The 141,219-nt window shown below is 54.3% G+C and overlaps 1 protein-coding gene across 1 annotated transcript; it reads left to right on the plus strand.

Annotated features, from left to right (window-relative positions):
- The first annotated feature begins 1,340 nt into the window (after window positions 1-1,340).
- Window positions 1,341-93,407, plus strand: RTN4R (reticulon 4 receptor). Its single transcript, XM_030959256.1, has 2 exons — window positions 1,341-1,840; window positions 91,354-93,407. The coding sequence occupies exons 1-2, from the start codon at window positions 1,819-1,821 to the stop codon at window positions 92,778-92,780; spliced, it is 1,449 nt and encodes a 482-aa protein (XP_030815116.1). The 5' UTR covers window positions 1,341-1,818; the 3' UTR covers window positions 92,781-93,407.
- The last annotated feature ends 47,812 nt before the right edge of the window (window positions 93,408-141,219 follow it).

Raw genomic sequence — 141,219 nt, forward strand, 5'->3', positions numbered from 1 at the left:
AGATAATTACACACATTATAGAACGTAGAATGGATTGGGCTGGAAGGGACCAACTCACCCAGTGCCACCCCTGCCATGGCAGGGACACCTCCCACTGTCCCAGGTGCTCCCAGCCCCAGTGTCCAGCCTGGCCTTGGGCACTGCCAGGGATCCAGGGGCAGCCCCAGCTGCTCTGGGCACCCTGTGCCAGGGCCTGCCCACCCTGCCAGGGAACAATTCCTAATTCCCAATATCCCATCCAGCCCTGCCCTCTGGCAGTGGGAGCCATTCCCTGTGTCCTGGCACTCCCGTTATTGATGAAAAGTCCCTCCCTGGCTTCCTTGCAGCCCCTTCAGACCCTGGAAGGTGCTGCGAGGTCTCCACACAACCTTCTCTTCTCCAGGCTGAACGATCCCAGCTCCCGGCCTGGCTCCCCAGGGGAGGGGCTCCAGTGCAGAGCTGCTCCCAGAGTTCCATGTCCCGTATGTGGGTGCGCCAGGGCTGTATGCAGAGTCCCAGGTGGGGTTTCACATGGATACAGACACATCCACACATTGTCCACGGATCTGGTGGCAGCTGAAGCTCTGCCTAGCAGGACAGAGCCACCACCCCCCCATATCGTGGATGTTCAGCTTTCCCCGGCACAATCCTTCCCTCCTCCTTTCCCCACTGAGCAAATGAGTCCACTTAATAAAAATCCATCTTTCTGCTTCCCAGATGGGCCGGCTGCAGGTGGGATCTGCCTGTGCAGGAGCCCCTGTCCCTGCAGGCCAGGGAAGGGGGCCGGGGGGCTCAGCAGGGTGGGAATCCAGCTTCTCCCTGCTTCAGCTACAGCGAAACCCTCGGGCTCTGTGGGTAAACTGAGGCGAGCCGCTCTCCTTCCTGCCCCGGGGAGAGTGATCCCGAAGGGCAGGGACGGCGAGAGGGCTCAGCCACAGGGAGGAGTTCTCCAAGGGCTCTCTGACATCCTTCTCTCGGGAAAGCAGCGGCTCCGCGCCCGCAGCAGCCGAATCTGGTGAGGAAGAGGAGGCACCGCACGTTCGGATGTCTCTGGCCGCCTCCCCGGCGCGCAGATCCAGAGCAGGGGCAAACACCCGCCGAGGTCTCCGCTGCCTCCCGAGGGGCTCCGAGCCGCGGTGCCCGGGGCGGTGCGGGCGCGGCTGCGGCGGGAGCCGGGGAGGAGGGAGCGGGCCCGGTGCCCGCCGAGCCCGGCCGTCCCTCTCCGCCGCTTCCTTTAGGTGGCACCGCTCCTCCAGGAATGAGCTCCCGGCCCCGCGCAGCCCTGCCCGGGCCGCGGCCGCGCCGCGGGGGCTCCGCCGCGCACCGCACCGTCGGAGCGGCCCCTCCTCCCCTGGCCAGCCCGTGCCCGGCTCCCCCGTCCTCCCGCTCACTCCTCCAGCCAGTAAATCCGATCTAGGCTGATTCCTCTCACGTCAAACCACATGATCCCATAAAACATTCATCGCCTCTCCATCCCCGCTCGCTCGCCGCTCGCTCCCGGGATCCAGCGCAGCCGGCTCCGCTCCCCGCCGGGATCCGCCGCAGCCCCGGCCCCGTGCGTGCGGCGGGCGGGCGGGCGGAGCGAGGAGGAGGCAGCGAGGCAGGCGAGGCGAGGCGAGGCGAGGCAGGGAGGGGGAGCCTCGCCTGGATGCTGACTCCAGCTCGGGGGCTGCTCATTCCCCCGATGAGCGAGGGCACCGGGAGCGCCCCCCCCTCCCCGTGCGCCGCCGCTCCCCGCTCGGGCTGAAGTTTGGCTCCGGGATCTGCCCCGCTTTCCCAAGGATTGTACCGCTGCCGCTCCACTTTGCGCCTCCAGACGTGCCTTCCCCGACCCCTAAGATGAAGAGGGCGATAGCTGAAGGTACGTGCGCCCCGCTCTCCCTCCGCCGCCGCGGCTCCCCCGGGCAGGGCACGGCGGCCGCGGCCCCAACTTCGCCCGGCGCCGGGAACTTCCCTCGCCGCAACTTTTTTCCCCCGTGGGGTCTTCGGGAGCGGCCAAGGTCCCACGAGGAGAAGAGGGGCCGGGGGCCGGGCCGGGAGCGGGCGCTGGGGCCGGGAGAGGCGGCGGGGAGGGCGCGGGGGAGCGGGAGCGCCGCGGCTGCGGGAGCGGAGCGGAGGCGAGGCCGGAGGGGGAGCGAGCCCCGGGCACGGCTCGGCTCCAGCCGCGGAGCGCGGCAGCGGCAGGGAGGAGGACAGAGGGATGGTGGAAAGGGAGCAGCGGGGTGGAGGGAGAGCAGCGGGCTAAGCCCCCTCCAGCCGCCGCCCAGCCTGGCGTGGCTCAGATCGGCCTTGGGGTGACCGGGCGAAGTTGGTGCCTCCGGGGGAAGCGCGTCCGCATCCCGCACCCCGCATCCCGCACCTCGCATCCTGCGGCGGAGGCGCCGGACGGGCGGGAGAGGGGCTGGGGCAGCCCGGCTTGCCCCGCTCGCAGCCCGGCTTGCCCCGCTCGTAGCCCGGCTTGCCCCGCTCGTAGCCCGGCTTGCCCCGCTCGCAGCCCGGCCGCCGGAGCAGCCCCAGCCCCGCTCCCCGAGCCCGTCCCGCTCGCGGAGCCGCCGCACGGGGAAGTTCCCGGAGGCTCCGGGGGCTCCGCAGGGACAGCGGGTCCCGGGCTGCGGTGGGGGCTCCCCGCAGAGCCCAGGGTTCCGCCGCTTCGTGTTCGGAGCCAGAGGCTGGGAAGGGCTGGGGGTGCGGGGCTGGACCCGCTTTCCACTCGCTCGCAGCGCCGGGGGAGAGGCACGGAGCTCGCAGCCTGGCACGGCCGGGCTCTGCCCGAACCTTTTCCATGCGCTTCGGCGATAGCCTTCGCTTCCCGGCCCCGTGTGCGGGCTGGGGCTGGGGCTGGAGCTGGGGCTGGGGCTGGGGCTGGGGCTGGGGCTCTGAGGCTGGGCTGCCACAGGGGCCGGGGATGCGGCGGCTCCCGGAGCCCCCCGGTCCCGCCGCGCCGTGGCCGCTTGCGGGGGCTCCGGGGGCACCGGGACGCGGCCCCAGGTCGGGGGGCACACCGGGAGGGGCACTCGCTGCCGGGCTCAGCCCGCTGGAGCAGCGTGTGCCGCCCAGGTGTGCTCGCTGGGAGCCCTCAGCCCTCGGATTGCAGTTTGGAACGGGAGGGATGAGCCCACGGCGGGAGCTCCCGGGCCGGCCGGGGCTGGCCCGGGGAGGTTTGGGCGTGCGGAGCCTCTGCCTGCTCTGACTCTGCTCTGTGCCGTCTCCAGCTTCGCTTCCCGTTCCCGTCAGCGACACAGATATAATTCTCTTTTCCTTTCTATTTTGGAGGGCACTCTGGCTGATTTATTTGTGACGATCAAAGGACACATCCGAGCTGCGATCCACACCGCGCACTGCCTCCTCGAGAGGCTTTGTGTCGATGTGAAACGTGAAATGGCCAATTTATTGCTGTTTGGGGAACACCTCGGGAGCGGGCTCGGCTCTGGCAGCTTCTCCCCGGCCCGGAGGGGATGCTGAGAGCCGAGCCTCCATTTGCTGGGCTGCCGTGGGTGTGAGCCCGGGGCTCGGTGCCGGGCTGTGCCCGGGGCTCGGTGCCCCCTCGGCCGGTGCCGGGCTGTGCCCGGGGCTCTGTCAGAGCCGGGCGGTGCTGGGTGTGCCCCGATCCCCTCGCTCCATCCCCGCTGCCGCCGCTGCTGCAGCGCTGCTCTCCCCACGCACCGACACTCCCGGCTGCCGCCAGCACCGTGTGGAACAACACAGGGGATAATGAAATAGAAAAACTGTGTTACAACGGCTTTATTTATAGAACAAGGCTTGGAGGAGTTTGGGGTTGAATTATTTGCTTTTTTGCTGCAGTATATGAATTGCTCCTGTGAGAGGCTGGCTTGCTGGCAGGTTTGGCTGGAAAGTCCTCACGAACCTGGGGGATTCTGTTTAGCTGAGTGTCCATCCTGCTGGATCTGGACTACATTTCCCACTGTGGGCTGCCAGGATGCTTCAAGTGCCTTGTAAGCCAGAAATAGCCACCAGGGGCAGTTGGACAGGCAGAGCTTTCCCTGTTCTCAGCACTTGCTGCCTTATTAACACGATTCATTTTTACTGAAAAAGGGCTTTCTATGCTTATTCTTTTTTTTTTTCTTTTAACCCGAATACAAACGCCTGTAATATGAGAACCTACATCAACATCACCGATGGGAGAGCAGCTCTTTTTTTTCCTCTTGAGAGAAGACACCATTCATTGCATTATTCTGTGTTTCCTGTCTTTATAATGTAAATTTTTTATCAAGGGCCCGCTGCATTTTCTGGGCTTTGTCCCCCCTTTCCCAGCTGGCAGCACAGACCTCGAACCTGCATTGCATGGGCCCATCAAAGGCTGTGTTTGGAGAGGTTTTCTAAGGAGGAATGTGCTTAAAGAGGAATTTTAGGGCAAAAAGGTGGAGGTGCTGTTGCACCACTTGGTGCCTAGGCATTGAACCGGTGCAGACATCGTTGTTCCCTGCTGGATCTGGGATGTTTTCCCAGACAAAGCTGGGCCAGAGGAGGAGTTAATGAGAAGCAGTGAGGAGGTGTGGAGGGCTGTGGGCAGCACGTGCTGAACCAGCCGGGCCCCTCGTGAATTCCCTCAATGCCGAGCTCAGGAGCTCCGGGCTGGGCTTGGGAAAACCTGCCGGGAGCCTGGTGTGTCCATAAAGGAGTGGGAAGGACAGGGAGTGGCTGGTGGGAAGGAGCAAGGGGACATTTGTCACACAGCATCTCTCTCTGCTCTGCCCTGCTCCCTGCCCTGCTCCAGGGTCTGGAATGCAAGGGCAGGACAGTGGCTGTGGCTCCATCCGCTCATCCTGTGGAGCTGGGGCTGCCCAGCTGGGATCCCACATTCCCTGTGCCAGGCTGTGCCTGCTGCCACAGCCCCTGTGTAATCTTCTTCTGACCCCAGCAACGACTTGGGCCTCAGCTTTCCAAAGGAACAACCAGAATCCAGCAGCACAGATGGGAATTTTCCACATTTTTCATCTCAGAAGCAGCGAGGAGCCTGTGAGCTGGGGGCAGGGCAGGGGAGGATGCTCTGAGGCTGCTGCACCCCTGCACACACAGCCCTGCTCAGCCCTGCTCAGCCCTGCACAGCCCTGCCCAGCCCTGCACAGCCCGGCTGCCTGAGGGCACTGGGGCTCCTTCCCTTCCCTTCCCTTCCCTTCCCTTCCCTTCCCTTCCCTTCCCTTCCCTTCCCTTCCCTTCCCTTCCCTTCCCTTCCCTTCCCTTCCCTTCCCTTCCCTTCCCTTCCCTTCCCTTCCCTTCCCTTCCCTTCCTTCCCTTCCTTCCCTTCCTTCCTTCCCTTCCCTTCCCTTCCCTTCCCTTCCCTTCCCTTCCCTTCCTTCCCTTCCCTTCCCTTCCCTTCCCTTCCCATCCCATCCCATCCCATCCCATCCCATCCCATCCCATCCCATCCCATCCCCCTGAGCGATGCCCAAGGAGAGGGAAATGTCCCGAGCCAGAGCAGGAGGAGGCAGAGCCGTGCCCAAAGCCGAGCTCTGAGTTCTGCTCGGAGCCTGCCCCGGGCGCTGCAGCCGGGATTCACCTGCAGGGGCCGGGGAGGAGCCGCTCCCGCCCGGCTCAGGTGTTTGTTTGTCCTCTTCCCCTTGGACTTGCAATGCTCTCTGCTGCTGTCACCTTCAGTGAGACAGATCTCCGAGTGCCAGGCGCCTCTTTGGATGTTCCTCGAGAGGTTTTCTCTTTGTGCAGGAGGCACGGCCCCCGTGGAACAGGAGCACCCTGCAGCACTGCACGGGGGCTGGCACAGGCAGCAGCTCAGCCTGGGGCCTGCCAGGGCTGGGAGTGAATTTCTGGGAGGGCCTGTCCCTCCTGGGACTGTCTGGGAGGGCCTGTCCCTCGTGGCCATGTGGGCAGCTCTGTGCTGTGTCCCCGACCAGGTGGATGTGGCTGCGATTTGTGAGTGCCAGGGTATCAGGGCTCCTCCATCACAGCGCTGGGGAGGGAGCAGTGAGGCTGCTGAGACACAAATTCCACCTTCTGCTCCCCTTTCCTGCTGTGGCTGCAATTCCTGGAGGTTTCCAGAGGCTGAGGGAAAAGGAGACAATTGGACTGAAAAATCTTAATCAGCTGGCAGAGGCTGCGGGTGGATGCTGCCCTGCTCGTGCAGAGGTGCCAGGGGAATTCGTGCAGAGTTTGCTCAAATGTGCAAACTCACCTCAGGCTGAGCTGTGCATGCCTGACACTGCTGGGACACAGGGAATGGGCTCTGGCGGCTGCTCACCCTCTGGGTGGGGTTCACAGGGCTCTGGGGGCTCAGGGCCGGTGGGCAGAGCACATGTGATGGTGTGGCACAGGGCACAGCTGTGGTGTGGCACAGGAGGGCACAGCTGTGGTGTGGCACAGACAGAGCAGGGCACAGCTGTGGTGTGGCACAGCAGGGCACAGCTGTGGTGTGGCACAGCAGGGCACAGCTGTGGTGTGGCACAGACAGAGCAGGGCACAGCTGTGGTGTGGCACACACAGGGCACAGCTGTGGTGTGGCACAGACAGACAGGGCACAGCTGTGGTGTGGCACAGGAGGGCACAGCTGTGGTGTGGCACAGACAGGGCAGGGCACAGCTGTGGTGTGGCACTGAGGGCATAGCTGTGGTGTGGCACAGACAGACAGGGCACAGCTGTGGTGTGGCACAGCAGGGCACAGCTGTGGTGTGGCACACACAGACAGGGCACAGCTGTGGTGTGGCACAGCCCCTGCCCTGCCCGCTTTGCTTTCGGAGTGCTCCTGAAGGCCTCTGGAGTCTGCTCTTGTTTCTGCCTCCCCGGTATCCTTGTCCAGGTCACCGAGCCTCTCTGTGATGTCCTCTCAGCTTTTCCAGCCCTGCCCTCGCAGAGTGATGCCGAGTTCTGTCCCCGGGGACCCAGGGGATGCTAAACCGAGCCCAGAGCTGAGTGTGGAGGCTGAGCAGTCCCTGCTCACCTCCTCAGCAGTGCCACGGTGGCCGGTGACAGACGATGATCTCCTGAGGGCTGTTGCTGCGTCCACAGCAGGTTTGTGTCTCTGGGCTGGCCCACCTTCCTCCCAACCTTCACACTGCAGCTTTCCCAGCATTTATTGTCCCTCTCCCGGCACCAGGAGATTAGCAAAGCACTTGAGTTTTATTTGGAATCCTCCCTGGTTGTCAAGGAAAGCAGAAACACTCCACAAGCACATGCAAAGCATCAAGGAGACTGGAAACAAAGAAACACAAGCACTCCAACGCTGGGGTTTTTAGTTCAGTTTCTGGAGAGCTCAGCAGTTTGAGGCATCACCCTGGTGGCTCTCAAGGAGCAGTGCTGGCTCCTGTCTGCAGGAATGTTTGCTTTCATGAAATCATGGGATATTTTGGATATTATAATCTGGATACACCTGGAGGTACCTAAAGAACCTCTTGCTCAAAGCACAGCTGGTTTCAAAGCCATATCTGGCTGCTCAGGGGCTTGTCCTGCCCAGCATGGATGTCTTCCCAAGGATGGAGATGCCCTGTTCCCCTCCACAGCCTGGGTGGCAGCCCAGGCCCTTTGTCACCTGGCCTGGGTCACACCATGGGTGCTCCCTGTCCCTTTGGTGGCCTGGGGCTGCCTGGCTCTGTCCCTGGTGTGGCAGGGCTGGGGCAGGACCGATGGGGAACGTCGTGCTGGGGCCCTGTGAGCTCAGAGCAGGTGCTGGGGAGGCATCAAAGAGGGGTAAAAGCAGGGGTCACAGCCAGGTGCCACGGCAAGGACACCCAGGGTGGCAGCATGGGACACCCAGGGTCACAGTGGGACACCCAGGGTGGCAGCAGGGACACGCAGGGGGGCAGCAGGGACACGCAGGGTGGCAATGGGACACCCAGGGTGGCAGTGGGACACTCAGGGTGGCAGTGGGACACCCAGGGTGGCAGCAGGGACACCCAGGGTGGCAGTGGGACACCCAGGGTGACAATGGGACACCCAGGGTGGCAGCAGACCCTTGCAGACATTGTCCTGTGCCCGTGTTTGCTGTGTGGCTGCTCCTGGAGCAGCCCCTGGCCAGTTTGCTGGGGCCGGGTTGCAGCCCCCAGCCTGCAGTGTCACATCAATGGCAATGACACAGAGCTCCCTGCAGCCCTCAGACACCCCCTGTGCTGGAGCCTTTGCTGACCCCCTGCAGGGACAGGGACCCCTCTAGGGACACACAGGCCTGGCCACATCCCAGAGCCCCGCAGGTGCTGGGGGAGGCTCCGGAGCGGGGCTGTCGCACCTCAGCTCAGCTCTGGGATGTCTCTGTCCCAGCTTTGCAAAGCTCCAGTGGTGGAGCCTTGCTGGCCTTTCCCAGTACTGGAGCTGATGGAAAAGCTTCTCCTGGTGTGTGACCTGAAGCTCCCAGGCTGCAGCTCCTGGCTGTGGCTCCTGGCTGTGTCACCTGGCACACAAAGCTGTACTTTGCTCTGCCATCCTTTCAGCTGCCCTGGAGCAGCTGGGGGCTGGATTAAACCTCCCTTCACCTTCTCTTTGCCCAGCCCAACCATCGTAATTCCTGCTGCCTGACCCTGTAGGACATACCGGGACATGTGTTGGGCAGGAATTGCTCCCTGGCAGGGTGGGCAGGCCCTGGCACAGCTGGGGCTACCCCTGATCCCTGGCAGTGCCCAAGGCCAGGTTGGACACGAGTTGCAGCAGCCTGGGACAGTGGAGCTCCAGCCCCAGGCAGCCCAGGACAAGGGCTGGACATCAGTGTTGACGGTGGTCACAAGGGTTTTTGGGATGAAGGAAGAGACGAGATGGGCTCCATGATCAGAAGGCTTGATTTGTTATGTTATGATATAAGCACCTATTTAAACTATACTAAAAGAAAAAGAAAAGGAGAGTTTCCAGAAGCTGCTAGCTACCTAAGAAAAGTAAAGAATTATAACAAACCTTGCTCTCCCGGACTGTCTCCAAGAGAGCTCCCTCCTGCATTGGCCACCAACTCCAAACATCCAAACTGGGCCAATCCAGGCAGACCTGCCACATTCCACAGCAGCAGATAACCTATTGTTTATGTCTGGTTGCTGAACTTCTCAGCTTCAGCAGGAAAATCCTAAGAGAGGATTTTTCATAAAAGAAATATCTGTGACACATCAGCTCCTTCTTCCTTCCAGGAGCTGCATCCTGAGAGCCTCCAAACCCTTTTGGTGCTTGGTGACTGGAGCTGACTCCCAGGAAGCTCCTTGTCCAGCATTTCTGTCCTTGATCCGTGCTCTGAGAGCCTTTATTGTCAGCTGTGCTCTCATCCCACCGCAGCTGCAATTCCACAGGAAAGCAGAGGGATCCAGGGCAGAGGGAGGCTCAGGGCCTGGATGGAGTTTCCATCCCAGGCCAGCTTTTCTCCTGCCTGGATGGAGTTTCCATCCCAGCTGTCACTATTGGACACGAAAGAATGCAAGCACACCACTGTTCTTCAGGTGAAGGAAGGAAGAGAAGTTATTTCCCTGACTCTAACATTTCTAGTTTTCCAAAAGTGACAGTGGATTGGAGGGTGATAGGGACACCTCTCCAATGACACTGGTTAAACCAACAGTCCATCAACTCTCTCCTCCTCCATAAAAGAAGACAAAACAATCAGTTATTTACAGAAAGTGTCTGAAAAAGTTCACCACAAGAATGTCCATATCAGAAGGCCTAGAAAGGCTTAAAAAACCAGGGTGACATCCAGCCCAGCTTTTCTCCTGCCTGGATGGAGTTTCCATCCCAGCCCAGCTTTTCTCCTGCCTGGATGGAGTTTCCAGCCCAGCCCAGCTTTTCTGGGTCCCGCTGGAGCTGGACACGTTCCCTCGCTGGCTCTGGGAGTGCTGGTGCCTTTCCAGCGCTCTGTGCTTTGTTTTCTCTCTCCGTGCTGCACCTTCTGCTGGAAACAAAGGGATGTTTGCATTCCAGCGCGATGCCTCCCTTTCCTCCCCGAGTGCAGGGGATAATTACAGTGCCTTGCACTAATTGATCCCTTATTAGTGCTAATTGTGATTTACGTGGTGCTTTAGGAAGGGGCATTTCTGTGGCAGAAGTGATGCTCTAATGTCACACTTGTGATGTGTCACCTCATCTCCCGTGAGCTGCTCGTGGGGGAAGCGGGTTCACTTTTATTTTTTTGTTAAAAACCAATCTTTTGCAAGAACCATCTGGCTGCTAAATTCTCCTCCCGGAGCTGTGCGGTTTGCAGGGAGCTCATTTGCGTCTTTAGCTACTAAAGAGGAAGTAAAAGTGACTGATTAGTCTGAGACTGGGACCATTCACATCAAAGTGACAGATTTTGCGAGCTGGATTTGGGGAAGTGTTTAAAACTGGTGTGTTTTCATTAAATTTTGAAGGCTGTGGGCAGAAGTGCGCTCTGGGCGCTGCAGCTCAGGCTCAGCCCTGCACCCTGGGTTCTTCTGTCACTGTGAATTGTGGGGCTGCTCAAATTTCCCTCTGCTTGTTTGATGACTTTAAATATTGATTTTAATTGTGCCTCTTTCTTAAGGCTGTGAGTGCTGGTGGGAGCCATGGACAATGATCCCTGAGCACAACACAGCCACGTGCACTGGGAGGGGGGAACTCAGCCTGGCTCTCTGCACAGGGGAGGGAGAGAAAGGAAAATTCCTGTGGAGCCCCCAAACTCAGCTTTCCCTGCTCCCATGGGGGCTTTGCAGGGATGTGCCATGAGCTGCTGGCCAGGCTGGGCTCTCAGAAGCCCTTTGGGGGTGCTAGGGTGAGGCTGGCAGGGCTCCACACTCTCCCCTGTCCAGAGGGGTCCTCGGAAAGCCTCAGAGCAAATCCAGAGTTTGGGAATGTGGGATTTGTCTGTGCAGAGAGAAATGGTCAGTGGGAGCCAGCAGGACCTGTGGGACTTGCACTGCAAGGATCTGGAGGGACAGAACACGGGAATGGCTCCAAACTGAGAGTGAGTGGGTCTAGATTGGATATCAGGGGAGATCCTTCCCCATGAGGGTGGGCAGGCCCTGGCACAGGGTGCCCAGAGCAGCTGGGGCTGCCCCTGGATCCCTGGCAGTGCCCAAGGCCAGGCTGGACATTGGGGCTGGGAGCACCTGGGACAGTGGGAGGTGTCCCTGCCATGGCAGGGGTGGCACTGGGTGGGCTCTGATGTCCCTTCCAACCCAACCATTCTGGGATTGCACATCCCTGGGCCACTGGCATGTTTTCAGAGCACTGGGAGCTGTGCTGTCCCTCTCCCTGTGCCCAGGTTCCTTCCCAAGCACACACCCTGATGGATGTGGCCCTGATCAATGCTCTGTGGCCGAGCAAACACGGTTAGCATTGGCTTTACACTAGAGGGCTGTCTGTCCCTTTCCCTTTGAGAGCAGCCCTTGTGCCGGGATCCCAGTTTGATCCCGGGGTGGGGAGGCTGCAGGCCGGTGCGTGGTGCTCAGCTCTGCTCTCTGTGCTGCTCACAGCAGCCGTGCCCGGGCTCAGGGGCCCTTCGGAGCTGTTTCTGGTCAAGTGGAGCTCTCTGGCTCTGCCCCCTGCCCAGCCCAGCAGGAAGCAGCAGCTTCCACACAGGATTCCTTCCCCTCCTGCTCTTCCAGGCCCCTTTTGCTGTCAGGAGTGGGGCACTCTGGCAGCACAGGGCTGCTCTGGGTTTCCAGGAGTGTGGGGGCATTTCCTGCCTCTGCCCTGCCCTGCCCTGCCCTGGTGAGGACCTGCAGCCCTGAACATCTGCACATCCAGCTTGGGCTGACAGACAGGAATTGCTCTGGAAATGGCTCTGGGGGCTGGAGGAGCCTTCAGTGTCCCAGGGCTGAAAGAGATTTGGTGTGGGAATCTACAAAATCAGAGGGTTTTGGGAAAGCTGCAAAAGGCAGGCTCAGAGACAGCAGAACTGTGATTGGAGCTAAGCAGCAGCCATGAGATTGGTCAGCAGAAAAATTGTTTAAACTGTAGAAAAGCAAGGACAAATAGAGCAATGGTCTGTGTATTAATGCTTGTCTAGAATAACTCCCTAATCTACAGAAAAGTTTATCTAGTGAGATGTTAGGAAGTTTGAAGCTCAATAATGGAGCTCTGTGCATTGTGTTTTAAGGCTCACAATCAGGTCTTGTATTTGAAATAAGCAAGCATTGTTTAACCAAAGGTACCTGTGCTTATAGTGGTTGGATAGAACTACTGTCAATGTGCTTTTGCTTTGTGTGATTGGTCAAAAAACTTATAAAGTGAGTTGTAACATTAAGTTCTTTGTTTGCTGCCTGGGATGTGAGCTGCTGGCATCTTCCCATTGTCATCACCATGTAATGAGAGTGATGGTGGACAATCAAACAGCTCAAGGCATGTTCCCAGCAGCCCTGCCCTGTTTGTGATTTGTACAGAGCCCCCAGCCAGTGTCACTTGACAGCTTCTGTGTCGTTATAGGACACAAAATAAAACAATGGGGACACACAACTCTCCAGGGTAGAAAAGAGAGTGTTTAATTTCTGACCTTAACATTTATGGATTTCCAAAAGTGACAGTGGATTGGAGGGTGACAGTGCCACCTCTCCAATGACACTGGACAGACCAACAGCCCATCAAATTTCTCCTGTTCCATAAAAGAATGCAAAACAATAAGATATTTACATAAAGTGTGTGAGAAAGTTTGTTACAAGAATGTAAACATCAGAAGGCTTAGAAAATCTTAAAAAATCAGGGCGGCACTTCTGCCTGAAGGTTCAGCTGGGACAGCTCCTCTGGCTGTCACCTGCAGGGCTGGGACCTCTGGGGACATTGCCACCATGAAGCCTGGTTGCTTTGGTCCCCTGCTGCCATTTGTTTCATGGAATCACAGAATACCCTGAGCTGGGACCCCCAGGACCATCCAGCCCCTGTCCAGACCCCCAACAACCCCACCCTGTCCATCCCTGGCAGTGCTGTCCAAAGGCTCCTGGAGCTCTGGCAGCCTCGGGGCCGTGCCCATTCCCTGGGCAGCCTGGGCAGTGCCAGCACCCTCTGGGGGAAGAACCTTGCCCTGAGCTCAGCCTGAGCTGCCCTGGCCCAGCTTCCTGCTGGTTGAATTGAATTGATTTGTTTCATTCTGTCCACACTCCCCTTTAACCCAGGTAAAGACAGAACCAGCTGGAGCCTGCCTGTGCCTGACAGACATGGTTTGAATTCAGGCCTGCCTGGAGAATTCCAAACACAGCCCCTCAGTGCCTGCCCTGTGCCTCATGCCCTGCATTTGTGGCACTGCTTTTTCCTCCTCCTGGATGCCTGGGCAGTCCCTGTTTGGCTCAGTTTGGGCAGAAGTGGTGAGAACTGAGAGCAGCCCTGGCCAAGGGTGAGCAGGGCTGGGGCTGGGAATGAGCTGGGATGGCCAGGAGGGATGGAGGGGGCTCTGGTGGGTGCTGGGAGCACTCAGGGGCTGTGCCCAGCACACACTCTGGTGTCACTATAGGACATGAATGAACACAAGCTCACACCGCTGTTTTCAAGGTGAATAGAAAAGGGAAGTTTATTTCCTGACTCCAGCATTTATAGTTTCCCAAAAGTGACAGCAGATTGGAGGGTGACAGTGCCAACTCTCCAATGACACTGGACAAACCAACAGTCCATCAACTCTCTCCTCCTCCATAAAGGAATGCAAAACAATGAGTTATTTACAGAAAGTGTGTGAGAAAGTTCACTACAAGAATGTCAGCATCAGAAGGCTTAGAAAATCTTTAAAAACCAGGGTGACACTCAAGTGCAGAGGGTGATTCCTTGGCACAAGTTGGTTTAGGAGCTCCAGGCACTTCTCTCCCTCCCTCAGTTTGTCCCTGATGTGTCCTGAGGGGGGCAGGGGTGAACGATGGTGATGCTGAGCTCTGAGGGGTGGCACTGACCCCAGGGATGGTGTGGGACACTGCTGGGCCGTGGGGACCAGGGCTTGGACTGCTCTGCATCCACCACCCACGGCTGGGGCAGCAGTGGCAGCAGTGTCCCTGCTGTCCCCAGGGCTCAGGACAGGGATGTCCCCAGGCCCAGGGTCCCTTTGGTGCTCAGGGTCACTGCTGCAGGCAGCATGCCCTGCTGTCCCTGTCCTGCAGCCAGGGCACAGCTGGAGCTGTGGGCAGGCAGGGGGCCCTAAGGCTGGGGTGGGAGCGCTGCTGTGACAGCCCCTAAAGCTCTGTGGGATGTCTGGGTGTGCTCCACCCTCTGCAGGTGTGAGATGTGAGCACTGGGGCTGTGCTGGCCCTGGGGTCACCCCGTGGGACAGGGGCAGGGCCAGCCCTGCTGTCCAGACCATGGTTTAGTGACAGAGGGGCCAGCAGCCCCCCAGCACCTCCCCTGGGTGTGCCAGAGCACGAGGCCCTCCTGATAATCCCTGCCAGCTCATGCCAGCCTGTCTGCCTGCTGAGGAGGGGACACCAGGTCTGAGTGCCCCTGCTCGGGCTCAATGTCCCTGGGGGTGACCCAGTGCCCTGTGGCACTGCAGGGACAGCGAGGCAGCTGCTCTAAACCAGGGCCTGCAGCTGAAAAAGCCCTGGGAGCCCTCCCTGCTCAGGGCTGCTGTTTGCTGTGCTCTCTGACCCAGAGAGATCCAGAGTGAAAGGTGTGAGCCCAGCACTTGGCATGGGCACAGGGGGAATGATATTGGTATCACCAGTATTGCAGACAGGATGTGCCTGGGCTTGTGTGGCCCTTGGTGCTGAACCAAACAGCAGCAACTGTGGTGTTTCACCCCACAGACACTTTGGGCTATATGGGTGTGTGGTGTTTCACCCCACAGACACTTTTGGCTGGCTGGGTGTGTGGTGTTTCACCCCACAGACACTTTGTGGCTACCCCACAGCCTTGGCTGGCTGGGTGTGTGGTGTTTCACCCCACAGACACTTTGGGCTGGCTGGTGTGTGGTGTTTCACCCCACAGACACTTTTGGCTGGCTGGGTGTGTGGTGTTTCACCCCACAGACACTTTGGGCTGGCTGGGTGCTGCAGCTGGGCACTGCAGACAAGTCCAGGCCTGCAGGAGCTCTGGTGGTGCTGGGATGGAGCTTCCCCCAGAACAGGATCTGCTCCTCAGGTTTCCCTCTGTGCAGAAGCTTTAAGGCGATGGTGAAGGAAAGGAGTCGGTTCTGATGGAGGGTTTGGATCCAGAGCTTTATTCTGGCCCACAGGCCTCTGAATGCAGCACCAGCTCCAACAGAACTCCCTGAGCCCGTGGCTGCTGCTCCTTTGAACCCCGGGGAGAGGGGCAGGGAAGGGGTCGGGAGCCACCAAGCAGGGACAGGAGGGGAGGGACAAAGGACACCTGGATGGCCCAATGTCCCCAGGGGTAGAGGGCATCCTTTGGATCTGCCAATCACTCTGTGCCCTTCTGGAATGCCAGGACTGACAGACAGTGCTGGGAGGGGAAAGGAGAGGTGATTGACACACCTGGGAGGGAATCATCGGGGGAGAGACCCAGGGTTCTGATGTGAACCCTGAAATCACCCTGCAACGGGAAGGGATGGTGGAGTCAGGGCTCTGATGGCACGGGAATTGTCACCGTGCTGGGAGCCAGAACCTGCTGGGCGTGCAGAGAGGACAAGGAGCGAGCAGGGACTGCCAGGGCACTCACAGCTGTGGGGACACCCTGCTGGGGCAGCTGCCCTGGTGCCCTGGGAGGAGCAGGGATGGGCACAGCCCCTGGCCAGGACAGGCACAGCCCCTGGGGACCAGCGTGGAAAAAAGTCACAGAGCAGGGACATGCCTGGCTGTGTGACACTGGGGCTGGGTCTGTGACACTGGGACTGGCTGTGTGACACTGGGGCTGGCAGTGTGACACTGCACATGTAGGGCTGGCTGGGTGACCCTGGGACTGGCTGTGTGACACTGTTCCTCCCCCTGTGAGCTGCCCCAGGGGCTCTCCCTGCGCTCTGGGAGCCTCAGGCTGAGCCTGAGTGCTGTCCTTGCTCAGCCAGGGCCAGCCCTGCCCTCCTGGCTTGGTCACTTGGGTGTGTGACCACGCCAGGGGTGTCATGGGAGCTCTGTGCTCATCTGGGCCCCTTGGAGCTCTGCTGGGCAGGTTTCTGTGGGTGTGGGGCCTCCCTGGAGTGCTGCAGTCTCAAGGGCACCGTTGGAGCAGATGTGGTGTTAGGAAATGCAGAGGGGGCTCTGTGGCCCTTCCCAGGAGCATCCCTGCTGTCCCTCCCCGGGACAAGGAGCTGGTGCTGTTTCCTCCTCCCTGCCCTGGGCTGCTCTGCAGGGGCAGGGTCACAGTGGTGTCCCTCACTGCCTGTGGTCCTTTGCTTTGCTCCCGCCCAGGACCAAAGGCCACTGTGGAGAGTCACAGAACCATGGAATCATTAGGGCTGGAAAAGATCTCCAAGATCATCAAATCCAACCTCTGACCAACACCCCTGGCCACCAAACCATATTGTGAAGTGCCAGGTCTGCTCACTTTTTGAACACCTCCAGGGATAAACACCTCCAGCTGATAAAAAAATCTCCAAACCCCATTCCAAAGCAGCAAAACACAGGAGAAGCAACCAGATAATTATTGTTTTCATTGACTCCAGCTGTGACTCCAGCCTGTTCCAGGGCCTGACCACCCTTTGAGTGAGGAAATTGTCCCTGATTTCCAGCCTGAAGCTCCCTTGGTGTGCAGCTTGAGGCCGTTTCCCCTTTCCCACCTGCCCAGGAAGGTGCCTGGTGCCCCCTGAGCAGGTCCCTGAGCCCTGCTGGCACAGGTGGGCAGCAGCTCCTCCTGGCTGCCTGCCTGGCTCTCTGCAGCAGCACAGGGAATATGCAAATTTAACCTTTGCATTTTCTGTGCTGTTCTTTTCCTGGGAAATGTCACCGGGGGCACCAAGCTGGGATCGCCTGGCACTGGGGGAAAGAGCAGCAGTGGTGTGTGCCTGGCTTCTGGGGAGGATCCAGCGTGGAGCTGCCTCCTCCAGGGAGGGCTCTGGGAGCTGCCCTGCCCTGCCCTGATGTCTGCAGGGATGGTGTCTTGGTTTGGAAAGACAGGAGTTTGCTAAGGAAGGCAGGAGCCTCCCCTGAAATGGAGAATGTAAACCCTCCCCACCCCTCCAAATTGCTATAATTTTAAATTAAGGGGCTCTCAGGCAAAGATATGGGAGCAGGAAATAACAGTTCTTTGATAGGGAAGGGAAAAAAAAAGGGATAAAATAAACAATGCAGTGCACTAGAACAACACTGCCAGAGTCAGAACCCAACCTGACACCCTGTGGGTCAGGGTGTTGGCAGCAGTCCCATTGGAATTGTGGCTCAGCCCTCCTGCAGTGTCAGGGGTGGTTCTGTTGGAGCAGGGATCCTGGAGAAAGGTGCAGTCTCTGCCTCTGAAGATCCAGGGGAAGAAGAGGCAGCTGCTGTTCCTCTGGGAAATCCAGTGCAGAAGCCGTGCTGGTGTTCCAGAATCTCCAGATTATATCCAGGCAGGAATGCTTGGCTCCTCCCTCTGGGCTCACATCTCCCAATGGGATGCTGTAGTTCTTATCAGCCATGCAGGGACATTCAATAGTCTGTTATCAGCAATGTCCCCTCCCAGGGAGGTGTGAATGTGGTCACTCAATGAGAGAGGTAAAGCAAACTGCTCACTTGACAAAGGTAATCAGCCATACAGATGGTAATTGAAAACATCTTGCATTGCAATCTGCAACAGATGGATGGATGGGATGGGGATGGGATGGGATGGGATGGGATGGGATGGGATGGGATGGGATGGGATGGGATGGGATGGGTGACTGGAGCCAGCTCCAGTGCCAGAGGGAGGTTGTGTCCCTCGTGTCCCCAAGGCTGGGGGAGCTATCGAGAGTGCCACATCTGCTGCTGCTGGGAAATGCCTGGGACGCAGTGCTGTGCTCCAGGGATGGATCCAGAGGCTGCTGCTGTGGCAGGAGGGAGCTCCCTGTTTGCCTGGAGACAGGAGGGGAATCCCAGCTGGCAGAGCTGGCAGTGGCTGATGGGACTGTCCCAGCTCAGCCCAGACCGAGGTGAAGGGCTGGGATTATTCCTGGGAAGCACCTGTAGGATAAACAAGATGGGGGTTGCAGTGCAGGCAGGACTGACTGTGGGCGGGAGAGGAATTTCAGCACCAGAATAACCAAAGCCTTTATTAACACCCCTGAATGTGCTGCCACATTGGCTTTGTGGCTTTTGGCAGCCCCTGCCAGGGTGGATGTGCTGATCTCCGCACCATTCTCATGGAAAAATTCCATAATTCCACTGAGGAGCAGCTGAGGGAGCTGGGAAGGGGCTCAGCCTGGAGCAAAGGAGGCTCAGGGGGGACCTTGTGGCTCTGCACAGCTCCTGCCAGGAGGGGACAGCCGGGGGGGTCGGGCTGTGCTCCAGGGAACAGGGACAGGAGCAGAGGGAACGGCCTCAGGCTGGGCCAGGGCAGCTCAGGGTGGATTTTGGGAACATTTCCAATGACTGAAAGGGTGGTCAGGCACTGGCACAGCTGCCCAGGGCAGGGCTGGATCCCCATCCCTGGAGGTGCTCCCAAAACTGTGCGGGTGAGGCACTGGGACAGGGCTCAGTGCTGAACGTGCTGCTGCTGGCTCCGCGGTTGGACTCAACAATCTCAGGGGCTTTGTCCAACCCAGACAATTCTGTGATTCCCATGGGCTGTGCCAGCCCCAGCTCTGGGTTCTGTGATTCTGTGGGGGCTGTGCCAGCCCCAGCTCTGGGTCCTGTGGTTCCCCATGGGCTGTGCCAGCCCCAGCTCTGGGTTCTGTGGTTCCCCATGGGCTGTGCCAGCCCCAGCTCTGGGCCTGTGGTTCCCATGGGCTGTGCCAGCCCCAGCTCTGGTTCTGTGGTTCCTGTGGGCTGGCACAGCCCATGGGAGTCACAGAACCCTGGGTCTGAGGGGTGGGAGAGCTCCCCAGGCTCTGTCCTGGGGCTGGGATGGGAAGGTGGGAGCAGGGCAGGGATGTGTTTCCATTCCTGGGCAACCCCAGAGCACCTGGCCAGGGGTGGGGCCACTCAGGGGACACTGGGACAGGCTCCTGGGGACAAGAGGGACAGAGCAGGGACAGCCCAGGGCCAGGCAGGCTCTGCAAGGTGTGGGATTATTACAGCCAAAGGCACCTGGGGACTGGAGCATCCCCAGCTCACAGCAGGGGCTGCTCTGGAACATTCCCTGCCCAGCACTCACAGGAGCAAGGCCTGTGATAGCCACGGGATTTTCTGGTGATAGCCATGGGATCTTCTGGTGATAGCCACGGGATTTTCTGGTGATAGCCACGGGATCTTCTGGTGATAGCCACGGGATTTTCTGGTGATAGCCATGGGATTTTCTGGTGATAGCCACGGGATTTTCTGGTGATAGCCATGGGATTTTCTGGTGATAGCCACGGGATTTTCTGGTGATAGCTATGGGATCTTCTGGTGATATCACAGGATTTTCTAGTGATAGCCATGGGATTTTCTGGTGATAGCCATGGGATTTTCTGGTGATAGCCACAGGATTTTCCTGGGCCTATCCATAGGAAACAGGGAGAACCAGGCCAGCTTTTTAATGCCTCAGAGAAGAGCCTCATTCCAAAGATGAGAACAAAATTTATCCCTTTTTTCATGTGAACCATTTTAAGGAGCATCTTTAGGCTGGGTGGCAGATGGGAATGGCCAAGGTCTGGTTTATTTATTCTTTACTCAGAGGGTGGGCAGGCCCTGGCACAGGGTGCCCAGAGCAGCTGGGGCTGCCCCTGGATCCCTGGCAGTGCCCAAGGCCAGGCTGGACATTGGGGCTGGGAGCAGCCTGGGACAGTGGGAGGTGTCCCTGCCATGGCAGGGGTGGCACTGGATGGGCTTTAAGGGCTTTTCAAACCCAAACCACTCTGGGATTCTGTGATTCTGAGCTCTGGGGCAGAGCTGCTGCTTCCCAAATCCCTTCAGGAGCAAACATGGGCTGCTGGTGCAGATGTGGAGCTGCCCCTGGCAGGGGAGGCAGCAGAGGGCTCAGAGGCACTGCCTGTTTTCCCAGCCAGGGAGAAGCATGTCCTGGTGTAATTGCCTGGCTTCTTTGGAAAAAAAACCCACTGTAGTTCCTAGAAATTCAATATTGAAAGCACTGAGTAGGACCCTCTGTGGATTAATTTTGAGGAGAGAAGAAGAATGAGGAATTTAATGCTCACTCTAATGAATGTCAATCTTCTCTCTTAATGAATAGGAATCACAGTTTGCTGCACATTGTTGGGAAATGAAAAGCATCCTAAGTTCCATTCAGTTCCTCTTTTTTTTCTGTTCCCCTTTCTTTCTTTTCTCCCCTCTTTGAGCGAGATAATGCTGTGCACAGCAGATGTGAACATTCATTTGTGAGCACGGAGGATTTTTATCTCTCCCTGTACAAGGCAAGGCTCTCCTTCAGCTGAGCTTTGTAAAATTTCCTGTACAATCCAAACATTGCTTCAGAGCTGGATCCTTCACAGCCAGCTGGGGTGGGGTTTGTCCCTTTTTCTTGGGAAACCATCCTGAAAATGCAGAGCAGAGCTGGCCCAGCGTGTGCTTGATGTGTTTGCTGCTCTCAGCCCTGGCTTTGCTGCTTGGAGTGGCAGAGCTGAGGCTCTGGTGCCACTGTCACCCTGGAAGGGACACAAAAGGACACAAACCCCCCCCCCAGACCCCATGGCATCCCTTCCCTTGGCAGAGGGATGCCCAGGGGTGATGCCAGGGGGGTTGCAGCAGGAGCTCTGGCTTTGGGAAAGTTCTGTGGCTGGCACAGGGCAGGGCAGAACCCGGGGATCCAGCCAGGACAGGGGAACTGCCCAGCACTGCCCAGCCCTGGGCCTCAGCTCCTGCCTCTGCTGGGGGATGGATGGATGGATGGATGGATGGATGGATGGATGGATGGATGGATGGATGGATGGATGGATGGATGGATGGATGGATGGATGGATGGCCCAGGGCCTCTGCAGCAGCACAGCAGCCCCATTGCAGCAGCACAGCAGCCCTATTGCAGCACAGCACCCCCATTGCAGCACAGCACCCCCATTGCAGCACAGCACTCCATTGCAGCTGGGGTGGGGTTCTGTGGGCAGCAGAGCCCTCTGAGTGCCAGGAGCCTCCTGGTTCCTGTCCTGCTCCATGGCAGCTCCTGGCCTGGGGAGAGCCACAGGCCAAGGGATCCCCTGGAACTGCTGTGGGGTCAGGGGATCCCCTGGAACTGCTGTGGGGTCAGGGGATCTCCTGGAACTGCTGAGGGGTCAGGGCATCCCCTGGATCTGCTGAGGGGTCAGGGGATCTCCTGGATCTGCTGAGGGGTCAGGGGATCTCCTGGAACTGCTGAGGGACCAGGGGATCTCCTGGAACTGCTGAGGGGTCAGGGGATCTCCTGGAACTGCTGAGAGACCAGGGGATCTCCTGGAACTGCTGAGCTCTGGCTGAGGGCTCAGCCCAGCCAGCCTGGCCATCTGCCCTTCTCCATGGCTCTGTTTGGATCAGGGGGTCACCTCAGACCCTGGGGACAGTCTGGGGACACCCAGCACGGGCCCTGGCACTGGAGACAGCAGCAGCAGCTGCTGGGGCTGCCAGGAGAAGGCTCCGTGGCTTCTGGGGCTTGGGAGGGACTTGGGGTGTACATGGGGGCATTTGGGGGGTACATGGGGGATTTGGGGGGTACATGGGGGATTTGGGGTGTATGTGGAAGTTTGGGGTGTACATGGAGACTTTGGGGTGTATGTCAGGGTTTGGGGTGTGTATGGGGGCTTTGGTCTGTATGTGGAGGTTTGGGGTGTATGTCAAGGTTTGGGGTGTACATGAAGACTTTGGGGTGAATGTGGAGGTTCGGGGTGTACATGGAGACTCTGGGGTCTGTGTGAGGTTTGGGGTCTCTGTGGGGGCTCTGAGAGGTGTGAGTGGAGGATTGAGGTGTACATGGAGGTTTTGGGGTCTCTGTGAGGTTTTGGGGTCTCTGTGAGGTTTGGGGGCTCTGAGGTGTGAGTGGAGGTTTGGGGTGTGTATGGGGGCTTTGTATGTGGAGGTTGTGGGTGCACATGGAGGTTTTGGGGTGGCTGTGGGTGTTTGGGGTACATATGGGGCCCTTGGGGCTCATGTGGGATGTTCGGGGTGTCTGTGGAGGCTCTGGGGGGTGTGTGGGGTGTGGAGCACACACTGAGGCCCCTCCTGCTGCTCCCAGCACCCAGGCTCAGGCACGAAGGGATGAGTGGCTGCAGGAGAGGGAAGGGGAACTCTGAGGAGCAGGGGGACAGAGCTGAGGCCTGGCCCCATCCATGCTCCAGGAGTGGAGCCCAGGCAGCCCCTGGGAAGGGAGGGGAGGTGTGAGCAGAGCCTGCAGCACCCGAGGCAGGCTGGGATCAGTGTGAAAAACCCCAAACACTTGTTTTTTAAAATATTAAAAGTTTAATGATAATAAAATGGTTATAAAAATAATAATATAATTAGATTAATAATAATTTGGACAATTTGGATTAGGACAATATGAGACAATAGAAACAAACAGTTATGGACAGGCCAGGTACCTTTTTCTGGGCAAAATAAGCCCGAGAAAGGCCCCACTTTAACAGAGGATTAACCCTTAAAAGCAACAGCCTGTTGCATATTCATACACCTCATTCATGATGCACAAATTCCATTCAAACACAGGATTCTGTCTGAGCAGTGTCACCTTCTTCCTCTCAATCCTGATAGTGTCTTCAGAGCTGAGTGAGGCAAGAAGTTCGTTTCTTCTGATAAATTCTCTTTCTCTGAAAGATTCAGGTGTCCTGTGGCTGCTATCTCACTGTGAGTCCTTTCTTTAACAAAGAGTATTTTACACAGCAGAGTTTCGATTTTAACATTTTGTTATAACCTAAAACTATATTTAACACACTACTTAAGAGAATTAACACAGCATCACTTTCTAACACAGCACATACAATATTCATTTCAATATTTGTGAAATACAATCATAAAATACACATTTGTCACAACCAGGATGCAGATCAGGAGCAGGGCCAGGGATGCCTGTGGCCGTGCTTTGGGATGTGGAGGGGAAGGGGCAGCCTGGCAGGAAGGAAGGGGCTTTCCCTGGTCTGTTCCCCTGTGCAGATGGCTCCAGCTGAGCGGATGCTGGCTCAGGGCCAGGGGAGTTTAGAGTTGCACTGTTTTAAAATATTTATTAATGTGAAGATGTCATTAGCACTTAAGCCGAGGCAATACCGTAGAAGTCTTTTTGCTGGAGTGGAAGTTAGTGATGCTGAAAAGCCATTAAGCTGTAAATATAAACTATATTAAGTGCTCAGGAGCAACCTTAAATATCCCTCAGCTGGTTGCTCTGCCTGTGCAAGGCTGAGTGTCTGAGAGGGGATTATTCACAGAGATCTCCCTGCCCAGGGCCTGGCTCTGCCCAGGGCCTCCAGGAGGGGCCTGAGGGGATTTGCAGGTGAGATTTTGAGCTCAGGGATTGCTGTTCAGTGCCTGATATCCCCCAGAACCACAGGATGCCACAGGCAGGGACAAGAAGAGAGAGCGTTCAACCCTGCCCAGCCTGGCCTTGGGCACTGCCAGGGATCCAGGGGCAGCCCCAGCTGCTCTGGGCACCCTGTGCCAGGGCCTGCCCACCCTGCCAGGGAACAATTCCTAATTCCCAATATCCCATCCATCCCTGCCCTCTGGCACTGGGAGCCATTCCCTGTGTCCTGTCCCTCCATCCCAGGCCATGCACACTGAGCCCAGAGCAGGAGGCTGTGGCTGAGATCCTGGGGTGGCTGCTGTCCCTGGACAAGGCTCACGATGCATTCAGCCCCTGCTGAGGCTCCTGCCCATCTCCATGGGCTCCCTGCCCAGTCAGGATCAGCCCTGATCCTCCTGTCCTGCCAGATCAGGAGCTGGGATTTTCTCAGAAAGGGCTGCCAGAGCTCAGGGAGTTGGTGACTGCAGTGGCCCTGAGCCCTCTCTCCATCCCCCGGCTCACAGGGACAGGGCTGATGGGGGGTGGGTGCTGCTGACCCTGCCCTGGGGTCTCTGGGATCAGGCTCTGCCCCCCAATGTCTGCTCAGCATCCCCCAGAGCTGGGCAGCAGCAGCCCCTGAGCTCTCCTGTGCCAGGGTCCTGCTGCTGTGCCAGCCCTGCTCTGCTGCCCAGCTGTGCCCAGCCCTCCCAGTCTGGGTTCAGGGGAGGCCATGGAGGCTCCGAGGGCTGGAGCCAGGCTGGGAGAGCTGGGGGTGCTCACCTGGAGAGGAGAAGGCTCCAGGAAGAGCTCAGAGCCCCTGCCAGGGCCTGAAGGGGCTCCAGGAGAGCTGGAGAGGGACTGGGGACAAGGGATGGAGGGACAGGACACAGGGAATGGCTTCCCACTGCCAGAGGGCAGGGCTGGATGGGATATTGGGAATTAGGAATTGTTCCCTGGCAGGGTGGGCAGGCCCTGGCACAGGGTGCCCAGAGCAGCTGGGGCTGCCCCTGGATCCCTGGCAGTGCCCAAGGCCAGGCTGGACACTGGGGCTGGGAGCACCTGGGACAGTGGGAGGTGTCCCTGCCATGGCACTGGATGAGCTGCAAGGTCTCTTCCAACTATTCCTTAATTAACAATTAACAATTCCATGATTCTGTGATTCCATGGATTTTGTTACCCCCAGGGGCTGATGGGCAGCCTGGCCGCAGACCTGCCTCCCTCTGCTGCTGGACCCTCCTTCTGTGCTCCAGCCTAAGGCTGGCACTTGATTTAGTAAACTCCCTGCACCCAGGAGAGCTCACATTTCAGTCTTTAAATCCAACCTGAATAAAGATTGCAGAAGTGAGGAGCCCCCACTCAGGCTGCTGAGAGCTCACAGTGATATGGATTTCTTAGGCAATTAAATTGCACATAATAGAGTAACTGGATTGTACAAATTTAAAGAGCACCTGGAATATGCAGGCATATTCTGAAATTTCTAATCTCATATTTCAGCTCTAGCCCATTAATCTGTCATATTTAAGGCCTTTATTTCTTTTCTGTTCACCCTGCTGCAGAGTTGGGATATTGCTGGGAAATGCAGCTCTTCCATGTTTGCCTGGATCTCCTGGGCCATGGCCTGAGCTCCTTTTCCTACCCACATCCTGTGCTCCATCCTGGTTTTCTGAGGGGAGTGGAGCAGGGCTGGGACAGTGCAGAGCCCCCTGAGCAGGGACAGCCCTCCCTGGGTACAGGGGCTGCAGCCCCACGTCCCTGTCCCCATGCCCAGCCTGCCCACCCTGACTCTTCCCTTCTCCCCCCTCCAGCAGCCCCCCAGTGCTGTGTGCCCCTGCACTGTGCAATCTCCTTTCCCCTGGCACTGCTGGCCCCCGAGCTGCTCTCCTGGCCAGCTGGGCAGCAGAGGGGTCCCCATGGACAGGGAGGGAGCTCAGAGCCTGTGCTGGATCCAGGAGCCTCAGCAGCCACAGCTGCTGCTTACACTGATTATTTGGGGTTGAGATGCAGCCAGGGGGATCTGGGCCTGGGGGGATCCTCCCCTGAGTCTGGGGAGGATCTGAGGAGCACCTGAAGGAGAGGAACTGCAGCCCTGGCCCAGCTGCCCGGGGCAGGAGGAGTCCCATCCCTGTGGATGTGGGGGAGCGATGCCCTGTGCAGGGCTGGGGGAGCAGATGGAACTGGGGATCTCAGAGGGCTTTTCCAGCCCTTCTCACTCCATGACTGGTTTGTGCCCCCCACCCCGGGTGTGGCAGCGGTGTCTGTGCCTGTCTCACCCCCACGGGTCCCTTTCCTGCCTGAGTGACAAATTCCCTGTGTGGAACATTCCAGGTGTCCACTGCAGGAGCCCCAGTGCTGCTGAAGCCCAGCAGGCCCCGTGGCCGGCAGTGCGTGCCCCATGCATTTGTGGGGTCACAGAGTTATCTGGGGGATTTTTTCCCTTTACAAATCCCAAGAGCAGCCCAGCTCTGCCCAAGGAGATCCCTCAGAGATTGCCCTGAGGTGCAGTGCTGGGAGAGTCCCTGGGGTGTGGCATTTCTGGGTCCCGTGTGGCAGGAAGGAATGAATCTGACTCCATGCTCTTAGAAGGCTAATTTTTTTTTAAATGACATGGTATGATATGATATGATATGATATGATATGATATGATATGATATGATATGATATGATATTATAATGCTATACTAAAACTATACTAGAGAATAGAGAAAGGATACATCAGAAGGCTTAACAAGATAATAATGAAAAACTCGTTACTCTCTCCAGAGTCCCGACACAGCTGGCTGTGATTGGTCATTAAGTTCAAACAATTCACATGAAATCAATGAAACAATCACCAGTTGGTAAACAATCTCCAGACCACATTCCAAAGCAGCCAAACACAGGAGAAGCAATCAGATAATTATTGTTTTCCTTTTTCTCTGAGGCTTCTCAGCTTCCCAGGAGAAGAAATCCTGGCGAAGGGAATTTTCAGAAAATATGACAGTGACACCTGGTGTGGGCCTGTGCCCACCTGCAGCCAGTGCTGGGCTCTGCTCAGCTGCAGGCTTTGTTCCAGCAGAGCGCAGGGCCCAAGGCAGGGCCGTGTCCCTGGAGGCTGCTCAGGGTAACCCAGACAGGAATTGCAGCTCCTGCTCACCCCAAAGCTCAGCCCTGTGGCACCTGTGGCACCTGTGGCACTGAGCTGTCTCTCAGCTGCCCTGGGGTGTGGTAGTGGGCAGCCCTGGGCTGCCTCCACCCCCCTGCCCCTGCCCCAGCCCTTTCCACAGGGACTGTGCCTGCAGGAGCACTGGGATGGGATCTGGCTTCGGGATTCCATCTGTTGTAAATCATAAAGGCATGAACTGCTTTGGATTGGGATGGACACCAAATCCAACCAGTGCCACCCCTGCCATGGCAGGGACACCTCCCACTGTCCCAGGCTGCTCCCAGCCCCAATGTCCAGCCTGGCCTTGGGCACTGCCAGGGATCCAGGGGCAGTCCCAGCTGCTCTGGGCACCCTGTGCCAGGGCCTGCCCACCCTCCCAGTATTTTTCCAATATCCCATTGTCAGGAAATGAATCCACCAACCACAGGTTTATGTCCAAAAAGGTGTCAGAGGAGCCCTGTAACTTTATTTGAATAAAGGGAGAGGCCATGGGGAGTTCCCCTGGGTCTCTCACGTTGCTAGAGGGCACAGCCTCCTTTTTATCCCCATTCCCCGGCTGCATTTCCCTCTCTTTCCCCACTGGTTGAGGTACCTGCAAGGTACAGACTTCCCAAATGGCCTGGTACAGATCCCCTTCTAATGTGCATCCCCCTCTTCCTTTTCCTCTGTTCTTTTTATCCAAGTCCGGGGATTTAGCACAGCCTTGGGTGAGCAACAGTCTATGTCAATTAGTGGAACTCCTGTGGAATTTATGGTTCCTCCCACTGCTTCTTTCACCTCTCATTATCTGACTTTATCTACCAGCAGGCCCATGGGTTGTTTTAAAGACACCTCATTCCTTTCATCATCCATCCCTGCCCTCTGGCAGTGGGAGCCATTCCCTGTGTCCTGTCCCTCCATCCCTTGTCCCCAGTCCCTCTGCAGCTCTCCTGGAGCCCCTTCAGGCCCTGCAAGGGGCTCTGAGCTCTCCCTGGAGCCTTCTCCTCTCCAGGTGAGCACCCCCAGCTCTGCCAGCCTGGCTCCAGCCCTGGGAGCATCTCTGGTGCCTCCTCTGGACTCTCTCCAGCAGCCCCAGGTCCCTCCTGTGCTGGGCCCCAGGGCTGGGGCAGCTCTGCAGGTGGGGTCTCACCTGAGCAGGGCACAATCCCCCTGCCCCAGTCCCTGCTGGGGTTAAACAAGGAGCCCCTGGAGCTCAGCTGCCCCCAAACACAACCCAGGCTGCAGGAGAGCCCTGGCCCTGCCCTGCCAGCTCCTCCTGGGAAATCCCTTGGGGTACCCCTCAGTTCAGGCATCCCCAAAAGGCTCTCTGTCCTTTTTGCCTCTCTGGGGCAGGAGGAAGGTGGAGCTGGGAGCTTGGGCTGTCCCTGGGGTGGCTCTGGAAGCTCTGGGAGCCAAGGACAGAGGGGCAGTGGGCTCAGGAGGCTGTGCCACTGTGAAAAGTGCGTGTATTTTGTGATTGGCTTTTCGCAAATATTAAAATGAATATTATATGTGTTGTGTTAGAAAGTAATGCTGTATCAATTCTCTTAAGTAGTGTGTTAAATATAGTTTTAGGTTATAAAAAATGTTAAAATAGAAACTATGCTATGTAGGATACTTTTTTTAAAGAAAGGCGCTGTTAGGATTCAGAGGAAGAAGTTGACACTGCCCAGACAGAATCCTGTGTTTGACTGGAATTTATGCATCATGTATGAGGTGTATGAATATGCAACAGGCTGTTGCTTTTAAGGGTTAATCCTCTGTTAACGTGGGGCCTTTTTCGGGCTTGTGCTGCCCAGAAAAAGGTACCCAGACATCTGTAACTCTTTGTATTTATTGTCTGATATTTTCCTAATTCAGTTTGTCCAAATTATTATTACTCTCATTGGATTACTATTTTTTATAACCATTTTATTACTATTAAAATTTTAAAATTTTAAAAAGTGATTGGTGTTTTTCACAGCCACGCATCCCACCCTGCTGGGAGCCAAGGACAGAGGGGGCAGTTGTTGTGAATAAGAAGCTTGACTAGGCCAATATTCAAGCAGCAATTAATTTATTAATTAATATGGTAAAGTATGAGCAATACAGCGCTGGGTACAGTGGGGGAAGTTTTCCCTCCAACTGCACACTGATAGTTGAGGCTTACAGGTATTTATAGGGGTACTCATCAGCTTTCTCAGCAGTTTCCATTCCAATTTTTACTCATCAGCAGTTTCTATTTCCCAATTTTTACATCACAATTCTATACACTGCTGTGATGTAGTTTTTCTCAGGATGTATCTCAAAAGGAGTATCCCCAGGTGGTGGTGGTCTGGTTTCCCAAAGAAGAAAGACAAATCCCATCTGGTGCAGTCCAGCTCCTCAGATGTGGGCCCACCTTTTAATTGCAAGGACTATAAATCTCATAACAGTGATGTCCATCTTCCCTTGGTTGAAACCATCAATCCTTGAGGTGATGTTCATCTTCCTTTCTCAAGCTGTTTTTCTCTGCTTTATTAAGGTGTGAGATAAGCATATTTCCTTTATATACATTCCAAAGCTATAGTTTCAAGCATACAAGCAATATTCTAAAATTATACTTCAAAAGGTTATTATTGCAGAGCTCTTTAAGGATTAACTACAAGCAAAGAGCAACATCCTTAACGCTTTAATTCCAGTGCTCCTAAATCAACCAGGGTTAATTGCGAACAAAGGATAGGTTCAGAGGCCTTCTTCCATGCTTTACTTTCCTCAGTTATTATCAGAATTCGCAACTGTCCCATTGTCGGTCTCCACACATCTGGCAATCACAAGTACACACATTGCCTGTACCTGACACGAAGCACAGCTCGGTATTTCACACAGCGATTCAGGAGGCTGTGCCCCACATCCCACCCTCCTGGGGCACCCCCAGACCCTCTGGGGCTCAGCACCTTTGCAGCCCTGGCTGACACAGCATCTGCAGCCTCAGCTGGAGCAGCAGAGCCCTGCGAGCTCCTCTGAAACCCAGCCCGAGGGAAAGAGGCAAAAACCTGACCCGCTTTGGTTTGCTGTGCGCAGCCCAGGCTGCTTTCAACTCCTGGCCTCGATTAGTGAAAGCTAAATTGTTTTCCCGTGGAATTGTCTGAGAGTAAAGAGAGGTCTGGGGTGTTAATTCGCTCTTTGTTTTCGCTGAGGGAGCCGCGGGGGGTTGGAGCTTGGCGGCTCGGTGAGCGAGGCAGGCAGGTTTGTGTTGGTTTGTTTGCAAAACAAAGTTGCAGGGATCGACTCTGCCGAGCACAACGAGCCGGGATGGAAGGAAAGATGTGAGCGCTCTCTCAGGAGAGCTTTAAAAGCCTGCGCATCTCGCAGACGCTTTAGAAATTCAGAGCTGACCCTGCTTGCTTTGTTTAAAAAAAATTAAAATATAAATAAAATTCTGCCGCACAACCCCGCCCCCGTGGCTTTCTTTGTGAGGAACTTCTGACAGACTCGGAAATGCTCTGCCTGCTGAATAAATTATAAACCCCATCCCCGGGCAGAGGCTGCACAGCCAAAAGCAAATTAAATCCTCTTCATGGCAATATCGAGTGGAGATGTTTGCTTCAGTCTGAGGAGTGTGCATTCAGAGTATTTACCTTTGCTCAGCTGCTCGGGAGGGGAATCTCTGCCCGGGAGCCCGGGTGGCTGGGGCAGGGTCGGTGATGCTCTCAGAGAGGGCTCAGGAGCGCCAGAGCCAGGGGAGCCAGGGCTGGGCTGAGCTGGGCTGGGCTGGGCTGGCAGGGCCAGCGCTGGGCACCCTGGGGACCGGTGCTGCTGGGGCTCCTGGGCCCGGGGCTGACAGGCTGTCGGTGGTGGGCCTTCCTGGTGTCACACAGGTGGTGGGCTGTGGGGGACAGAGCTGTCACACGGACACTGGTGTCACACAGACCCTGGTGTCACACAGATACTGGTGTCACACCAGCCCTGGTGTCACACAGACACTGGTGTCATCTCCCTGGTGTCACACAGACCCTGGTGTCACACAAACCCTGGTGTCATCTCCCCTGGTGGCCAGAGCTGTCACACAGACCCTGGTGTCACACAAACCCCTGGTGTCACACAAACCCTGGTGTCACACAGACCCTGGTTTCACACAGACCTTGGTTTCACACAGACCCTGGTGTCACACAAACCTCTGGTGTCACACAAAGCCCTGGTGTCACACCAGCCCTGGTGGCCAGAGCTGTCACATGAACCCCTGGTGGCTGCTGCAGCCAGAAATGGCTCAGCAAAGATCTGGGAAGGTCTCTCCAGAGTGGTCCCCAGGGAGCCTCACTGGGGGAGCCCAGCCCTGTCTGAGGGACAGGAGGTTCCTGGTGTGCCACACTCGGAGAGGGGTGCTACTGTCCCTGCTGTCCCTGCCCCTGCTGTCCCTGCTGTCCCTGTCCCTGCTGTCCCTGTCCCTGTCCCTGCTGTCCCTGCTGTCCCTGCTGTCCCTGTCCCTGCTGTCCCTGCTGTCCCTGCTGTCCCTGTCCCCTGTCCCCTGTCCCTGCTCTCCCTGCTCTCCCTGCTCTCCCTGTCCCTGTCCCTGCTCTCCCTGTCCCTGTCCCTGCTCTCCCTGTCCCTGCTGTCCCTGCTCTCCCTGCTGTCCCTCCTGTCCCTGCTCTCCCTGTCCCTGCTGTCCCTGCTCTCCCTGTCCCTGTCCCTGCTCTCCCTGCTCTCCCTGCTCTCCCTGCTGTCCCTGAGCCTGCTCAGCATCCCACACATCCCAAACCCACGTGGCAGGGGATGCTCCGGGGCTGCTGAGCACCTCTGAGCTGGGGGTGACTCCCTCTGGGCCCCCAAAGAGGGGAAAAGTGGGTCCAGAGCTGCTCCAACTGTTGTGATTCCCCACAGGTGACACGAGAGGCAGGAGCCAGAGGTTTGTACATTAAATTATGCCAGGATTTCCCAGCACTTGGTGCTGCAGAGCAGTCCCAGCTCCATCCCCTCCTGCCTGCTCCCTGCACCCACTTGCAGCTGGTCGGGCCCCAGCCTGGTGCCAGCGAGGGCTGGGAGTTCATAGGGAGCACAAAGGAGAACAGAACCCCCCTGGATCTGCTCCACGAGCAGGGGCTGTCAGAAATATTACAGATTGATCTGTATTTTATCTGGGAGGGAGGATGGCTCCTTAACATCATTAAGTGGTGACCTTTAAAGCTCATCTTGTGCTGCCAGCCGGGCAGGCAGGGGATGGAGCGGAGACGGATGGCGGCGGTGGGGAATCAAATAAATTGTTTGCTGAGATCACTGCGGGTGTGTTTGCACTGGTGTGGAGGTCCCTGGGCCACTGCTCACTGTCTCTTTCCTTTTTACAGCAGAATAAATCCAGTTTGGTGCCCAAGATGAATTTTCAGGGCCATATGTCATGTTTTACAAGGGGCTGACAGCTCAAATTGGGGCAGAATAATGGTGCCCAGCCTGAAGTCACCTCGATGGCTTTATTAGATTCCTCATCCCCCAGCAGACGAGCAGGCTGCCTTTGGGGTCTGCTTTCTGCTGGGAAACTGATCCTGTTTAGCTTCAGCTTTGAGTGTTGGTGTGTGGGAAATGCTGCCAGGCTGGCTGCCAGCTCCAGGGCCAGGATGGAACATGCAGTGGCTCACACTGGGGTGCTCCTGGTCTGGGGCCTGTCCCCTGCACCCCTGGGACAGGGGGACATTCCTCACAGCCTGGGACTGTGAAGGGCTCGGTCCCACAGGGGTCTGGGGGATTGCCTTGTACCCTGTGAGCTCCTGTGTGGGACCTGGGGCATTGCCCCATACCCTGTGAGCTCCTGTGTGGGGTCTGGGGGATTGCTGGATCCCCTTCCCCTGGGGCTGTGCTCAGGGTTGTTATTCCTGCCATAGCCTGGAGCTGGATCCAGGAGGGTAAATCCCAGTTTGGGTGCATTTCCAGGAGGGTGAATCCCAGTTTGGGTGCATTTCCAGGAGGGTAAATCCCAGTTTGGGTGCATTTCCAGAAGGAGAAGGAGAAGGAGAAGGAGAAGGAGAAGGAGAAGGAGAAGGAGAAGGAGAAGGAGAAGGAGAAGGAGAAGGAGAAGGAGAAGGAGAAGGAGAAGGAGAAGGAGAAGGAGAAGGAGAAGGAGAAGGAGAAGGAGAAGGAGAAGGAGAAGGAGAAGGAGAAGGAGAAGGAGAAGGAGAAGGAGAAGGAGAAGGAGGAGGGTCTGTGCTGGCCCAGCGCTGCCTCTGCTCCTGCCAGGGCACAGGGCAGTGCCATTGGAGGGTGAGGTGCTGGCAGAGAGGAGCAGGGAAGTGCTGCATCCTTTTCCTGGCCCTTTCCTTGGAGGACTCAGAGCTCGATCTGTGCACTCAGTGAGAACAACCCAGGGGCACAGGGACAGAGGAGCAGCATCCCGAGGGGTGACAGGCCCTGGGGACACAGGAATAGCTCAGACACCAGCCCTGGTCCCCTCTGGGGGCAGAAACTGGGGGTTTCCCCAGGCCCTGAGCTGCTGGCACAGCTTCTCTGCCTCCTGTTTGTCCCTTGTCCCAGGGCCGTGCTCCCAAGGGAAGTGAGGACAGAGTTCCCGTGTCTCCAGCGAGGATGTGCCTGACTTTGGGATGTCTTTGCAGACTCAGACAGCTCTTAAAGCAGAAGGTTACCCTAATTTATGGTGCCTGGATTTATGGGAGGTATATATCAGGCACAGTGTAATAGCTTTGCTGTGGCCCATCTCCTGGGGGGACATCCTGGAGCCTCTGGGAGCAGGGACAGTGTGGGAACACTCACCAGTGGCACTGCTGTAACCCCTTCAGCACTGGGAACACTCCCCAGTGGCACTGCTTTAACCCCTTCAGCACTGGGAACACTCCCCAGTGGCACTGCTGTAAGTCCCTCAGCACTGGGAACACTCCCCAGTGGCACTGCTTTAACCCCTTCAGCACTGGGAACACTCCCCAGTGGCACTGCTGTAACTCCCTCAGCACTGGGAACACTCCCCAGTGGCACTGCTGTAACTCCCTCAGCACTGGGAACACTCCCCAGTGGCACTGCTTTAACCCCTTCAGCACTGGGAACACTCACCAGTGGCACTGCTGTAAGTCCCTCAGCACTGGGAACACTCCCCAGTGGCACTGCTGTAACTCCCTCAGCCCAGCAGCAGGGAAGGGGCAGTCCTGGCACTGCCCACACTGCCCAGGGTGCCCAGCCTGTGCATTGGGATCCAAAGCCCTTTGCCTTCTGGCATGAATGGGACACTTAAGAAGGGGAGATTTCCCAAAGCTCAACCCACCCAATCCGTGCCCTTCCTGCAGGACCTTCCTGCAGCGCCCTGTGCCCACCCCTCTGCACGGCCCTGCCCCAGCAGGGGCAGTTTGTCCTTCCTGTCCCTCCCTGCTCGTGCCCAGAGCTGCTGGTGCAGTTCCTGGGCTCTCTGTGCCTCCTGGCCCTGGCACCTGCCCCAAGGTGTCCCTGCAGGCAGTGCCACCTCCTGCTGCTCCTGCCCGTGGAAATGCCCCCAGTGCCCCTTGGCTGGTGGAACGGGCAGAAAGATGCAGGGGCAGATTGGCTCCTCTCTCACCTCCCATTCCTAAAGCCCCTGGGAGCAGCCCTTGGGAGGGTGGGGATGGAGCTGTGGGGACATCTCTGTCCTCTCCCTGCCCCGTGCTGCTGTGCCCCATTGTCCCCCACCGAGGGATGGCCCAGGGGCTGCCCAGGGGCTGCCCAGGCAGGAGAGCTGGGCTGGGGGTGCTGGAGCCATCTGTGGAACAGGATCCTGGGGGCAGCCGGCAGGTCAGGAACTCAGCTGGAGCTCCTCTGGGAGCTGAGGATCCCAGCAGTGCTGGAAACCTTAACAGGACCCGGTGGGAGCCGCTGGGCTGGAATGGGGATCCCAGCAGTGTTGGAAACCTCAGCAGGACCCGGTGGGAGCTGCTGGGCTGGAATGGGGATCCCAGCAGTGTTGGAAACCTCAGCAGGACCCGGTGGGAGCTGCTGGGCTGGAATGGGGATCCCGGGAGCTGCTGGGCTGGAATGGGGATCCCAGCAGTGCTGGAAACCTCAGCAGGACCCGGTGGGAGCTGCTGGCTGAGCCTGGAGCAGCCCAGGGCTGGCAAAGGCTCTGCTGGGCTCGGTGCTGGGAGTGCTGGGGAGCGAGCTGGGCTGGAGCAGGCTGCAGTCCCTGCAGGATAAATCCCTTTGTGACTCATTTCCCGACGCTGCAGGCAGGGCCTGGAGCAGCTGATGGTGCAGAGGCACCGGGAGGTGTGGGGACAGGGAAAGAAAGGTGAGGGCATGGGCGGGGACAGGCGGGGTCCCAGGCACCGCTGCTGCACCCCCGGCCCACAGACCTTCCTCACATCCCAGAAAGCAGAAATGGCTGGGGCATCTCTGCTCCCGAGCCTTTGCTCTCACTGACATCCTGAAAAGCCTGAAATCAGCAGGAATTCCTTGGATTTCTCCTCAGACCCACCAGGGCAGGCTGAGCCCTTTCCCATCCCGCCGCCCCCTCCTGCTGTAGCTGCGCTGTCAGAGCTGCTTTGCTGTGGCTGTAGGAGGAGGGGGGATGAAAATCTGCTATTCCTGGGGCCCAGCCTCTCCTGTCCTTCCTCCTCCTCCTCCTCCTCCTTCCCTGCAGTCCCTGTGTGGAAATGGCTGTGCCCACTCAAGAAGTTGGCTCTGCTGCTTGAAGATGTTCTGCTTCTTTAACAGAGCCTCAGCAGTTACAAAAACTTGTCTTTAAAAATTCATGCTGTTCTGTATCATGTTAAATATTTATTCTAAAGGAACAATGCGTTCCCCCCTCCCCCCTTCTGCTATGATACCTATTTTGCATATGAGCTGATTAATTATTAAGCATCTACATTTTATTTTGACAAACAGAAGATGTGCTCCAGTCAGTTGGATGCTGTTGTGTTCTGCTGAGCTGTGAATTCACCTTCCCTCTCCAGGCACAGAGATCCTCCCTGGCTGTGTCCTGGGGCTCCCCCACACCAGGGGACCTGGACCTTCGTGTCCCTAACCCTGCAGAGCCCTAGGCATGGAGGAAACTGCAGGATCCCCTTTCCCTGCCCACCCAGCACGGAGCCAGGCTGGCTCCTCAGCCCCAGGTGTGTTCTTACCTGCCCTGTCCCTTGGCTGTGCCCAGGTGAAGGTGATGAACCTTTCCTGATGGGGACATCCCCTGGGCTGGGGCAGGAGAAGGTCCAGCACACACCAGGGTGTGCCAGGGCAGCAGGGAGAGCCTGGTGCCAACTCCCACCCCTGGGGACCAGGGAATGGGGGAGAACTGGGATGTGCTGGGCCCGAGGCAGCTGGGTCCCAGCTGGGTCCCAGCATGGAGCTGCTCCATGACAAACATGGATGGTGGCATGAGGTCTAGGGGACATTTCCAGCAGGGGAGCTTGGATCTCCTCTGGGGGAGCCAGGACCCAAATTCCCTGAGTGATTGCTGGGGGTGGGAGGGCAGAGCTGTGTCCTTGGAATAGAGAGCTGCCCTGGGGGCACAAACGGGCCTGTCCTCCCTGAGCCCCGGGGACACAAACAGGCCTGTCCTCCCTAAGCCCCAGGCACACAAACAGGCCTGTCCTCCCTGAGCCCCGGGGACACAAACAGGTCTGTCCTCCCTGAGCCCTGGGGGCACAAACAGGCCTGTCCTCCCTGAGCCCCAGGATACAAACAGGCCTGTCCTCCCTGAGCCCCGGGGACACAAACGGGCCTGTCCTCCCTGAGCCCCAGGATACAAACAGGCCTGTCCTCCCTGAGCCCCAGGCACACAAACAGTCCTGTCCTCCCTGAGCCCCGGGGGCACAAACAGGCCTATCCTCCCTGAGCCCCGGGGACACAAACAGGCCTATCCTCCCTGAGCCCCGGGGACACAAACAGGCCTGTCCTCCCTGAGCCCCAGGCACACAAACAGGTCTGTCCTCCCTGAGCCCCAGGATACAAACAGGCCTGTCCTCCCTGAGCCCCGGGGACACAAACAGGCCTGTCCTCCCTGAGCCGGCTGGGCACTGCCCCACTAGTCCAGCTCTGTGGCTGGAGCCTCCTCCCAGCAATTCTGTGGGAGAGGGAAGCACACAGTCTGCAGTTCAGCTCACTGGAGCCCGGGTGTGTGTCCTCCCAGCAGGAATGGGCAGAGGTGGGACAGGTGGATCTTGGGTTTTCGTTGTTAATTGCTGCCCCCAGATGTGCAGGATGTCTCTGTTTTGGCCCGTGCGTCTGAAGAACGAGTCAGAGCTCTTCAGTTTTCAGTCTTGAGGTTGTTTATTAATTCTTATCTATAAAAATTTCTTTCTGCCCAGCTGAGATCTGCTCAGCAGGGCAGCCACAGGCACTCTGACCGCCCCTGAGGCAGTGTTGTCCTTTTATACTACAAACTACATATAACATATTTACACTTAATTCCCAATACCTATCACCTGTGTTAGACAGTGCACTTCTACTCTAAACCAATCCCAAAGTGACAGCATCACAGCAGAAAATGGAGAAGAAGAAGAAGAAGAAGGAGAAAGGCTGGACACGCCCAAGTTCCTCCATCTTGTCCCCATAACCCCCATACCAAAAATCCTAAAATCTACATTTTCACCCTGTGATAATTTTATTCTTATACTATTTAAACTTCTGTGGCTTTCAGGTCCTCATACAAAGCTGGTAATTTGCTCCACGGGTCATAATCAAACCCCCAGGTGTTCTGGGCTGTGTGCCAGGGTCTCTGAGCCCCCTGGCAGGGGTCCCGGCAACTCTGGACACCCAGAGGGATGTGCTGACTTCTGATAGGTGCAGAAGAAGAGCTCTGGCATGCAGGGGCCCGTCCTGCTGCAGGGGCACCCATGGCACCGCTGCTCTGACCCTGCAAACTCGGAACAAGGGCTGAGCAAAGAGCTGAGCCCAGGGCAAACCCCACTCCAGGATTATCAGGAATTAATCCTGCTTAGAAAACGGGATTACTGTTCAGGAGAGACGCTGAAAACCCAGCATTTGTATTCCTTGTGAGATTCCAGTGTTAGCCCCTCTTCTCCCCGCCCCAGGTTTCCCAAGGAAGAACAAAAATAACTCTGAAGTTTTCCCATGGAAATGTGATCTCAGCTGCTTTGCAAACACGGGAGCATCTCTCTCTCTCTGTGCTTCCCAAGCAGGCTTTGCACCAATAAAAACGCAGCCACGGGATCCATTTTGGAATTGATGCTCAGGAAAGCAGGAAAATGAAGCAAATTGGGTTGAGGTGTTTGTTTGGGGAGCTGTGCCAGAAGAGATGCGACCCCTCAGCGTGTGCCCTTCTAAAGGGTCTGTCAAAAACCCCTCCTCGGGCTCCACCCTTGGGGCTGGAATCGCAAAGTGAAGAGACCGGGCAAGGTGGAGATTTCCAAAGCATTTGGAGCAGATTCTCAGGGAGCCTTTGTCTCGGGATGAGTTTGGGAGCTCTGTCACAGCGAGCAGGGACTGCCCGGGGGGCTGCGGGCAGGGGGATGCGCTGGGCAATGAATGCTCTCATCAACAGCTGGGCAATGAATGCTCTCATTAACTGCTGGATAGTGAATGCTCTCATTAACAGCTGGATAGTGAATGCTCTCATTAACAGCTGGGCAATGCTCGCTCTCATTAACAGCTGGACAATGAATGCTCTCATTAACAGCTTCATTAGCGAGCGGTGGCACCGCGGGGGGCAGGAGCTGAGAGGTGGCACGGGCCTGAAAAGTGGCACGGGGCTGAAAAGTGGCACGGGGCTGAAAAGTGGCACGGGGCTGAGAGGTGGCTCAGGACTGAGAGGTGGCACAGACTTGAAAGGTGGCACAGGGCTGAGAAGTGGCACTGGGCTGAGAGGTGGCACTGGGCTGAGAGGTGGCACAGATTGAAAGGTGGCACAGGGCTGAGAGGTGTTGCGACAGCTCCGCGGTTCTGGAGCCCCGGGAGAGGCTGCAAACCCGGCACAACGGGATCGGCTCGGTACCAATGGCCGGGGGCACACCGGCCGTCGTGCTCTGTGTGCTCCTGTGCGGGGCTGCTCTGATCCGCAGCTGCACACCCCGGGGTCACTCTGCCACTGCTGCACTGGAATTCCAGCAAACCCCTGGAAACCTGGGGGTGGAGAAGGCACCAAGCCTGAGCAGGGCCCCTGTCCCGTCACTGCAGAAGGAGCTGTGGGCAGGGCTGGGTTTGCTGCCTGCCCCACCCCTGCTTTTGGGAATGAGAGGGATGATGGATGTTTGGAGTCCCACCTTGAAAGGGCCATTTTGGGGAGTCAGACACTGGCTGGAATAGAAAGAGAGCTGTGAAATCCCCTCGAGGACCCAGAGCAGGGAGCCCTGAGCAGGGAGCTGCAGGTGCAGGGTCCAGCCTGGGCCTGATGGCCCCTGAGGGGCTCTGCTGGGACAGGGATGGAGCAGGGTTCAGCAGTGGAGTGTCCCAGGGGAGTGACAGGACAAGGGACAATGGATTTGAGCAGCCAGAGGGCAGGAATGGATGGGATATTGGGAATTAGGAATTGTTCCCTGGCAGGGTGGGCAGGCCCTGGCACAGGGTGCCCAGAGCAGCTGGAGCTGCCCCTGGATCCCTGGCAGTGCCCAAGGCCAAGATGGACACTGGGGCTGGGAGCAGCCTGGGACAGTGGGAGGTGTCCCTGCCATGGCAGGGGTGGCACTGGATGGGCTTTAAGGTCCATTCCAACCCAACCATTCTGGGATTTGGTGCCATGGGGGAATGGGGAGACTCTTCCAAAGGCAGGCCCGGAGCCTCCCTGCCCGGGCTGGGCATTGCAGGCACTGTCTGGGGGCAGGGCTGCCAGCTGACCAGGCTCAGGAGCAGCAGTGGGGCTCAGCAGGCACAGCTGAGGTGCAGGAATGCAGGAATGCAGGCTGGGGTTTGGACAATGCCTTGGAAGGTCCCAGCTGATGGAGCAGCTGCTGCTCCCCCTGCCTTTGTGGCTGGGGTTGATCACTGTGACTTTCCCTGAACTGAATTCCCAGCTGGAACCTGGGTCTTGCTTTGCTACCTTCTGCTGGATTAAAGAGCCTTTGAGTGTCCACTGGTTTCCTCCCCTGGAAGTGCTCAAGGGCTGTTATCAGGTCACTTTTTAGCTTTTCTTCAGGGCACACTCAGATCAGGTGTCTTTACTTCACACCGTTTGTCCTGGCTTTTGACATCGTTTTGGGCTCTTCACAACTGGTCTGAGTCTTGTGCCTTTCTCTGAACTGCCTTGGGACAGATTTCCATCTCCTGATGGTGGAGATGGTCACACCACATCTCCTGATGGCGGAGATGGTCACATCACATCTCCTGATGGTGGAGATGGTCACACCACATCTCCCTCAGCCAGGGGCTTGTCCTGCCCCAGGGGACATGGACAGGCAGGGACACTCAGGTCTGCACAAAGCTCCAAGCAGGCACTTCTTGCTTCCCTCCTTTCCCATGCTTGGCCATGTTTCCTGCAGGATTCCCCTCCCTCATGGGTCCTGTAACATCCATTTCAGGTTTCCCATGGTTTTGAGGCCAGGGAAGCTTTCCTGGACACAGCATAGGGAGGGCGATGACTCCATCCTCCCCCACTGCCTGCTCCAGGCCCTCTCCTGGGAAAGCCCCCTCTGGAAATAGCAGGCTGAGTGTTTCCAGCTTCCAGAGTGCTTCAGCAAAGAATCACGTCAAGGGCTCTTAATGCTCGACCTTTCCCATCTCCCTGCAGCTCCTGAGTGCCAGGTTCAGGCTGGGAAGTGCCTGGGGACACTTCTGCCCCCACCCAGCCTGTGCTTGGCAGAGAGCAGAGCTGCAGCTGGACCCAGGGACTGCCCTGGCACCCCCAGCTGCTGCTGCTGGGGACACCTGGGCCACCCTCTGCAGGGCTGCTGGAAGGTGCTGGCAGAGCTGCACACACGGCTCTGCCAGGGCACTGCTCCAGGGAGAGAGAGACTGGTGGGTTGTACTGGCTCATACTGGGTCGTGCTGGGTTGTGCAGGGCCATGCTGGGTTATACTGGGTTGTACTGGGTTATGCTGGGTTGTGCAGGGTCATGCTGGGTTATACTGGGTTGTACTGGGTTATACTGGGTTGTGCAGGGTCATGCAGGATCATACTGGGTCATATGGGCTTGTACTGATTTGTGTAGGGCCATACTGGGTTGTACTAGGTCATACTGGATTATATGGGGTTATACTGGGTTGTGCTGGGTCATGCAGGATCATACTGGGTCATACTGGGTTGTGCTGGGTCATATGGGCTTGTACTGATTTGTCCAGGGTCATACTGGGTTGTGCAGGGTCATACTGGTTGTATGGGGTTATACAGGGTTGTACTGGGCTGTGCAGGGTTCTGCTCAGTCATACTTGGTTGTACTGGGTTGTATTGGGTCATACTGCGTTGTGCTGAGTCATGCTGGGTTGTGCTGGGTCATACTGGTTATATGGGGTTATAGAGGGTTGTACTGGGTTGCACTGGGTTGTGCTGGGTCATACTGGGTTGTGCTGGGTCGTGCTGGGTCATACTTGGTTGTACTGGGTTGTGCTGGGTCATACTGGATTATACTGGGTTGTGCAAGGTCATGCTGGGTTATACTGGGTTGTGCAAGGTCATGCTGGGTTATACTGGGTTATGCAGGGTCATACTGGATTATATGGGGTTATACTGGGTTGTGCTGGGTTGTGCAGGGTTCTGCTCAGTCATACTTGGTTGTATTGTGTTGTGCTGGGTCATACTGGGTTTCCCTGGGTCATACTGGGTTGTGCAGGGTCATACTGGGTTGTACTGGGTCATACTGGTTGTATTGGGTTATACTGGGTTGTACTGGGCTGTGCAGGGTTCTGCTGGGTCATACTTGGTTGTACTGGGTTGTGCTGGGTCATACTGGGTTTCATTGGGTCATACTGGGTTGTGCTGGGTCATACTGGGTTGTGCTGGGTCATACTGGGTTGTGATGGGTCATACTGAGTTTCCCTGGGTCATACTGAGTTTCCCTGGGTCATACTGAGTTTCCCTGGGTCATACTGGGTTTCATTGGGTCATACTGGGTTTTACTGGGTCATACTGGGTTGTGCAGGGTCATGCTGGGTTATATGGGGTTATACTGGGTTGTACTGGGTTATGCAGGGTTCTGCTGGGCCATACTTGGTTGTACTGGGTTGTGCTGGGCCATACTGGGTTTCCCTGGCTCATACTGGGTTTCCCTGGGTCATACTGGGTTGTGCTGCTGGTTTGGGTCTCTAGGTTTCCCTGGATGAAGTCAGGGGAGCCCAGTGATCCCAGGAGTGTGGCACTGGGAGCTGGGGGAGGCCCCTGGGATCCCTGCAGGGAACTCCACAACTCCTGACAGGAGAGGAGGTCGGGCTCTGCTCCAGGGAACAGGGACAAGAAGAGAGGGAACGGCCTCAGGCTGGGCCAGGGCAGGCTCAGGGTGGACATCAGGAGGAATTTATCCATGCAAAGGGTGTTCAGGCCTTGGCAGGGGCTGCCCAGGGAGGTTTGGAGTGCCCATCCCTGGAGGTGTCACCTGGACATGGCACTCTGGTCTGGGCTGGGGACAGGGTGGGATCAGCACAGATTTGACTCGGTGACCCTGGAGCTCTTTTCCAGTGTGAATGGTTCCATGATTCTGTGATTCCAATTCCACTGTGCAGGAGCAGCTCCCAGCAGCTCCCTGCAGAGGCAGGGCTGTGTGGGGCAGAGCTGTGGGACAGCAGCCCCAGCTCGGGTTCCACCCTGGAGCTGCAGGGCTTTGCAGTGGCTCAAGCACGGAGACACTGGAGTGCAGGAGCTCCTGTGGTCAGGCAGGGCTTGCAGCCAGCAGCTGGAGCTGAAATCCCTGTTTGAGGAGCAGGAGGTGCCAGCTGGGACAAGGTGGGGTCTGGGGCAGCTGGAGCAGAGGACAGAGCTGGCATTTCCCTCCTGCCCAGCTGTGAGAGACAGTTCAGTTCAGGGAGCTCTGCTGTGTCTGCTTTGGGGGAGCTCAGAGGAACAACTCTGTCCTAGGGCTGTGCAGGTTCCAGGCAGGAATGGGACAGGCTGCTGGGGCCAGAATTCCCTGCTCACCCTGGCACATCCAGGGGCTGCAGGACAGTGCCCAGGCCACAGCTCCATCCCTGCAACGCTGGGCATGGGATTAGGCATGGGAATGGGGATGGGCATGGGATTGGGAATGGGAATGGGATTGGGCATGGGAATGGGAATGGGAATGGGCATGGGCATGGGAATGGGAATGGGAATGGGAATGGGAATGGGAATGGGATTGGGAATGGGGATGGGCATGGGAATGGGGATGGGATTAGGCATGGGAATGGGGATGGGCATGGGAATGGGGATGGGGATGGAAATGGGCATGGGAATGGGGATGAGCATAGGAATGGGAATGGGCATGGAAATGGGAATGGGATTGGGCATGGGAATAGGGATGGGAATGGGGATGGGAATGGGAATGGAGATAGGCATGGGAATGGGGATGGGAATGGGGATGGGAATGGGGATGGGAATGGGGATGGGCATGGGAAGGGTTGGAGCTGCTGGTCTTGGAGGGCTTTTCCAAGCAGACTCCATGAGTGCATGCCCAGAGGAGGAACACCTCCCCAAAGGCACACACCTTGCCCTGGCCACTGCTCCTGGCCCTGCTGGGGGATCTGGTGATCCAAACCAGCAGCAAAATGCAGCTTTGCACAGAATTCCCTGCGTGGGTGGTGGCAGTGGCTGAGCTGTGGCCCAGGGCTGTTGTGTGCAGAGAAACCAGGGTAACCACAAAGCAACTGGGGAAAAAAATTAAAAATAAATACATTTTTAAAAAAGTTTTTAAAATTTAAATGAGTTTTATTTCTTTTCATGTTGCAAGGCTGCATTTTCTTTCCCTCATTTTCTGCTCCTCTTAGAGGCTGGTACTGCTGAAGTGGTTGTTTTGTGCTTGTTCCTTTAATTAGTTTCTTAGCAGCTTCCCAGCTTTCCTATGGAGACTTGTTCTTCTTCTGAAGTTGATTTCTTAAGGTTAGGCTTAAAAAAGCTCATCCATACGGAAAGACATGAAGTGGAAGGGAAAGCCAGGCTGTAGGAATGATGCAGACACGTTTGCTGGGCCTCAGTGTCCAGTTCTGATCCACTGGGAGAGATCCAGGGGCTGCGATTTGACCTTCCAGGTCACAAAGACTGATCATCATCAATCATCAATCACCATGGAAATGGTCAGAGGACTGAAGCACTTTTCCTATTAGGAATGGCTGAGAGATTGGAATTACTCAGCCTGGAGAAGAGAAAGCTCTGGAGAGAGCTCAGAGCCCCTTGCAGGGCCTAAAGGGGCTCCAGGAGAGCTGCAGAGGGACTGGGGACAAGGGATAGAGGGACAGGACACAGGGAATGGCTCCCACTGCCAGAGGGCAGGGCTGGATGGGATATTGGGAATTAGGAATTGTTCCCTGGCAGGGTGGGCAGGCCCTGGCACAGGGTGCCCAGAGCAGCTGGGGCTGCCCCTGGATCCCTGGCAGTGCCCAAGGCCAGGCTGGACACTGGGGCTGGGAGCAGCCTGGGGCAGTGGGAGGTGTCCCTGCCATGGCAGGGGTGGCACTGGATGAGCTTTAAGTCCCTTCCAACCCAACCCATTCCATGATTTTACATCCAGTCAGAGTTTCCAGGTTGAGCTTTTTGGGACTTGGGCACCTCAAGCATTGAAATTCTTCAGCAAACTCCTCCCTGTTCCCTTTGGCTGGAGCACAGGGCTGATTTTATCCTGCTCCCTTTGGAAATGTCAGCCCCTGTGCTCAGGAATTTTACAGCCACCTTGTGCCTTGCAAGCCAAGATCACTTTTTAATGCTAACAAGGAATCAATTTGTTTTCAATGTGCAAAGATTTTATGCCACTAAGAGAGAAGGGTTTTTAATATGGATATAATAGGCCTTATGCTATGTCCATGGTTTGAATAATCCATGGATTTCTCATTGCCCTGCCTCAGAAAAGATGCTGGAGTAAAGGAAAAGCTGCTGGGAAGGGCAGCCAGGGTGATCAGAGGGCTGGGCTGGGCACAGACCCACAAAGAGGTTTTACACCTTTTTGCCAGAGGTGTCCAGGGCAGGGCAGGGGGCACTGAGGAACTGGTCACAGTTCTGACCCTGGTGGCACTCGGGGAGCAGGTGAGGCTGAAGCCTCCCCACACATCCATCACCTGTGCAGGGCTTTGCCCCAGAGTGCTGTGGGAGCCGAAGAGAGGAAAGGCAAAGTGGCTCTCTGGGATCCACTGTGGCCGTGGAGCAGGTGGTGCTTGTGGATAATCCCAAATGTGGAGTCTCCAAAGCCCTGCCTGTTCCCTGTGCCAGGGCTGGCACACTCTGCCCTGCCTCACCTGCTCAGACCCACGTGGAGCCTCTGCTGTGCCAGGGCACGATGAAAGCCCAATGATCTTTGTAGTGCTTCAATATTCCAGTGCTTGTACAAAAAAAGAATTTTAAAAGGGTTCACAGGAGCAGCCCAGACCCAGATTCTAAGCTGCTTGGGTGCTGCAGAAACAGGGATTTAACTTTCAGAAGCTGCAGATTTCATCCTGGCTCACGTCTGTCTTTTTTTTTTTTCTTCTTCTTCTTCTTCTTTTTTTAATGGTTTTCTAAAATTACCAAAAAGCACCCACAGATGGTGGAGTTCTGATTGGTTTATTGTGTGTGAGTGTGAAAATCCACAGCATGTTGGTGCTCCCTGCTTGGTCTCCAGAGACACACAGGCCCTGCAGCTGATTGGTGAAATGAATATCACAGAATTGTGGGATGGGCTGGGTGGGAAGGGATCCTAAAACCCATCCAGTGCCACCCCTGCCATGGCAGGGACACCTCCCACTGTCCCAGGCTGCTCCCAGCCCCAGTGTCCAGCCTGGCCTTGGGCACTGCCAGGGATCCAGGGGCAGCCCCAGCTGCTCTGTGCCAGTCATGGCTCACAGGGCCAGCACGAATCTCCTAAATCATTGCAGGTGTTCTGAAACAGCCAGAACGCTTTTAAATGGGAGCTCCAAATAACTTCATTGACTTTGCCAGTTCTCTGTGCTCTGCTCTCTCAGCTGGAAGTTTTGCTGGGAGTGGGATGAGAACAGGAGCTCCCCTTCCCCAGGCTTGCTCTGAGCCAGGGCCTGGCTGTCACCTCTCGAGGACATTTCTGTGCTCAGGACACCTGATGTCACCAATTCACAAATGCAGGGTGGTGCTGTCTTTGTGGGGTGTCCTGTGGCAGGAAGGAATGATGAATCTGACTCCAGGTTCTCAGAAGGGTAATTTATTATTTGATGGTACTATATTATATAAAAGAATACTAAACTAAACTATACCAAAGAATAGAGAGAGGATACAGACAGAAGGCTAAAAAGATAATAATGAAAACTGCTTACTCTCTCCAGAGTCTGACACAGCTTGGCCCCAGTTGGCCAATAAGTAAAAACAATTCACATGAAACCAATGCAACAACCACCTGTGGGTAAACAATCTCCAAACCACATTCCAAAGCAGCAAAACAAAGGAGAAGCAAATCAGATAATTATTGTTTTCATTTTTCTATGAGGCTTCTCAGCTTCCCAGGAGAGACATCCTGGCGAAGGGATTTTTCCAGAAAATATGACAGTGACAGGGTGGTGACAAATCTGTCCCAGATTTCCATCCCCTCTCTGTGAGCTGGGGTCAGAGTCGCTCTGGCTGAACCATGTGGCACCTTCAGCAGGATGCTGTCACTGCTGTCCTGCTGTCTGTCACCACTGTCACTGCTGTCCTGCTGTCCTGCTCTGGGACAGGATCCCTTCCTCCCTGGAGCTGGTGCAGGGCCATGTTTGGGATTTGGTGTGAGGATAACGCTGAGAACACCCTGAGCTTGTGGTTGGTGCCAAGCTGTGCTCACTACAAACCCAGGAGCTCTCAGGATGCCAGGCCCTGGCAGTGAGCTGGGATGGAACCTGGCCAGGAGAGCTGACCCACAGTGGCCACAGGGATGTTCCACACAACAGAAGGTCCTGCTTGGGGTAGGGACCAGGGGAGGGGTGGAGTCTCCATCCCTGCAGATGTGGTGATGGAGGAACTATGCTCAGTGCTGGCCTGGGCAGTGTCTGCTTAATGAGGGCAGTGCTTGGGCTCCATGGCCTTGGAGGTCTTTTCCAGCCTTAACTCTGTGACTGTTCAGCGCCTGAAGGGGCTCTAGGAGAGCTGGAGAGGGACTGGGGACAAGGGATGGAGGGACAGGACACAGGGAATGGCTCCCACTGCCAGAGGGCAGGGCTGGGATGGGATATTGGGAATGAGGAATTGTTCCCTGGCAGGGTGGGCAGGCCCTGGCACAGGGTGCCCAGAGCAGCTGGGGCTGCCCCTGGATCCCTGGCAGTGCCCAAGGCCGGGCTGGACACTGGGGCTGGGAGCACTGGATGAGCTTTAAGTCCCTTCCCACCTCGGTCATTCCATGATTGTGTGGTGCTGTGACTCTCATGTATGGCCTTGGCAGGGAGAACTCAGAGCTCACGTGCAGGATCCAGAGATGTCCTGTGGTCTCTGGAATCCCATCCATGCCCATCCCAGACTCCATCTCAAGGAGCTTTTTATTCTACTGCTGGAGCTTCCTTACACTGGCATCCTGCTGCTGCTGCCCCTGGAGCAGCTGAGGCCTGCTGAGGAAATGCTCTTCAGTGGATTTGAGAAGGAATCTCTTGGATAAGGAGAAGAGACCCTCAAGTGCTGATTTTCTGCCCGGTTGCCTCTTCTTGCAAGAGGCAGTTGAACTGCAGTGGGAAGAAGGTTTTGCAGCACTGTGCAGCTCACACACTACGCCAGGCCCTCGGTGTCCTCACTCATTTGAGCTCATTTTTCTCCTCCTTCCCTTTTCACAGGAACCTTTTCACTCCTTCACGAAGAACCTGCAATAAGAGCATTTCCGAAATCATTGTTTATTCAATATTTATGACAACCTTGGAATGCAAATTAAGTTGTAACAAACGAGCACACAGGTGGGTGCTTTGCTCCTACACAATTCCTGAATTAACCTCCTGGAGCCCTGATTTTCCACGGTTTCCTTGCAACGCTCTGATGGTGCCTGGGAGCTCTGTACTTCATCACTCTCTGAGAACTTCCTTCTAGTCCTGCCCTCTAGTCCTCCAGCAGGAGTGGGAGGTGTCCCCCTGAGCTGGACTTAACACACCTTGAGCAGGAAGACAATGGAATAATGGAATGCTTTGGATGGGAAGGTGTGGGAGCATCGGGGGGTAGGACAGTAAGGACAGACAGAGACCAGAGATCTCTGAGGCCAGGTCAGGAGCTTGGGGTTCATTGCCAAGGGCCTGGGTGCAGGGCCCTGCTGGGAGCTGCCAGCCACAGCTGGAGCAGGCCTGAGAGAAGAGAGGGGCAGAGAGGATGAGAGGGTGAGAGAGTAAATGGGTAAGAGAGCGAGGTTCCAATTACAATACAATAAATCTTCTTCTGTGTTGAATATTCTAATTCTCACTAACCAATCTAGTACAAGATACAAATCCTAGAGCATTTCCATACAGCCTATAAGAATCATTACATTACCATCCTGTGTTACATTTTAAACCCTAAAAACTCCTCTTTGGGCCCCTTCTGCCAAGCTGCAAGGTCTGCTCTGACCCTTGGGCCTGTCTGCAAGCAGAGGGTGTTGTTCCATCAAAAGGGAATTACCTTCAGCTGGCCATGCCATTGTTTTCCAGTTGTTCAGTAACTGAGGGATCTCAAAGCTTGCTTTCATTTCAATCTCACTTATAGTTTCTATATTCTCAAAATCTTTTGCCAGGCAGTCATATTTATAAGGCTTTCCTGTTTCATCTTCCCCAACAGGAAGGGACATTAAAACCCACCCAGTGCCACCCCTGCCATGGCAGGGACACCTCCCAGTGTCCCAGGTGCTCCCAGCCCCAGTGTCCAGCCTGGCCTTGGGCACTGCCAGGGATCCAGGGGCAGCCCCAGCTGCTCTGGGCACCCTGTGCCAGGGCCTGCCCACCCTGCCAGGGAACAATTCCTCATTCCCAATATCCCATCCATCCCTGCCCTCTGGCAGTGGGAGCCATTCCCTGTGTCCTGTCCCTCCATCCCTTGTCCCCAGTCCCTCTGCAGCTCTCCTGGAGCCCCTTTAGGCCCTGCAAGGGGCTCTGAGCTCTCTCTGGAGCCTTCTCCTCTCCAGGTGAACACCCCCAGCTCTCCCAGCCTGGCTCCAGAGCAGAGGGGCTCCAGCCCTTGGAGCCCTGGGATGTCCTGCTGGGCTCTCCCAGGTTTCTGACTTGACATCTCCAGCGGCTTGGAGTGCCCAGGATGAGGTAACCAGGGAAATCTGTTATTTGCATCCAGAGGTTCAGGATATCTGTGTAAGCTGTCCCAGTGTGTTCCCTGTGTAAGCCCAGGCCCAGCAAAGCCAGGTGTGGGTGCTCTGCCTTCCCTTCACCTCCCCAGTGTCCTGGGAGCACCTCTGAGGAGCCCAGCTGGCTTATCTTCCTTGTGCACACACACAAACTCCTCCTCTGGGCCTTCCCCAGGGATCCCCTCCCCATGGCACTCCCTGGTGCCCAGGCTGTGCTCTCCAGCCCAGCTCTGCCACCAGGGTGCCCTGCCCCATGCTGGGCTCACAGCTCTCTTGGGAAATGCTCCCCTGCTCTGTCCTGCACAGGCCCAGCCTGGCATTCTCCAAAGCAAAGACTCAAACAGCAGCATTAAAATCAAGAAGAAAATCCTGTATTTGTAGCACCAAAACTTTGGTGCCTTCTGGGTTTCTCTCCTCTGGCAGCTGCAGCACGAACGAGATCATCAAGATTTAATTCAGCATGTGGCTGGAACGTGATCTCTGCACTTGTCCTGCAGCCCTTTCCCTTCTCCATCTGCCTCCCTGCCTGCATCTCAGCATGGATCACATCCAGTCAGCTGGATGGAATGGAGCTGTTCTCCACCCACCAGCCACCCCTTGCTCTCTTTTATCCCTTGAACTGCTTTTTATTGCCGGGGTGTTGTGGAGAAGGAGCAGCTGCGATGTCCCTGTCCCACCCCACTCTGTGCCTGCCATCCCTGGTTCCCAGCTCTTCCCTGCAGGTTGGGTTTGCAGTTTGGGTGTCGGGAACAAGAGCTCTGAGCTCCTCCCTGTGCCCTTGCTCCAGCTGGGATAAGGTTTTGTCCCTCCCCCGTGCTTACACCGACCCCAGAGGCATTCCTGACCCCTGCAGAGGAGCTGGGACACTCCCAGCCCTTCCTGCGGCTCCGGAGGATGAGGCAGGGCTAGGGCTGGGGCTGGGGCTGCCACCCCTCCTGCTGTCAGGAACAAACCTCTGTGGGTAGAGATTTATCCCTTCCCCTTGCTCCTGAACAAAACCCTGACAGGCTGCCTGAAGTAAATCCTATAAACCTGGAATCTCCTGAGCGGGAAGGGCCCCACCAGGATCATCCAGCCCAGCCCCTGGCCCTGCCCAGACACCCCAACAATCCCAGCCTGGATCCCCTTTCCCTGCTCGAGTCCCTCCCTGGCAGTGCTTGCCCTGGGGGTGCAGGGAAGTGCCTGGAGGAGAGGACAGGAAGGTGAAGGGAGATGATTTAAAGGGCCTGGAGAGCCAGGACAAGGGAGAAGGGATCCACACTGATAAAAAGTGGGGTTAGATGGGATATTGGGAATTGTTCCCTGGCAGGGTGGGCAGGCCCTGGCACAGGGTGCCCAGAGCAGCTGGGGCTGCCCCTGGATCCCTGGCAGTGCCCAAGGCCAGGCTGGACATTGGGGCTGGGAGCACCTGGGACAGTGGGAGGTGTCCCTGCCATGGCAGGGGTGGCACTGGATGGACTTTAGGGTCCTTCCCACCCAACCCATTCTGGGATTCTGTGCTGGCCCTGTGGGTGGTGGGGCAGCCCTGGCAGCAGGGACACAGCTCCCTGGGGCACTGCAGATGCCAAGGGGATGCACTCCCTCGGTGCTGGTGGATCCCAGGGTTGAGAAGGACCTGTCCCTGTGTCCAGGCAGCCAAACCCCCCTGCTGGCCCTGCCCCATGTCCTTGGATGGGCCCTGAGCAGGGCACAGCACCGTGTGGCTCCTGGGAGAGCAGTGTCGGTTCCAGGCGAATATTAATCCTAACAGAAGGAGGCAGAACCATTGTTTACCCTGCTTTTGTTAATCAGTTTGTTTCCCTTCGTGATCCCAAAATGAAATTAAAAGGCTCTGTTTACATTGCTGAATTATCATCTGCTCCAGCAGGTAAAGCACTTTGGCGGAGAATTAATGGAGCCGCGGACAGATTTGTGTCAAAAATATGTGCATATTTTCCCAGCGAAGGATTTGTTTAACTGAGCTAGAATCTCATGGCTTTGTGTTTAAATAAAACATCAGCCACCAGCCACCCACAAAAGCTGCTGGAGGCTGTGGCCCTGGAACGAGTTCACCTTTAAAACAGCTGAGCTGGAGCCTTTTCTCCTGCTGCATTCCGAGGTGATGCTCCAGGAGCAAAGGCACCCTTGGAGTGCAGCTGAAGGATTTGTAATCTTCTCCAAGGAAAGATCCAACCCTGATACCAAGGAAACACAAGAGAGTGTGCACAGGGTTCATCCAGCAGCTCTTCTGCTGAATTGTGCTGGGGGCAAGGTGGGTATTTCTGTCAAATTCTCTTCTCTCATCCCACAGCACAACCCAGCACAGGGTTGGGCCCTTGCACCTGCCTCAGAAGGCTGAAAAATATCCAATTCTGCTCATTTTTGCTCCAGCTGCACTAAATTTATAAGCCAGCACAAGGAAGACAAGATCTAAAAACCAATTTAGCAAAAAATAGCCTTTGCAACTAAAAATTAATGCTTGGAAAGGCCTAAATGAAGCTTGAAAATAGCTTTTTTTTTCCCTCTCCAGCCGATGATTCACGTGCCTATTTGCAAACAATTCAAATGCAGTAAATTGAGAGGAAATATAAATCAGGTTCCTAAGTGAAGCTGCATAAATCCAATAAATGATTGATGAGAAGATCCTGTTTTAAGGCGCTGCTGTCTGTCTGCAGTGCTGAGGCAGAAAATAACAGGGCCTGCTCCTCTTTGGCCGTGGCCAGTGGAGCAGGGTGCAGTGAGCCCTGATCCCCCTGTGCACTGGCCAAGGTGCCCAGGCAGAGCTGCAGGATGAGGCTGTGCCCACCCCAGGGATCCCTCGGGCTCTCCCTGGGAGGAGGAGCAGGGAATGGGCAGAGGAGCCAGAGCTGCCAGGGCAGCCCTGCCAAGGCTTCAGTGCTCCCCAAGAAACGTGGCACTGTGCCTTGGTTTGAACAGACAGGTGTCTGCTAAAGAGAGCAGGAGCCTCCCCTGAAATGGAAAATGTAAATCCTCTCCTCTGAATTGTTGTAATTTTGAAATTAAGGGGGTCTTGGGCAAAGATATGGGAGCAGGAATAACAGTTCTTTACTAGGAAAACTAAAATTACAAATGCAATAGTACAAAAAAGAAAACAAACCACTGTCAGAGTGAGACCATGCCCTGGCCCCTGTGTGTCAGGGGGTGGCACAGCCCCATCCCATGGGGGCTCAGCCCTCCTGCAGTGCCAGCTGTGCTGCTGCTGGAGCAGGGATCCTGCACAAGGGGGGAGTTTTCCTCTGCAGCTCCAGGGCTGCTGCAGATGGGCCTGGGCTCCCTCTGGCAATGCAGGGCAGCAGAAAGCTGCTCCTCTGGCAATGCAGTGGGCAAAGGCTGCTGTGCTGCTCCAGGCTCAGATTGGATCCAGGTAGGAATGCTTGGCTCCTCCCCTGGGCGCAGCATCTCCCCATGGGATGCTGGAATTGGATCAGCCCTGCAGGGACACTCAGTGGCCATGGACAGCAGAGATCTCCTGGAGGGAGGATTGGCTGTGGCAGAGATAAAGAAAAAACTGCCCCATGGACAGCAGAGAAACTGCCCAGCTCTGACAGGTGGGGACAGAACACACACATTGCCTTGCAATCCAGGACACACTGACTTCTCACAAGGGCACAGAGTGATGGGACGGTGGGAGTGGCTGTAACTGGGATGGAGTAGATTTAGATGGGATATTGGGAATTAGGAATTGTTCCCTGGCAGGGTGGGCAGGCCCTGGCACAGGGTGCCCAGAGCAGCTGGGGCTGCCCCTGGATCCCTGGCAGTGCCCAAGGCCAGGCTGGACATTGGGGCTGGGAGCACCTGGGACAGTGGGAGGTGTCCCTGCCATGGCAGGGGTGGCACTGGATGGGCTTTAATGTCCCTCCCACCTGACCCATTCCATGGATCTGTGGTTCCATGGAGCTGATGCAATGGGCTCTCTCTGGCTCCAGGGGAAGGAGCAGCCCTGTCCTGCAGAGGAGCTGCTGGTTCTGTAGTAGGACCATGCTGTGTCCCCCCACTCTCCTGGCAGGTCCTGGGGAGAAGCTCTGGTCCCTCTGTGCTCTCGGGGACACCGGGCTGTGTGTGTCCCCTGCTGGCACAGGGGAGCTCCCAGCTCCCTGCCCAAGGGCAGCAGGAGGGTGGCTGGAGCTGGTGCATTCCCAGAGTTTATGGCTGTGGCAGATGAATGGCAGTGCAGAGACCTGAAGACACTCCCAAAAATTCATCCAGGAGCTGCCCCAGTCCAGTCAGAGCTCCTTCAGTCTGTCCTGGGGCTGGTGACACGTTGTGGTATCCGAACCTCTGCTTGGAGCTCGGGGATAAGCAGTGTTCAGCTCTCAGGGTACATCTGGAAGTGCAGGGAACAGCCAGGCCATGGCAGCTGGTCAGCAGGCAGGGGCTGTGGCCACATCACCTTTCTGACATGAAGTTCTTGGTCATGGAATCCCAGGATCACTGAGGCTGAAAAATCCCCCCAGCCTGTCGAGTCCCAGCTGTGCCCAATTCCCACCCTGTCCCCAGCCTTGAGCACTGAGTGTCACCTCCAGGCCTTCCTTGGACACCTCCAGGGATGGGCACTCCAAACCTCCCTGGGCAGCTGTGCCAGTGCCTGACTGCCCCCTCCATGAAGGAATTATCCCAAAATCCACCCTGAGCCTGCCCTGGCCCAGCCTGAGGCCGTTCCCTCTGCTCCTGTCCCTGTTCCCTGGAGCACAGCCCGACCCCCCCGGCTGTGCCCTCCTGGCAGGAGCTGTGCAGAGCCACAAGGGCCCCCTGAGCCTCCTTTGCTCCAGGCTGAGCCCCTTCCCAGCTCCCTCAGCCTCTCCTGGGGCTCCAGCCCCTTCCCAGCTCCGTTCCCTGCCCTGCACACGCTCCAGCCCCTCCAGGTCTCTCTTGAATTGCAGGCCCCAGAACTGTCCCCTTCAGTTGCAGGGCCCAGAACTGTCCCCAGCCCCCGGGGCCCTCAGCAGTGCCCCAGGATCCCCATTTCCCGTGTGCCAGCAGCTCCGGTGAGCACGGCTGGAGCAGGGCAGGTTTGTGTCCCCGTCCCGAGCTCCTGTGGGAGGGACAGGGCAGTCGGTGCATCCTGCTCCTCCAAAAGCCCCGCAAACTCCTCTAAAACCCCCCAAACCCCACCAAAGCCCTCCCAAGCCCATCCCGTGAGCGGGTGCTGCTGTGAGCCCAGCCTGCAGGGAGATGGATCTGCAGCAGCAGCAGCGGCTGTTGGAAAAGTCCCCAGGGCAGAGTCTGGAAATGGAGATTCCAGCTGCCAGCACCCTGCCCCCAGCACGGAGCTGAGCCCAGAGCATCCTCCCCAGTGCCCTCGGGTGCCCTGGTGCCTGTCCTGCTGGCATTGAACGGTCCCAGAGGGCTGGCACAGCGGGATGGGTCACAGCAGCCCTGAGGGCACGGCAGGAGCGGCTTTTTCCATCCCCACTGAGATGGGAGGAGAATTGGGAACAAGCCCAAGCTCAGAGGAGTCGCTCTGCAGCTGTGTGGATCAGGATCATTCTGGGGTGCCACTTTTCCATGTCTCCCCAAGCCCTCTGAGGGACTGTGGGGACCGTGAGGGGCAGGGCTGTGCCCCACCAGTGCAGAGCAGACCATTGTACAGACCCTTCACCTCACTGCCCCCATCCTGCCCCACCAGTCCAGAGCAGATTTTATTTAATTCTTTTATCATTTACTAGGAACTAGTATTTAAATTCCGTTTTACGCATCCATTTTTTTTATCTTGACATTTTTAATTTTTTTTGGTCGAATAATTAAAAGATATATCCCTACTTTATCCAAATCACTTGTCATTGATACACTTTCAATTAACCTTCCTCTATATTTCCTGATATCAAAAACAACCATCAACCATCATCGTCACTCCACAACCACCCCCAAACAGACATAGAATTAACCCCAGAACTAACCCCCCAAAAAACCAAACAAAAATACAAACCATGATGATAAATCATCGACCAATCACCCACCACATTTTATGTTCTTGTAGCTTATAAAAAGCATGACACTGGAGATGTCAAGATGGTTGCCACACACACCCAAGGACAAAAGACCTTTCACCTCACTGCTCCCATCCTGCCCCACCAGCAGCACCCCAAAAACGTGAGGGGTGAGGATGAGCTGTTTAGGAGGCATCAGTGCAGCCAGCAATGCAATGCCAAGGTGCTGGGAAGAGCCTGAACACAATCCAGAACCTGAACACAATCCAGAGCCTTGGCATTGGGAGGTTCAAGCACTTTGTCAGTGTGTGACAGGCCAAGGCAGCTGCCACCAGCTCCTGCTCCCAGCCTGGCATAAATCAGCAGCAGAGGAACAAGGTGACTTGTCTCCACTCCAGGTTGTCCCTCTTTGGAGCTGGCACTGACACAGTTTTCATGAAAAATTTATTTTGCAAGAAAATGGGTTTTCAATCAAAGCAAGCGTTTCTGGATGAAATATTATTTACATTGACATTTCCCCATTTTTTCTCAATGATACACTTCCCTTCCTTCCTTCTCCCACTTTCTTCCAAAGAGACAAGCCCAAAAATAATTCAGAGGCAGTGTTAATTTTTCAGTGAAAGTGTCTGGCTTTGGGTAACAGAGGACTGCATATTTTGAGGGAAAATCAAATATTTTCCCTCCAAAGTGAGGAAAAGTGAGTTTTCAGAAATGAAACCATCAACTGGTAATGGAGTGGGGGTATCAGAATGATCTGGGGAAGGGTTTGCAGAGAGGAATGGGGGATGCTGTGTCCCAGAGCAGCCCTGAGCACGGGGAGGGGACAGCAGTGTCCCTGCCCTTGGGTCTGTCCTCCTCATGAGCCAGAGCCCACAATGTGACAAATTCATAATCTGCAGCAGAAACAGTCCTATGCATTTCCTTTTATTTTTTTTTAACAGAAAAGGGGGAGGTGTTGTATTGCACTAAATAGTTTATTTAGTTGTTGTTTTGCCCATCTCGTGCTCCTGCCCAGTCCCTGGTTTGAGCCTAAGGAGGCTGCATGAGGCACCTAATTGAGGCACCTAATTAATGCACTCTGGTGGCACGGGAGGGAGGAGGCACCGTTCTGGTCCCTGGGGACAGCGGCTCCCACATTCCCACAGGTCCCACGTGGGCTGGCAGCTGCTGGGGCCGTGCCAGCCCCTGGGGCTCTGGATTCAGCTTCCTCTGCCCCACTTCTGCCTGGCACATTGAACTGCTCAGCTTTCCAAAAGGATTCCACAGGCAAAGGCTTTGCTCCTCCGAGCCACAGTGATCATCCCTGGCTGTGCCTGGAACCAGAGAGCAGCACCTGCAGGTTCTGCATCCTCTGCCTGCTGGGCTCCCCTGTGTGGGGCTCAGGGCCAGCCTGGGGGGCTCCAGGAGCACTTGGGATGTTCAGCTGGAGCAGAGGACACTGAGCTCAGAGCTCACCAGGGGCTGCAGCTCCTCCCGAGGGCAGCTCCAATCTCTGCTCTGGGACAGGGACAGCACCCAGGGCACGGCTGGGGCTGGGCCAGGGCAGCTCAGGCTGAGCTCAGGGCAGGTTCTTCCCCCAGAGGGTGCTGGCACTGCCCAGGCTGCCCAGGGAATGGGCACGGCCCCGAGGCTGCCAGAGCTCCAGGAGCCTTTGGACAGCACTGCCAGGGATGGACAGGGTGGGGTTGTTGGGGGTCTGGGCAGGGACAGGGGCTGGGCTGGATGATCCTGGGGGTCCCTCCAGCTCAGGAGATTACATCATTCTGTGACCCCATAACCTGTGATCCCACAGCAGCCCTGAGCTGGGTGTTCTCCCAGAGCCGGAGGGGAGCAAAGGTGCTGCAGCCAGAGAGGGTCTGAGGCCATGGCCAGGCAGAGCAGCTGGAGCTGGAGGCCCTGCCCCTGTTCCTGCACGGGGATGCTCCCAGCTGCCCTGCCCAGGAGCAGAGCCAGCTCCAGAGGGGCCTGGGGGAGGCTCCCCGTGCCAGCTGTGGCTGGCAGCTGGCTGGGCATGCGGCCTTGGGAAATTCTTGCTATTTTCCAGCTCTTGCTCTTTTGCAGGGCTAGCAGAATTTCTCAGTGTGGAGACATTTGTCAATTTGCATAATTAAAGCCCTGCAAACTCATCCAGATTCACAGATCCCTGCGCTGGCTCCCTGGAGACTCCCCACTCCTCTGCCATGAATTATTTATCGGCAGTGCTGGTTCTAACAGGGCCCTTTGTCTGCGCCTCTGCTCCACATTTCAGAGCTCCCAGGTGGGGATGTGGAGGCTCCCCCGAGGCAGAGCTGGGGACAGGAACAGCTCCGTGTCCCACAGCCCTGTCCTTCCACTCTGCCGGGTGGGAACCACGGCAATTCCTGGAGCTGCAGGGCTTCTGTGCACAGGGAGTGAAGGTGTTGGGTCCAAGGCTGGGCTCCATGACCCTGGAGCTCTTTTCCAGCAGCAGGGATGCTGTGAGTGAGCAGCAGGGATGCTGTGAGTGAGCTTCCTCTGGACATGGAGGTGTTGCAGCAGGGCAGCCCCAGGGTTGTCCCCACACTGCTTCAGGCCTTGGCTGCATCATCAGCTCAGGGTGCCTGGCACCTCTGTCCCCATGTCCCAGCCTGTCCCTGCATGGCACCCGAGGGCTGGGAATGTCCCTGCATGTCCCCTGAGCTGGCACTGCTGGGGCACCTCCAGTGCTGGGGCAGCTCTGGGACCCTCCTGCCAGGAGAGACCTGGAGGGGCTGGAGCGTGTGCAGGGCAGGGAATGGAGCTGGGAAGGGGCTGGAGCCCCAGGAGAGGCTGAGGGAGCTGGGAAGGGGCTCAGCCTGGAGCAAAGGAGGCTCAGGGGGCCCTTGTGGCTCTGCACAGCTCCTGCCAGGAGGGGACAGCCGGGGGGGTCGGGCTGTGCTCCCAGGGAACAGGGACAGGAGCAGAGGGAACAGCCTCAGGCTGGGCCAGGGCAGCTCAGGGTGGATTTTGGGCACATTTCCAATGACTGAAAGGGTGGTCAGGCACTGGCACAGCTGCCAGGGCAGTGCTGCAGTTCCCATCCCTGGAGGTTTCCAGCAGCCCCGTGGATGTGGCACTTGGGGACAGGGCTCAGTGGTGGCTATGGCAGTGCTGAGCTGGCAGTTGGGCTCACTGGTCTTACAGGGCTATTCCAGCATTACCAACCCTGGGATTCCATGGTTCTGGAAGGAGAGGGACAGTCTGAGGGGTCACTCTGACCCTGTGTGCTCCCAATCTCAGGGGCTGCTTTGCCTCTAGTGAGAGCAGCCAGTGATGACTTTCTCTTTCCAGAAACCACAATTCCCTGGGTCAGGCACAGGAAAAAATGGAGATAACATGAGGGAGAAGTCAGAGGGAGGGAGAAAGGCAGGAGCAAGTGGTGAGTACACAGAAACCTTGCCTGTGTTTGCAGGCTCTCCCTGCTGGAGTTGAGTGTGTGCTTGTAAATCCCACAGCAGAGGAATACAAATATTTGTGCTGCAGAAACACTTGCCATGAACTCCTGGAGCTCCCCTGCTCAATTCCTTCAGCCTTTCACAGGCCTGCTGTACTTCCTGGGCTGTGGGACATGGAGCTGCTTTTGCAGGGACAGGAAAGGGGGCAAATGGTTTTGAATTTAAATAGGAGAGATTTAAATTAGATGTTAAGAAGGAATTGTTCCCTGGCAGGGTGGGCAGGCCCTGGCACAGGGTGCCCAGAGCAGCTGGGGCTGCCCCTGGATCCCTGGCAGTGCCCAAGGCCAGGCTGGACACTGGGGCTGGGAGCACCTGGGACAGTGGGAGGTGTCCCTGCCATGGCAGGGGTGGCACTGGGTGGGCTTTAAGGTCCTTTCCCACCCAAACCATCCCATGATTTCTCTGTTTCCCTGGATCTCTCAGTGGTGCCTGCAGAGCAGTGTGGGGCTGAAGCAAGAATGAAATCAGAACTCAGAGCCAGGGCTGAGTAATTCCAGGTAAATCTGGGTGGCAGCTGCTGAGTGCAGCTTTGCTGGGCAGGGTGCAGCTGCTGGGGTGGAGCAGGGGAGCAGGGGGTGATGCTGGCACATGGAGAGCTCCAGGACACCAGAGTGGCACCTTCCAACCCGACAGCCCAGACTGCCCTGTCAGCCTGGGGCTGGAGCTGCCCCTGCTGAGGGAGTTGGCAGCTTCAAACTCAGCCCTGAGAAGGTGCAGTGTGCCCAAAGTCCAGGTGCCTGTGCAGTTCTCATCCCTCCCTGCCCAGGAATAAGGATTCAATACCAGCAGCACCTGGGCAGTGCCAGCCCCATGGGCAGGAATGGCCCATCCCTCAAGGTGCCCAAGGTTGGGCAGGGCCTGGAGCAGCCTGGGACAGTGGGAGGTGTCCCTGCCCAGGGCAGGGAGGTGACATGAGATGGGCTTTAAGGTCCCCTCTGTCAGGAAAATTAACCCACCAACACCAGAGATTTATGTCCAAAAAGGAGACAGAGGAGTCCCTTTCTGGCTTTATTCCAATAAAGGGAGAGGCCATGGGGCATTCCCCTGGGGTCTGTCAAGCATTTGGAGGACACAGCCTCCTTTTTATCCCAATTTCCAGCCACATTTCCCTTCTCTCTTTCCCCATTTCTGAGGTTCTTGAGAGGTTCAGACTTCCCAAAACACCTGATCCCAAAGATCCCCCTCTAATGTGTAACCTTCCTTTTAATTTTTAATTCTTATGGAATTTAGGAGTTTTTCTTCCCCCTTGTTTCTTTCATCTTTCCATGTCCAATTTCATTTATCAGCAAACCTAAAGTTTATTTGTAAAAGCAAATCTCTTTTTCCATTCATCAATCAGTGGAATCCTTCCCATTGTTTCTTCTATCTCCCAGTGCTGGTTTTATCTACCAGCAGACCCACAGCTTGTTTGGAAAGACAAATCCACCATTCCTCTCACCTCCCACCCAAACCAGTCTGGGACTGGCCGAACTGGGAGCACTGGGAGTTGGCCCTGGCTGGGAAATCCATGGTGGTTTTTTGTGATGAGCCCTTGTGGCCATGGCAGGGGGCTGAGAGCTCTGCTGGGAGGGCTGGGGAGGTTTCCCGGCATGGAGAGCTGCAGGCTGGCCTCTGGGGGCTGCAATGTTTATTTTGGCCAGCCCAGCGCCGGCTGTGCTCATCACAAGGTGTGATCACGCCTGCAGAGAGGCCCCCAAGAATCATTTTCAGCTCCCATCCCCTCGGTTCCAGCAGACAAGGCGAGAAACGGTACAATGCAGTTGGGGGCTATTGTGAAAAGCCTCTGCAAAGGATTTCTCACAGTGTGATGGAAGCTGGAATACTCATCTGGGCTCCAAAGGTTCTTTATTTTTATTTATTTATTTATTTATTTGGTTTTCCCAGAGCCTGCTGTTGCTGATGTATTATTTATACAGCAGGAAATTAGACTCTGAGGACTCAAGTATTCTTCAAATAAGCTTCCTAATTCTGTCAATTAAGAATGCACAGGCTGCTGGGCTTCTGGCAGGGGATGAGCTGTGCAGGAGTGAAAGCTGCCCCTGGTCATTGCTCTGATGTGCTGCTGCAGAGATTTTCAGCTGGAGGAAAAAATCTCTCGGTCCCAAAATCAAAGGTGTGAGGTGCTGGGAGCGTTCTGTGGAGCAGCTCTGGCTGGTCCCAGGGGCACAGACAGCTCCCTGTGCTCTGGCAGGGGAATGCTGAAGTGCTGAGTGTGTGGTCACTCGCTGTTCTGCTCTGCAGTGAAATCTGGGGCTTTTCCTTGCTGGTAACAAACAACCAGGGCTGGGAGCCTGTCAGGGATGAGTTTGGGGTCATTTACTCCCTAATTAATGCAGTAATTCTTCATGTGCTCCCGGTGTAGCTCTAGAGCAAATTAGTTAATGTGCAATTAATACATAAAAGAGCATCTTCCCTCCTTCACTGCCTTTCTTTGACCAACCACTTATAAACGAGTTTGGAATTCTCCTTCTGCAGCAGGGCTGGGCACAGGGCTGCAGGATGGGCTGTTCCCACCTCCCTCGGGAAGGGGAGGGCATGGGCCAGAGGGAGCAGGGAGCCCCTGTGCCCAACATCCATCTGGGAGTGTTCCCTTCACCTGCAGAGGGCTCAGCCCAGCTGTGCCCCAGCATTCCAGAGCCAGGGAGAAGCCCCGGGGCCAGAGCCTGTGTCCCACATCCAGCTGGGAGTGCTGCCTTCTGTAGGAGCCTCAGGGGTAGGACGGTGGGGACAGACAGAGACCAGAGATCTCTGAGGCCAGGTCAGGAGCTTGGGGTTCATTGCCAAGGGCCTGGGTGCAGGGCCCTGCTGGGAGCTGCCAGCCACAGCTGGAGCAGGCCTGAGAGAAGAGAGGGGCAGAGAGGATGAGAGGGTGAGAGAGTAAAAGGGTAAGAGAGCGAGGTTCCCGTTCCAATACAATAAATCTTCTTCTGTGCTGAATATTCTAATTCTCACTAACCAATCTAATACAAGATACAAATCCTATAGCATTTCCATACAGCCTATAAGAATCATTACATTACCATCCTGTGTTACATTTTAAACCCTAAAAACTCCTCTTTGGGCCCCTTCTGCCAAGCTGTAGGGGCTGCTCTGACCCTTGGGCCTGTCTGCAAGCAGAGGGTGTTGTTCCATCAAAAGGGGATCACCTTCAGCTGGCCACACCATTGTTTTCCAGTTGTTCAGTAACTGAGGGATCTCACAGCTTCCTTTCATTTCAATCTCCCTTATAGTTTCCATATTCTCAAAACCTTTTGCCAGACAATCATATTTATAAGGCTTTCCTGTTCCGTCTTCCCCAACAGCCTTCACCTGCAGAGGGCTCAGCCCAGCTGTCCCCAGCATTCCAGAGCCAGGGAGAAGCCCCAGGGTCTCTGGGCCCAGGGAGTCTCTCCAGCACATTCCAGTGCTCTGGGGCGTTCCTGCACAGGAACCCAGCACAGGCAGAACTGGATGCTTGTCCTGCCCTCGGGCAGCTGTGAGAAAGGTGGTACCTCTGAGGTGTCCCCTCCTGCTTGTCTTGACCTGGACATGTCCCTGCCACCCAGGCACTGCCTGGCTCTGTCTGAGGGAAGGAGCTTTATGGCTGCAGCACAGTTTTTCTTTTTTATCATTGCTGTGGATTTAATGTCCACTGCAAATGCAGATCTCTGCGTCTGGAGGAGGGGTGGAGGCTGCTCTGCCTGCTCTGCTCAGGAAGCCCTCAGGAGGACAGGGACACAGCCTCAGGTGCTGCCAGGGGACAGGGCAGGACTGTCACAGCAGGGCAGCGTGGGCTGGGGGATCCCCCTGCTCCTGGGGGGCTGCCGAGGGAATCTAGGGCAGGATGGATTCCGTGTGCCCTGGGAATGTGGAACCAGCCCTGTGCAGGCAGAGATGTCCCCAGCACCCTGCACCCTTCCCAGTCCCCAGAGCCTGGCAGGGGACACAGCCTGGGCCAAGGGACCTGGGACCCCCAGCTACAGGGCAGAGAGAAATAATTCCCACTGAGGGTTCTGTGCCCTTTGTGCCCTTGGATCCCCCTCTCTCCTCTCAGCTAAACAAATGTCTCCTCCCAGCCCTCTGCAGCCCCATCCTTGTGGAAAAGGAGCAGCTGGGAGCAGGGCTGTGACTGTGGAAGCAGTTTTGGTCCTGATGGGATGGGATGGGATGGGATGGGATGGGATGGGATGGGATGGGATGGGATGGGATGGGATGGGGATGGGGATGGGATGGGATGGGATGGGGATGGGGATGGGATGGGATGGGATGGGATGGGATGGGATGGGATGGGATGGGATGGGATGGGATGGGATGGGATGGGATGGGATGGGATGGGATGGGATGGGATGGGATGGGATGGGATGGGATGGGATGTGGATGGGATGGGATGGGATGGGATGGGATGGGATGGGATGGGATGGGATGGGATGGGATGGGATGGGATGGGATATCCCAGCCCTTTGGACTCGCACAGAACCACAGCTCAGCAGCCCCCAGCACTGATGTGCCACAGGAGGTGCCTGGGAGGTGGATGTGGGGAATGTCCTCTCCTGCTTTCCATGCAGCCAGAGCCAAAGCCCAGCTCTGTCCCTGTGCAGGCAGCTGGGCACCAGCAGCAGAGGTGCTGCAGGGTGGCAGTGACCCTGCAGTGCTGGGGCAGCACACTGAGGCCCCTGTGCTGCTTCTGCAGCTGCTGTGGGAGGGGGAACACCCTGGGTGCAGCCTCAGGGTCCCTGGAGCCAGGTGGGACAGAGCAGAGCCATGAGGGGAATGTCCCACCACCCGTGATCCGGGGGCTCTCACCTTTTGTGGGGATCTCTAGCTGGTCAGAGTGACCCCGAGAAAAGTTGGAAAGTCTCTTTTCCCAGCCCAGCACTTGAAGAAGGAGTCAGAGTACTTCATTTCTCGGTCTCAAGGTTGTTCATTGTTTCTTATCTATAAAAAATTTTCTCTTGGCTTGCTGAGGTCAGCTCAGCAGGACAGTTCCAGGCACTCTGCCTGCCCCCAGGGCGGTGTTATGTCTTTATACTAAAAACTACAAGTACAATGTTTACAATTACTTTCCAATACCTATCACCTGTGTTAGACAGTGAGCTCTTACTCTAAACCAATCTGTAAGTGCCAACGTCACAGCAGAAGATGGAGGCCAAGAAGAAGAAGGAGAAAGGCTGGACACACCCAGTTCCCTCCATTTTGCCCCTGAACCCCCATACCAAAACCCCTAAAATCTACTTTTCCACCCTGTGATAACTTCACTAATGTTCTACCTAAGCTGTTCTGGCTTGCTGATCTTCATACAAGGTTGGTAACTTGCTCCACGGCTCATAATCAAACCCACACAGGCATTTTGGGCTCTGTGCCAGGGTCTCTGTGACCCCTGGCAGGGGTCTGGGCTGCTCAGGACAGCCAGAGGGATGTCCTGGGTCCTGACAACCTTTTGTGGCCCTGGCAATGCCCAGCCCCTCCCTAGGGGTTTGCCAGGGCCTTCATCCCTGGGAGTCCTGCCTCCCACAGGACTCAGTGCTTTTGGCCATCCCCATCTCCCCTCAGTCCTCCCACTCTGCCAGGACGTGCTGGTGCCATCACTGCCTCTTCTCCTGTGCCCGGTGGGGCAGGAGCAGCCCATCCTCCCCCTGGGCATCTCTGGGAGAGCAGCAAATCCAGAAATTGGGAGCAAAGCTCAGCTCAGCACCACAAAGGCTTCAAGGCCTGGGTTGAGCAGGAGACAAAAGCTGCCAGCCAGGCTCTGGCTCCCAGGCTCTCCCTGCTGAGAGGAGCTCATGGAATCTGAGCCACACGTGGCATTGGAGCTCTCTGTGCCCTTCATGCTTGTGGAGGAATAAAGGCTTTTCTTGTGGGCTCTGTGAGCCGAGCCTCTCCCTGGGCACAGTTTGCTATGGAAACCAGGCCCTGCTCTGCCAGCTCAGCCCTCAGCAGTGAGGAACAGAGCCAGGGTGGGAGACAGCAAGCACAGAGACCCTGAGCCTGTGCTGCACCTCACCAGGGCACACCTGGGGCAGCTCCCTGCCTCTCTAGCCTGGCTCCCAATCTGGGAGGGCAGGAGGAGAGAGGGAGACTGGGCACAGGGAGGGCAGAAGGTTGTAGTGCGTTTTTATACTTTGTAATACTTGGAAGAAGTTTTGTTTTGTATCCCCATATTTTTCCCAAATGGTTGATCCCAGACTGTACCCCCTCCCTTTACCTGTGTAATCCCTCTCCCTGGATGAGATCATCCCCAAATCCCCACCCTGGCTCTCTGTCAATCACTCACCATCCCATCCCCTCCATCCAGAAGCTTCGGTCCAGGATGTCGAGTGATTAGCCAGAGGCCAGGGGTCAGCCCCCCAAGCCGTGCCCCACATGCTGTCCTAAATGTCTATCCCCCAGTACCCATCCCTCAGGGTCACTTATTGGTCAGTAAAATGTTATCTACTTTCGGTTTCCACCTCCCTTTAAATGTAACCTTGGCACATCTCCCGGGGCTCTCGGCAGGAGCCCCCTGAGGTGTAGGGGCTCCTTTGGTGTTGTATTAAACACATTTACAACAATTCTCATACATATACAGTAATACATTACACAACAATACTTATACATATATTACACAACAATACATTGCAACTTATACATTATAACAGTTACATTACTACAGCATCTATCTCTACTTGTCGAGACGGTCATAACTCAAAGTAAATCCCTCAAATGTCCCATAATTATTACTTGTTGGTGGCTCACCTATTCTCAGGTGTCTTGATTGAGATAATCAGGTCTAGACCTCCTTGTGGCTTCCACCTGCCACTCTCTGCTTCACCAACGCTGCCTCCCCCACTCCATCCCAGTGGGTCACAGTAGCCCTAAACACTTTACACTAACCTATACATTACAGTAAACATTACAACCATACTTATATATTACAGTGAGCATTACAACAACAGAGTCCATCCCCTCCAGGGGCTTTTCCCGAAGCACCCAGCCAGAAGCATCTGCAGCTAATCCAGCAGCAATCCAATGAAGGATATTGCTGCCAGACTGCCACAGAGCCCTGGCATGTCCAAAGCTTCTCCAACTCTCTCCTGGGGTCAATCTTCTTCTGATATTATTCATCCCTTCTGGGGGAACTCAGCATCTTCTCCAGGGACTCTTCTGGTCCTTGCAGCAGCCATTTCTGGGACTCTCCTGGTTCTTGCAGCAGCCTTCTCCTGGCTCTTACAGTCTTCCTTCTGCTTCTTGCAGGCTTCTAACTCCTTGGCTGACTCCACCCTTTTATGGTCCTTGTACTTAATTGCTTACAGGTGTCTATGCCACTTGTTCTTAATTGGCCCCAGCTGCAACTCATTGGGGAATACTGTGCCCCCTTACCATTCTCCCTACACTTTGGGATTCCTAGAATAAAACCTTGGATTAACCCCTGCTAAGAGTCGGCCCTTTATCTCCTACCGATGTCTCTGGTGTCTCTCCTGCTGCAAAGGCGACCAGCCCAGCTGCCCTCAGTACCCTCGGGGCACAGAGAGTGTCTCCCCGCTGTTGGCCATGTTGGGGCTGGCCAAGGTTCCTGAGAGGCTCCCAGAGAGACAGAGACAGCAGAACAGCAGAATTCTCCCCATTCTGCTCATTTCTAAATAGATCCTTTTCTCCTCATTATTTCTCTTCTCAGTGTTTTCCAGCCCCTCCAGACAGGGTTGCACAGAAATACCAGGCAGTGTTTTCAAGACTTACAAACTAGGAGATGTGTCATTAAAAGTTTGGATTATTCCTGCTTTTCTGCCAGGAGCGTGGCAGGGACCTGCCAGGCAGCTCCTGGGAATGTCAGAGGCTGTGGCTGAGAGGAGCTGGCCAGCCCTGGGGATCATTTTGCTGTCATTGTCAGACACCTTGGCATGGCAGGAGTGTCCTGCAGTGCTCAGGAACGGGGGAACCCAGGACTGGGGGAACCCAGGATTGGGGGAACCCAGGCTTTGCCTGCCCAGCCTCTGCTGGCAGGGCTGTTCCCAGTGGAGCAGCTCTCTGCAGAGCCGGGAGGGACAGGGAGGAGGCTCAGTAAAACAGGGGGCAAATCCTCCTCCCCTCGGGGCCTCATTGGGGGCTCTTGCAGGGGTGTGTGGAAAACACCTTCACTCTCCTGGGAACTCTTTAAAAGTGTAATAAAGGACAACAGGGGACAAGGACCACAGAGCAAAGGTTGTTATGGCACTCAGCTGAGAGCCCCCTGTTATCCTCAGGGTACCCCTTAAATACCTTGAATTACATCAGCCTGTTGCATATTCATGGACCCTCACGCATAGTAAACTTTTCCCCAAACCTGTTCACATGTTCCAAGAACTGTTCAGCCTGGCTCCTCCTTGGATCTGCCTTTTTAGAGTGTGTGCATTCCTTGGTTGTGGTTTTAGTCCATTCTTATCCCCTCCAGTTTGTGGCTCCTCCTTGGATCCAGCATTTCAGAGCATGCACATTCCTTGGCTGTGGTTTTAGTCCTTTTTTATCCCCTCCAGTTTTGGGCCTTGTTCCACTCTGCCTTGCCAGTGAGTGCTGATGGTTGGCAGATCTGTACAGGGGCGCTCATCCCGTGTTCACTGGGTGTTATCCCATCCCAGCAGGCATTGTAACACAAGCACACTGATATCAGCTCTTGCACTAGTATGTCTAGGCTTAATTAACAGCAGAAATAAAAACTATATCAGAGTTACTTTAACACCACACATGTAAATCCATTTTAATATTTGCAAAAAGCCAATATTACAATATGTATCTATAACAGGTGTCACTGCAAAAAAGAGGGATCAGCCCCACGGGGATGTGTACATCCAACCTCCTTGTCCAGTGACGTTTATTTGATCATTTGAAAGTCCCTGCAGGTCACCTTTGCCTGCAGTGGAGTCCAGGGCTGGTGTTTCCTCCTGAGCAGCGGTGTCCCAGAGCCTGGAGCCCAGAGGGATGCCCTCCCCAAAGCCCAGTGGTGAAATGCAGCTACAAACACCCCCGACCTCTGGCATCTGTGGGGCACAGCAAACCCGTGCTTGAACCACAGCTGGCCCTTGAAAAGGGGGAGAAGGACTCACCCTTGCGTGGCTCAGCTGCAGGAGCCGTTCTGGGCAGCCCTGGCTCTGCAGCCAGTCCCACATTTCAGGCAGGAACGCCTGAGCTGCCTCTGCGGCTCCTCCAGCTCTGTAAATCAGCTCCCCCCGCCCGCCTGCCCTCCCCAGGAGTGCTTAAATCAACCCTAAATGAGCTCTTTTAAGGAAATGCGGGCAATCAGCGCTGAGTTATTGCGAGGCACAGGGGCTTTCTTAAAAGCGACGAGCACTTATTGGTCATCTGCGCTCCAGAAGGCGCAGCCCTGTAAATCAGAGCCCGCGGGCCGAGCCTGGAGCTCAGCCTGTGCTGGAGGATTGGCGGCATTGTCCTCCCTGCCTGCTGGCTTTTCAAACCATCCTCTGTCCTTCCACACCATCCTCTGTCCTTCCACACCATCCTTTATCCTTCCACACAACATCCCTGTCCTTCCACACCATCCTCTGTCCTTCCACACCATCCTTTATCCTTCCACACCATCCCCTGTCCTTCCACACCATCCTTTATCCTTCCACACCATTCCCTGTCCTTGTCCCACACCATTCCCTGTCCTTCCACACCATCCTCTTCAGTGCTCAGGCTCTGGGTTTGAGCCCCTCTCCTGCTCTTTCCACACTGCCCTGCTTGGAGCCCACAGGAAATCAGAAAATCATGGAAAATGTGCCCTGTTCCTGAGGAAGGGGTGTTGCTCTCTGCAGGGCTGGTGTGATTTGGGAACCTGTCCCTGAGCCTTTCCTCATCCACCCCGTTTGCAAACAGCTGCAAACCTCAGGAACAGGGAAGGAGACTCCCAGAGAACACAGTCTGGGATATTTCCTACCCCTCCTTCTTGCTGAGGTTCAGCTAGAGTTCATGTTTCATCTTTTTTGCCAGAAAAAATGAAGTAGCATCATAAAGTTGTGAGGAGCCCTGAATGCAGAAGCTGGCACCTCAAACAGTGTGCTCAGTACCCTGAGGTCAGTGGCAAACCCTGAAATGTGCTGAGAGCTGCAGCGTGGGAGAGCCTCACCTCCCCTGCCTTGGGGCTGAGCTCAGAGGGGCTCCTGCCCCCTGCCTGCCTCTCCTCCTGAGCCTGAGGAGCAGGGATGCTCCAGGGATGCTCCAGGGCTGCTCCATCCTGTGTTTAACAGGAGCACAGACACTGCCCACAGCCTGATCCCATCGTTTCCCTGCCGGGGCTGGCACTGAGGGACAGCTCTGTCACCTCCCTGGGGGGAGGCATCCCGTGGGTCAGCCTCTGCCAAGGAAACCACAGACCATGTTTGGAGCTCCTTCTCTGGATTCTCCTGCTTTAAAAGCATTTCAGAGTTCCCTCTTGTCTGTAATGTCAGGGCAGTGGTTCTCAGGACATTGCAGTTTATTGCAGCCCCGGGACACGTGCCAAGTCTCTGTTTCAGCTGCACGTTTGAGGAATGAGTCGGAGCTCTTCAGTTCTTGGTCTCAGAGTTGTTTATTGTATCTTATCTATAAGAATTTTTCTCCTGTCCAGCCGAGGTCCATTCAGCAGGACAGCCAGAGGCACTCTGCCTGCCCCCAGGGTGGTGTTATCTCTTTGTACTACGAACCATGTATAACATGTTTACAATTACTTTCCAATACCTATCACCTATTTTAGACAGTGAGCTTCTATTCTAAACCAATCCCAAAGTGCCAGCATCACAGCAGAAGATGGAGGTAGATGAGAAGAAGAAGAAAGGCTGGACACACCCAAGTCCCTCCATCTTGTCCCCAAAACCCCTATTCTAAAAACCCCAAAATCTACTTTTTCACCTAGTGATAATTTTGTTATTACACTACTTAAACTTCTGTGGCTTTCAGGTCTTCATACAAAGCTGGTAATTTGCTCCACGGGTCATAATCAAACCCCCAGGTGTTCTGGGCTGGGTACCAGGGTCTCTGAGCCCGCTGGCAGGGGTCCCGGCAGCTCTGGACACCCAGAGGGATGTGCTGAGTTCTGACAAGTGGTGATAAATGTCATCTGTCCCCCAGGATACCGTACGTGGAGCCAGCTGTGGGTTTCTGGCAGGCTGGGGCAGTTTTGGGGTGCAGAAAGGGCAGCAGGAGCTGGAGTTCAGCACAGGGAGAGGCTGCAGGAGCAGTGGGAGGGCAGAGCTGAGTGGCAGCTGTCAGTCAAACAATGTCTGGCCATGAGCAACCCTTGGTGACCTCGCTCTCTCCAGGGCCTGGCACTTCACTGAAGTATTTCTTATTTTTCCATACCGAGCGTGCCCTCTTGGGTGCCCAAACCTGGTCATGGTCACCTAACCAGCCCCAGCTCCTCGGCCCTGCAGGGGCTCTGAGCTCTCCCTGGAGCCTTCTCCTCTCCAGGTGAGCACCCCCAGCTCTGCCAGCCTGGCTCAGAGCAGAGGGGCTCCAGCCCTTGGAGCATCTCCATGGCCTCCTCTGGTCTGGCTCCAGAGCTCTGAACCCTCCTGCTGTTGGACCAGGGCTGCAGGCAGTGCTCCAGGTGGGCCAGGGCTCAGCAGAGAATGTGAACTCCAAATAACTGGTGGCAGCTTGGTGGTGGCACCTCCCTGAGCTTTGCCATCAGGCTCAGAAGCGGGGGAGCAAAGGCAGAGGCTGCAGATCCGTGGTCCAGCAGAGATGGACAGGTGGGAAGGGAGGAGGGAGGGAAGTGGTGATCTGCAGCTCTTCCTGCCCATCCCAGATGCATCCAGCAGAGCAGGGATCCCGAGGGAGCGAGCAGAGCACAGCAGGAGCATGCAGGGGGGAGGAACCCTTTTCCCTGCCCTACTCAGCGGAGCATTTATGGTTTTTAATTCCCAGCTGTGTCATGTCAGATACAGGAACAGTCCTCAGAGCAAGGCCTGGAATAAACCTTCTCCTTCTGCTCTCTGTCCTGCTCTCAGGTTCATCTCCTGCCTCATTTGCTGCAAGCTCTGGTTGTATTTGTCATGGCAGAACTGTTTCAATTTCCAGTCCTCCTTGACAAGGCTCCTGACCCAGCCCATTTGCTGCTCTCAAATCCACTTGGATGTGCCTGAGAGCCCCATGCTCAGTGCTGCCCCTTTCTCTGGAGCCTCCCACCAAGCCCTGAGCTGCTCAGGGATGCACAGGCACAGCTTTGAGCTCGGGGATTTGCCTGGGAAGTGCAGGGGGACACAGAGTTGCTCAGGACACCAGGAGCCTCTCCTCCTGCATCGATGCTATCACTGTGAATCAGTGCAGGGGCTGTCTTTTGAAGAAACCGGTGATTTTTAACCTGCCCACGGGGTCTGACAGCTCTGCTGCCAGGATTTATGTGCCTTGGAGAGCACCTGGGGGATGTGGGAGTGTGTGGGAGTGTGTGTGCAGAGCTGTGGTGCTGGGCCAGAGCTGCAGCTGATTGTCCAAGAGGGGCTTGGTTGTTAAAAATCATGTTTTGCACCCAGGGGCTTTGCTTTCCACCATTTTAATTCACCTTCCCATTTTCTTAGGACCTGTCCCGTGCTGCTGTTAACAGTGTCTGAAATGTTCAGATCTCTTCATAAGCCAGACTCTCTCCATTTACACCTTCATTTTTGCCTGGGGATGGAGCCCAGCAGCAGCTGGGGCTGTTTGTGCTGTGCTTGGCAGCCGTGCCCAGCTCAGCCCCTGTCACTGCTGATCAGGACCAGGGGTGAAGGTGCCACACAGACTCCAGGTCTCTCACAAGACTAATCTGAGTTATTAGAAACCCGTTCCTTTTCATACGCGTTTCCTGATTGGTCATTTAATCAACACCCCATCACCACTGGCTAATTAAGAAGACACCCTTTGGTAAACATCTTATGAGGAAAAACTGTTCAAAACACCAGCTGTTAGATGGTTTTCATTCTTTCTCTGAGCTTTCTCAAAGTTCCCCAGGACAATTCCTGGGAAAGTTGGACACTGGGGCTTGGGGCAGCCTGGGACAGAGGAAGGTGGCCCTGCCATGGCAGGGGTGGAATTCCATGATCTGAAAGGTCCCTTCCCACCCAGAACATTCTGGGATTTGCCTGTAAAATCATCCCTCAGACCAGCACAGCACCACAGGGCAGCCTGGTATTGGTTCTTTGGCCTCCTTTTTGCCATCCCTATCCAAGGGGAAGGAAGGAAAGGACGTTTGGTGCTCCACAAAAAAGAAATATTTCAGGAGAAAAAGCTTGGGGGGAAAAGGGGACAGCAAAATGTCACCTTTCCAAGGCAGAAATGTGGGCAGAGCGTGTCTGTCCCAAGTTCTGCTCTCCCCAGAGTCAGAACTTCCCTGAATCCTCCAACTTCAACCAGTCCAAGTGCTCTCTGAAACCACAGCAGTGAAAGACTAAATGACTTCAACCCTTTTCCAAAGGCAGGGAAGGTTTATGTGGCTTTCTCTCTCTGCCCAGGCTGTCGATACCCACATTCCCCAGCCCAGCCTGGGGCTGGCACTGGGCTGGCACCAGCCCTGGTGTTCCCTCCAGCCCAGGTGTCTGCAGCTGATACAAACTTCCTGTGAAAAACGCCAATCACTTGTTTTTAAAATTTTAAAAGTTTAATGGTAATAAAATGGTTATAAAAATAGCAATATAGTTAGAGTAATAAAAATTTGAACAATTTGGATTAGGACAATATGAGACAACAGAAACAAAGAGATACAGATGTCTGGGTACCTTTTCTGGGCAAAATAAGCTCAAAAAAGGACCCACGTTAACAGAGGATTAACCCTTAAAAACAATAACCTGTTGCATATTCATACACCTCATACATGATGCACAAATTCCATTCAAACACAGGATTCTGTCTGGGCAGTGTCAGCTTCTTCCTCTGAATCCTGACGGCGTCTTCAGGGCTGAGCAGGCAGGAAGAAGTTCGTTTCTTCTGAAAATGGAGCAATAAATTCTCTTTCTCTGAAAGATTCAGGTGTCCTGTGGCTGCTATCTCAGTGCAAGTCCTTTCTTTAAAAAGTATCTTACATAGCATAGTTTCTATTTTAACATTTTGTTATAACTGAAAACTATATTTAACACACTACATAAGAAAATTAATACAGCGTTGCTTTCTAACACAACACATATAATATTCATTTTAATATTTGCGAAAAGCCAATCATAAAATAGGCATTTTTCACACTACCCTCTCAGTCTGAAGTTGTTTTCTCTGCCTGTAATGTCAGAGTGGCCGGAGAGGCCGTGCTCTGAAATGTCACATTGTTTGTGCTTCCTCCGGGGCACATGGGGCAGGGACTGCAGCTGAAGGTCAGCTCCCACCATCCCTTTAAAGGCTGGGCCTTCATGCAAATGTTGGTAATGATCTCAGAGCTGCGGCCCCTTCCCTCCCGCTGCTGTCATTCCAGACAGTCCCAGGGACAGGGTGAGGGATGGAAACCCCATCCTGGGCTCCAGCTCCACACCTCAGGTGGGCAGGAAAGTGCAGAAGAGGCACAGGTGGGGCTGTGCCCTCCCAGTGGTGTGCCACTCCCTGGGAAGCTGCTGGGACCCTCTGCTCCATCAGAGCCCATTCAGACGTTCTTCAAAGTGCCACACATTGTCAGAATCTCCAAAATCACAGTTGCAGGATCCCAGGGTGGGGAGGCTGGAGGGAGCCCAGAGGGTCCCTGGAGTCCCCTCGTGCAGAGCTCAGGGCACAGCAGGCTGTGCTCACAGCTCTGCCATGGCCCCAGCGAGGAGCCCCCAGAGCCTCTCTGGGCTCTGCTCAGGGCTGGCACTGCCCAGGGCAGCAGCTCTGCCTCCTGGGCAGGGGCAGCTCCTGGGCTCAGGCCCTGCCCGTGGCTCTGGGGCCATGGCTGGGCCTGGAGCAGAGCCTGGGGCTGCCCTGAGCCTGCACACAGGGACAGACTGGGGGACACACGGACACACAGACAGGGACAGACTGGGGGACACAGGGACAGGGACAGACTGGGGGACACAGGGACACACAGACAGGGACAGACTGGGGGACACAGGGACAGACTGACAGGGACAGACTGGGGGGCACAGGGACAGACTGACAGGGACAGACTGGGGGACATAGGGACACAGACAGGGACAGACTGGGGGACACAGGGACAGACAGACAGGGACAGACTGGGGGACACACGGACAGACTGACAGGGACAGACTGGGGGACACACGGACACACTGACAGGGACAGACTGGGGGACACATGGACAGACTGGCAGGGACAGACAGAGAGAGACACACTGACAGGGACAGACTGGGGGACACAGGGACAGACAGACGGGGACACACGGACACACAGACAGACTGGGACAGACAGGGACACACAGGGACAGACACACAGGGACAGACAGACAGTCAGGCCCTTCGAGGCCCCCCCAGGGCTCAGCCCCTCTCTCTCCCTGGGCTCCTCTCCAGGCTGAGCAGCCCCAGCTCCCTCAGCTGCTCCAGCCCTTGCTCAGCCCCAGGGGCTCCCCCCAGCCCGAGCTCAGCCCTTTGCTCTGCCCCTCTCACCCTGGCAGGTTTCTCCTCTCTGCCTGGGGGTTTATAAAAAGCTCACAAGTCAGAAATGCAGATTTCATGCCTTTTGTCTTTCATTTCACTGTGGTGCTGAGCTGCTCGTGCTGGGTGAGATCTGATCAGTGGTGACACAAAGTGGATTCCAACAAGTGCTGGGAGCTGACAGCCTCTTATTTATATATGGGTTTATTTTTTTAATCAGAGCCCTACACCACTGATTTATTAATTTCTGCACGTCTCAGAGGCACCAAGGCTTACAAGCATCTCAACAGAAACCTTTTGTGTCCCTGCTTGCCAGGGCTTTTCAATTCTCTCTTTCTCATTTAGATTTTCTTCTCAGTCTCCTGTAAATGCCACTCAGCCATGGGCTTTGCTCCCGATTGTGATTGTCAGGAATGGTTGAATTCCCACCCCCAGGCAGGAGGGATCCCTTCCTTCTCCAATTGTGGGGCTGCTCCTCCCAACATCCAGGGATTATTTTGACAGCTTAGAGAAATTGCTTTGATTTTGTGCACTAATGCTGCTCTCAAGCCTTAACACCTTTTTTTTTCCCCTCAAAGCTTGCTTTCTTTCCTCCTCTCTGCTCTTCAGGAGCTGTTTTAAGTAGTCAGACTTCCACGTTTGCCTTGAATATCTTCTCCCTCTTGTTTGAAGTCCCTGCCTTTGGAAAAGGGTTTAAGTCATTTAGTCTTTCACTGCAGAGAGCACTTGGACTGCAGCTGGTTGAAGTTGGAGGATTCAGGGAAGTTCTGACTCTGGGGAGAGCAGAACTTGGGACAGACACGCTCTGCCCACATTTCTGCCTTGGAAAGGTGACATTTTGCTGTCCCCTTTTCCCCAAGCTTTTTCTCCTGAAATATTTCTTTTTGTGGAGCACCAAACGTCCTTTCCTTCCTTTCCCTTGGATAGGGATGGCAAAAAGGAGGCCAAAGAACCAATACCAGGCTGCCCTGTGGTGCTGTGCTGGTCTGAGGGATGATTTTACAGGCAAATCCCAGAATGTTCTGGGTGGGAAGGGACCTTTCAGATCATGGAATTCCACCCCTGCCATGGCAGGGCCACCTTCCTCTGTCCCAGGCTGCTCCAAGCCCCAGTGTCCAGCCTGGCCTTGGGCACTGCCAGTTGCTGAGTCCCATTGTGACACAGACTTCAAGCTGGCACTGTTTTGCCCATAATTTCCTGGAGTTTTTTGCTTCCCCAGCTCTTTGCAAGCTGCCGGGGGTTGTCCTGGTGTGCCTTTGCTGTGTCCATGTGGTACCATCCCACATGGGGTTCCCTGTCTTAGCTCAGTTAGGAGGTAAATTTGAACTGGAGAGGTCACACAACATTCCTCTTCTCTCTCCTCTCCTCTCCTTGCTGATGAGCCCTGGAGGTCCCGGAGCTCCTCCTCCTCCAGCTTCGTTAATTCACTGTCCCACGCTGCTCCATCCTGCACTTCCAGGATCCTCCAGCTCTCTGGACTCACAATTAGGACATTTCCACCTGTGCTGCTCCAAGTTCCCCTGTGGATAAAGCTCTTTCTCTCCCCCTTTCTCCGAGTTTCTTGGTGTTGTGGTTGAGGAAGAACATCAGCCCCTAAGAGCTGCTGGAGCAGGGATCAATAACAATTGGATTCTTTCTGATCAGCTCCAGGAGCCCCAGGCAAGGAGGAACATTTGGCAACACAAGCTCAGGGCAACAATTCCCTCCCAGTCCCCAGCTCTTCCCTCTCTCATTATCAGGCATCACCTCTCAGCTCCTGGCAGCTCCTCACACACAGCTCTCTTATCTGCAGCCTTTCCCTTCCTGATCAGCTGGAAGGAGGCTCATTTTCCCCACAAGGAGCAGTTTTCCAGCCTAGAACAATCTGCCAGCTCTTGCCACAGCCCTCTCTGTCATTTCTCCATCCCCACTAAAGCTGAAGCCTTCCCCAGCTCAGGAGGAGCAGGTTTAATTAACCTGCTATTCCCCGCCCTTCCCATTAGATCATTAAGGAGAGTTCTAACGAGCTGGGTGTGCTGGTGTGCTGTCCCAGCACGTGTCCTCCTCTCCCTCCATCACCACTGAACCCTGGGCTGGATCTCCCAGGCAGAGCAGGGGTTCCTCCAGGGGGTGATGTGGACCAGGGTGGGTGCTGAGGGCCTGGCCAGAGAAGGAGTCAGATGGACTTCCCCAGGCATTGCTCTGTCTCTCATTGTGAGAGACAACGGCTCACTTTGAAAATTTAAAAAGGTTTATTAAACCTTAACAAAAATACAACAAAGGGCTACAGAAGGAAAAAGCTGCAGTGATGAGAGCTGCTCCTCATGCATACCCCATGGCTGGTTCATCCTCAAGCTGGATGCTCAATCTTTTATACCCCTGGGGGTTGCATCAGCCAGCCCCGGCCCCTCCCAGAGTCTGTCACTCAGCTCTTCTTTGCCATTTATCAGTGCAGACTGCTTTGTAACTGCATTGGAGCTCAGGTGTTGCCACGCTGCCCCCCCTGAGCACCCCCAAGCTTTTCCATTCCCACCTGCCCCATGCAAGGGACACCTGTGCAGCCTCTTTGTACCTGTCCTGGACAGCAACACAGGGGGGAAAGGGAACTATGGGGAGAACAGAGGACACCTAAACTACAATAACATAACTGTACATCACTAAAGCTTCTCTTAATATTCACACAATAGTTATCTTTTAATTGTGAGAGCCAATCATCTCATTGTCCATCTATAACAGAACTTTTGAGAAAGTTCAGAGAAAAAATTAAAACAATCCTTAATCTTTACAACTAGTGTTTTAAGTGTTGTTTATTTGTAAGATGTATACAAAAAAAAGTGTTATTCCTAATTAACCGGTAGTATAAGAAGTATTAATTAAGAACCAATCAAGTCCAGCTTTGTCAGAACTATCTATTAAAAGTGTGCAATATCTAATAAACTCAACATTTTACCTTCTGAAAACATAAGAATTTCTATCACTTCATCCATCCATCCTTAATACAAGAACAACAGAGCTGTGGCTCCCCCAGCCCAGCAGAGCTGTCCGGAAGGAGCTGCTGCTCCTGAGCGTGGTGTGCTCCTGCCTGGGGGCTGAGGCTGCAGGGCTCTCCCTCAGGCCAGGCTCTGGAAGGGTAAAACAAAGAGATCTCCCTCCCCTGTGCTCCTTAGGAATGGTTAAGGGATGGTGGCACAGCCCTGGACACCTCTGCAAGCCTCGGCATGTCCAGCTGGCCAAGCAGACCCTGCGTGCTCCACCAGCACCTGGGCATGGAAATGTGCTCCCAGAGAATTCACGTGCCAGAAAGGTGCCTGGAATTTCATCTACACCTCAACTTCCCATGGAGCTGGGATGACTTGGAGAGGGGCAGTGGCAGCTGCAGTTCAGGTTCTGGCAGCTCCTGGGGACATTTGCCACTGCCAGAGGCCCCCTTGTCCCAAGGACAGGTCACTGCTGCTGCTTCACTCATGGAACCACAGAACTGTCTGGGTTGTCTGGGTTGGAAGGGACCTTCTAAATGTCACCCCTGCCATGGCAGGGACACCTCCCACTGTCCCAGGCTGCTCCCAGCCCCAATGTCCAGCCTGGCCTTGGGCACTGCCAGGGATCCAGGGGCAGCCCCAGCTGCTCTGGGCACCCTGTGCCAGGGCCTGCCCACCCTGCCAGGGAACAATTCCTAATTCCCAATATCCCATCCAGCCCTGCCCTCTGGCAGTGGGAGCCATTCCCTGTGTCCTGTCCCTCCATCCCTTGTCCCCAGTCCCTCTCTAGCTCTCCTGGAGCCCCTTCAGGCCCTGCAAGGGGCTCTGAGCTCTCCCTGGAGTCTTCTCCTCTCCAGGTGAGCACCCCCAGCTCTCCCAGCCTGGCTCCAGCCCTTGGAGCATCTCTGGTGCCCCCTCTGGACTCTCTCCAGCAGCTCCAGGTCCCTCCTGTGCTGGGCCCAGGGCTGGGGCAGCTCTGCAGGTGGGGTCTCACCTGAGTGGGGCAGAGGGACAGAATCCCCTCCCTTGGTCCCAGTCTGTGGGATCAGGCCAGGACATGCACAGAACAGAGCAGGATTTGTCCCTGGTTCCTTTGTCACCCTGATTTGGTGTCACCCTCCTGCAGAGCCCCGTGTGGGTCTGGGCAGGCTGTGCACAGGGGAATGGGGTTTGGGCTGTTTTCCCAGAAAAGGGGCTGTGTGAGGGGGTGTCACCCCAAATAACAGCTAAGGAGGAAAGTAGGAAGCAAGAGGCCACAGGTGGTAAGGCAGAACCAGCGGCATCACATCCTGGGAGGAAACATTTCGACAAGCAGTGATTCAGGATTTGGGCTCTGGAGCTGAGGGGAGATTGGCTGAGTTTGCTCTGGAAAAATCCTCAAGGAAGGGAAGGCAGAGACAGAGGCATCCGAAGTGGTGACAACTTGCAATTCCAACTTCACTCCAAAGCATTCCTGCTTTTCCTGTGAGAGGTCCCATGGTGCCCCCCATGAGGCTGGGAGGGGATTTGCTGGACACTTTTTGTGGAGTTTTGGGGTTGAGAGGTGGCAATACTGAGCAGGCCTGGGAAGCAAGGCTGGCACCAGGAACACTTTGGGAAGGGAATAGCTCCTGCTGGAGCCAGCAGGGTTTGTGCTCCTTGTCCTTGCTCCTGTCAGAAGCTGCACAAATCATTTCCCCAGGGAAAGGAGAGTTGGCTTTCACTATGCCAGGAAAAAAAAAAGAGCAGGAGAACATGAGGAGATGGGGTTTTTCCTGTCTTCAAACCCACAAGATTTGCTCTTCTTTTTCCTTGACTTGCATTATATGAGAAATCCCCCAAAAACCCTTGTGAATATGCTGGGATGAGGCTTTTCCAGGCTGGAAGAGATGGGATATTCTGCTTGGAAATGAATATATTACCCAGGAGGTGCCATTTGCGTGCCTGATGTTATTGCTCCTGCAGGTTTGAGCTTTCCAGTGGCATTTCTGTCATTCTGCTGTAATTTCTATTCATAATTTGAGCAATTTCTTCCTTTTTTTCACTTGAGTTCATTCCTTTGACGAGATTATTCCTATTTCCCCCACATCAGCAGTTGGTCCTTGGTCTCCCTTTCGTGCTGCAGGAGGTGAATTAAACAAAGATGGCAAATGAAATGGAAAGAAATTCACTTAGTCCCATGAAATATTAACAGGCACTTATGGGAAGGGAGCCCTGCTGGAGGGAGGGAGGGACCTGCAGGGTGGGAATTCTCTGTCCCCTGGACACTTGCAGGGCCTGGCTATGGGATGGTGATTGTTTTCAGTCAAATTTGTGGTTTGGTTCTTTCAATTGAGTGTGGTGTTGTGAGGGTGCCCAGGATGAGGTGAGAGATGAGAATTTGACTCCAGGTTCTCAGAAGGCTGATTTATTATTTTATGATATTGTATTAAAAGAAATGCTATACTAAAACTATACTAAAGAAAGAGAGAGGAGACATCAGAAGGCTGGACAAAGATGAATAATAAAAACTCATGACTGACCAGAGTCCCAACACAGCTGGACTGGGATTGGTCATTAATTAAAAACAATTCACATGCTGGGTAAACAATTCTCCAAATCACATTCCAGAGGAGCAAAACAGGGAGAAGCTGAGGCTGCTCATCTTCCCAGGAGAAGAAATCCTGGCAGAGGGATTTTTCAGAAAATATCACGGTGACAATTGAGGAATGAGCCCCGGGGGCTGAGCTCAGGGCCAGGCTGACCTGTGTGCTTGGGGTGGCAGGGGAAGGACAGGTGGCCCTGCCACCAGGGCTGGAGGGGTGACAGCAACGCCCAGTCCTGGGGACAAACAGCTCCTGTGGGAAGGAGAAAATCCTGTTTATTCAAGGAAATCTTTTCTTTCCTCTGCAATGATCCTGAATGCTCCAACAACTGTGGAGAGGCATGTTCAGCTGGGATGAGAGCCCATCCTCCAGGATGGTTTATGGACAATAATCCCACAGGGATGGATGCTCCAGCCCTTCCTCAGGAGTGAGGGTGGGAGCATGGCCAGAGCTTGCTGACAAGATCCTGGCTCTAATTCCTTATAAACCTGAAAACAAGAGGATTCCCAGAGGCAGGGAAGGCCAGGGAAGGTTGGGAGCAGCAAGTGTGAAAGCCCCGCAGGTGAGGAGAGGCTGCTCAGCTCAGGAGCTGTGCTGTGGAGAAATAGATGATGTTAACAGAGCTAAGGATCAAAGGCAAAGAAATCCAGAGAAAAACACCTGGAAAATACCTGGAAAAGACTGTCCAGGGTGTCACCATCCCTGGGAGTGCTCCAGAAACGTGTCCCCGTGGCACCTGGGGACATGGTTCAACAGCACTGGGTTGACATTTGGACTTCGAAATCTTAGAGGGCTTTTCCAAACTGATTGATTCTACAATTCCATGAAACACCAATAATTTCCACTGCTATATTTCCCAGATTTTTTTTCTAAACCCAGTTGTCTTCTTTTTATTTTTTCTGATGTTGGTTTTAAAGGTATTGCTGTCACAATTATTTATTGATGGCACCTCGATGCCAGCAAGCCCCAGGCTTGGACCGATGTCCTGGTGGATGAGATGTGCACAAACTCCCCCAGCCTCTGCTCATGGATCTGGATTATCACAACAATTCAGATTTATGTCAGGAGCTCAATTTCCATGGTGGAGAATATCCTGTCTCTGGAATCAATGGACAGTTATTAAATGGATTAAGAAAAAGGCAGCTTAAAGCCGTCAAAATGTGATTGTTGGTGGAGGATCAGCGCAGAACAAGCTGCTTGCACAGGAGCTTTGCAGGATTCAGCTTCCACCCTGCTGTATTTCCCTGTTTTCATGAACGATCCAGAAAATATCTATAAATGACTGCCCGTGCAGTTGGCAGCTGGCTGGGATTTTGCCCTGATAGATAAAGCTGAAGGCAGGGCTCCAATGCACAGCAACTGCAGCTGCCTGGGAGGGGGACAGCAGGAGAACGGGAATTGAAATCCAGCAGGTGCTCACCTGGGAGCAGGGAATGGGGACCTCTCCAGCAGCCTGGGAGCTGCAGGGCCTAAAACTGATTGAAGGTCCCATTGGAGAGCAGGTGATTATGGACATTTAATGTCCTGTAGTGGGGAAATGGATGGACACAGGGAACAGGGGAGGAGGAACAGGAGTTTGATCCACCTGGAGGGAAAAGCAGGAGGGGGCTCTCATTTCTCTGCCTGTAATGAGACCTTGAACTGAGGACTTTGGGCATGGAAGTCTGGTGTGAATTCCTGGTGGAATTCTGTGGGATCTCAGGGTGGCTGTGAGGTGAGGGCAGCTCAGCCCAGCACCAGGGGCTCAAACCCTGCAGGATCCTTTCCCCATTGCTCACATCCTGATTCCCAGGAGAACAGGGAGCTGTGTAATTAGCAGCCTGTTGTGTCCTTGCTCAGCTTGGCACGTTGCAGAGGAATATGTTTATTTCTAGAGCTGTGGGTGTCGTGCTCCTCGCCTGGGGAGCGTGGCTGAGTGAGCTGCACTCACCTGAGACACACACGCTTACCAAAACCAGTCCCAGCTTGATCTGGGAATGAAAGAGCGAGCCAGGGATGTGTGCCAGGAGCTGGGAGAGATACTGGGGGAAAGGGGAAAGGGGGGAGTGGCATTCACATTTTCTGGAAAAATCCCTTCACCCAGAATTTTTCTCCTGGGAAGCTGAGAGGCCTCAGAGAAAAGGAAAACAATTCTTATCTCATTTGCTTCTCCTGTGTTGTGCTGGTGTGGAATGTGTTTGGAGATTGTTTACCCACAGGTGATTGTTTCATTGGATTCTGCTGGGAGTTGTTTTCACTCTTTGGCCAATCAGGGCCAAGCTGTGTCGGGACTCTGGAGAGAGTCAGGAGTTTTCGTTATTATCTTTTTAGCATTCATTAAGTATCTTAGTGTATTTTCTGTATTCTTTAGTATAGTATAGTGTAGTATTCTTTAATATAAAATAGTATAATAAAGTAATAAATTAGCCTTCTGAGAACATGGAGTCAGATTCATCATTCCTTCTTTCCTCCCTCTGGGGGGAACACAAATACAATATGAGGGAGAGGGGGAGCATGGCCAGGCTGGAGGGGCTGGGTGTCCCAGGGGGGATCAGGGATGTCCTGAGCCTGCTGAAGGCCACGTTGAAGTGGAGACATCACAAATCCCACCTCTGCTCCTCCCCTGCTCCAGGTGACAAACCTGGGGATATCTGGAGAGCTCTGGTCCTCCAGGCCCAGCAAGGGGAGCAGCAAACTGTGAGCAGGGCAGAGAAATCTGATCCCCAGTGCCCTGTGCCTGCTCTCTGCCGTGGTCATTCCGCTGTTCTCTGGGAGCTGGCTGTGTCCAAGGTTGGGGTTGGAATGTTCTCCCCCTCCCTGTCCTGCCCGGGGCTGTTTGCTCACTCTGCATCCACACACGACCAAAACTGAGGCCATGGGGGATGTTTGGAACAACTTTCCCTTCCAGGCTCTTTCCTGAACTTCATCCCTGCACTCCACATGGTGCAGATGCTGGGGCTGCGAGCAAAAACTGAGATAATGTTATTTCAGAGGAAAACCAAGGAAAATGCTGCCTTGGGCAAAGGGGCTCTTCCAGAAGCTGTGGGGGTGGGATTTGCAGCTGGCAGGGGGTGCAGTCCCAGATGGCTGGGGGAGCAGGTGTAAATTCCATCTGGAGCTTCACCTCTCCTCTCCCTGAGTCACTCACACAGAGCAGCCACCAACGCCAGGTTTGGAGCTGCAGGAAACTCTCCTTCTTCCTGAGAGGGTTTTGAAGATTCCTGAGGTACTCTGTGCCCCATGGGAGACCTAAATCATCTCAGGAACCTGCATTTCCTTCCTTTGGACACCTGTTTGTCCCTGATTTTTTACAGATATGGCACAGATAATCCCGAATTCTGGAGGAGCTGCTTGTGATTCACAGTGAATATTTTGTCACTTCATTCTTCCCAGCGTGGGGATGGAAGGGTGGCAGGATCACACATGATCCTGCTCGTGCAGTGTGCTGGATGCATCCCATCTGGATAGGATGGCAATGAGGACTGGGGTGACTTAGGGTGCCCTCAGCAGAGTGCTGGAACCAGGAACAGCTTTGCTGGTCTCGTTCTTAGGGATCTGCTGGGTTTGGCTTTACTGGGCTGGATGTGGATTCTGGCCATGGGCCTCTTGGGAAAAGGCAACGTGACAGGGACAGATTTTGGGGAAAAAATCCTTCCCTAGGAGGGTGGGCAGGCCCTGGCACAGGGTGCCCAGAGCAGCTGGGGCTGCCCCTGGATCCCTGGCAGTGCCCAAGGCCAGGCTGGACACTGGGGCTGGGAGCAGCCTGGGACAGTGGGAGGTGTCCCTGCCATGGCAGGGATGGAAGGAGATGGGATTTAAGGTCCCTTCTACCCAGACCATCCCATAATCCTGCGACACTGTGACAATACCATGGCCATTGGCGGCTGTCACTTGGAGAAAGTGCAGCTGTGACATTTCATGTAACCCTGGGATGGTTTGGGTGGGAAGAGACCTTAAAGATGAACTCATTCCCACCCCTCTGGTTCTCCCAGGTTGTGAGGAAGGACCCCTCCCTCCTCCTCCTCGTCCCCCTGTGCTCAGTGTGGCTGGGCCCAGCCTGGCAGGTGCCCAGTGCAGCCCTGCGAGGTGGATCAGGACCACAGCAGCTACTCAGAGCTGCTCTCCAGGAGGAATTCAATGGGATTTGGGGAGCCCAGCAGGTGCTTGCAGCCTTTCAGGGATTTCCCCTGTCCTGCAGCCTTCCTGCCCATTCCTTTCCCCTTTTGGTGCCCATTTTTTCCCAGGAGTGCCTCAAGTTTTCCAAACGCCACGTGCTTTTACCTTCTCTTTTGGCTTTTTCTGCCTCCCATCCAGCTCCCACAGCCTTGGGTCCCTGCCTTTGGCACAGCTGGGCCCTGCTCTGTGCACTTCCAGGACATTCTGCCCTCTCCTCCTACTGTCACTGTGGAATTTGGTACCTGGCAAAAGGCAGACTCACCTGCTCAGAGCCAAATCCCCACAAACCCCACGTGCTCCCTGTCCTGCTGCTGTGCTGCAGGGGCTCTGTGCTGCCCCACTGCTGCAGAGGGCACCAGGACAAGGCTTTGCATCGTGCTCAGAAGAGCTGGACATGTCCATGGGTGTTCCAGCTCCAGCCAGGATCACATCCTGACAAGGGCCACACTCCTGCTTGCACTGGGGAAACCAGCTCTGGGGAAGGAAATGGGAATACTGGGAGTTTGGGTGGGCAGCAGCATCTGAGACCTGCAGCGTCTGCACAGAAAGGATCTGTGATCAGGGTTGATCTGTGCCAAGCCCAGGACTGGAATAAACCTACCTAAGAGGCCTTTTCCACAGCAGCTCTCCATGGTTTACTTTAAGTTCATAATTTTCTCCCTTTAAAAGGTCAGGAGCTTTCCCCTTCCAGACGTGGCACAAATGGAAAGAGGTCAGGTGGCAACCATGCAGATTTATTTTGTATTACATGAGAACAGCTGAAAATTCTGCTTGTGCTGATGGGCCTGGCAGGGAGAGCCCCACCAGGTGAGGGGCAGAGCACTCACTGCAAAATGGGCAGGTGTAGCCATTGGATTTCCCAGTGCCTATCCATAGGAATAACTAGGTCAGGTTTTCAGTGCTTAAGAACCTCAAAGATTATTCCTGATTTCATGAAAATAATTTTAAATACCATCTTTGACCTGTGTGGGTTGGCCAAGTCCTTATTTATTGTTCCCTGTAAGGGAGGGGAGGTGCTAAAATGGAATTTCCAGAGAAGCTGTGGAATGTCTGTAAAAGTCCATCTGAAGCCCTGCATACGTTTGTTTAAACCTCTGCAGCTGTCCATCCAAATCTGTGCAAAATTCCATCTGAATCTCTGCAATTGTCCATCCAAAGCTCTGCGAAGTCCATCTAAATCTCTGCAAAACTCCACCTGAACCTCTGCAATTGTCCATCTGAACCTCTGCAATTGTCCATCTGAACCTCTGCAGTTGTCCGCCTGAAACTCTGCAAAACTCCATCTGAACCTCTGCAAAACTCCATCTGAACCTCTGCAAAATTCCATCTGAACCTCTGCAAAATTCCACCTGAACACCTGGAAAATTCCATCTGAACCTCTGCCATGGTCCCTCTGAACCTCTACAAAACTCCATCTGCTCCTCTGCAATTTTCCATCTGAACTTCTGCAGAATTCCCTCTAAATCTCTGCCCAATCCACCTGCACCTCTGCCATGGTCCGAGCTGCCCCTGCACCCCAAGTATTGCACTGTGGAGCGCAGCAAAAACATCTGGAGCAGCATTCCCACAGGGACCTGGGGTTTGGAAGAATCCCCAAGAGGGGAAAGAAGGTTTTCTGTGTGGTAGGGAGCCAGGGAAGCTCTGCCTCCAGCCACTGTTTGCCCAGGGCTTGGAGAAGGTGCCAGGGAAATGCTCCCACAATTTACAGCTGCATTCCCACCACTGTCTGCTCCTGGATCCCACCTCAGCCCAGCCCAGATGTCCCTGGCCTGGCTCCCTGCAGCTCTTCTCACCTTCTTTTATTGGAATCAGGACTTTTCCCATTCCCTGGCCTCCCAGGGCACTGCTGGGCTGTAATAATTGATAATTGTTATTGTTAACCAGGGACCTGATGAGTCCCTTGGTATTTCCCTCTGGAGGGTTCTGTGACCTTTTCTCTGAGCAGCTCTCACACCTCCGTGCCTTGCAGCAAGCCTTGGGAATTCAGCAGCATGGAAACCCTCTGCCTACAGAAGGAACTTTAATTTTTGTGCTCCTCATTGGGTTCTCATTCAAATGGGCTGAAATACAAACTGTTCACTCTGCCCTTCTCCTTCCTCTCCCTGCTGCTGCAAAGCACCAAAACCATAACCCTGACCAAATGTTCTTAGGCTACAGCCGGGCTGCTGCCAGAATTTTGGGAGTGAGGGAGAGCCAGTGGCAGGGATGGGGAGCCCCACAAGTGGGAGCTGCTTTGGCACAGGCCAGGGAAGGATGGAGCTGTCCAGGGAAGGGCTGTGCTGCCCTGAGCTCCTGGAATGAGCCGTGGAGCTCAGCCCCAGCCATGCTGAGGAACCGGTGCTCAAACCCCCCCGGAGGTTTGGGAGGATGGAGTGGAAGAATTGCACAAGACAGAACTCGTTTTTACCTTCTTCCCTTCAAAATATCCCTGTAATATTAAGTCTAAAAACCACATTAAGGGAGTGTGATTTAAGAGGGGAAGATGAGGAGCTGAAGTGAGGAGCTGGCACATGCACTGCCTGGGATGCATTAGGGAAATGACCTTTCAGCCCTGACCACAGCTGGGATTTCTCCTGCTCAAACCCAGGTCAGGATGCTCTGGAGGGGCTGTGTGCCAAAGGCAAGGAAGAGCACCTCAGTCCCAAAGGTTAATGGGTCTGGATGCAGTCCCACAGGATGTGGGATGGGACAAGCCAGGGGTGGGGTTCAGGTGCCTAAATCACTGCCCCTCTGCTGCTCCCATCCCAGCAGCTCCAGGCAGGGCCGGCACAGGTCTCACACGGAGCTGCACCAATCCTGCCTGCAGCACTCCTGCTGCCTCAGGCCCCCAGGAGTGCCCAAAAGGGAATTCACTCCCCATTTTCAGGCTCCTGGGATTCACCACTGGTGTTCTGGTGTGAGCTGGGGTCAGACTCCATCCCCTGGACCTGGAGCATCCCCAGCAGAGCCTGGGGAGCCATTCAGAACCCCAGAGCTCACCCACCCCAGTGACCTCGCTGGCTGTCCCTACCTGAGAGGGGTGTCTGACACCCCAAAACCTCCATGGAGATACAGAGCCCCAAAATGCTGTGCCGCAGCTGCCTGGGGGTGGCAGGACCTGCTCTGCCCCACAGCTGTGACTCTGGTGCCTGTCCCAGGTGTTTCACAGAGGCAAAGCTTCACCCTCATCCTCTCCTCCGGGCTGGAGCCGCTCCAGCTGCACCCCCTGCTCCATCCTTCCTCTCCGCAGCAGAAGGGAGGGAAATTCCAGACCACTCCGAGCCGATTGTCCTTCCTCGCTGACCTCTCCATCCACCTCCATTGAAATGCATCAAAGCGCTGCCCTGTTCCCTGTGGCACAGGCACAGCCCCACCTTTGGCACGGGACAGAGCGGAAGGCACCAGGAGCAGCCAAGGGCGGGATTTCAAACGACGCCCACGGAATTTCAAACGATGCCCGCGGAATTTCAAACTATGCCCGTGGAATTTCAAACGATGCCCACGGAATTTCAAACTATGTCCATGGAATTTCAAACGATGCCCACGGAATTTCAAACGATGCCCGTGGAATTTCAAACGATGCCCACTCCGAGTGGGGAATTTGGCAGCTCCAGCGTGTCCCTACTATAAACAAAGGCGAAACGCTGTGTGCATCAGCAAAAGGCTTTGTATTGTCAAATGTTCCCTTTATGTCCGAGCAGGAGAGAATTCTGATGATTATTGACCCTGCACTGCAGGAAAGCCACATTAGAATATCTCCAAATCAATGGCAGAGCAGAGCAGCGGGGAGAGGCCGGGCTCTGCAAAGGGCATCACATTGCAGCTCGCTCTAGCCTCCTGAAAAAAAGTTTGCAAAGCATCTGTTGGAGGCCCCCGGAGCCTTTTCTTTCTAATTGCCACGTTTGACAAGGCGGTGGCCCGGGGGAGCAGCGGAGAGGCAGATAATGGACCCACTTTAATTGCTTCCAGTTCCATGAGTCAGAACACTCGGGAATGGCAAAGGGGAAGCTGCAGCTTCACTGAAGGAGCTTTCTGGCTTTCAAGAAAGCTCTGGAGGAACAAATGCTAAACTCAAAGCCAAAGTCTTGGAGGGACTGAAGGTTCCAGGTTTTGGAATTTCTTTCATGTTTTGCTTTTGATAGGAACTCTCGAGTTAAGTTTTAATCATGTTCTGAAAGAGGGAGGGATGGTTTCTCAGCAAAGAGAGGAGGGGACAGGTGTCATTCCAAGAGCCTTTTACTCAGGGATGGGCACTGAGATGGGAGCTGAGGTGGGAGAGTCCAGCTGGAGGTGGAGGTGGAGGATCAACGTCCATTGGTGGTGATACAGATACAGTAGTCAGGATGGATTTATCTGGAAGGTGAAGGGAGGATGCTGTTCCCCACTGGGAGCTGAGTCTGGCATGTTCTGGGCATGGGCAGACAGGGAACCTTCTGACCTCCCTCCTCCCTGACAGCCCTGAATCACAGAACCCTGGAATGCTTTGGGCTGGGAAGGACCTTTAAGCTTATCTTCTTCCACCCCCTGAGACCTTCCACTACCCCAGGTTGCCCCAAGCCCTGTCCAACCTGGCTTTGAATGTCTTCTGTCCTTCTGGCCTAAGGGCAGGGGGGTTTCCTGGAAAAGTGTTGGACTTGAATGTCTCCTGTCCTTCTGACCTAAGGGCAGGGGGGTTTTCTGGAAGAGTAAGGAGCTCATGGCCAGAGCTGAACCCAGTGCTCCAGGAAAGCAAATTAAGATATCCCTGTGCAAGGTCTGGGTGGCTGATGGCACTTGGTGTCCACTGGGGTCTGGGACACACTGAGACAGCTGCTGGTTGGACACCAGTCCCTGGAGAAGAGTTTTGGGGGAACAGGGAAAGCCGTGGCAGGGTCCCTGGGCTCTCTGTCACGGCACACCCAGCCTGGCTGGGGACAGAAGGGTCACCTTGGCTTCCCATGGCTTCATCCAGTCCTGCCCTTCCCCCTGGCCCTGCCCTGGCTGGGACTGACAGGCCAGGCTGGGCCATGGGTCAGCCAGGACACGGCTGGGCTGGGCCATGGGTCAGCCAGGACACGGCTGGGCTGGGCCATGGGTCAGCCGGGACACGGCTGGGCTGCGCGGTGGGAAAGCCACTGGAAAAAGGCTTAGGGGGATGATTGACAGGAACTGCCTCGCTGGAAGGAGCTAATCTGAGCAGCTCATGAGCACCAGGTCCCTAATTAAAGCGCACAGCCTGGCCCTGCTGTAATTAATTTCCCAGCAGCTCTCAGTGCCCCTGACTCAGCGCTGCTGGCAACCTTGGGGCATGGGGGCAGGCAGGGGCCGAGCCTGGCAGCAGGATGTGCCCCTGCCCTCCTGGGCAGAGCCAGGAGCTGGCCAGGACCCTGCTGCCTGGCCAGGAGCTCCCCAGGGGAAGGGAGACCCTGTGGGTCACCTGTGCCCGCTCAGCTGTGGGACAGCTGGCACAGGGCAGGGTGATGCTCATGGCTCACCTCTGCCAGCAGCTCTCCCCATGTACACAGGGATTTACATGGATTTACCGTGTCCTCGGGTGGGGCTGGGACAGGGATGGTGTCACCTCTCTGTTGGCAGCGAGTTTTTGCATTCCCTCTGCTGTTTCCCATTTGTTCCTAAGGCCTGTGGGGTGTGCCCAGGCTGTGGCTGGATTGTCCCCAGGCCATGGCAGGGAGGAGCAGCCTGGGGACAGCTGAATGCTGCCCCAGTGTCCCAATCCGAGCTGTTCTGCTGCAGTGGGAGGTGTTGCATGAGGAGGTGACTCCAGTGTCACCCCCGGCCCCATCACCCAAATCACAGAGCTGCCAAGGGAGGCTCCAGCAAGTCCCATTTCTCTGCCCATGGGGTTTCATTATCAGCTGCAGAGGGATGGCCAGAGAGTGGCCAGCACTGTTTTAATTTCCCAGGAGGCTGCTCATGGTGTGCCATGGCTGCAGCAGGGAGTCTCAGCTGTCTCCTTTTACTGTGCTTCATGCAATGGGACGTGACACGTCAAAACATGACAAGGCAGCCAAAATGTGTCATAACACTGCGCTCAAACTCTGCCTTGCAGGGTTGCTCAGCAGCTGATAGCATCAGGCTCCAATTATCTCTGCATGCTGAGCTGGGGTTTTTATCCCTTGTGGAATATGATATATGGGAGTCTCCTGCCTGTATTGGACTATTGGATCACATCAGATTTATTAACCACACACGGTGAATCGTTCTGACCAGACTGACACCCAAAGCTGGGATCGTGGCCTGTTCTTGCAGGAAGGAGACTTTCCCACCTCGGCTTTTGCAATTGTTATTCCTTCAGTGAAGATTTGGTGAGGTTTCTGTGTGATTAAAATCTGTTATTGTTGGTGTTTGACGTGGATTCATTGGCCACATCAGCACCTGCCAGGCTCTAATGGGGGTGCAGCCACTGCCTTCAGATTCCCCCTGCGAATTTGCAAGGCTGGATTTGGCTCCAGTCTTCCCAGTTCATCCCATTCTGCTCCACTGGGCTTTCCTGTCTGGCTTTTTGCACTCTGCTTTTCCACCTTACTTTGTAATGAGGCATCAACATTCCGGAACAACGTTTTGAGTTTTTCAAAGGAAAAACCCTCCCACAAGAGAGGCAAAGCTGCTCTTGTCCCAGGGCTGGAGATTCCCAGCGGTGGGGAGGACGTGTCCTTTGGCCAGAGGCGCTGTGATGAGCTGGGAAAGAGTCACAGTGTCCCTGCTCACATGCGGCATTCCCAAATGGAGCCTCCTGCTGCTCTGGCTGCTCTCCATTCATTTTGTCTCCAGTTTGGAGGAATCAGACTAATTACTGGCTGCTAATTGCTGGGAAAGCAGAGCTGGCACAGCCTCCCTTCCCACCAGCAGCAGGGAACAGCCTGGCTCTCCTCAGGTCTCTCAGCGGGACCTTCAGGGACCCTCGAGGTCCCTTTGGAGAAGGTGCTGCTATGTCCATCCCCTCCCTCCCTCCAGGCTCATTCCCAGCTCCCAGCTGGGGAATTTGGTGAACCAAAATGCTTCCCTGGGATTCCAGTGCATGCCAGCTCCTGGGGAAGTGGGTGGGCATCACCAGGAAAAAAATTGTTCCTCTCTGGGGTTTTCCAGCCCCATGGGGCTGCCAGCATGCTTGGGACATATGGAATCTGTTCCTGCCTTGCACACTTGGTGGGATCCCTGAATGAAGCCTTGCATGTGACTTTCTCCTACAAAAGCATGATGGAAAATCCTGCTATTTCCTCCTCTTCCTCACTGGCTGCACAGGTTCAAAGGAAAAAAAATATGGGGAGAGAGGAAGCAGGAATATGTGGCTTAAAGTTTTGAGCAGGAGAAGGAAAGGATCCTTTTGGCCCTGAGACTTCTCCAGGCAGGTCTGACCTGAAAGTTATTCTGGGAATGTCTCACAGTTATTTCTCCCAGGAGATCAAATCAGTCCAAAATTATTTGTCACAGTCACAGTCATGTTTTGAGAGCAGTGAGGACACCTGCTTGTTTGGAAGAGTTGTTCCGTGACCCAGCAAAGTGAGGAGCTGGTGGCACTGCTGGGATGGGATTTAGGGTTTCCTGGTACATCCCAGGTGCTTTTCCAGGGGCTGAGCTGTGCCAGGTGTGCCCATGGCAGAGGGAAATGCCCCAGAATTTGGTCCCTTTGCTCACAGGTAAGATCTTGGGAACAGGGCTGGTGTTGGATATGCAAACCCAAAGCGCTGATCCCACTCTTTCACCTCCTGAGGGTGCAGGGCAGAGGAGGCACTGGGACTCCATCTCTGCAAGTGTGCATTGATTTAAGCTCTTGAGCTGAGTGGCAGAATCCCATTTTAATCCTACATTTTAATCACTGGCTGCCCTGGCATCTGTTTGTGGTTGGTGGTGCCACACTCGGAGGGGGAATTTCAGGCTCCTCTGCCAGGAGAAGCGCTCTCCATGACCCTGCCTGTTGACGATGGTCACAAGGGTTTTTGGGGTGAAGGAAGAGACGAGATGGGCTCATGATTAGAAGGCTTGATTTATTATTTTATGATATATACATATACTATAGTATACAAAAAAGAAAAAGAAATGAGAGTTTCTAGAAGCTGCTAAGCTAAGCTAAGAAAAGTAAAGAATGAATAACAAACTTTGCTCTCTCGGACTGTCTCCAAGAAAGCTCAGTCTTGGATTGGCCACTAACTCTAAACATCTAAACTGGGCCAATCCAGGCAGACTTGTTACATTTTACAGCAGCAGATAACTTATTGTTTATGTCTGGTTGCTGAACTTCTCAGCTTCAGCAGGAAAATTTTAAGAGAGGATTTTTCATGAAAGAAATGTCTGTGACACCTGCCTAATTCCCACCCTATTTCTGTCCTTCCTCAGGAAGCAAACTGCTGATTTTGGTGCTTTGCTTGAACATCCCATCAGAAGTGGAGTCCTGCCCCGGGGCGTGTGTATGCTACAGTGAACCCAAGATCACCATCAGCTGCCAGCAGCAGGGGCTGACAGCCATCCCCACGGAGATCCCCATCCAGAGCCAGCGCATCTTCCTGCACAACAACCGGATCACCCTGGTGAGGGCCACCAGCTTCACCTCCTGCCGCAACATGACCATCCTGTGGATCCACTCCAACAACATCAGCCTCATCGAGCCCGGGGCCTTCTACGGCCTCACCAAGCTGGAGGAGCTGGACCTCAGCGACAACACGAACCTGAAATCCATCAACCCCGTCACCTTCCGGGGGCTCGTGCACCTCCACACCCTCCACCTGGATCGCTGTGGGCTCCTGGAGCTCTCCACAGGGCTTTTCCGAGGGTTGTTCTCCTTGCAGTACCTCTACCTTCAGGATAATAACCTCCAGATCCTGCTGGACGACACCTTCATCGACCTGGCAAACCTCACGTACCTGTTTTTGCACGGGAACAAGATCAAGAGCCTGTCGGAGAACGTCTTCCGCGGGCTGATCAACCTGGACCGGCTGCTGCTGCACCAGAACAGGGTGAGCCTGGTGCACCGGCGTGCCTTCCACGACCTGGGGAAGGTGATGACCTTGTACCTGTTCAACAACAACCTGACCGTGCTCACGGGGGACACCATGGCCCCCCTGGTGTCCCTGCAGTACCTGCGCCTCAACGGCAACCAGTGGATCTGCGACTGCCAGGCCCGCTCGCTCTGGAATTGGTTTAAGCAGTTCAAGGGCTCCTCCTCGGAGCTGGAGTGCCACCTGCCCCCTCGCCTGGCGGGGCGGGACCTGAAGCGGCTGCAGAGCTCGGAGCTGGACAGCTGCGTGGACTCCTTCAACCAGATCCGCACCAGCGTCTTCAGCACCAAAACCAGGTCGGGGAAGCTGCCGACGGGGCTGCCCCCGCTGGGCTCCCACGACGGCTCCTCCAAGTGCTGCCAGCCAGAGATGGACAAGTCCTTTATTTACGAGGCCAAGGGCAAGGCAGGGCCCTCCTCCCACAGCAGCCGCTCATCCAACAACCACCTCAAGGAGAAGGAGAACATGTCCAGGCCCAAGTACATGGAGACGGACCGTTCCAAAAACGGCAGCAACAAGCAGATAAATGATTCCCCCTTTGGGACCTTCCCCAGCATTGTAGACCCTCCTTTGACCAAGTTGAGACCCGAATTTCTAGAGCCCATTGAACCTTCCACAGTCCCAACCAAAAAGAGGCAGGGCTGCTCTAAAAAGAACAGATCAAAGGCCCAGTGCCGCCTCACCCAGCAGGGGAACAGCTCCACGTTACAGCTCAGCCTAAGCCTTTTGATCCCCCCCTTGGTGTGGAGCTTACTGTTATTCTGCTAAAATTAACTCTTTTCCTGGGTTGATGACACTTTAATACTCGACTTTTCTGACCTCCATAAATGTTGCAAACAAAAGCAGGACTCCCATCCACCCTGAGAAAGCTTTGTTACACAAAACTTAACTGGATGCCTTTATTAAAACAAACAAACAAACAAACAAAACAAAACAAAACAAAAAAGACAAATACTGAGATGTACATAATTTATTTGTCCTGAAACCTGTGAATTATACCTTTGGTCTTCGGAACTGCACTTGCCCACAAAGCAGCTTTTGCTACAGCAGATGGTAAAGAAATATGGTTTATTTACAGGAAAAAAAAAAAAGAAGTGTAAGAAATGCTCTGAAAAGAATGTCTAAAATCTGTTTGTAACTCACCATCTCACTGAACAATGTTGCAGGTTCCCATTTGCAGAGGTAATGGATTTGATGCTGTTTTAATCCTATGTTGATGACTCTTGCAGTTTTTCCGTCTCCATTCCATCCTTCACACCACGTTTACGGGCAGCATTTGTTAAAGAATGCTGCCTGCCCCTTCACAAGATTGCAGTATATATAGATATGCATTTTATTTTACTTGTGTACAAGTATACAAAAAAAACCTATAAAATAAAGATTTCTTTTTCCTAAGTGGTTGTCATCTGCGAGGGGTGAAGGACTGGGAGCAGCTAAAAAGCTGAAGATTTAAAAGGATGTGAAGTGTGATCTGAGCGTTTAACACCACAGTGATAAATAAGGCATTTTTGGATGGTTATGCAACCTATAACTGGTGCCAGCAAAGGGTTTGGTTGTGTGAAACATGCCCTGCTCATGCTCCTGTTTCCCTGCAAACTGTCCCACCTCCTCCCAGCATCATTCGGGTTCCAGAATGATCAGAAGAGCAGGAAATGCTGGCCCAGCTCCTCAGAGCTGGGATAGAGGAATGTCAGAAACAATCCCAGGATGTGGGCAGGGCCATTTTTCTCCTGCTCTGCACAGATGGGCTCAGTTCTGTGGTAGGTCCTGAGTGGAGCAACTGGGATTTAGGGAATAGGGCCTGGCAGCTCAGGTGCCCATCCCTGGAGTCACTGTGCCACTGGCTTCATCTCCAGGGTGACCTTGGGATGCTGAGAAAATAAAGCCATTGCTGTCCATGTGCAGTGGATGCCACTCCGTAGGACCCAGTGGGGCATAAAGTGGAGCTGGCTGTGCCCCCCTGGCACTGCAGCCACCCCCTGGGCCAGGCTAGGAAGGGTTGGGCACAGAGCTTATCAGGAGACTGCTTTTCCTTATCAAAGCACAGAGATTGTCCTGTGCCCCTCTCTCCTGCTGGGTTTGGAGGTCTCTGAAGGCAGGAGCAGCCTGTCACACACAGCTGCCAGGGGATGAGGGCCAGAGAAGGGCAGTGCCACAGTGCCAAGGGAACTCCAGGATTATGTGTGGAAGTCAGACTGGGGGGCTCCAGGTTGCACCATCCCTTGGGGTTCCCAGCATTGGGACTGGTGCTGAGCTTCCCAGGAGTGAGGCACTGCCAGCCAGGAGTGAAGGCCATCAGCAGGGCCATGGCTTCCTTCCAGCCTTGTCCTAGGCCTGGTGGCTCAGGAGGAGGGAGCAGAGACCATGGGGAGGAGCAGGAGGATGCTTGGATGGCTGATCTCCTGTGACGGCTGTCACAAGGGTTTTTGGGTGAAGGAAGAGACAAGATCTTTGACTGTATGATCAGAAGGCTTGATTTATTATTTTATGATATATACATCTATTATAACTATACTAAAAGAAAAGGAAAGGAGAGTTTCTAGAACTTGCTACCTAACCTAAGAACAGAAAAGTAAAGAATGAAAACAAAGGAGCTCTCTCCGACTCTGTCTCTCTCTGTCGGAGAGAATTCAGTTTTGGATTGGCCACTAACTACAAACATCTCAGGTGGGCTAATCTAGATGGACTTGTTGCATTCCACAGCAGCAGATAACTTATTGTTTATGTCTTGTTGCTGAACTTCTCAGCTTCAGCAGGAAAAATCCTGAGAGAGGATTTTTCATGAAAGAAATGTCTGTGACAATCTCCCACCTGGGGATGCTGTGGGGCAGGGCCTGTGCCCCACTCTGGGGTGCTGCTGGCTCTTCCCTCCTCTGCCACAGCCAGTTCCCGCCTGGGTGAGTGACAGGGAGTGCCCAAAGTGCTGCAGTTGTGATCTGTCTCCAAATCCATCCCTGGGGCTGCCAAAAGGTGTGGCACAGACCCCTGGGAGTGAACATCTGCCTTGTGTCACCGCGATGGGGACAGGCCTGTCTCTGCCAGCTGGCCAGGAGCTGCTGTGCAGGACAGCCCTGGGATCCCAGCAGATCCCATTCCTTCCAGCCCAGCTCCATGACCACCCTCTGCAGAGGCTCCAGGTGTGTTTGGGTGCAAATTCATGGTCCTGCCAGAAGGATGGAGCAGGAAACCAGTGCCTGTGCCGGGACAGTGCCGGGTGAGCTGGCCAGCCCTGCCAGCCCTGCTGTGTGTGCCCAGTTTGGGGTGCACTTGTGCACACTCACAGGCCACTGACTGGGACCTCCCCAGCCCCTTCCTGCCATTCCTGCTTGGATCTGTCCATCATGGAAGGATTTCCCAAGGTCCTGCACTCTCTGCTTCATCCCAAAAAGCACCATCGAGACTCTTGAAGGATTCAAACCTACAGTGGAATCTGAAGCTCAGGAGCAGAGAGCAGCTTGGTCAGCAGTGCCCCAAAGCCCATGGAAAAGCTGAAGATCTGCTGGATGCTGTGACATGGAACCTCCTGTTTGGGTCATAGGCTCAGTGTGACTGAGCAATGTACAGCAATTAGTGAGTCTTGTGGTCCAAATTCCTGCTCCTTGGGCATGAAGAAGCCAGAGCAGGTGGCAAAAAATCAGGATGAATCTGGAAGGAAAAAATTGAGAAAAAAAGAGACCATTGTGGCATTTCCCCCAGCAGCTGAAGGGCAGAGCTGGGAGCTGGGCTTGGCCTGCCCAAAGCAGGGTCCTGGGGAGTTGGGCTCCCTGTGGACAGTGTAAAGCAGACAAGGAATTCCTGTCACTCATCCTGAATGGAGCAGGAACTGCTCTCTGCCAACCCAGTGACACCATTCCTGCTTTCTAGAGCTCGGCTCTGCTGTGCTTTCAGTGGCTCCCAGGACTAGACATTGGCCACGAGCCCAGGAGAGTCCCTCGTGCTAATTTCCTAGATTTCCTGCTGTCCAGATGCCAATTCTGTGTTTACAGCCATTGAAATGACAAATATTGGAGAAGGGGATGCAGTGGGCAGGAGGAATTCCCGTAGAAGCTTGGTGTTCCAGAGGCTGAGCTCTGGTATTGGTGAGGTAGGAAAGGAGTTCAGCTGAAGGGAGTTTCACCCCTGCTTTGTGCTTTGCTGGGGTTGGCACAATTCTTTCAGATATTCCCAGACTTATTTTACATTCAGATGTCGCTGAGTTGAGTGGGATTCACCCAGCAGGGCTCAGGACCTTGTTGGCCGTTCCCCATCTCAGGATCCTTCCTCTCCCTCCCTTTCTCACCGTGCAAGTCACACTCAATTTTCTGCTCCTGTCACTGATGCCAGCAATGAAATCAGAGACAAAGGCAGCAGCAAGGAGCCAGGAGGGATAAGGGATGGGATCCCTGGGAAGAATGGGCTCCTCATCATCACAGAGATCTGCAGCACTCAGCACCCACTGTCCCCTGGCACTGCCCCACCAGAGCCCTGGCACTGCTGAAGAGGCAGCCACAGCACAGGCCCTCAGGCAGTGGTGGGAACACCAAGTGTTCATCCTTAGTTCTCCAGAATTTGTCTCCATGGATTGCTGGCTCGTAGTTCCAAGCAGGAGGAGAACCAGAAGAGAAACCCTTCTTCCAGGATTTCAGGTCCATCTGGAAGGACAATCCAAGCTGGCAAGGAGATGATTGTGCCCCTCCTTGTCATGGTCACATGGAAGGGTGTTTATCCTCCACCCCTCCCTCAGCCTTCCCATCCTCCTGCATAGGGGATGGGGCTGTTCCTCTGCCTGTGGATGGGGAAGTGGATTCCAAAGGCCTGTGCAGGTGGGATTTGTCCCATCCTGAATGGGGTCCCGGGCACACAGGTGTGGTGACCCCCCACTGCAGGGGACCCCATCTCTGTTGCCAAGCTACAGCACCTGACGTGGACAGGTTTTATGGAGAGGAATTTCATCCAACTGGTTTTGAAAGATTTTCTTTTCTTTTGCTAATGGATGACTGTGATTCACCAGGATGAAACCTTCATGGAGGGATGCTGTGGCTCTGATGTAATTTCCATCAGCGAGACCTTACCCATCAAAGCTGGAGGCAAGAGAGGGATAATGCAACGTGGAAGAAGCCCCCTGATGGCCTGGTTCAGCAGAGGTCCTGGCCATGGATTAGGAAAATATCCTGGCCATGGATCAGGAAGGACTGAGCTGCTCTGACACCTGTGGCTCAGGCAGTTTGAGTATAAGCTGTGTTCTCCTGAGGATCCCTCCCTGCTCCTGTGCAGAGCCCCTCCAAGCCTTTGGAATATGAACACTGAGTGTGGGCAGTGACAGAGCCCCATGGGGCTGGAGCTCGTGGCTGCAGCTGCTGAGTCAGCCCTGCTGGAACACCCAGCAGGGACAGGGGCAGCCAGAGGGATCATGGGCAGGCAACTGGGGCACAGCCTCTGTCCACTGCCCACAGTAGGCTGTGTCCCCAGGAGTGTCCCAGGCATTTTGCTCCATGCAGAATGACAGAATCATGGAATATGCTGAGCTGGATAGGACAAGGATCATGGAGTCCCCCCCAGCCCTGCCCAGAGCCCCAACAACCCCACCCTGTCCATCCCTGGCAGTGCTGTCCAAAGGCTCCTGGAGCTCTGGCAGCCTCGGGGCCGTGCCCATTCCCTGGGCAGCCTGGGCAGTGCCAGCACCCTCTGGGGGAAGAACCTTGCCCTGAGCTCAGCCTGAGCTGCCCTGGCCCAGCTCCAGCCATTCCCTGGCTCCTGTCCTGCTCCCCTCGGTGCCTGCTCTGGTGGTGTCTCGTACCTTCAGACCTGAGGAGTCCACAGCTGCCTCAAATGTGTTTGTTTCCCCCTTCCCTCTCTTCCCCTGGATGTGGGAGGAGCTGCCTTTGCCTCTCCTGCCCTTCCCCTGGGACAGGGTGCTCCCATTTCCGAACTGTTCCCTCCAACAACAGCACTGGGGCCCAGCTCAGCTTCCTGAGCTCAAATCAGCTCCTTAACTGAAGCTCACCTGTGTCCTGCTTAGCTGCAAAAGGCTCTGGGGACCCTTTTCCCAGGCTTTGCTCATCTGAGGCTGGAGTCACCCCACTCCTCCTTGGAGTTGGGGAACCAAAAGGAAAACCCCAAATCCCACAAGAATGAGGAGAGCACTGAGAGCTGTGTCAGGGAGCTCCTGTCCTCACCTGTCCATGGGGACACTTGGGCTGCAGGCAGGTGGCATCTCTGCTCCATCCTTCCCCAAAAGAAGGTCCTGGGGCAGATTCCCAGCTGGCTGTGACTCCCCAGGGATGAGATCTCTGCTCCTAAAGAGATTCCCCATAACCCTGTGAGCAAGCCGTGTTTCCATATCTCTGCTCTGACACGGAGCAGATTATTCGAGCTGCTGAGTTTTGCTCCAAACAAACATGATGCATAGAAATAATAAAGGCTCGAAGGGTTTTTAATTCCAAGCTGTGTTTCTGGATTAGTTCCCCATCATTAGGCAGCCAGGGAGTAGAGGTTTTGCTGTTTTGCCTCCTTCTCAAAATCAGGAAGGGGTAAAAAATCCCAGAGTCATTGAGAGCTGGGGGTGGGCAGAAGAGCAGAGAGCAGGCAGGAGAGACAGGAGTTTTTTTAGGGATGATATCGGACCACGGTGCATCATTGCTGGTGGGAAGCTCTGGAGACAGCAGGAATTCTGCCTACAACCATGGTGAGGGCAAGGAATCTGTGAAAACCTTTCTTATAAATCCAAAGTCAAACATTTGAGTCTGGCTCGGGCCAGAAACTCTAATTAGAGCCCCCTTGATTTGTGCCATAAGTAGGACACTGCAGGGGGAACTGCTGAGGCAGGTGAGACTTATTGGAATTGCATCCCAGGGTATCTATAAATAGGGATAACAGAGGCTGGGCAAAAAGAGGCACAATGAGAATAACGGTGCACCCTGCCCACTCACTGAAGGATGAGGCACTTCAGATCTCAGAGTGACCCACCTTCTGTGCCGGTGGAGAGACTTGTTCTAGGTCAGCAGGTACCAAAACGGCCCAGCTGTCATCAAGCACAAAACCAGGGCCGTTTTTTGGGATGAAATCATCGCTTTTGATAGCCTGCTGCACTCCACATGGCAGCGACACGGGCGCTGCTCGCATGACTCACGGGCTGGGCTCCTGCGCAGCCTCGCTCGGGTGGGCGGCTCCATCTGCACAGATTTACTGGAGTCAGGGTCCTCCTGCAGGGCCTCACTGGTGTCAGGGTCCATCTTCAGGGGTTTACTGGAGTCAGAATCCTCCTGCAGGGCCTCACTGGTGTCAGGGTCCATCTTCAGGGGTTTACTGGAGTCAGAATCCTCCTGCAGGGCCTCACTGGTGTCAGGGTCCATCTGCATGGATTTGCTGGAGTCAGGGTCCATCTTCAGGGGTTTACTGGAGTCAGGATCCTCCTGCAGGGGTTTACTGGTCCCAGTGTCCACCTGCAGGGCCTCACTGGTGTCAGGGTCCATCTGCACAGATTTACTGATGTCAGTCCTCCTGCAGGCCTTACTGGTCCCAGCGTCCACCTGCAGGGCCTTACTGGTGTCAGGTTCCACCCTCAGGGGTTGATGTGTGCCAGGACCCACCCTCAGGGGTTTATTTGTGCCCAGTTCCACCTTCTGGGGTTTATTTGTGTCTGGTTCCACCCTCAGGGGTTTATTTGTATCTGGTTCCACCCTCAGGGGTTTATGTGTGCCCAGTTCCACCCTCAGGGGTTGATGTGTGCCCACCCACAATGGTTGGCTCTGGGTCTGGCTGTGGGCAGTGCTTTGCTGACTGCTCAGCTCCTCTCTGCTGCTCTGGTTGGGGCTGGGTTCCACCTGCATTTGTTGTTCTGTGGCTGGTCTGGAGTGTTATCCCTGGAATTTCAACGAGGGAGGGAATGACTGCAGAGTCTGGTGTGAGGAAGGAGAGCCAGACTTTCCCGTGGGAGTGGGGAGCTCACGGTTTTGAAGCAGTGAGGCTGCACCTCTGGGGTGGTGCTGGTTGCTGGGGTTTAAACTGGAGTTCCTGCAGCTCCCTGCTGAGCTGGGCCATCCTGCTCTGCTTTCTGCTCCAGCCTCTCCAGTGCAGGTTAACCCAGCACCTCTGGAGAAGGAGCAGGAGTTCCCTGGCACGGGCAGCAGGAGCAGTGATGCAGGGAACCTTTCCATGTGTCAGGAGCACCTTTCACCAGGTGCCCCGACAGGCTGGGACCCCCTGCTGCCCTGGGCAGGGGCTGTGCTGGGAACTCCTGTGCCCATGGCTGCCAGGAGGGGCCCAGCACCTTCCTTCCACAGCACCCACCATGGGCAGTGCCCCCAGACCCTCTGAGCCCTGGGGCACAGCCAGGGAGATGCTGCAGCCCCTGGCAGTGTCACCTGAGCTCAGTGACACCACGGGTATGTCCTTCAGTCCCTTCCCAGGGCCCGGCTGGCTGCGTGGGCTGGCTCTGCAGACACATCCAAGCAGCAGGAGAAGGGCAGGACGCTGGGCTGCTCGCTGCTGTCACCAGAGCCCAGCCCTGGAGTGGCTGCCTGAGGACTCGGATTGAGCTGCACGCTGCTAAATAAGGGCAGAGCTGCTCTTTTCTCCCCGGTGTTTCCATTCAAACCACAACAACAATGGAATATTTATGAGCTGTTTGCAGAAATGTCAAGAAGAGCCAGCAGTTGTACGAACACCCTCTCGGAGCAGTGGGCTGGGAGAGTTACCCTGTGTGATTCTTGCTCTGAGTGCTGCGTGGAATGGCTACAAACCCCCTGTGACATCCCCGTGCCCTCACAGCCACACAGGAGTCGATCACCATCACTCCACCAGGAGCATCCCCATGCTCTCCCCAGCCAGCACCGGGGCCTGGGGGCTCTGCTCACCACCCAGGAGGTGCAGGAGGCTGGGCAGCAGCAGCTCCTCACCCCCACCAGGCGCTCGCACCACTTCCAGGCTCACTTCAAGGCTCCGGGACTAAATGTTCCCGTTGGCTTTGGGCAGTAAAAGCTGGAATTCTAACGAGGTTTCAGAGCCAGACTGCTACATTCTGTATTTCACTAAATGCCTTTTCTTTGGTCTTTTCCTGCCTTGCTGCCAGACTGACCTTGCTGGGATGTGGGGACGAAGGAGAAGCAACTTGAAGTCTGGGAATGCATTCCCACACACACCCTGATCTCTGTGAATTTGGGGTGGGAGTGGAAAAAACCCAGGACGTTTAACTTTTCTCTAAATGTTTTAATTTGTGTGTCACTTTTAGGAATTTTCCAACAATTCCAGCTTACCAGAGGTGTTGAATCCCAGCTTTCTCCATGCTCCATGAGGGTAAGTTCTAAATTGTTGGTTTGGTAGGATCTGAGAAGTGCTTTGGACTTTTACCACATTGCTCTTGGCCAGCTCTTGTCAGCTGGAGGGGTCAAGAATATTTAGGTGACGTCAGAGGACACTTCTGTTTTTGATTTGCTCTCTCCCTTGGAATATATTCTTTATTTCCAGCAGATCTGTGCACTTTAAACAACCTATGAGATGATTTCCAGCCACTGATGGCTCTGGGAAGCAGAGCCATCCCAGAAGGAATGCAGGTTTTGTAGAATCATGGAATATCCTGAGTTGAAAGGCGCCCACAAGGATCATCAGTCCAACTCCTGGCCCTGCACAGACACCCCAACAAGCCCAGCCTGGGCCTGGCTTTCTGGGAGAAAATATTTGGGAGAAAAAGTAGCCTGAGGGCTCAGGGAAGGAGCAAAGTGACCCTCAGCAGCCTCACTTTCCCTTGTGTTGGTGGTGCAGCTCCCACCTTGCCAGGGCCCTGCTCTGACTCTGGGTGCTCCTGGTCCTGGCCAGCCTGGTTCGGTGTCCCCACCCAAACCCTGGGCCCAGGAGCTCCAGTTTTGTCCAGCCTGGTGCCTCCAGGCCATACTGGGAAGTGCAGCTCTGCACTGGCCATTGCCCTGTCCCTCCTGGCTTCTCCATGGACTGATTTCATGGCTTCCCCTTGGAGCTCTGTGGGCTCCTGGCCACCATCCCTTGATTTGCTCCCTCACCCAGGGCCTGTGGGAAAAGCTGTGGCTGGAGGAGCCTTTTCCAGTTGTGGCATTCTAATCCTGGCCTTTCCTGAGGGAGCAGCTGCTCCTGCTGCTTCCTGACACGTCCCAAACCTCACGGACTCCAACTCAGAATGGGTGAGCAGAACAAAAAGCCACCCAGGTGGCCAAAAACTGGTCTGAAGCAGCCTTAGCTTTCCCCAGAGCTGCTAAATTCTGCTGCTTGCAAAACCTTTTGTGGTGCTGGAACAATGCATGTGTGTATAAGGAGAATCTAGGCAAGATTTCTACTTTCCAGTTATTTTTGGTTTGCTTGGAAAAAAATGAGGAGGAGAGTGGGCTCCAAACCACGTTCCGAAGGCTGGAAAGGAAGCATCTGGTGTGCCCAGGGGTTGTCATAGTGAAGATGAGTGACACATAATAATGATGAATCCAGAAACTTTCACCTTGATTTCCCCGCCTGGTGGAGCTTTGAAGTGAGCCTCTAATATTATGTTAGCAGTTTATTGTGTGTGCTTCATTAAAAATACATCACAGGCCTCTTGGAGCTGGAAGGGACGCAAATTAGGTCAGCGAGTCCAGGCTCCTGCTGCTCTGCCAGGGCTCTGATCCTGCTAATGACTCCAGCCCAGCCCTGGCAGGTGCTCGTGTGCTGCCAATTCCAGCTCTGGGCTGACAGGGAAAACACGATTTCACTCTTTAAAACGTTCCGTTCTTGTTAAAAGGGGTTTGTTTCATGTTCCCTGCCCGGCTGGTGTTTGAGTGTGAGGGGGCAGCTCTGGCCCAGCCCTGAATCCCCCCCTGAGCCTGGGCTGAGCCCCCAGTGTGGGCAGCAGGGCAGGGAGGATTCTGTCCCTCTACCCCACCCAGGTGAGACCCCACCTGCAGAACTGCCCAAGCACTGGGCCCAGCACAGGAGGGACCTGGAGCTGCTGTTCCCTTGGCCACTCCTTTGGGATATAGTGCAGGTTTAGGTGCCTCAGCACCACCAAGAGAACAAGAATCCCTTTGTTCTGGGTTCTGTCATACCAGAAATGAAGGGTTTGCCTCCAGCTCTTTGTCACTCTGAGCTGGAGGACATGAGGGACTGAGGAACCCCAGGGCTTGCTGCCACCCCACTGTCCTTCTGGGCTGACTCTGGAGGGGTGAAACTCTTGGGGTTGGTGGCACCACAGCATCACCTATTTCATGTCTAGCCTGGGCTGCTGGTGCAGTGACTGAGCCTAGGGTTCGGTGGGATATTGGCAAGAAATTCCTGTGTGTGCTTCATTAGAAATACAATACAATAAAAATGGCTGGCAGGGTGGGCAGGCCCTGGCACAGGGTGCCCAGAGCAGCTGGGGCTGCCCCTGGATCCCTGGCAGTGCCCAAGGCCAGGCTGGACATTGGGGCTGGGAGCAGCCTGGGACAGTGGGAGGTGTCCCTGCCATGGCAGGGGTGGCACTGGATGGGCTTTAAGGCTTTTTCCAACCCAAACCAGTCTGGGATTCTGGGATTCTGTGATCCACCAACTCCATCAGCTCTCCTGTGGGCATCCCAGGGAATCCAGGCACCAAGGCCTGCACCTGGAGCTGCGGGTCCTCCTGATGTGGGTCTGGATCTCAGCAACCTGGAGATGCATCTGAGATGTGACTCAGGGCAGAACAACCTGACCCAGAGTTCTCTGCCCCTGGAATAAGGTTTGGCTGGGGTCAGTGTGGGGCTGGCACCTCTGGGGAGAAATAGAGCAGGTCTGCAGGACAGGCACCAGCGGGGTTTGCCCTGAGGGACCATCACACCCCAGAGCTGTTGTGCTTTGCTCTGAAGTCCATGAGCAGGGCCTGATCCCGTGGGGAGCTCAGAGCCCTGAGAGCCCAGGGACCCCTGACTCTGCACTGCCTGGCAAGCCCCAGCACCCCGAGGTGTCCAGCCTGGGCTCTGGGGCAGAGGACACTCATTCCAGCTTGAGGACGCTGCTGTTTGCCACGCTGGCTCCCCGGGGGAAGGAGAGCACAGCCCTTCATTAGCTGTAATGAGTGTCTGTCTGTCTTGGGCTGGGGCCACGGGCTCTGCCAGGGCCGTGCTGAGCAGCCCGGCCTGACCTAGAAAAACCCCTTAATGTGGTGTTGGTTCTGCAAGGGGCAAGGCTCTTATCTAATCACCAGCCCCATCCTTCAGCCACTGCAGCCCAGTTAACTCAATTAGGAAATCACCACGCCGAGCTATTTACAGGCTGCGTGTAATGGCTGTAGTGACAGGAGACAATGACAGGGAAACAAAGGGCACAAAGGGCTGTGATGGGGTAACCGGCATCCCCTGCACCCCCAGGCCGTGGCCAAGCCCTGCTGCTCCATGGGGCTCTCTCCTTCCCACCGAGCCCCTCTCCCTGGGCTCTTTCTTTGTCATCTCTCAGCCTCAGAGAAACTCTCACATTTCCAAAGCATTTCAGCTGGAGAGGGGGCGTGGTGGATTTTTTTCTTTCTTTCTTTTTTTTTTTTTCTTTCCCCAAGAACCTTATTTTAAGGCTGTCTTCCCCCTCTCCCCTGCTCCAGGTCTGCTTTGCCTTGTGTTGCCCACTGGAGATGTCAGAGCTGCCCCCGGGGGGATGGAGCCCAGGTGCTGTGCTGGACATCCCTGGAGGTTCCCCAGGGAACAGGGTCAGCCCCTGGAAGGTTTGGAAGCTGCTCCTTTAGGGCTCCCAGGACCTTTCCTTCCCACCTGCAAGAGCAGCCAAAGCAGGGTCACCAGAGCCCTGGTGACAGGAGTGCCACAGAGACAGGCAGGGCTGCTCTTCCTCACCCCGTTCCCTCCAGGAAGGGCTCAGCCCTGTGTTGTCACTGCTCCTAGAGCAGTGCAGGGTCTGGGGGACTGAAATGCCCCAGGTGGCCTCAAAGGGTGAGAGCAGAAGTGGGATTTGGGCACAAACTGCTGTGTTTACATCCGGGGCTCACATAATCATCAGAATTTAAATCCTGAATTGAGCAACAACCAGCATCTTTCCCAAATATAAATTCACTTATATATGGTTTGTCCTTTGTGTTTCCTCTCATGTCTCACCACCAGAGGAATATATCAGATCTGAGTGGATTTTGGAGACGTTTTCCCCTCGGGATAGGCAGCTGGAGCTGGAAAGCCTGGCCTGGGGATGAGGCAGGAATTCCAGGGCTGCCCCGCGTGGGGTCAGACTCCTGGCAAGCATTCCTTCAGATGAGGAACGAAATGATCTCATCCTTTCCCCCGTGGCCTCACCTCACTCAACCTCGAGAGCACCGGGGGTGGAAGAGCAGCTCTGTTCTGCTTCCCACAGGCACCGTTTCATGTGTGGCCTCTTTCCCCCAGTCCTGCTCTGGATATAGCACTAAAAATGGGCTGCTGCTCACTGCCCAGCACTTCCCAGCCAGCCAGGAAGGTGTGTCAGTGTTGGGAAATAGGGAGGTTATTTTATCAGCATTGTAGGCAGCGTTTTTTTCCAGGTGCTTGGAGAGCAGGGTTGAGGTTGGTGACCTCTCAGCTGCCCAAAATGCACCTGGGTTGTTGGGCTGTTAGAGCAGCAAAGTGCCAGCAAGCTGCTCCCAAACTCCTCCTTTTCAGCAAACAAAATATCCGTGATTGGACTGCTCTGAGTTTAAAAAAAAAACCTAAACAAAAGCCACAAAAATAACAAAAACCCCCTCAAAATTGTGGCATTTCTATTCTTTCCATCCCAAACATTCAGCTAACAGGCAGCATTTATAAAATCATGGACTGGTTTGTGTTGGGAGGGGCCTTTAAAGGACATTTGCTCCCACCCCCTGCCATGGCAGGGACACCTTCCACCACCCCAGGCTGCTCCAAACCCTGTCCAGCCTGGCCTTGGACACCTCCAGGATCCAGGGGCAGCCACAGCTGCTCTGGGCAAATTTCCCTGTGTCTCTGATGAGAGTGTTTTGGGGTGCAGGTTCATTCCCTGAATTTGTACCCCACACCAACCCTCAGCATTTCCATGGCCACATCAGTGTTTTGAAGCTTTTCCAGCATTTTTTTGCTCCCAGTGCCACCTCCCAGGGCAGTTTGGAAGTCTCAGTGCTCCTGCCTCAGTCTCAGTGCTCCTGCCTCAGTCTCAGCAGGGAGCTGAGCCACCCAACATCCCAGTAATCCTTGAGGCCAGAAGAATTGGACCCAATGGAAATATCAGCATTTTTCCAAATTTAATTTTTTTTTTTTTTGCCTCAGGAGGATTGGAAATACAAAAACTGTGTGTTCAACAGAAAAAAAAAAGCTGTGGGATTGATTCTATTTCAGGTTTGACACTGGAAGCAGAAGCTCAGTAACGGCGGCCTGCAGTGAGGTGCCAGTCCCTGAGAGAGGTGGGTGGAAGGCACCTCCTGTCCCCCAGGGCAGCCCTGGGAGCTCTGCCAAGGGTGAGGAGCACAGGCCTGGTCCCTGCTCTGTTTCTGCCCCTGGGAGAGCGATCTCAGCAGTGCCAGGCAGCAGAGAGGGCACTGGAGGCCGGGGGAGGTCCCAGGGGTCCCTTTGCTGCTTCTCGCCGTGCGCGTTGGGCTCGGTGTGAAATGCCCCAACTCCCTTCTCCTCTGGGGTCATTTCCCAGCTGCAGCACCGTGCCAGGCTCCTCCCATGGGCATGCAGAGGGCAGTCCCACCTGTCCCTGTGCCCTCAGCAGCACCCTGGCCTTCCCTCCCCTTTGTCCAGAGCCTTGCTTTCCCACATGGAGCAAAGACGGCGTTTGTGCCTCAGTGTCCCCGTGGTGCCACATCCCACACTGACTCCCTGGTCCTGGGGTGCAAACTCACCCCCCAGCAGCACCCTCAGCATTCCCGTGGCCACATGGTGCCCATGGGTGTTGTAGAATCATGGAAACAATCACAGAGTCACCAAGTTTGGAAAAGACCTCCAAGACCATCGAGTCCAAGCTTCGACCATGCCCAGTAGTCCCCAGGTACCACCTCTGCTCATTTTTTGAACACTTCCAGGGATGGTGACTCCACCACTGCCCTGCCAGCCTGTGCCAATGCCTGACCACCCTTTCAGGGAAGAAATTTTCCCAATATCCAACCTGAACCTCCCTGGAAAGCTGGAAGCTTCACAAACATTTTTGTGCCCAGTCACCAGGCGTGGAAGCTTGGAAGGCTCAGTGCTCCCACATCAGTCTCAGGGAACTGAGTCACGCAAAGACTAAAATGTCTCCAAAACATCTCAGTTCCTTTCAGGAGCTTCTTTTTTTCAGCCTCAATAAATGTTTTGCATGTTGAGAACAGCCTGGGTGCCTCCTACCCGAAGTTAATGGGCTTTTGGTCAAGATGGAGCTGAGGGAAAAAATCCCCCCCAAAAATGGGCTTTTGCCCCAAATGCCTGTGGACATCTGTAAATCTGATAAGAGTCTGGATTTCTTTTCCTCAAGTTTTTGCAGGAAACATTTGCAACAGGAACATGCTAATGGATTTCTCACAAGGGCACGGAGTGACAGGACACAAGGAATGGATTTCAGCTGGAGGAGAGGAGATTTAAATTGGATATTGGGCAGGAATTGTTCCCTGGCAGGGTGGGCAGGCCCTGGCACAGGGTGCCCAGAGCAGCTGGGGCTGCCCCTGGATCCCTGGCAGTGCCCAAGGCCAGGCTGGACACTGGGGCTGGGAGCAGCCTGGGACAGTGGAAGGTGTTCCTGCCATGGCAGGGGTGGCACTGGATGGGCTTTGGGGCCTTTTCTAATCCAAACCATGCCATGATTCCATGAATCCACAGACTGTAACTGTCACTGAAAAAAACCCAAAAGACAACAGCTTTAAAAATTAAAATTTTAGTGGAAAACTGCAATCCCTGGGTGATTTCCTTTCCCAACACTAAGGGGAAATGTTGAAAAAAGTGGAATTTTGCTGCAAAGGAGTGGGAGCTGTTGCTGTTCCTCAGGCAGCTGGAGCATGAGCTCATAGAGGCAAAATAGAAGTGGAGCCTGTGCTCTGGGGGCGAAGGCGTCTGGGGAACAGGAGCAGATTGTTGCACCAGGGAAAGGCATTAGGATTCAACAAGTGCAAACTGACAGTCACGAGGAAGGAGCAGGGAGGGAGAAGATCAGGTTAATTAGCAGCCCGGAGGAATTGGAGGCCACGAGCTCAGCAGAACTTTGTGGAGGAATTAATTAAAGGTTTGTTTGGAGCTGAGCTTGACGATAAAGAAAAAAACCTAAAAATCCCCTGTTGCATCCTGACACTGGAGCTGGTCCTGGAGCGCTGCCAGGCACTGGCACAGCCCCTGTTTACACCTCCAGGAGCCGGTGGACAGCAGGGAGAGCTAATTGCAGAGAGGCAGACGGGGCTGTCAGAGCTGCCTCATCCCTGCTCCCTGCTGGGTGGGCAGGATGGGGAGAGGGAGGATGGCAGGATGGGGAGGGATCCTGCCAGGGAGGCTGGCATGTGCCAGGCATCACACCCGGGACAGGGACAGCCCGGCCCTGGGGACAGGGCAGGAGCACAATCCCTGCAGGCTCCACTCCCTGTTCCCCATGGATAATGCACTCACCGTGCTGGAGAAAGCGCAGGGCCAGGGCAAGGGCTTGCAGAAAGGCTGTGCTGCTGCTGGGGCACCATGAGAATTGCCTCAGGAGAAGCAGTGGGAATGCAGCTCCAGTCCTCAGGGCAGAGGGAATTCCTGGCTGGACTTGGATCAGAGAATCCCCAAATGGTTTGGGTCGGAAGGGGTCATAAATCTCATCTAGTTCCAGCCCTGTCTCAGGGCAGGGACACCTTCCACTATCCCAGGTTACTCCAAGCCTGGCCTAGGACACTTCCAGGACCTCAGTTTTTGCTTCTGAGCTGCTGTGAGGTTCAAGGACTTTGTGTGTGGTGTGACTAAAGCAGGACACAGTGACACAATACTGGACTCCAGGCCACTGAAGTCCCTCTCAGCTTGGAGCTGACAGATATAACCATGAAAGGGACCTGACATCATCCACTGTTTTTAAACACTAATATTTGGGCATTACCTAATCCATGTGAAATGGGTTGGGAAGTGACAACAAACTCCTGAACATGAGTAATCAACACAAAACTGTCACTGAATGGGGACATTTCTGCTGGGATCGCAAGGAAACACTGAAGCCTTTGTACTTTTCAACTTTTCTATCAATTATCTAAAAATAAATGCGAATTTGCAGATAACATCGGGCCTGGCAGGATGGATGTACAGATAAAAGCAGGCAGCTCTGCTGCCTGAGATAATTCCCGGGAGCGGAGCGGGGCTGCTCCATTAAAATGTGTTTTCTCACCAGCAGATGAGTGTTGGATGGTTTGGGGTAGGGCACCTGGAGCTGCTGCAGGCTCCAGATCTGGCAGGGAGCAGGGGAGGGGACGGTGCTGGGTGTCACTGCCAGGCCAGCACCTTGGGGTGGGATTTCACAGCACCCAGGACAGGGGAACAAAGGTGATTTTGGCTTTGTACGAAGTAGAAAGCTGCTTTTCCTTTGGCACTCTCTGCTTAGTGAGTTCCAGTGTCTTGGTTTGGAAAGACAGGAGTCTGCTAAGGAAGGCAGGAGCCTCCCCTGAAATGGAGAATGTAAACCCTCCCCACCCCTCCAAATTGCTATAATTTTAAATTAAGGGGCTCTCAGGCAAAAATATGGGAGCAGGAAATAACAGTTCTTTAATAGGGAAGGAAAAAAATAAAGGATAAAATAAACAATGCAGTAAACTAAACACTGCCAGAGTCAGAACCCAACCTGACACCCTGTCGGCCAGGGTATTGGTGGCAGTCCCATTGGAATTGTGGCTCAGCCCTCCTGCAGTGTCAGGGGTGGTTCTGCTGGAGCAGGGGGATTGTAGAGAAGGATGTATTCTTCCTCTGAAGATCCAGTGGAAGAGACAGCTGCTGTTCCTCTGGGGAATCCTGTGGAGAAGCCGTGCTGGTGTCTCAAAACCTCTGGATTATATCTGGGTAGCAATGCTTGGCTCCTCCCTCTGGGCTCACATCTCCCAATGGGATGTTATAGTTCTTATCAGCCATGCAGTGACATTCAATAGTCTGTTATCAGCAATGTCCCCTCCCGAGGGAGGTGTGAATGTGGTCACTCAAAGAGAGATAAAGCAAACTGCTCACTTGACAAAGATAATCTGCCATACAGATGGTAATTGAAAACATCTTGCATTGCAATCTTCAACATCCAGGAATATTGATGCTGTGGGGTTGACTGGTGTTACTGGTGTTACTGGTGGGAAGTGTGCTGTCAGCTCACAGCCAAACTGGGGCTCTGCTTTGGACAGCTCCCCGTGCCCTCAGGGTGATGCACCTCCCCTCAGGCAGGAATCACAGGGAGATGCCATCCCCAAATTCCTGCAGGATATCCCTGGAGGGCTGCTGGGTGCTGGGCTGTGTGCCAGAGAATGCCCAGGGTGCCCCACAGGCATCACTGGAGGCATTTCCACCAGGCTTGGACATACCAGGACAGCTCTCCCAGAGCCCAGGCAGGTGTGACATAGAGCCCTCGGTGGGACCCAGCTCTGGGGTCCTTCTGGGCCAACAGAGGAAAGAGTCAAACACAACATTTCCACTTCTTTTCCCAAGGGATGTGTGCCAGGTTGGACCCTGGTGTAGACCAGTGTGGGATCCCTGCGGAGCAGCAGGAGTTGGGACTGCTCCATCCTGGTGGTGTGGATGCAGATGACCCTAAAAATGTCCCTCAGTGCATCATAGAATCACGGAAAGGCTTTGGGTCCAAGGGACCTGAACAAGGCTTTGGGATGATCTATTTTGTCTCAGCTCTGTTGCATTTAAATCATTTCAATTTTACACCTGAGTAGGAACAGCCCTGGCTGAAGCTCTGTCCCAGGGGCTCCTGCAATTTTGTGTTTCAAACCTGTTCCTGCTCCGTGGCAGGTTACAAATGTCCTGTAAGGGCATTGATGTGACGTCAGGCACAGCTTGTCCAGCTTTGAGGCCAGAGCTGGACATTCCCTCTGCCTGATCAGCACGGGGATAGAAGGAAACTGCCATTTCCATGGATGCAGGGCTCCAGCACAGGCAGGTGCCTGGAAAATAAACAGCAAAGTGCCCCTGGAAGAGGAATTTTAGTAGGAATATCAAGTTTTCAGGATCTGTCCATGCAGCCTTAGGGGTTACAGAGGAGGGGCAGGGTCTGGCTGCAGCCACTGCCACGGGAGCTGCTCCAGCAAACCAGGCTGGGAATCCTTCCCCAGCCTGCCCAGAGAAATAAATAAAGGGAGCTGAGGCCAGAGGAGAGGAAGGTGAGGATGCTCTGGGATGCTGGGCTGGTTTCAGCTCTGCAAGGAGGCTTTTCTCAGTCATCTGTGAAGAACTAATGATACATGTAACGAGGGAGCTGGAATGTTACAGAGATCCTGAGATCAGAGGGAAGATAAGCAGATGTAAACATCTCCAATTCCTACAATGGGGGGATTCTTTTTCTGGAGGTGCTGAAGAGAAAAGAAGAATTTTACCAGCAGCCCTAGAGCTGATTTGGGGTGACACAGCAGCCCTGAGCCTCCTGAGAGAGAGGGATTTATTTAGAAGACAACCACAGGCAAATATGTTCTTTTTTCTTCCCTTGCTTTTTGATGAGGAATATTGCTGGAATCAGCTCAGGGGAGAGAGGCTTTGATCATCCTTTCGGAGAGTGAAAAAGCTGCTTTGAATTCTGCTGCAAAGCAGGTCCCAGGAGGGGCTGTGGGAGGGATGCTCACCCTGGGGCACAGCCCTGGGCAGGTGTGGGGCTGTCTGGGGAGAGGGAGCAGCCCCTGTCACCATCCTGCCCTTCAGACAGACCTGCAGGGCCAGAGGAGCCTTGAGAGCACAGAATTATGGAATTGTTTGGAATGGGAGGGACTTTAAAGCTCATCCTGTTCCACCTCCATGGGCAGGGACACCTTCCACTATCCTAGAGTGCTCCAAACCCCAATGTCCAGCCTGGCCTTGGGCACTGCCAGGGATCCAGGGGCAGCCCCAGCTGCTCTGGGCACCCTGTGCCAGGGCCTGCCCACCCTGCCAGGGAACAATTCCTAATTCCCAATATCCCATCCAGCCCTGCCCTCTGGCAGTGGGAGCCATTCCCTGTGTCCTGTCCCTCCATCCCTTGTCCCCAGTCCCTCTCCAGCTCTCCTGGAGCCCCTTCAGGCCCTGCAAGGGGCTCTGAGCTCTCCCTGGAGCCTTCTCCTGTCCAGGTGAGCACCCCCAGCTCTCCAGCCTGGCTCACCCTCAAAGGGCTGCAAAGGAGGTGAGGAGCTAAAGGTGCCACACAAACCTGAGCTGCTCCCTGAGAGGAGCCCAGAGCACCAGGCACCTCCAGAAGACAACACAGACCAACCACCAAGACAAAACCATCCAGAATCCAATCCTGGTGTGGAGGAACCCAAGGTCCAAGTGGCCAAGGCTTCCTTGGTGGCAAAACCAGTGCCCAGATGAGCTCCTCAAAATGGGAGGGAAGGGGAAAAAGGGGTCAGGAACAGATTCCTGGCAGGAGCTGTTAAATCCATCTCTGCTTTGCATGGAAAAGTTGTGGCATCAGGACATGTCCCAGAAGAAGAGAACTTTGGTTTGAAGTGGGTCATAAACACTCTTCCCCCGGGAAAATGCCCTTGGGGTTTTTAGAGTGGCTGAGGACAGAGAGGAACCAGATCCAGTGCTGTGGGAATGTAAAAAACTCAATGTTTGTGGATTTGCCTGCTTTGTCCTGCTCTCAGAAACAAGTGTTTGTTTAGATGGTGCTAATCGGAGGAGCATGAAAAAATTCCCAAAATAAATGTCTTTCTTAATTGAAGAGCCAGTGTTTCTCTGAAGGAAATTGCTTTGAGGGACTGACACTAATTTTCAATTTTTTTTTCCATTCTCTGTTTCTATTTTGAGCAAACAAAAAGAAAACTTCACAAGACTTAAAGTGCACTTTGTTGAGTGGGTTTTTTTCCTTCTCTTTGGCCACTGAAAACCCCATGAGAATGGTGATAACTCAGCTTCTCTCATGTGGATATTGGCTCTCACCTGATAAAATCAGCTTTCTTCCAAAGGTACCTTTATGAAATCGTGAATATTTAAACCCAAAACTTCACTTGTTAAACATGAGGAGCTCTCCTCTGCTTGCCCATGGTTTTGAAGTGGACAAAGTTCAAATGGGAGGGAAACTCCACATGGGAAAATGAAATCCACCTGTGAAAGGAATTGTAAAGAGATTTCTTTGCTTCCTGAAAATGCTGTAATTGAAAAAAAAAAAAAACACAAAAACAATCAGAGGCCACCTTGGTTCTCTTATCAGTTTTAGTGTTATTATTTCTCTGTGTCATTTTCCAGGATTTTTCTCTGACTGCTGGTGGAGACAAACCAAGGAGAATTTATTCCCAACACCTGCACAATGTGGCAAACGGATGCTGATAGTCATCCCAGATAATGGCTATGGAATGCTTTCTTTTGGGGAAAAGCCTGCACTGGCACCATAGCTGTGGGCATTAAATGACATTTGTCTGCCCCCAAGGGATGAAACCCTGGGAAGGGTGGTCTGGGATAACCCCGGGAGCAGAGCTGGGCAATCCCCTGGCTCAGCCTGGAGCAAAGGAGGCTCAGGGGGCCCTTGTGGCTCTGCACAGCTCCTGCCAGGAGGGGACAGCCGGGGGGGCCGGGCTGTGCTCAGGGAACAGGGACAGGAGCAGAGGGAACGGCCTCAGGCTGGGCCAGGGCAGGGGCAGGGTGGAATTTGGGACAATTCCTTCCCTGAGCGAGTGGTTAAACCTTGGCAGGGGCTGCCCAGGGGGGTGGTGGAGTCCCCATCCCCAGAGGTGTCCAAGGAAGGAGCAGATGTGGCACCTGAGGACAGGGCTCAGTGGTTGAAGAGTGGGCTTGGTGACCTTAGAGATCCTTCCCAGCCTTAATGACTCCATGATCCTGTGATTCCATTCCTTGTGGGGTCAGAACCAGCTGGGCTGTGCCGCCGAGCTCTTCCTCACCTTCCCACCACAGCCTTTGCTGGAGCTGATCCAGAGCTGCAGGAGGAGAAGCCAAGGACACACCAGGAGCCCAAACTGCAGCCCCAGGGCTGCTGTGGGTGCAGCCCCAGGGATGTTCTGGGTGCAGCCCCGCTGAGTGACCCAAACCCAGCCCTTGCACCGGGATCCTCCTGGGCCTGGCTGCTCCGCCAGGAGCTGCTGTGTGCCCCGGCTGTGCCCCGGCTGTGTCCCCTGGCTGTGTCCCTGGGTCTATCCCCTGCTCTGTTCATGGCTGTCTCCCCCAGCTCTGTCCCCGGCTCTGTCCGTGGCTCTGTCCGTAGCTCTGTCCCCGGTTCTGTCCGTGGCTCTGTCCCCAGCTCTGTCCGTAGCTCTGTCCCCGGTTCTGTCCCTGGCTCTGTCCCCAGCTCTGTCCCCAACTCTGTCCCCAGCTCTGTCCGTAGCTCTGTCCATAGCTCTATCCTGGGCTCTGTCCCCAGCTCTGTCCCCAGCTCTGTCCCCGGCTCTGTCCCCGGCTCTGTCCCCAGCTCTGTCCATAGCTCTATCCTCGCGCTCTGTCCCCGGCTCTGTCCCCGGCTCCCCACCTCCCCGCCTTTGCACTTTGCCGCTGCCTTTGTTCTCCTTTCATCTCGCCTTTATCACGGCAGCCAGGCAGCGCTGCCAGCCCCGCAATTAACAGCGGCAATTAAGAGCTGCCGAGGTAGGTGTTTCCCCTCCGAAGGGACCTGATGTTTTCCGTGCTGAGCAGGAGAGATTCCCACTGAGGGAGCTCATTTGTGCTGATTAGGAAGTGTTGTCCTTGCTGCAATCTGAGCTCAGGATAAAAAGTTGCAAAGTATCAAATTGGTTTTGTGTTTTTTTTTTTTTTTAATCTACTGCCAGTCCCAAATCCCTGCCAAAATATGAAAGCACAGACATTTCAGGTGATTGCTGCCCAGCCTGTGCTTTTTGGAGCTCAGGAAATGAGGTGAGCAATGAGGAAAAGCAGCAGTTACCCAGGCAAGGCCTCTCCCACATCCACTGGAAGGGAATGCTTGTTATGGAAAGGGAGGATGCAGCCACTGCTGAGTAAATGCTGCCTCAAAAGGTGTCTGTTGAGCCTCTCAAACCCTTTAGTGAATGATCAAATGGAAAAAGCTGGGAAATAATGGGAAAAGATAATCTGGGCCCAAATGGAAAAAGCCATCTGCAAAAATCTAATCAAGCCACCAGTGACACCGAGCCTTTGCAGGGACTTTTAGCTCGGAATTCAAACACTCCTGGTGTCCAGTAATGATGTTTTATGTCCTGTGCTCTGAGTGCCAGAGTGGAATTAACCGGGAAAATATGGATTTTTATAAATAAGGCTGGCTTTCAGTACCTGGAAAATAAGTTTAGGTCTCACCCTGCTTGTTCTCAAAGTGATCTAATGTTGAGAGGGAAACAAGAACAGCCTCCACCACTGTCTGGGAGCTGATGAGAAATGATTAATCCAGTCCTGGCTGGAATAGCTTCTTAGGCATCCCCAGGACAGCTGGATGGATGGGGCACTCCACAGAGACAGAGCCCTGTGCAAATAAAACAATGAGGAAATAAGGGAATGTTATTGATGGAGATTATTTCTCCCCTTACTCGATCATAACAGTTTTATATCTGTGTAAAAATGAATTCTGCTCAGTAATGTGGTCTCTGGGAGTTGTATTTATCCTGTTTATTGCTATCAGGAACTTATTCCTTTGCATAAATTATTCATGGGAATTAGACGTGCTTGTGAGGCCTCATTTGTGTGGGGAGGGATGGGGAGCAGGGAGGCAGCAGGAAACTTCCTGGGCTGGGTTCTTTGGAGGAAGAGCACTTGGAAACCACGGGAAGTGAGGGAAGTGTGAGAAACAGCTACTCACTTTTCACAGTTTAGGAAGGTTTATTAAACCTTATCAAAAATACAACAGAAGACTGAACAAAGAAAAAAGGTTCCAGCGCTGGGAGCAAAAGATTTTCCCCTGCCATGTGCTCAGTCCCCTCACAATGGAGGTTTTTTCCTTTTTAACCCGTTAACCCCTCCCAAAGTTGTGTCCATCAACCCCTTCTTTAGTGTCCAGTGGTGGAGATCTTTTCCTCAAAACCCTGACTGGAGCTCAGGTGTTCCACAGTGACAAGCCAGCCCTGCCAGGTGTCCCAACCCAGCTGTCCCTTGATCACCACGTGAGGGTATAAGGTATCAGGTGTTTTGGGAAGTCTGAACCTCTCAAGTACCTCAGCCAGTGGGGAAAGAGAGAAGGGAAATGTGGCTGGAAATTGGGATAAAAAGGAGGCTGTGTCTTCCAACATAACTATAAATCTATAAAACCTTTCTTAACCTCTATACATGAGATTTGTCTGTTAATTGTGAGAGTCAATCATCACATTACTCATCTATCACAAAAGGCTGGTGGGAATGGATCCCACCAGCACGTTCTCCTGGGCACAGGAGCCCTGGGGCTGCTGGGGTGTCTGTGCCACTCTGCAGAGCTCTGGGGGGACACAGAGAGGTCCTCAGAGCAGCAGAGAGCAGGAGAGGAGGAGCTGCCCCCTTTAAAGTGGCACAAAGTTCATCCCCAGCCTCCAAAGGTGCAGCATTCCGTGCAGACAGAGCATTTGGGGGATTTGAGGTCCTGCTGGAGCAGCTGCTCTCCCTCAACCATAAAAAGGGGCTGGAAGGCTGTTGGGGAAGATGAAACAGGAAAGCCTTATAAATATGATTGCCTGGCAAAAGATTTTGAGAATATAGAAACTATAAGTGAGATTGAAATGGAAGCAAGCTTTGAGATCCCTCAGTTACTGAACAACTGGAAAACAATGGTGTGGCCAGCTGAAGGTAATTCCCTTTTGATGGAACAACACCCTCTGCTTGCAGACAGGCCCAAGGGTCAGAGCAGCCCCTACAGCTTGGCAGAAGGGGCCCAAAGAGGAGTTTTTAGGGTTTAAAATGTAACACAGTATGGTAATGTAATGATTCTTATAGGCTGTATGGAAATGCTATAGGATTTGTATCTTGTACTAGATTGGTTAGTGAGAATCAGAATATTCAACACAGAAGAAGATTTATTGTATTGGAACGGGAACCTCGCTCTCTTACCCTTTTACTCTCTCACCCTCTCATCCTCTCTGCCCCTCTCTTCTCTCAGGCCTGCTCCAGCTGTGGCTGGCAGCTCCCAGCAGGGCCCTGCACCCAGGCCCTTGCAATGAACCCCAAGTTCCTGACCTGGCCTCAGAGATCTCTGCTCTCTGTCTGTCCCCACCGTCTGACCCCCCGACGCTCCTACAGAAGGTGAGAGAGGCAGATGGGAGAAGATCAGCACTGGTGTCCCCTGTGGGGAGGAGTGTGGTGTGACAGGGCACCAGCACTGCCACCACAGGTGCCAGGCAGGAGCAGCCTTGGGATGAGGGACTGAGAGCAGTGACAGATTTGTCTTTCCAAACAAGCTGTGGGTCTGCTGGGAGATAAAACCGGCACTGAGAGATAAATAATGGGAAGAATTCCATTGATTGATGAATGGAAAAAGATATTTGCCTTTACAAATAAACTGTAGGTTTGCTGATCAATGAAATTGGATATTGAAAGGTGAAGGAAACAACTGGGGAAAGTTCTAAATCCCATAAGAATTAAAGATTAAGAGGGAGGGTTATACATTAGGAGGGGTATTGGGTATTAAGTGTTTTGGGAAGTCTGAACCTCTCAAGTATCTCAGCCAGTGGGGAAAGAGAGGGAAATTGAGATAAAAAGGAGGCTGTGTCCTCCAAAAGCTTGACAGACCCCAAGGGAAATGCCCCATGGCCTCTCCCTTTATTGGAATAAAGTTACAGGACTCCTCTATCTATAAACCTCTGGTGTTTGTGGGTTAATTTTCCTGACAGGGCCAAACCCCTGGGATTGTGCCTTCAGCCCACCACAGGGCAGGGGCTGCTCCTGCCTTGCCCATGGGGGCTCCTGCAAACCAATTCTCTTCTATTTTAAAGTCCATTATTACACTTAAAAGCAAATTTCTTCCCCAGTGTGATGGGATTATGGTTTCAGTATTGTCCCAGTGTGGTTTTGGTGTCAGGAGCTGGGTTTACAGGGCTGCTGCAGCTGGAGGGGATGGAGCTGCACCTCTGACCATAGATCTCTCCTTCCCTTGGTTTTCCTGCAAAATCCTCTCCCAGGTAGCTGCTGTTTCGTGTCCTCTTTCCAAGTGGTAATTCAGGAGGTGTGGGTGATTCTGGGGAGGGTTCCTGGTGCTGCTGGGGTGTTTCTGTGCCCATCTGAGCCCCGTGTGTGTCCAGCACAGCTGGGCCTGCAGGAACCCCAGGAGTGATGATCTCAGCAAAGCTGCTCAGCCTGTCTTGATATCCCACCTGGAGCAAAGCTGGGAATTCCTCTGGGATTTCTGCAGCTGCTGGGTGGATTTTCTGTGCAGCATTCTCAGGGCTGTGGTGCACACAGAGCTGAGGCTCCCATGGCTTTGTCCTTGGAAAAGAGCAGCTCCCTGTGAGCCCCACAGGCACCAGGTTGCAGCTCCAGGGCCTGGTGTCACTTCAGAGCTGGCAGGTGGCTCATTCCTCCTCCAGGAGCCTGGGAAGCTGTGAGGGAAGTGGCCAGGTGCTCTGGGACTTGCTCTTTTCCAATTGGCAAGGGAAGAATGGAATATCCTGGCAAAAGCCATGATGGAAAACACAGAGCAGGGAGGAGAAAGGTGTGATATGAGTAAGTGGCAGCTTCCTCTCAATGCACACAGGAATCACTCAAAATCCTCCTCTCACTGGGGAAGAGGCTGAGGAGTCACTTCTGTCCCCATGGTGTCATTCCACATGGGAAGCAAATCCCCACAGAGCTGCCCAGCCCCAGCTGGGAGCTGCCCCCCACCCTCTGCTGCCTCGGGGAGGTTTCCAGCCCCAAACCTCTCAACTCCTCCCCAACTGAGCTGGAGGAAGCTGCAGGAGAAACAATGAGAAACGCAGGTCAGCTGGGAAGGGTCAATTCCTTAGGGAGCAGCTGAGGACACTTGGAATGTTCAGCTGGAGAGGACTGAGGGCTGATTTCACAGGGGCTGCAGCTCCCGTCTCTGCCCTGGGACAGGCACAGGAATGGCTGAGCTCAGGGCAAGGTTCTTCCCCCAGAGGCTGCCCAGGGAATGGGCACGGCCCCGAGGCTGCCAGAGCTCCAGGAGCCTTTGGGCAGCGCTGCCAGGGATGGACAGGGTGGGGTTGTTGGGGGTCTGGGCAGGGCCAGGAGCTGGGCTGGATGGTCCTGGGGGTCCCAGCTCAGGATATTCTGTGACTCTGTGATTCCATGATTGATGTGCATTCCAACCCACCAGACACAAGAGCCTCAATCAAGGCACAGACAGCACAGATCAGATTGGTGATATGAGAAATGATAAAGCCATGACCCCACCAATGACTGGGAGATGAGCAGAGATAACAACTTAATGGGAGCTCACTGTGAGATAAGGAAATGGGGATGGTGAGCAGGAGCCAGGAATTTATTCATAGGGAAATGCCAAGTGGAGAGAAAGAGGTGCTGTGATTTCTGCATGCAACAATGGGGAGAGATAATCTGTGCCCCCAGAGTTGATATCCGCATTGTTCAAACACGTTGTCATGCTGCAACAGGGAGACAAAGCCTCACGAGGATGAGTCAAGGCTTGGAAAACCCAGTGTGCCAAACAGAAGCAGCTCCATCCTTCAGTTTATTAAAGTGAAGTTTGTGAATAATAGTACAGCACAAAAATCCCCCCAGAGGGTGCAGATTCCTGATAGCAAAACAATGTCTAATTTTGCAGATAAGCACAGATCAAGATCCAGGGGTAGGAAATTGCAGGCATGGGAGGCTGAGGCTGGGAATGACGCAAGGACTCCGTTCCTGATAACAGGAGCTCTTTAAAAAGCTCAGGATCTGTTGTTAGAACCTCTGAAAACCAGACACACTCTGCACCACGGGGCCCAGGCTGGAAGGGCTGGATCTTGCAGAGAAATCCAGAGCCCTGGGGCTACAAAGAGCCCAAAGTGAGAGATTTTTTTTTTAGGCAGCAACCTGAGATGGCATTTTAGGAAATTTTGGATATTTCTGAATCACAGCCCGAGGCAGGGCCACCCACGTGTTCCTGGGTGTTGCTTTGGTGGACCCCGATCCTTCAGTTTTCTCAAGGAAGGAAGGAAGGAATTCTGCCATGAATTCCCATTTCTGACCCCAATCCTTCCGTCTTCTCATAGAAGGAGGGAATTCTGCCATCAATTCCCGTTTCAGACCCCAATCCTTCTGTTTTCCCAAGGAAGGAGGGAAGTCTGCCATCAATTCCCATTTCAGACCCCAATCCTTCCGTTTTCCCAAGGAAGGAGGGAATTCTGCCATAAATTCCCATATCTGACCCAAATCCTTCAGTTTTCTCAAGGAAGGAAGGAATTCTACCATAAATTCCCATATCTGACCCAAATCCCTCAGTTTTCTCAAGGAAGGAGGGAGTTCTGCCATAAATTCCCATTTCTGACCCCCATCCTTCTGTTTTCTCATAGAAGGAGGGAATTCTGTCATGAATTCCCATTTCTGACCCAAATCCTTCCGTTTTCCCAAGGAAGGACGGAATTCTGCCATGAATTCCCATTTCAAGCAGAAGGAGCAAGGTCCTGCTGTGTGGATGCCAGGCTGCTTCCCCAGCTCTGAACCCCAAATATTCTCTGCTCGCTGGGGGCATCCTGCTGCCAGCATTCCACAAACCAGGAGCAATTAGCTCCCGATCATGGATATAAAAATGAGAAAATGCTGCTGTCAGTCCCTCCTTCCAAGGTGTGATTTGGTTCCTCAGACGTTCCCTTTCCATGGAGATGGAAATGACACCAAAAACCCCAGGGGACACAGTGGAAAGCCCTGGAAATCAATCCCAGAATGAGCAGTGAAGAGGAAAACCCACCTTCCACCCATCCTGCCTGGAACCTGCATCCCCATCACCACTGCACAAGTGCCAGGGCTTGGGCAGAGCTTCCTCTGGAATCCCCCCATGGAAGGAGAGATGTGGGATTTGCTAGAAAAAAGATGGGACCTGCAGCTGAAATCCTTGGAAAATGTTGTTCCTTTTGTTACATTGAACTCACAACGTAATTTCTTGCTGTTTTCTGAATTTCTCAGATTTACGTGCCCTTGTTGGCTGAAATCAATGGCAGCAACAGGCACAGAGCTGTCCTGCAGTGGAAAAAAACCCCAGGATGTCGCTAAGAAACTGCAAATATTTAATTATCGATAGCTCTGGGCCAGGATCTGTGGTGATTAGATCCCCTCTGTAATCAGTCTAATTGGGAACAGCCCTGAATGGAGGTGCTGGGCTCTCATTGAGGGCTGCTCTGCCTTTCCTGGAAACATCAATGCTGCCTCTGACGTGGGCTCTGCCTGCATCTCATTTCCCTTCCCTAACGCGGCTTTTCCGTGAAATCCGAACCACATCCATTCTCTGAATCACAGCCCCACCCGCCCTCGCTGCTCCGGGCGAGGAGCTCAGAGAATAATTCACGGATAATTCACTTTTCTGTGCCATCCCTCGTGTTCCTGGGCCCTGGGGGGAGCTGGCAGCAGTTTGGGTGTGCTGGTGAGGCTCAGACCTTCCACCTCCTGCTGCTCTTTGCAGATGGGGGCAAGGCTGCCTTGTGGGATTGTCAGGAGCAGGGATCTGCAAGGAATTGTTCCCTGGATTTGGCCAGTGAGCCAGAAAAAAATACAAGTGTGAGGCTGACCCAAAACTACAACTTGACAGAGGTTTTGGTGAAGTGAAACTGCTCCTGTTGGGGTAAAATGCCAAATGAAACATTTTCTCTGACAACAATTGGGTTGTTTATGTCGGGAGAGTTGTTTTTGTTATGATTTGTAGGAAAGGGAGAATTTTAGTCCCCAGCTGCTCACCTGGCTTGTGCTGGAGCTGGGATGGGAGCCCAGAGGCTGCATGGACGCAACTCACACTGAGATATGGGGAAGAGACACAGAATCCTGGAATGGTTTGGGTGGCAAGGACCTGGAAACTCATCCAGTGCCACCCCTGCCATGGCAGGGACACCTCCCACTGTCCCAGGCTGCTCCCAGCCCCAATGTCCAGCCTGGCCTTGGGCACTGCCAGGGATCCAGGGGCAGCCCCAGCTGCTCTGGAACGGGGATGGGGAGTAGGGGAGCAAGCAGGATGGAGGGTTCTGTGAAATGTGACCCTCAGAGCAGGGGGAGGATGGGGCTCCCTCTGGAATCTGTGGGTGCCAGAGGGATCAGGCGCCCAGCAGGATCCATCTGGACAGACACTGGGGCAGAATGGAGAGAAGAAGTCTCCATCCCAGAAAAGATCCAGAGTCCCATCATGGTCAGCAGGGTGGGATCCTCCCTGCCAGGAATCCCTCAATCCATCCCTGCTGCCAGCAGGGAGATCTCTAAGCAGCCCCAGCAGTGATTGTCCTGCTGAAACCTGGATTTTTCTCCATTTGGCTCCGTGTGCTGAGGCTGTTGAAGGATAAATTTGGGCTGATAAACTTCTCCTTTCCTTGCTGCTCCCCCAGTCCCTCCTGGAGGAACACCCTGGGTGTGGGGCACAGTCACCCATCCCTGGGGGCTGCTCTGCACAGGCAGGAGCTGCTCCTTGTCCAGTTCTCCTGCTCCACCTTTGCACCTGCAGCTCCTCACAGCTCCAGAATCCACTTTTGGGAGCAGATTTTCCCTCAGCTACTGCAATTCATGGATTTGGGTCCTGCTTTGTGGTGCTTCACCAGCGCTGGGACACGGCCACAGGGACGGGGTTGTGCCAACATCACCAAACACTTTGGGCATCTGGGAATTGCTGAACTTGGAAAAGGAGGGAAGCAAGAAGCATTGAACACAGCTGGAGGTCAGGAGAGAGGCAATCTTCTGTGGCAAGGCCAATTCTTGCACTGGCTGTGGTGTCCAGGTCACAAACCCGCCCTGCCTTGGTCTCTGCAAGGTGAAGCTGGGGCTGAGAGAGGAGTGGGGAGCACCAAGCAAAGGCCCTGGACAGCTCCAGTCCCAAAATAATCCCACCTGGACTTTGGGAGGGGTTTGGAAATCCCCACCTGGAGCCAGGGTTTGGGAATCCCCACCTGGAGCCAGGGTTTGGGAATTCACACCTGGAGCCAGGGTTTGGGAATCCCCACCTGGAACCAGGGTTTGGGAATTCCCACCTGGAACCAGGGTTTGGGAATCCCCACTTGGAGCCAGGGTTTGGGAATCCCCACCTGGAGCCAGGGTTTGGGAGCTCCCACCTTGAGCCAGGGTTTGGGAGTTCCTACCTGGAGCCAGGGTTTGGGAGCTCCCACCTTGAGCCAGGGTTTGGGAGCTTCCACCTCGAGCCAGGGTTTGGGAATTCCCACCTGGAGCCAGGGTTTGGGAATTCCCACCTGGAGCCAGGGTTTGGGAGTTCTTTGTCTTTCCCCACCCCTTGGTGCCTGATTCACCAAATCCCAGCCATGGCTGTTGGGTTTCCCAACTGGAAACCCAGCTTTGTCAGGAGGGTTGGGAGCATGAATGAAGGTTGTCTGCTGCTGGGAAAAAGAAATATTTACTTTATTCCCACAATAAATGTAGGATAAGCCCCAGGAGCTTTGCTCACCCAATCAGGCATTGCACACTTCCTTCTTTATTCCATTTTTTTCCTTTCCCATTGCCATCTGCCCAGGAAATGGAAACACTCTCCTGCCTTCCAGGGTGATGGAAATCTTCTAAGAAGAGCTGGGAGGCGCCTGCTGTGTTCCACAGTCTGGGCTCTCTCCTTCCTTCCTGCCCAGGATCTGAGGGATGCAGGGGAGCAGTGCCATGGTCCCAGTGCCCTTGGCCTTCTGCCATGGATTGGCTGTTCCCTCACTGAACAGCACATGGAAAAGTCCTCCTGGGAATTTTGGTGTCCATCCTCTCAGCCCCTCCTCCCAAACCTCGGATTTCCCCCATTTTCCACTGGGATTTCCCCCACACCTGTGGCTGTCTGAGGAGAGGCTCCATGGAGGGGCTCCCAGTGGAGCTCTGCTCCATCCATGGGCAGCATTCCAAGCACAGGGAGATGCTGAGCGCCTCTGGGGAGGGAGGACAACAACCCACACGTGGCTCATCCCCAGCAAATGCCAAAATGTCAAACACAACAATTTTTCCAGGGCTTTTCTCAGGAAAAATTAGCTGGGAGTGGAGAAGGTCCCTTCCTGTGTCCTTCAGTTGCCAGCCCTGATGCAGATCTTATCTGGGTTTTGCAGATGAAAGGAAGAAGAAAGGAAGGAGAAAAGCCTCTGACTGATTTGCTGACTGAGTATTTATTAAAATAGACTGGAGCAATTAAAGACAAAAACTCCCCAAACTTGGGATGCAAATTGAGGAGCTGGAAAACACAAAGGGAGAGGATTTGGTGGCAACTCGAATTCTGTACAAACCCAGATCTTTCACAGAATCACAGAACTCAGTTCCAAGCTAAAGCCAAACTGAAATTTTCAGAAAAGCAGAAACGCAAAGAAGAATTTCTTATGGCTAAAGTGAAAATTAGTTTGACAAACCACATACATTTCAATTGAAAACTGGGACATCCTCTTTTCTCTCTCTCCTTTTTTAATTAACCTCAAACTCTCAAAAGCACAATGATGGGAACCCAAGGAATGCGACATTGCCCAAGTGTCTCTAATAAATGCACAAGCTGCAAAACAAATATGGATTTGCAAAACATTTTGTTTTCCCCACATTTCCATTTTCCCTGACTAGAAGTATTCCTGCAAAATTTCAGCCAATTCCCTCTCTAATATTCGGCTGCCTTAATGCAATCATTTAATCCTGATTTAAAGGCTGTGAAATGAAGGATGAAGAGCTGATATTTCTCTGTAACCTTTTGAATTTCTATATTCTGACTCCGGTCCATTGGATCCATAACATCCAGATTGCAGGAGCAGAAGGGATTTTTTACATTTATTTTCATAATTTAATGTTTGTTTTAGAAAAAGGAGGGGAGGCAAAGCTGCCAGGGCTTAATCATGCAGCAATCTTGAATCTCACCACGACTGGGGGAGGTAAAGAAACTTTGGCATCTTTGCTGCAGTGCTAATTTGCATTGGGGAGGATCTTTCCCCTCCACAGCTAAAAAAGATGAAGTGTGAACTTCCAAAGTGACATTTTGGAGTTTGTGTGGAGCTCCTCCCGCAGCCAGGGCTGCACTCAGTGCTCTGACTGCTGCTTTTATTGGCGCAGGTTTGCAAAGGCTGCGAGGGCAGAGCTGCTCTGGGGGATAGCTCAGGAAGGCAAGTTGAGCCCACAAATAAATGCAGGTGGTTGGAAAAGCCAGAGTGTGGGCACGCAGGAGTGGAAGCTGAGCACCCAGCCATGGGGTCCTCAGCAGAGCCCCCCTTGTGCCCAGCCAAGGGCCCTTCTCTGGGCCGAAATCGAGAGGCAGAAAAAGCAGCTGGGTGAATCCCAGGGCAGCAAATGTTCTGTACCTGCAGCTGAGGCTGCTCCACTGCCCCTTCCCCACTGGGAGGATTTGTCCTTCTGCTCTGCCACAGAGCAAATCCTGCCCCTGTCCGGAGCAATCCACAAAGAGTCAGGAATGGCTGGAGAGAAGCTCTGGGAGAAGGTTTGGGGTGGTGGTGGGTGAGAGCTGGACCTGCCCAGCCCTGAAACCCGCCCTGAGCCTGGGCTGAGCCCCAGTGTGGGCAGCAGGGGAGGGGATTCTGTCCCTCTGCCCCACTGAGGTGAGACCCCACCTGCAGAGCTGCCCCAGCCCTGGGGCCAGCACAGGAGGGACCTGGGGCTGCTGGAGTGAGTCCAGAGGGGGCACCAGAGATGCTCCCAGGGCTGGAGCCAGGCTGGGAGAGCTGAGGGTGCTCACCTGGAGAGGAGAAGGCTCCAGGAAGAGCTCAGAGCCCCTTGCAGGGCCTAAAGGAGCTCCAGGAGAGCTGCAGAGAGACTGGGGACAAGGGATGGAGGGACAGGACACAGGAAATGGCTCCCACTGCCAGAGGGCAGGGATGGATGGGATATTGGGAATTAGGAATTGTTCCCTGGCAGGGTGGGCAGGCCCTGGCACAGGGTGCCCAGAGCAGCTGGGGCTGCCCCTGGATCCCTGGCAGTGCCCAAGGCCAGGCTGGACACTGGGGCTGGGAGCACCTGGGACAGTGGGAGGTGTCCCTGCCATGGCAGGGGTGGCACTGGATGGTATTTAAGGTCCTTTCCCACCCAAACCATTCCATGATTTTCTAAAGGCCACTGGAGCACCCTGGTCCTTGCTCCCCACGGGATGCTGGGAGCAGCCATTGTGCCATCACCACTTCCAGAAGCCCCTGGCTGTGCTGGGAGCCGCATCCATGAGGGATTGTGTGAATGGATGCAGGGACATCCTCCCCTTGTCCTCCTCACCCCCTCACTCTGGCAGCTCCCTGGCAGTGCAGTGTCAGAATGCCAGCATGGTGCCTGCTCGTCCAGGTGCTGCCCTTCCATTCCCAGTTCCTCAGGCTTCATTAGAGCTCTTCGTTAAGCATTAATGAGAAGCTGAGGAACGGCTGCCATGTGGTGCCAGCGTGGAGCAGCCCCTGCAGCTCCCTGCTCAGGACAGTCAAACCTTTACCCCGGGAATTTGGGCAGGGGGACAGGGATTGTGTGGAGCAGAACAGGAAATCAGAGCTGGGGCGGGCAGGGAGCTCTGCCTGTCCCTCCTCAGAGCCCAGAAACAGGCACAGAGCTCCTCTCAGGACATTTATTGGTGGGTCATGAAATTTTGGAACACCAATTACACAGGGGCCTGGTAAGAAGGAGCTCAGAGTTTGGGGTTTTTTGTTATTGTTTTTTAAAGGCAGTCTGGTGGAGGGAAAAGGTTTTCCCAGTCTGACAGATGGGAAAGGTTTTCCAAGAGTGGTAGAGGGGAAGGGCTTTCCCAGCATTTAAAGAACTTTTGCCATTTCCATGGTTATTGTGATGGAGAAGAGGATGGCATCGTGGATTTGGGGTTGTATATAATGGTTGGAAGTTGTATTCCCATTTCCCTCTCTCCTCAGTGTCCCTCAGCCCAGCTGGCTCTGGATGAGCCACACATTATGAGCACCTGGGCCAGTGGAAGGTGTCCCTGCCCATGGCAGGGGCTTGGAATGGGATGGGCTTTAGGATCCCTTCCTACCCAAACCATTCCACGATTCCGTGATTCTACTTTGAAAAGGTCTGGTTTGGGTTTGTAGCAACTCCAGGCCGTGCTGGAAGGGCCCCAGGAGAGTGCCAAGGGGAGCAGGGAGCAGTGGGTGAAGAATTCCATTTCACCCCCAATGTTTTTTAATTCATGAGGGAAAAACCACTAAATTAAAAGAAAATACCCAGCACTCCTTAAACCCTTCCCACAGCTCTGCCACATGTTCCATTCCCAAGAACTGGCAGGAAATCCAGGCAGGTGCTGAGCTCTGCTCCTCCCAGGCGTGGCTGCAAACGCCACACCAAGGGCCTGTTTTGGTGGCTCCTGTCTTGGTTTGGAAAGGCAGGAGTCTGCTAAGGAAGGCAGGAGCCTCCCCTGAAATGGAAAATGTAAACCCTCCCCACCCCTCCCAATTGCTATAAATTTTAAATTAAGGGGCTCTCAGGCAAAGATATGGGAGCAGGAAATAACAGTTCTTTATTAGGGAAGAAAATAAAAAGATAAAATAAACAATGCAGTGCACTAGAACAACACTGACAGAGTCAGAACCCAACCTGACACCCCGTGGGTCAGGGTGCTGGCAGCAGTCCCATTGGAATTGTGGCTCAGCCCTCCTGCCAGTGTCAGGGGTGGTTCTGCTGGAGCAGGGATCCTGGAGAAAGGTGCAGTCTCTGCCTCTGAAAATCCAGGGGAAGAAGAGACAGCTGCTGTTCCTCTGGGAAATCCAGTGCAGAAGCCGTGCTGGTGTTCCAGAATCTCCAGATTATATCCAGGTAGGAATGCTTGGCTCCTCCCTCCGGGCTCACATCTCCCAATGGGATGCTGTAGTTCTTATCAGCCATGCAGGGACATTCAACAGCTGTTATCAGCAGGTGTCCCCTCCCTAGGGAGGAATGATTGTGGAAGAGATAAGGAAAAACTGCCCACTTGACAAAAGACAACTGCCATACAGATGGCAATATAATTCATCTTGCCTTGCAGTCTGGAACAGCTCCTCACTGGGACATCCTATCCCTTGGATGGGCACTGGGGAAAAACCACCATGGGGAAAAAAAACAGGAAAAGGCAAAGCCTTCTCTCATCCTCAGTTCTGCTCAGTCCTTCCCCAGCAGATCCTGGGAAGGAGAGGAGCTCAGGGAACTGCTGAAACCCTCAGGAGCCAGAGGTGACCCAAGGGTGGTGGGGGGTTTGTTATGGAAAGTGATAGCAGAAAATCCCTGTTCCTTTGGTTCTTTGCATTGGAACATGGAGATGATCCTTGGCCAGGGCCTTTGGGTGGTGGGAGAGACAACTCAGAGGAGCTGAGGAGCCAGAAGAGGGGATTTTAGACTGAATCCATCAAGGGAATAATGCCAAACTGTCCATCCCAGCTGGAGTCCCAGCCTTGCCAAGGAGCCCAGATATGGAATTGCTGAGCTCTCCCCTGCCTGGGAAGCCCTTGCTGGGGTTCTGGCCCCGGTGCCAGAGGAAAGGGAGGTGGGAGAGGAGATGCCAAGGTCTGAAAGGAGCTCCCAGGGAAGCTGGGAAGCACGGAGCAGTCCGACTGCTGCCCTGGGAACACTGGGGAGTGTCAGAACCCAGGACATTCCTCTGGCTGCCCTGGGTGATCTGAGACCCTGTCAGGGGGCTCAGAGACCCTGGCAGGGAGTCAAAAACACCTGTGCCTTCGATTTTAGCCCACGGCAAAAAATTACGAACTTTGTGTGAGGAGTTACAAGCCACAAGAGTTTGAGTAGAATGATAGTGAATTTGTCACAGGGTGAAAAAGAATTTTGGGGATTTAGAATGGAGGTTCAAGAGGCAAGATGGGGGAATGTGGACATGTTCTGCCTTTCTCCTTCTTCTTCTTGTCCTCCATCTTCTGCTGTGATGGTGACACTTCTGGATCGGTTTAGAGTAGAGACAGACTGTCTAACATAGGTGATAGGTATTGGAAAATTATTGTAAATAAAGTACACATAGTTCTTAGTATAAAATGTTAACACACCCCAAAGACAGTCAGGTTGGGTTGCCACAACCCAACCTGCTGGACAGATCTCAGCAGGTCAGAGAAGGAATGTAACAGATAAGAAAAAATAAACAACCTTGAAAAGCAGAACCGAGGAATCTCGACTTCTTCTTCGGTCGTGGGGCTGGGAAAAAAAGAGACTTTCTGATACCTTGGGGTCATCTCAAGCACAGAAACCTGAGAGGGAAGAGCTGCAGTGCAGAATGGATGAGCAGCAGGGAGAAATGTCTCAGACATCTGAGCCCTTTGAAGGAGCTGGCAAACACAGAGAGGACGGTGATCCTGGATTTCCCAAAGGCCTCCTGCACGTTCCCTCATTTGGAGCTCATTTGGAGCTCCTCAGGAACCTTGGCTTGGGTGGGAACACATCACAGGATAAGGAAGAGGAATAAAGAGCAGCAATAAATGAAAGTGGTTGCCAGGAGTGCTCCCCAAAGGTCTCTGCTGGGATTTGGGATGTGTAATATTCCTAAACTACCTGAAAAGGAGCAAATGAAAGGTGGCAACCTTTGCATGGGAAGTATGTTAGAGAGCAGCCAAATCTGAGGCTGCTGGTGGGAAAGGGAGCAGGAATCAGCAGCATCCATGGGCTGGGAGTTTATTGCTCACGATAAAGGTTGATAAAGGCAAAAGAAAGTAGATGGGGAAATAATAATTAATCCTTCCCATCTGATTACAGGAATGAGCTCCAAAAAACTCCTGGTTGGGAAGGGGAAGACCTGGACAAGGCTGTGAGCGCTCTGGTGGGCTCTGATCAGCAGGAAGCAGAGGAAACGTGGAAGGATGAGGAATGAGGAGCAGAGCAGCAGGGAGGAATCTGCATCCTGCAGGCCAAGGGCCTTCCTGGTTGTCCCACTTCAACAGGATTATATGGGAATTTGGGAAAAAATCAGTTAGGAAAGGCCAGTGGGGATGAACAGAGACACAAATCCACTCTCAGAGGGCAGAGTGCTCCAGCTTCCCAAGGAAGGGATTTCATGTCTGGATGGAGCTGAACTGGGAATGTTCATTGGCACCAAGGTTTCTTGGGACAGAGCCAGCCCAAACTGCAAATGGTGATGTCAGAGTTTTCTTTTTAAGTTTTTTTACAGAATCATGGAATGCTTTGGGTTGGAAAAGGCCTTAAAGCCCATCCCATTCCTACTCCCTGCCATGGCAGGGACACCTCCCACTGTCCCAGGTGCTCCCAGCCCCAGTGTCCAGCCTGGCCTTGGGCACTGCCAGGGATCCAGGGGCAGCCCCAGCTGCTCTGGGCACCCTGTGCCAGGGCCTGCCCACCCTGCCAGGGAACAATTCCTAATTCCCCATATCCCACCTAACTCTGCACTCTTTCCATCCAGAGTCACTTTTTTTTTTGCTTGTTTTGTTTCTTTTTTTTTTTTTGTTGTGTTTATTTGGTTGGGGTTTGGGGGGCATTGTTTCTTTCTTTGTTTCAGAGGGTTTTTGGTGTTGCTTTGGCAGAGTTTCTGGGAGCTGTCCTGCTTGCCAATGTGACAAATCCAAACCTTCCCAGAGACAGAAGCACCAAAGTGGGATCCAGTTCCCTACCTGGAGATGGCTCCAGTACAGACAGCTGTGTGTGGATCACCCAGGGCCACCCCTCAGAGCCAGGGAAAACCCTTGGGCTTGAGCCAATGAATCCCCAGTTCTTCCTCCAAGCAGGAGGAGGATGCAGCTCTGGATTCCCTGGGGACTGGGGGACCCTTCCTGACCCTTTCTCCTGCATGGATGTGGCCGTGCTGCTTGAAGGCAAATTCCAATTTTTCTGGAATATGTTTTAGACATGTTCTCCCTTCACCTCCTCCCCCAACAGCTCTTCCAGGTATCTTCACCTCCTGGGCCTGGTGCAGCACCTGGAAGTGGCAGTTTTCCAAAGGCAGTTTCCCAAAGGCCATGGCCAATCCTTCAGCTCAGAGGAACAATTTCCCAAACGCTTCTTTCCAAGCCCCAAGGCAGCTCTGGGAGCCAAAACAATCCAAGCCTGAGGGCCAGGGCAGGCCCACCATGGAGATGCTGAGGTGTCCCAGTTCACAGAATCACAGAATCACAGATGGATGGATGGATGGATGGATGGATGGATGGATGGATGGATGGATGGATGGATGGATGGATGGATGGATGGATGGATGGATGGATGGATGGATGGATGGATGGATGGATGGATGGATGGATGGATGGATGGATGGATGGATGGATGGATGGATGGATGGATGGATGGATGGATGGATGGATGGATGGATGAACGGTGCAGTGCTGCCAGAGATCACCATCTGTGCTCCTGACTCCACCCTGCGGCTCCACCTCCACCATCCCAGGTTGGAAGAGACCTTAAAGATGGAGTCCAACCCAGCCCCAGCACCTCAACTAAACCCTGGCACCCAGTGCCACATCCAGACTTTGTTAAACACACCCAGGGATGGTGACTCCACCACCTTCCTGGGCAGCCATTCCAAACCTTTATCACCCTTTCCGTAAAAAACTTTTTCCTGATACCCAACCTATATCTCCCTTGGGGCAGCTTGAGGCTGTGTGCTCTGGTTGTGTCAGTGCTGCCTGGAGGAAGAGCCCAGTCCCAGCTGAGCACAGGCACCTTTCAGGGGCTGCAGGGAGTGATGAGGTTGTGATGTTCCCACTGCCCCCGTGTCCGTGGGGCGCCACAACACATCACTGCTCCCCCTGGCACTGCTGCTCCTGGCTCTGGCAGGAGCTGGCCCTCATTCCAAGCTCTCCTGAGCGGAGGGGATCCCTGGGAACCCCCGGCTGCAGGAGCTCATTAACAAGCAGGGCACACTGCCCGGCCCACAGCAGCCCCGAGCTGCGGCGGTGTCACATCAGCTGCTCAGCTCTGTGACAAATATTCCATGGCTCATTATCCTTGAGAGGAATCTCCCTCTCCAGTGCTTTTAAGACCTGGAGAAATTGGCAGGTGCTGTTTGCTTTTTGCTCAGGCAGCACCGAATTCTCCAATTAGGGATTTGCTGGGAGCTCCCTCGTGCACGGAGCCCGAGGCCAAAGCCGGCTGTGCCAGCGAGTGGCTCCCAGCTGACCAAATCCTTGCCTTTGGCACAGCTTCCATGAAAAACCTTGCACTTCAGCAGGGAAGTGTCAGCATTTTCCTCAGCAGCACCTGCCTGCCTTCTAATCAGAAAATGGGGATGGTTTTGCTCTTGGAAAAAGCCAAATTGGGAGTGGAGCAGAGGGGCCCTTTGATGTTGAGGAAAGCTGGAAGGCTGCATGTGGAGAATCCGTGGGGATTCTTCTGCTGACTGCTGAGGGCTTCTCCATCCACTGCCTCCATGTGCTGGGAATTCATCCTGAGTGTTCAGGATCAGGGAAAATGCAGGGACCAGGGAAAGCTCAGGAAAGCCTGCAGCTCATGCAGCTGTGCCAGCATGTCCATGATGGTGTTCCCAGGCATTCTCTGGGAATGCCCAGCACAGCTCCTGTGTCCCCACACAGCATCCCAAAGCCACCAACCTGGAACTGACGAGGCGCCATCAGTTATTCTGTACTCAGGGATTGATGGCAAAACCAGCTCCTTTGGGCCTCTCCCATGAATATGCAGCTCATTGGATGAGGATCAATATTTGAGGGAGACTGTTATGCTCATTATGGCCCCAAATCCCAACAAAAACGGGAAGTCCAGATGCCAGGTGAGGCTTTCATCATGCTCAGAGGAGAAAAAAATCAAGGGAAAAAAGAGGAAAACAGTGAGGAGGGAATAAAATCCAAGAAATGCTTAATGACCTCTTTGGGGACTCTGAGTATTTCTGAACAAATTCACCAGCAGTTCCTGGGATGTGCAGGAGAGGGGGCTGGGGGATGGGAACAGGGTGCCACTTGCACAGATGGGCAAGGATTTCCTGCCCAAACTCTTCCTGGATGGAAAGTCGGATTCTTGACTAAACCAAATTGATTTCAGAAAGTTCCTGATTCCTGTAGGGATAGGAAATCATATTTTCAACTGAAATTTTGAGGCAGAAGAAAAGGGAGAGCTTTGATGAAAAATCAGCTCTGAGAAATGAGCTTCTGTCTGCAGCAATTTCCCTCCTGATCCAATATTGTTACAGGTGCTTAATATTTCCCCAGTTAAGTCCTATTTTGATGGAGAATTGAATATTTTTTCCTAAACTACTCCTTTTTTTCCCCCAAGTTTTTCCTGTACAGGCTGTTGAACTTCTCACAAAACCACTTCAGATAAACCCTCAGCTTTAATTTTTTAATGACTGATAGAAAATGCTGAGGGAAATATTAAAATAATTTTCTAGAGACATTTTCATTCTGACAAAACCCAGCCCTGAAATCAAAATTTTCCTGGCTTCTGGTGCCTCTTCAGGCTCTGTTTTTTTGTCCTGCTGGAGCTCCCCAAGCTCCCAAAATCCTGGGGTCTGGCAGGCTGATGGACACACGGATGGTGCTGGGTGTGCCAGGGCTTTTCCTTAGGAATGTGCAGGGAAAGGCTGGAGCCCCAGGAACAGCACCTGGAAGGGGATGTGTGAGGTCCAGCTGTGGGTTTGGGGATGCTCCACTTGGCTCTTGTTCCAGGAAAGGTGGGATGAGGCTCTGGATAACCCTGCAGATGGCAGAGGTGATGATGGACCCTTCCAACCCAAACCAAATTCAGCATCACTCCAGCACCTCTGGTGCTCCATCCCTGGGGAGCTTGTTTAATACACAAGTCAGTGAGCAAGGGAGGGACAAAATGAGGCATTTCAGGGCAGTACAGCTCAAAATAAACTGAGTTTATGAGATACCAGACAATGATTTGTGTTATTGCCTTTCCTGTCTTAGCTGCTCTTTAACCTGCCAGCACTGTTAAACTCCCAGTGTAGGACAGCCAGGAGGGTTTGAGGGATTTATGATGTGCTGGGAAAAGGGTGGAAGTCAAGGGGAGGGAAAACTCACGGAGGGAAAAGCAGAGACTGCAGGGGAATGGGAGACTCGAGGCAGAGGGGGCACCTCAAAGGACATGGGTGACACACAACGGGGAAGAGAGGAACAGGCTGAGGAAGGGGCAGGGAGAAGGGGAGCAGGGGACACTCTGGGGTCCCAGGGCAGAGCTTTTCTCCTTGGAAATGACGGCAAAATCCAGTGGGGACACATCCTGCAAAGAAGGAAAAGGCAGTGAAGGATAACAAGGGAGCCTTGGAGCAGAATCAATTAATGAGCGAATCAGCTGCTGCTGAATGAGATCTGAAATTCACACCAGTGCTGGAAACCCCAAAATAAACCTTTCCCCTCCCCAGTGAGTCAGAAACTCTGCCTTTTAAGGCAGCATCGCCGGCTGGATGTTAGAGGGGCAGACGAGGGACAGAAAATAAACTGCAAAGCCCCTCCTCTTGTGTCTCTCCAGCCCTTTATTCTGCTCTGGTGGGGTTGGGAAGGGCTGTTCTCACCCAGGAGGGAGGAGAATTCCCATGGGATGGAGAGCAATTTCCGATTCAATGCCTGCAGCAGTCCTGCAGCTTAGTGGGGGAAAAGGCACCTGGCAAGGAGTGCTCCCCTGGGAGCTGTCCTGCCTGTCCTGCTGGAATGGTCCCGGGAAACAGAGCTGGGGGCAGGGCAGGCTGGGGCACCTCAGCTCCATGGATGGCCTGGGCAGGCAGAATTTCAGTGGGAGTGAGCCCCAGGCAGAGCAGGGGCAGGCTTGCACTGGCATTTAAGGAGGCAGAGAATCTGTGTTGTTCTCAGTATCAAAGAGGCTTCCATTTCCAGGGGATGGCAGAGATTTCATTCCCAAATGAGCACAGAAATACCTGAAAATCCTCAGCACTTGGAGCACACACTCCCCTTCCTAACTGCAAACATCTCTGCCAGCCCCAGGGAAAAGCCTGCCCAGAGCCAGAGCACCTGGCACTGCATTGGCACCTAAGTGACATCACAGGCTGGGGATTGTGCCAAGGAACAGCCTGGATCACCCATTGATACCAGTCCATGGAATCATGGAATGGTTTGGGTGGAAAGGGACCCTAAAGCCCATCCAGTGCCACCCCAGCCATGACAGGGACACCTCCCACTGTCCCAGGTGCTCCCAGCCCCAATGTCCAGCCTGGCCTTGGGCACTGCCAGGGATCCAGGGGCAGCCACAGCTGTGCCAGGGCCTGCCCACCCTGCCAGGGAAGAATCTTTGGGGCCATGAGATGTTTTACCAGGAATTCTTCCCAGGATTGGGCCCCTCTTGAAGAGGGGCTGTCCACTCAAACCTCTCTTCCTTTTGAAACAAGCATTACTCCCAATCCTCTTCCCTCTCACCTGCATTTATGTCTCTTCCCATGGCAATCTGGGAAAATTTCATCCCTGTGTACATACTTTCCTGAAGCTTCTGATTCCCAAAGTCTCCTTGACTTCTCATCCATCCTCTCTATGTGGTGGCAGAGCCAAAGACCTTCCCATCACACGGACCCTGCTCAGTACCCCCTGCAGCAGCTCCACAGGCTTCTCTTCCTCTCCTCAGCTCCTGAGCCACCCACTTGTGCCATGTCCCAGCCTCCAAACCACTTTCTCTCCTTTCTGCTGAGCCATTTTTCCACATGCATCTTGCCCTGACTCCTCTGGATCATTTAGGAAAAGCCAGAACTTGTGACTTGTGATCAGTTTTCATTCCTTTAAAGCTTCTTTTTGGGGAAGACTGAGATGGTAATTCTGTGCCACATGTAAATAACAGTTTTTACCATGTCTAAGACACTGGAATTTTATGGGCTTGTGTAAAACCTCATAAAGAGCTGAGAGAGTGAATTCCTTTTGCCATAGATTGTTCTCTGAATGTTTATTTCCAATGCAGAAGGACAAAACCACTGCATTTATTCTCCCTCACAGGAATAAGCACATGAGTGGTCCCAGTCCCCCTGTGCTTCACCACAACCCCCTGTGCCTGTTCTGGGAAGTCCCACGGTCTGGATTCCCCATCCTTTTCCATAGGAAAGGATCACAGGGTTCCTTCCCTGCCTCCCCCACCCACCTCTGCTCTCTCTGTCATGAGAGGAGAACCTGATTCCTCCCAATGGGGCTTTTTCCGCTCTGTGAAGCTGCACCAGGACTGGCCCCGTTCCTCCTGCTCCTGCCTGGAGTCATCCTCTGGGGACTCCTGAGTCCCTCTGCAGTTCCCTCCAAAATCCTCATGGATTTACATCTGCATCCTCCCATCCGGGTCTGGATGGATGGATGGATGGATGGATGGATGGATGGATGGATGGATGGATGGATGGATGGATGGATGGATGGATGGATGGATGGATGGATGGACGGATGGATGGATGGATGGATGATGGGTGGATGGAGATGGATGGATGGATAGATGGATGGATGGATGGATGGATGGATGGATGGATGGATGGATGGATGGATGATGGACGAGATGATGATGATGGATGATGATGGTGATGATGGATGGATGGATGGATGATGTGGATGGTGATGGATGGATGGATGGATGATGATGGATGGATATGGATGGATGGATGGATGGATGGATGGATGGATGGATGATGATGATGGATGGAGGATGGATGGATGATGGGTGGATGGACAGATGGATGGATGGATGGATGGATGGATGGATGGATGGATGGATGATGGATGATGGATGGACGATGGTGGTGGACGGAGGATGGATGTGGACGATGGATGGATGGATGGATGGATGGATGGATGGATGGATGGATGGATGGATGGATGGATGGACAGATGGATGGATGGATGGATGGATGGATGGATGGATGATGGATGGATGGATGGATGGATGGATGGATGGATGGATGGATGGATGATGGACAGATGGATGGATGGATGGATGGATGGATGGATGGATGATGGATGATGATGATTGGATGGAGGATGGATGGATGGATGGATGGATGGATGGATGGATGGATGGATGGATGGATGGATGGATGATGGATGGATGGATGGACAGATGGATGGATGGACGGATGGATGGATGGATGGACAGATGGATGGATGGATGGATGGATGGATGGATGATGGATGGATAGACAGATGGATGGTGCAGTGCTGCCAGAGATCACCATCTGTGCTCCTGACTCCACCCTGCAGCTCCACCTTCACCATCCCTGTTTCCCGAGGATCCTGACTTGGTTCCCAGCACCAGCAGCCCCTTCAGCTCCAGCAGGATCATCTCCTGAGGATGAAAAGCTGAAGCTGTGCTGTGTGCTGGAAGAGACCCAGCAGCTTCCCAGGACCTGCCTTTGGACTGGCAGGGACCTTCTGCAGTGGGAATGCACCAGGATCCACCTGGCAGGTCCCGGAGTTAAGCAGAAACCTCCCCTCTCCCACATCAGCTGTTCACTGCTGGCCAATCCATCCTCCCCTTCCTGGTGATTTATCTCCCAACATCCCAGCAGAGGTAATTTCCAAAATGCACAGACTGCTGGAGTGGGCATTTTTCAGGATATTCAGAAGCTAAGTCACTTCCATTTGCATAATATTTCTAAGTGTTGAAAACAGTCCACAGGAGAAAAACAAAAGGGTGGCTCATAAATTCCTTTTCCTTTGCCTCTGGGCACAGGGAAACTGGTCAAGGTCCATCCTGAATCAGTGCTGGGTGAGCAGGGAACGGCTTTGGAGTCAAACCTGGTTGGAAAAGGGAACCTGTGGAGAGGGAAATGAGCATCTGCCCAAACGTGCAAAGCAAGGTGGGGGTGTCTGACTGTTCCCTGTCAGAAAGGTTGGTTGGATCTGGGAATTCAGCTCCATTCCTTCGCGTTCTTCCCTGACTCTGTGTCCATGGAAGCACCTCCCAGTGCTTCCTTGTCTGCCCAGAGAGCCTCATCCCTTTTATTCCCTGGTCTAGACAATTCCTCTGAGCTGAGGAGCTGGGAACAGGGACATGGAACACTTGGGATAGGGACATGGACACCTGGGAATGGGGAATGGGGACATGGGACACCTGGGAACAGGGACATGGGGACATGGAACACCTGGGAATGGGGACATGGGACACCTGGGAACAGGGACATGGGGACATGGGACACCTGGAAATGGGGAATGGGACACCTGGAACAAGGACATAGGACACCTGGGAATAGGGACTCAGGACCCCTGGGAATGGGGACATGGAACACCATGGACACCTGGAACAGGGACATGGGACACCTCCCACCACACAGCTTTGCCCCGGTGAGCAACACCCCAGTGCCAGGGCAGAGGATTCCCAGGGAAATCCCACACAGGTTTCCCATCAGGACTGGATGCACTGGAGTAGATCCCAGCCTTGCTCTGGAGCTGATCCCTGCAGCAGCCTCCGTTCCATGCTCCAGCCTGTTTTCCTCTGAAGTTCATCCCAGGATGGCTCCTCGCTGTGTTTCATCCCAAGCAAGCCTCTTTTTGTTTGCCTTGGATAAATATTTGCAGATTCCAGAGCTCAGATCCTTGGGAGGGATTATGCAAAAATCCCTGTGACCCCTCCACCTCCCAGACAGGATCTGGGACGTGCTCCCAAAATCCTTAAGCTGTGCTTTACCTGCCCACTGCCTGCACACCTGGGTGCCTGTGCTTCCCCATGAAGGCTCTGGGAAACACTGGGAAGAATTTATCCATGGATTTTGCTGAAATGGCATAAATAGAACAGCGAGCAAAACCACTGCAAATCCTTTTCATCCCATTGGCTTTGATAGAGATGCAGGGTTTGTTTGCTGTTTAATTTTTCACTTTAAATATATAAATAAATACGGGATTCAAGCGGGATTTTTCCCCCCATCCCTATTCATCTCCTCCTATGCCTGGATCTGAGGCATTGTGTAACTGGTGGAAGAGGCTGAGTGGCAATTTGGCTTCAGTGGGCACCCAGTTCTCAGCAGGGGCTGGGAATTGGAGCAAAGAAGCGGGCAGCAGGGAGAGGCTGTGGTTCATTATCGAAGAAATGAGAGGCACCTCCCAATCTCCTCTCAGCATCAGCTCTGCTCTCCCAGAGCATGAATAACTGGCTCATCCCTAATGACTCCGCTCTCGTGAAGGGGAAGCTTTGTCTGGAGCTGCGCAGCCACTCAGAACTCACCCTGCATCCTGCTGAGCGTGAGCCAGGGTGGCTTTGATCCCCTCCATCCACGGGCATGGTGCTGAGCAGGAGGATCCGTGTCCAGCTCCTCCTGAGGCTCCCAGACCTGCTCTCCCCCTTGCTGGGGGGGATATGGGGGTGCTCTGCTCAGCCAAGCTCCTGGAAGGCTCCATCCCCACCTGGATGAGGAAAAAGGGGATGCTGACCATGGGTGAAGCTCCTGGAAGCTCCTGGAAGGCTCCATCCACACCTGGATGAGGAAAAAGGGGATGCTGACCATGGGTGAAGCTCCTGGAAGTTTCTGGAAGCCTCCTGCTTCAGCTGGTTGATGGAAAAGGAGATGCTGGCCCTGTGTGAAGCTCCTGGAACCTCCCAGAAGCCTCTTTCCCCACTTATGGACATGGGGGCCGATGGAAAAGGGGGTGCTGCCCCTGTGTGTCCCAGCTGAGCCCATGGATCCCATGTCCTCCAGAGGAGCATTCCTTTGAGCAGCCTGTTGGCCTTTCCACATGCCAGGGTTCTGGGAATGGCACAAAAGGCACCTTTGGCATCCCACTGCCATGAAATGCCTCAGCACTTCCCCAAAATCCCTTCAGAGCAGGATAATCCCTCCACACTCCGTGGCTGGTTGACTGCAGCCACCTCTTTTCCAGACTTGGAGCTCTTTGGAGAAGGAAGAATCTCGTTTTGTTTGTTTGCTCCAACCCCAGCAAGGTGGGATCTTGGCCCATGGTTGGGAAACTGGTGTGTTCCATAAATACAAATGTAATTAATTAATGAGAAGAACCAGTGGGGAGGCAGAGCTCGTGGCTGGAGGGGCTGATTCCGGGCAACAAGATTTCTTTTATTCATTCCAAGCTCTTCTGGGCAGGAAGCAACTCTGGAGCTGGCATGGATCACCAAAAGTTCTCCCACCTGTTCCCAGCATTAACCTTGCAGCTCCAGCTCAGCTGGAGTGAGACCCCAGCCCCCTGCCTGGCTGGGAGTGTCCAGAGCAGAGCCACTCAGCAGCTCTGGAGGGCTGCAGGGTCCCTCTGGCATCTCGGAGCTCAGGGCTCCTCATTAATCAGCCATCACACAGGGAAATTCCAGTGTCTTCCAGCAGGCTTTTTCCCCTGGATGAGGAAGCAGCTGCCTCTTAATTAGAGGCCAGCTAAGTGCTACGTGTGCTCTGCCAGGCTGTGCATATTTAATAGCTCAGCTCCCAGCTGCTGCTGTGCTGGAGGAAGCTGCAAAGTCCCCTTTGATGTTTCCTCACGCTGGCTGTCCTTGGAAACGAGGGGAGCAGGGGGAGCAGGGGGAGCACAGCCACCCAGGCACCCCAAAATCCAGGGAGGGGCTGGGAGGGGCCTCCTTGGCTGCACTGATCCGGCTGCTTTACCCAGGGTGGGGCAGGAGCTGTGGGTACTCCTGGTGAGGAGCAGGACTGACCTGGAGAGGGGCAGTGGGACCCTGCTGCTGCCCTTCCTCACCCAAACACATCCAGCCTGCCAATGCTGCTGCTGCTGCCCTTCCTCACCCAAGATATCCAGTGTGAGCCCTGTGCGAGGGTCTGTCCGAAATATCCCTCATCCACCTCATGATCGTCATTGTGGAGACCACCAAAGAAACAAGATCCCTCCTGTCTCCTGATCTTGTAGGGGAAAGTCATATGTCTGAGACCTGAAAGCGTTGCTAAGTTATTGTTTTCACAGGTGTGGTTTGCTGTATGCTAAGAAGGGGCACTGTGCCCTTTTTGCAACAACAGCCTCAGGAGCTGTCCCACCTCTCGGCCTGGCTGGACTTCTCCTGAGTTTTGGATGGTCTCCCACAGAAGACCCTCACCTATTTTACAGCCACCGTGACAGACAGACTGAGATGGAAGGAGCCTCTCCATCAAGGACTGAGACATGGAACCCCCATGTGAAAAGGCCCCTCTGCTCCTTCCAAGGACTGGGACTGACACCCCCAACCCGGGGGAGGTGTGTGTGGGAGGCAAGCTGACCAAAGCGAGATGTTTGCCTGCAGCTGTGACCGCTGGACCAAGAAGACAATGGCTCTCGTTTACTGCTGAGAGCATGGACTGCCTGTTACATCTATTCCTTATTGTATCTGTTCCCCCCCCCCAATTTTCAATAGAATTATCATAATAAAACCTCTGAGTTAGCGAGAGATTTTGAGATCTCCCCGAC

Source organism: Camarhynchus parvulus, chromosome 15, assembly GCF_901933205.1.
Source record: "Camarhynchus parvulus chromosome 15, STF_HiC, whole genome shotgun sequence".
Taxonomy (NCBI): Eukaryota; Metazoa; Chordata; class Aves; order Passeriformes; family Thraupidae; genus Camarhynchus; species Camarhynchus parvulus.

Coding starts and splice junctions, on each gene's coding strand:
- RTN4R (XM_030959256.1), top strand. CDS start 1,819: ATGAAGAGGGCGATAGCTGAAG. Junction 1,841..91,353: donor GAAGAGGGCGATAGCTGAAG/GTACGTGCGCCC, acceptor GTCCTTCCTCAG/GAAGCAAACTGCTGATTTTG.